Here is a 144179-nt window from a genome sequence, read left to right on the forward strand (position 1 = left end):
CGCACGCTGCCCTCGAAGCGGCTGCGGGGGGGGGGGGGGGGGGGGGGGACGAGACTGTCACACACCTCCTTCTGGAATGTGCCTATGCAGAGGAAGTCTGGAGAGGAATGCAGTGGTGTTTGTCGAGGTTCGTCCTGAGCAGCACTGTGACGCGGGACTCCGTGCTCTACGGCCTGTTCCCCGGGACGCACACCGAGACGAACATCAACTGTGCCTGGAGGATCATCAATTCAGTGAAGGACGCTCTCTAGGCGATCCGAAACCTGTTGATCTTCCAGCTGAAGGAGTTGACCCCGACTGAGTGTTGCAGACTGGCACATTCCAAGGTCCAGGACTACATGTTGAGGGACGCGCTGAAGCTTGGGGCAGCTGCCGCCAAGGCGCGGTGGGGAAAGACCACCGTGTAACATCTGCCTGCCTAAAGAAGAACAGGGGGCCCACGCAATCATTTGGGTTTTGCTGAAGCCTCAGCTAAAAATGTAATCGTACAGACCTGTAAATAGGAATGATTACTCTGTTTTCGGTATGCAAACAAATGGAATGTTTACATATGTATGGCATGTCCAGTTGTACAGATCATCAAAGTATTTTATGAATAAAGTATATTTTTGAAATAAAAAAAAGTTACTTCACTGGGGGTACAATCAAACTGGTCAGCCTCTCCCCTTGGAGAAAGGGAGGACTGCAGATCAGAGTCGGAAAGTGTGGTGCTGGAAAAGCACAGCCAGTCAGACAGTACCTGAGGGACAGCAGAGTCGACATTGAGCATGTGCTCTTCATCAGGAATGAATCAGATTTCCTGAAGAGCTTATGCTCAAAATGTCGACTTTCCTGCTCCTCAGACGCTGCCTGACCGGCTGTGCTTTTCCAGCACCACACTTTTTGACAGCTTTGCCCTTGGTTGTTCACTCAACAGATCTGTACTCTTTGCTCCTTTTCATCATCAGCAGTAGATATACAATGTCTTTGGAGTATTAAGACAGCTTTGAGAGAGACACAGGAATAACTATTCGCATGCTGGAAAGAAAACCTACAGCTTTGCAATTCCCTTTCTGGATGTCCATAGTTTACTGTCATCTGAAAGCCATACACCATGCTATTAAAGGGGTCTTTGTGAGAAGAGGGTCCTTATTAGCCCTAACTTATGTAGCAAAAATTATATTCATTAATGTCAAATATCAGGCAGTTACATTGCTGTAATAAATTTCAAAGGAGAGCTTCAAGGTGAGAAGATGACTTTTATTCCAACTTAGGTGATGCTAGTACTGGTGGAGTGGTGAAAATATTCAGCAATTTGTGGAAAGTCAAAATTCATGGCATACCTTATTCACCACAAATTGCAACAGTTTGTGAATCAGTAATAGTGATGAGTCATGATTTTCCCAACAATTTCTGGCCCAATGCCACAGTCAGTTTATTTCTTACCCCAAGAAAATGTGCCAAGCTGCTTAATCACAAATGTGTGTGAAAGTATGAAATGCAAAGTAAGTTTGCAAATGTAATCTCTGCAATGTAGATTCAACCTTTGTATTGGTGTTACCCAAGTCCTAAACGTGTATATCCTTAATTGATTTTCACAGCTTTAAAGTAGGAGCAATTGATCTACAATAAATCTCAGCTGATGCGTCAGAGGAATGCAATGAAATATTTTCTAAATATTCTGCGCTGAGTCATACTTTACACATCTATTATCCACACACTTCTATCTTAGACACCATGCCTTTTTATTGTTCAGTAATTTTTATTGTGGACTGAAATGAGAAAAAAAAACTGTTCTAAAAACCAAGGATGCCTTGAAGCTGGTCTGTAACCTTTGAAAACAAATAACATGACACTCATGATATGGAGGTGCCGGTGTTGGACTGGGGTGGGCAAAGTCAAAAATTTTTGGTGTTGTGTGATTTTTAACATTCACACATGGTAAGTGCCTACGACAAAACTTGTGTTCAAGCAGTAGGCTACAGACAAGCTAGAACTGAGGGGTGTGTACAAATGGAGAATTACTGAGCAATAAATAGCTGATTGGTGACCAGTTAATGATAGCAAAAGCCCTTTGCCTGCCAACAACTATGAGCTTGGTTCTCAGGCAGCTGAACAGCTTGTGGCTGTGGACAAGGTACAGACAAACCTACAGATCTCCATCAACTCAAGAGATTTCTCTGTATTCTGCAGTAAAAGCTACTTGAAGAAAACCAGTTAGTCTTCCTATAGCAATTGCTGTAAGCTGTGACTTTTAATGAATGAATCAGAGATCTTTACTAGTGTGAACCAGTCACACGGTAAATCCTTAAAAAGCAGAGAAAACGTCTGGGAAAGGAAGACTGAGAAAGTAGTGTTCTGATCAGTCCAAGAATCAGCTGAGCAGACCATGTGAACAGGAACTCCTGAACTGCTTTCCTAGTCTTTCCCTCCCCTCATGACACCCATAATGTTTTCCTCAATATTTTTCTGTAAGAGGGAATTTATAAGGGATTTAAGTTTTAACGAGTAGATTTGTAGGCCGACATTTCATAATTGCTTACCTGTGGTTCATTTTCTTGCAATGAATAGTAATTCTTGTTATGTATAGGAACCTGGTCCACAGCTTTCGTCAACCTCGGTGTGAAAGTCAGGTTAAATGGGAAATTCTGCATACTTTTAAAATTCTTTAATTTTTGTGATGACCCCAAGAATAATTGGCTTTGATTTCCACTGCACTGTCCTAGTGAGACATAAAAAGTATTAAGATGGTCGACAAACATCAACATTCTATCTACCTCCTATCTACCATGGGAATTTATCGCTGCTATACTAACTGCTGTGTACATATCGCCACAAGCAAAGGTTGAGGAAGCTCTGGATGTGCTGTACTCCACCACGAACACCCTGAGGCCCTGTTTATTGTAACTGGCGACTTCAATCAAGCCTGAGGAAGATGTTGCCCAAGTACGACCAGTACATCCCCTGTCCCACTAGGGGCCCGAATATTTTAGACCACTGCTACACCAAAGTTGCCTACCGCTCCATCCCCCACCCTCATTTCGGGAACTCCAACCATAATGCTGTGCTTCTTCTCCCGGCTTACAGGCAAAAGCTCAAGCAGGAGACGCCCTCATAGATACAGGTCCAGTGCTGGTCAGAGAAGGCAGAAGATCAACTCCGGTGCTGTCTGGATTCGGCTGATTTGGGCCATGTTCAAACAGTCCGCAGGTACCTTGAACGAGTACCCCACCGCCGTCACAGACTTTATCAGCAAGTGTGTGGAGGACTGCATACCGAGGAAGTCAATCCAGGTGTTTCCCAACAGGAAGCCTTGGATGAATCAGGATACATAGAACCTGCTAAAAACCAGGCGTGAGGCCTTCAGATCAGGAGACCCACTCAAATATAAAGAATCCAAGTATGACCTTCGCATAGCCATTAAGACAGCCAAGGACCAATACTGATCCAAACCAGAGACCCAGACAGACACCCGGCGAGTATGGCAAGGATTGAATGACATCACCGGTTCGAAAAAGAGATAGTGCAAGATAACAGACCATGACACATCCCTCCTGGGTCGTCTCAACACCTTCTATGCTCACTTTCAGCAGAATTTCGGCGGAGAGGTAACACCTATTCTGACAAGTCCTGACGAACCTATCCCAACAGTCACTGTATCAGAGGCCAGATCAGTTTTCCTTCGTGTGAATCCAAGGAAAGTGATGGGACCAGACGGAGCACCAGGCCCTGCACTCAGACCATGCACAGATCAACTGGCAGAGGTTTTCACAGGCATCTTCAATCTCTCCCTGTAGCGGGCCACTCCCCTGCCTGTTTCAAGAGGGCTAATGTAATCCCTGTGCCTAAGAAGGCTCATGCAGCATGTCTCAATGACTACCGCCCAGTGGCCCTAACTTTGGTGGTCATGAAGTGCTTTGAAAGGCTGGTCATGGCATTAATAAACTCTAGCCTCTCCACTACTCTTGACCCACTCCAATTTGGCTATTGGAGCAACAGATCCATGTCAGATGCCATATCACTTGCCCTTCACTCCTCCCTAGAACATCTTTACACCAAGAATAGCTACATAAGAATCCTACTCATTGACCACACATCATCCTTCAACACTATTATCCCCTCAAGACTGATTACTAAACCTAGCGATCTCGGATTAAGCCCCACTCTCTGCAACTGGATCCTCAGTTTCTTGATGCACAGGCCACAGTCAGTGAAGATTGGGGACAATATTTCATTCTCATGAACACTCAACACTGGAGCACCCCATGGGTGCATACTCAGCCCCCTTCCGTACTCACTGTATCCCCATGACTGTGTCGCCAAATACAGACTAATGCCATTTACAAGTTCGCTGGTGACACCACCATCTTCAGATGGCGACGAAGCAGATGGGAGATGGAAGACCTGGAAAAATGGTGCACTGAGAACAACGTAGCTCTCAATGCCAGCAAAACCAGGGAACTCATTATTGACTTTCGGTGGGATGTTACTCATGCCCCCTACACATTAACAGCACAGAGGTGGAACAAGTGGAGCGTGTCAAGCTCCTGGAAGTGGTCATCCACAATAAGCTTTCTTGGACTCTTCATGTAATGCACTGGTTACAAAGGCCCTTCTTCTTCAGGCAGCTGAGGAAATTTGGCATGATGGCAAATACCCTTGCCAACTTTTATAGGTGAACCATCGAGAGCATTCTGTCTGGATGTAGCACTAGCTGGTATGGCAACTGTACCATTCAAGATTGGAGACTTTTAAAGAGAGTGGTGAACTGGGCCCGGACAATCACAAAGGCCAACCTCCCATTTATAGAATCCATCTACCAGGCCCACTGTCAAGGAAAGACCGCCAGTATTCTCAAAGATCCATCCCAACTGCAATGTTTTTCGACCACTGGGAGAAGGTACAGAAGCCCGAACACACGCACCAGCCGGTTTCAAAACAGTTTCTGCCCTACTGTTGTTTTAATACTGAATGGACTCACAAACTCTTAACATTCTCCCGTACCTGTGTTTTTGTTTTTGCTGCTGTTTATCTATCTGTGCTACTTAACTAAATGATCTGCCTGTATTGCTCACAAGACAAAGGTTTTCAATGTGCCTCAGTACACGTGATAATCAATTGAATTCAACTCAATTCATTTTTTTCAATTCTTTGGCTTGAATTTTATTTTTTAAAAATCAAATATAATTGAACTTTTATACCAATTTCCCAAGATAAGGTTGCTGTAAATATTTTACTTTAAATGCATATGAAATAAATTGTTATCTCCAATGCAAAGGTGACAAGGCTTGGTGGACCTTTTAAGCCATATCAGTATTACAGGTAAAGAGTGCAGTGTACTTTTGTAACTTTAGGGAGGTATGGGTCAATGTCCCTGTACTCAACCAACCTGCCTGATATTGAGAAAGATCTGCTTACCACTTCCCCTCTTAACAATCTCAAAAAGAGTCACTTGTCACTGCACTCATACAATGGCCTTAGCACAAACTATGGCTTTTAGCCCATCATATCCTTGCTGGCATCCTGCAAGATAAATTTAGCTAGCCTTCAGTCTCCCTTTCTCTGCAAATGTTCTTTCTTCCCTTTTGAAAAGCTGAATTGAATCTATGTCCACCACACTTTGCTAGTTGGAATCATACCCAAGTTAAGTTTCCCTCTAAAGGGACTTACCTTGAGAGTCTGCAGTCTCCATTTTCAGCAGGAGTGGGAGCAGTAAGTGCAAGGACCAGGGGCTGCTGGGAAGGTAAATTCATCCTTTAAAAACTTATCTCGTGTATAGATGGAGCACATGCCAACCAGCAGCGGATATGGCCCTGCTGAGTAAATGAGGTAATAAATTTGGGTGTTGCTTTACCCAAAACGCCACTTAGGCATTGTCTCCCACCCATCCTCTTCCTCTAACTAAAGTAAAAGAATCTGTGCGCCAGATTGGTAAGGTTACTAGATTTTTAAAAATCCCAGTAGTCTCTTTGGGAATTCAAAACAGTGTGAATAGATGTTAGGGAAGTTGAATGCTCCTCCTATAGAATGTGGGAGGTAAGGGTTACCTCTAGTGTCCCACTGACTTCATCTGAGGGAAGTGTACCCATCTCCAGCTCCTTGAAAACCGTATTAGGGAGCTGGAGCTGGATGAACTTCGGATCATTTGGGAGGCTGAGAGGGTAATTGAGAGGAGCTACAAGGATGTAGTCACACCTCAGATACAGGGTAAAGGCAGATGGGTTACAGTCAGGGCACGGAAAGGGAACAGCCAGACAGTGCAGGAATCCCCTGTGGTTGTTCCCCTCAATAACAAGTATACCATTTTGGATACTGTTTAGGGCAGGGTGGGGGGGGGAATGACTACCAGAGGTAAGCAATGGGGTAAAAGCCTCTGGCACAGAGTCTGTCCCTGTTGCTCAGAAGGGAAGGGGAGAGAGGAGAAGAGCAGTAGTCATTGGGGACTCCATAATTAGGGGGACAGATAGGAGATTCTGTGGGAACGAGAGACACTCGCAGTTGGTGTGTTGTCTCCCAGGTGTCAGGATCTATGATGTCTCAGATCGTGTTTTCAGGATTCTTAAGGGAGAGGGGGAGCAGCGCAAAGTCGTGGTCCACATAGGCACTAACCACATAGGAAAAGGGATGGGGATGTAAGGCAGAAATTCAAGGGGCTACAGTGGAAGCTTTGAGCAAGAACAAACAGAGTTGTTATCTCTGATTTGTTACCCATGCCACATGCTAGCGAGGTGAGGAATAGGGAGAGAGAGCAGTTGAACATGTGGCTACAGGGATGGTGCAGGAGGGATTCAGATACCTGGATAATTGGGACTCATTCTGGGGTAGGTGGGAACTCTACAAATGAGCCAGAGGGTTCCCAATATCCTGGGCGGAAATTTGCTAATGTGCTTCAGGAGGGTTCAAAACTAATTCAGCGAGGGAATGGGAACCTTGTTATAAAGGTGTAGAAGTATACTGTGCCTTTAAGAAAGTTAATAGCTAGCAGAACTACCTGACAGCACCAAATGTTCTAAACAAGATATAAAGTAACCTTTTGGTCCAGCAGCTAGAGTAGCTGGTTGACTGGAGACAAAAACAATTCGAATTAGGCCAACCCCCAAAAATACCAAATTCCAATCAAGTTTGAATTTAGTATGTTGACAATATTAAAAATCAATGACACAATCCTAAGCTTTGGGGTATAAATCGGGAAAACAAGAACAGTTGAGGAGAACTGCCAAAAGACCAACAGATGTAGGCTGCTAGTAAGAACTCTCCCTATCTGGAGAAGGAGTTTGCGCAGTTAAAAAAGATCAACACCAACCTGGAAAGCAAATCTACAGAGGAAGATAGCAAGAGAAGATTCAACAGCTGGCTGGTTTGAAGTTTGAATTCTTCTGTAAATCTTAATCAGGGGTTTTGTTGGACTTGTATTATATAAGGAAAAGTAAAAGATAGAGTAGAGGAAGGAGTTGTAAATAGTTGTTAGTTCATTATTCTCTGTTTTATTTTAAGAAATAAAGTTGTTAATTTTTGCTATAAATAGTTCTTTGCCTCTCGAATTTTCAGATTACTGCATGGGATAAATCTTTTCTGTGTTGCTGGTTTAAATGAGTTGGGGGGATTTTAAGCTGTATTGTAACAACTTAAATTGTAGCTCCAGTATACAGGAGGTTGAAAGTAATGAGGTCATCAATAAGGTTTCAAGGTCAAAAGAGTGTACTGGCAGGCAGAAAGGTGGTTTGAAGCATGTCTACTTCAAGGCCAGGACCATCCGGAATAAGGTGGGTGAACTTGCAACATGGGTTGATACCTGGGACTTGGATGTTGTGGCCATTTCGGAGACATGGATAGAGCAGATACAGGAATGGTTGTTGCAGGTTCCGGGGTTAAGAACAGGGAAAAAAGGGGGAGGTGTGGCATTGTTAGTCAAGGACAGTATTACAGCGGCAGAAAGGACATTTGATGAGGACTCGTCTACTGAGGTAGTAAGGGCTGAGGTTAGAAACAAGTATTGAGAGATCACACTATTGGGAGTTTGCAGGTTACAGAGGAATATAGATAAGCTGCAGAGCTGGGCTGAGAGGTGACAAATGGAGTTTAATGCAGAAAGTGTGAGGTGATTCACTTTGGAAGGAGTGACTGGAATACAGAGTACTCAGCCAATGGTAAAATTCTTGGTAGTGTGGATGAGCAGAGAGATCACAGTGTCCATGTGCATAGATCCCTGAAAGCTGTCACCCAAATTGATAGAGTTGTTAGAGGAGAAAGTGAGGTCTGCAGATGCTGGAGATCAAAGTTGAAACTTTATTGCTGGAACAGCACAGCAGGTCAGGCAGCATCCAGGGAACAGGAGATTCGACGTTTCGGGCACAGGCCCTTCTTCAGGAATGATAGAGTTGTTAAGAAGGTGTACGGTGTGTTAGCTTTTAAATGGTAAAGGGAGTGAGTTTCGGAGCCATGAGTTCATGTTGCAGCTGTACAAAACTCCAGTGTGGCGGCAATTGGAGTATTGCATATTATTCTGGTCACCGCATTATAGGAAGGATATGGAAGCATTAGAAATGGTGCAGAGGAGATTTACGCGGATGTTGTCGGGTATGCAGGGAAGGTCTTATGAGTAAAGGCTGAGGGACTTGAGACTGTTTTCGTTAGAGAGAAAAAGGTTAAGAGATGACTTAATTGAGACATACAAGATGATCAGAGGATTAGATAGCGTGGATAGTGAGAGCCATTATCCTCAGATGGTGGTGGCTAGCACGAGGGGACATAGCTTTAAAGTGAGGGGCGATAGATATAGGACATATGTCAGAGGTAGGTTGTTTAGTCAGAGAGAAATAAGGGTGCAGAATGCCCTGCCTACAACAGTAGTAGACTCGCCAGCTTTAAGGGCATTTAAATGATCATTGGATAAACATATGGATGAAAATGGAATAGTGTAGGATAGATAGGCTTCAGATTGGTTCCATGGGTCAGTGCAACAGATGGCTGAAGGGCATGTACTGGGCTGTAATGTTGTATGTTCTATACCAAGCACAAAATAAGATGACTATAATTTCTGGATGTCAACAATTGCAGCCCTAGGACATCGCTGCAGGAGTTCCCAAGGGGAGTGTCCTTGGCCCAAACACCTTCAGTTTCTTCAATCACCTTCCCTCTATCACAAAAATCCACCTCTGCCGCATCTGTACCCAGGATGACCAATTCCACCTCAGAAAGTCCCAGATGGCCTCTTTCTTCCATGATCGCAACTTCCCTTCCCATGGTGGTTGATGGTGCCCTCTAGCACATCTCCTCCACTTCACGCACCACCACCCTTGAACCCCACCCCTCCCAATGCAACAGCACATAACCCCCTTGGTCCTCACCTTCCACCCCACCAACCTCCACATATAGCACACCATCCTCCGCCACTTTCGCCACCTCCAAACGGATCTCACCACCAGAAACATATTTCCCTTCTCACCCCTATTAGCGTTCCGAAAATACCATTCCCTCTGCAACTCCCTGGTCAGGTCCACACCCCCCCACCAGCCCACATGCCACTCCTGGCATCTTTTCCTGCCACTGCAGGAAGTGCAAAACCTGTGCCCACACCATTTCCCTCACCTCCGTCCAAGGCCCCAAGGGATCCTTCCACATCCGTCAGAAATTCACCTGTACCTCTACCAATGTCATCTACTGCATCCATTGCACTTGGTGTGGTCACTTCCTGAGTTCATTCCTGAAGAAGGGCTTATGGCCGAAACGTCGATTCTCCTGTTCCCTGGATGCTGCCTGACCTGCTGCGCTTTTCCAGCAACACATTTTCAGCTCACTTCCACATCAGGGAAACAGAATGCCTTCTTGCGAATTGTTTCAGAGAACAACTCTGGAACACCCACATCCACCAACCCCACCGCCCTATGGCTGAACGCTTCAACTGCCCCTCACACTCTGTCAAGGACTTGCAGGTCCTGGGCCTCCTCCACCATCAAATCGTTACTACCTGATGCCTGGAGGAGGAACCCCTCATATTCTGCCTTGAGACCCTGCAACCACAGGGGATGAATGTGGATTTCAACAGCTTCCTCATTTCTCCTCCCACACTGCCCCATTACCCCAGCCTCCAACTCGGCACCACCCTCCGGACCCGACCATCACTCCCCCCTCTGAACCTGCCACCTTCTCCCTCACCTTCATCTACCTATAGCTTTCCCAGCTACCTTCCTCCCAACACCCCCCTCCCCTCCCATTTATCCCTCAACCCAGACCCACAAGCCTCTTTTCTGATGAAGGGCTTATGCCTGAAACGTCGATTCTCCTGCTCCTCGGATGCTGCCTGCCCTGCTGTGCTTTCCCAGCCCTACACTGTGGACTCTGATCTGCAGCCCTCACTTTCTCCCTGTCAGCGATGTGAGTGAGGAAGGAACCGGTGGAAACAGGCACGCACACTGTTTGTTGCGTCTGGTCGCGATACGTGATATTTCGGGCTTCCTCGACTTTGGTTTGCAATTTGAACTTTCTCTTTCACAAGTGTGCGAGCCGGGGCAGGCAGACACAAACAAACAGACAGACAGACAGACAGCTGCTGAACACATCGGCTGCCTCCAGCCCCAATCCACCGGGTGTGCCTCCGAGCTGGGCTTATTTGGAATTAGTGCTTCTCTCTATTCCGTGAGAGAGAGAGAGAGAGAGAGATAGCAACTTTACCTCCGTTGCTGAAGACACTATCCTGAGTCAGACAGCCGCCGAGATCATGATCGCCGGCCTGCGGTCATTGAAATCCCTGGCGTGAAGAGGGTGTAAAACGGGCGGATGAACCCACTTGTGTGCATCTTCGCCTTAACTTTCACCAGGCTGTCGCTTATGCAGTTCGCTCTATTCACACAGGTAACTCGGTGCCTCTTGGCTGGGGGGGGGGGAGGGGGAGTATTTTGTTTTGTTTTCCAGTTAACGCCTTTTTTTGTTCGAAAAGGCACGATATGAAAACAAAATGTCAAGCGCGCGCCTCCCTGATTGAGTTATTGAGCTGATTTTTGTGAGCCTGTACCGTGTGTTATATATACACCTCCCTGGAGCACTCGGCAGCGGCTGATCGCTGTTCTCTGGAGTTGGTGAGGGATAGGGTCAAGTGACAACTGTGGTCACTTGTTATTTTCTGGCGCGCACCTTTACAACGAGTCCCTCTCCCACTGCGACTCCCAGGTCATTTCCTCTGCCCTGAAGCTCTTCAACCATGTCCTGAAACAAACTCGCTACCGCAGCCACGTTTGCTTCCTCAGTGCCTGCCTCCGTAACCAACTCATCCCACAAGGACTCCGGACCACTTTAAACCAGCAGAGTTTGGACCCGAACAGGACAAACAGTACAGACTACAGATTCAAAAACACCAAGCGCTGAAGCCAGTCAACTTTAAACGCTGCACGCTTTCCAAATTCTGAATTAGCTTGTGTTAAGGTTTCAGTTGGTGCAAGAGTTCCCACACTAACATCGTCTGTAGTGGCAGTGTCCCTACCTCTCAGCGAAGAGGCCTGGTTCAAGTTTCATCAGTTCCAGTTATGCCCTCTCTGGAAAAAAAGTTCTTTAGGAAGTATCTAGCCTTTAGCAAGACTTGATGTGAAGCTTAGTCTCTCTCCCCTTCAAACAATTATTTTGTTTTTTAAAATAATGTTTTTAAAATAAATGCATTGCATGTTTCTCCAGTGGTGAGACTGGCTGCCATAGGAACACCATGCTGAGGGTAATTATAATATTAGGGAGCATGCCTCTTCATTTCTCTCCTACACAACAGATATGGGACCACAGTTTTAGGTCATGGAATAAAAGGGCCAGTGACAATGTGGGTTCCATGTGTTAGACTGGTTGGTAAGGTTAGGTCAAATGGGATACAGGGTGAATTAGCCAATTGGATACAAAATTGAAGGTATGATTAAAGGGTGGTGGAAGAGGGATCCTTCTCAGACTGGAGATCTATGTGCCACAAGGATCAGTGCTGGGTCCACTTCTTTTCATTATTTTTATAAGTGATTTAGATGTGAACATAGAAGGCATAGTTAGTATGTTTGCACATGAGGCTGCCTTTTGGAAGGAATCAGAACGCATTGGAGAACGTACAAAAGGGAATTAATAGAATGTTTCCAGGGACGAGGAACTATGACGATGGGTTTAAGAAACTGGGAACAAAAACAGAAACTTCTGTTGTTCCTAATTTCAAACATTCACAATTCTATTGGTTTTTTTGTAGAAACTGGGATTGTTTTCGCTGGAGAAGTGAAGGCTGAAAGGAGATCTGATTGTTTTAAAAAAAGAGATTTAAAATTCTTCAGTATCTGGTCTCTTTCCTATCGGAAAGATGTTGTGAAACGGTTCAGAAAAGATTTACAAGGATGTTGCCAGGGTTGGAGGATTTGTGTTATAGGGAGAGGCTGTACAGGCTGGAGCTGTTTTCCCTGGAGGCTGGGGGGTGACCTTATAGAGGTTTACAAAATTATGAGGGGCATGGATAGGGTTAATAGGCAAAGTTTTTTCCCTGGGGTCGGGGAGTCCAGAATTAGAGGGCATAGGTTTAGGGTGAGAGGGGAAAGATATAAAAGAGACCTAAGGGGCAACTTTTTCACACAGAGGGTGGTACGTGTATGGAATGAGCTGCCAGAGGAAGTGGTGGAGGCTGGTACAATTGCAACATTTAAGAGGCATTTGGATGGGTATATGAATAGGAAGGGTTTGGAGGGATATGGGCCAGGTGTTGGCAGGTGAGACTAGATTGGGTTGGGATATTTGGTCGGCATGGACGGGTTGTACTGAAGGGTCTGTGTCCATGCTGTACATCTCTATGACTCTATGTAGGCATAAAATCTTTCCACTCATGAGAGAACTGAGGACAAGTGGGTACAGATTTTAAGTAATTAAGTGGGGGAAAAAAGTGTGATTAGGGAGGGGAAGAATTCTTCACACAGTGAATGATTACAGTATGGAACATACTGCCTGACTAGTCGAGTCAGATTCGATTGAAGCATTCATAGGAGAATTGGGCTGTGATTTGATAAGAAACAATGAGTAAAGTTATAAGAGAAATGAGGAGTATTTGAGATACTCATTTGGAGAGCTGGTGCAGACAGCATGGGCTATGTTGCCTCTTCCTAAACTGTACCAATTCTATAATTCTTTTTAGTGGCTGTGTCTATGATTGCACATGGAAGAAGCAAATGTAACATTTTAACAATTTTCATAATTCTTCAGGTTTTGGCATGTGAATATTATAGTCTTAAATTACCCCAAGTATGCTGTATAATTGCTTTCAGCAAACATATCAGAATACATATTTTAACCCCTTTCGACGCTTGTCTATCTCTGCTCATTCCTGTTGTTTGAGGGCTGAAGGGGAGGAATTTCATATTGTAATTTTGCTTTTAATTTGGTGGTAGTTCAGGGGCCAATGAAAAACCTATTCAGCAACTTATTCTCTTTGCTTTACTTGAGGGGAGATCCAAAATATAATGTGATATTATTCAGCTAAAGTGCCTTAAAGTATAGAAAAATACCATGTAATATCTAGTTCTGGGTTTTATGGGCTGTTAAATTGAATTCACTCAAAAATCAAACTCTTTGATATTAATACAGGGCAGACATCAACATCTCCATAATCCGCATATTTCCAAACCTTTCTTTACAAGCTTACTTGATGTCTTGTACTGGCATTTTCTGTAACAACACAAGCATGAAATTGCACTGATGTGCTTACCATAACCTGCATCCCGAGTTCATCCACCCTCATAGCAATAGAAGCACTGTAATTCAACACTTCCCACTTGCAGTATTACACTAGCAAGCCCTGTTTGACAGGGCATAAAATCCAGGAGCTAAAAACTGAAGTATTTTTATTAACTTTTTAAAGTGCTTAAGTCGAATGATATCTATTTTAGAATTTACTCTGGGTAATAGAAAGTTGCAGAATAGAATTTCTTGTTGAATGCCTGCCAAATTAAAGACAGGAAAAGTTGCTATGTGGACTTCCCTATTCTCCTGACCCAGCACTGCCAAAACAAAGAACTCATGGAGATGGTGAGTGAAATTAAATGTACTCTGTTTGCAGAAAGTCCCAAAAGCAGCGTGTCTTGAGAAAATTAAAATCCTAACATGCCAAAATCTGAGCTCAATACGTAACAAAAATGATTAAAATTCTCTAGTGAATTCTTCCAAATAAAGAAGGCAACATCTCCTTATCCTGGAATTACCCTTAGTGTCTGCTTCCCACTCAATGGCAGCTAGTTGTATTGCTAAAGAAACACATTCTGCATGTCCTCGTAAATCAAAATGATTGTGTCAAGGGGAACTTAAGTTTCAGTATTCAAGAAGAAACATGGCATTGCTTTTTGGAGTAGGAATTTGACAGCCGACAATAGATAGCTGTGCAAGACGAAGATAGAAAATACAACATGGATTCCATTATCACAAGATAGTGGCTACGTTACTGGACAAATCCAGAAACCCACAGTAGTAATGCAGGATATGACTTAAATGGCAGCTGAGGAAATCAAATTAAATTGAAGAAAATCTGGAATAAAATGCCAGCATCGTAATGCTGACTATGAAACTACTAGATTGTTGTAAAAACTTCTCAGGTTTATAGACCTTCTTCAGCAAAGGAATTTGGCTGTTTATCCTCAGTCTGGCATAGATGTGGCTCAAAACCCACAGCAGTGTGGTTCTTTTTTAACTGCCTTCGAAGTAGCTTAGCAAGCATTTAATTATAGCCAAGTAAGTGACTAATCATCTTCTCAAATGCAATTAGAGATAGGAAGTAAATGCTGGCCTTATTAGTGGATGGGTGGAAGAAAAGTGCTAAAGACTGTAATTTATAAAAATTGCATATCAGTGACAGACAATCTGCTGCATAACAAAACCTTCAAGCTCTCCCTCTAAGTTTACATGACAAGTTTGATGAAGCACATTATTTTGTGGCAGAATAGTTTTTCCAGTTTCTTTTTAAGAAACGTACAGTTGAGCAGAAACATCAGTTTTGAACCTTTTCCTGACTAGAACAGACTTTATTAGAAGCCAACACCCATGGGGAATGGGTTCCCAGCTCTTTTATTTAAACAGCATGTTTGGACATCTTATGACCCATATGTGGCACAAGATGCTTATGAGAACCAAGTGCTTATTTATCTATTTATATTTTTATTTTTCTGTCCAGTGATGCTATTACAGACCTCTAAATGTCTTTTTTGACTACCACCAAATTGCCCTTGTTACAAATTAAGCAAATGATAATCAAACTTTACTCACTAGAGTGAGTATAACCATTTTTTAAAAAAAAGGTAAGGAAAGAGGAGGGAACTAAATTAAGATAGAGTTGGAGGGTGTAATTATGATCTCCAACTTCCACTGTGCCTAACTGTCTCTGAAAGTTTCAAGGGTATTATTGGACACCACTTGCCGCCTCACCAAGGATACTTGATATAAACATGGTTTGGAGATGCCGGTGTTGGACTGGGGTGTACAAAGTTAAAAATCACACAACACCAGGTTATAGTCCAACAGGTTTAATTGGAAGCACTAGCTTTCGGAGCACTGCTCCTTCATCAGGTAATTGTAAGACACAGAATTTCTATAAAGCTAGTGCTTCTAATTAAACCTGTTGGACTATAACCGGGTGTTGTGTGATTTTTAACTTTGATATGAACATAGTTGTGGAAGAATGGAAGGCAGCCGGGGACTATGACCCCCCGTCCATTGCCAGCTGTCTTGACCTGTGGATCGTCACACTGGCCAGGCCCACTAGGAGATTCTTTGACTTGATTGCTCCTCTCTGAACAGGGCCAAAGACCAGGAGTGTGAGGCTGAAGTGCCATCTAAAAACATTTTAAAATAAATAATCAGAGAGGATGTAATCGCTCACAACCAATAAATATATAGTTCACTGACTCCACAGCACTGTAAAATAAATAAATGGGCTGTGAACCACTGCAGTCAGCAATTGCACAGGACTGCTGTATGCAACACTCTCCACCCCAGGTCCCTATTGTAAAGCAGGAGGACTCGCGTGTAGAGAGCCTTCCACTGAGGATCCACACCACGGTGTGTCCAGGCTGTGAATAAAGCAGAAGAAATGAATGGTATACAGCAGCAGCCATATAGGAAACTCCCTCACACCAGACAGAAGGACACAGAGAGCATTACAATGACATGGCTCAGGTTGTGGGCCATGAAATCTGAGGGGCACTTTGGAGCCCCAGGGCTGATGCGAAATTCTGTCTGAGAAGGCATACATGCAGACCAGACCCTACTGCACATTAGAATGGCCTCCCTTCGAGCACTGCTGTTTTTGATCAATAGATAGCATTGGCCATGAGCTGGATGTCCAACACTGCCTTGTTTGTAAATTCCTGCGGCAACATTCAGCCCAGGCCTTTGCCACCCAGCACGACCCTGACTCTGGTAACACCCTCCCTGCCCGCACCAAGGTCCATAGCACTCCCCTGCGCCAACCACAGAACCTTTGATGGTGCAGGTGCAGATTTCTGAGCAGAAGCTGTCTAACAACCGCCACTTCTGATGGTGGGAAGACCTGGCATGAGCCGACCGACCACATTCTAGACGTTAATCAGATCCTGGCAGCGTCTGAGGGAGACCTGAAGATGCTCACAGTCTATGAATAGGAGTTGCATGTCACTGATCCAGTGGCTGAAATGCATTGCCAGGTCACACCTTTGGGAGGAGGCTCGATTGTAAAGGTATTGCTGCTGCAAGGTATGAAGGTGGAAAGTCGCCACCTGGTTACAGAGGCATGCTGGTGGCTCACTGCTCTCAATGGGGGGGGGTATTCTGAACCTCTGTGGTGACACAGTTCATCTTGATCACCATCTTCTGGATTTTACTGACAAAGTCAAGAGGAGGAGTCAAAGGAACCAGCCAGTATCACAGCATTAAGGCCACCAGCCGGTTTATGACTGGTGCTCCAGCTGTGTGAGATAGCAGTTTAAGCAGTCCAGCACAGCACCCTAGGCATGTGGAGACTTATGCATCCAGCTCCTGCCAGTTCATTGGCCAGGATTCCTCAGGCCAGGCTAAATAGCTAACCTATCTAGAAGTTCTTGGGAGATATTTTCTAATCAACCTGTTCAGAAATAGTGTTCTGGAGCAAGTGGGACTTGAACCCGTATCTCCTGGTTCAGAGGGATGGACATGACTGCCATGGCACAAAATCCTCACAAGAATTCAGCTTTTTTTTAGGTATTTCAATCAACCTGCTCAGACATGTTATAAAACACCTCCAGAACCGGTGGGACTTAAATCCAGACATTCTGGCCCACTGGTAGGGACACAACCACTGTGGCACAAGATTGTCATGAGAACACAGCTCCTTTTTTTATTTTAAGACCTACCATCAATTTGCTAATTCACCCAATGTAAAAACCCCAGCTTTTTAAAAAGTTTAAAACAGTGGTAGTACCCCCCATCTCTGGATTACATGGTCTATGTATAAATCTCACTTGCTTCAGAAATGTCATTAATGCACCTGAACAAGTTGGTTTAAAAATATCTAAAATACTTACCACCCATTTAATGAATTAACCAGTTGACATATTATCAAACGTTAACAAGACTTTTTTTTTAGTTTTAAACTCACCACTAAATCATTCATTTTATCACTTAATTAACACATTACAAGCACTGCCCTCAATGCTCTCGATGTCTTTAGAGAGAGAGATGGGCAGTATTGCTTTATTTCCCCCTCCAATTTCATTTTGATTTGGCCCCTTCCCATTCTCCTTGTCCCCTCACCTTTGATTGTTCATATTATCCATTGTGAGCTTTGCTTTAAAATATCTAATTGGCTACACAGGTGTTTTACTCATAGTAGTTAGTGTTTAGAAAGGAAAATGAGAAAAGAGTCATGGTGATTTTGGTGGTGGGAAAGTTGCGGAATTGCGTGTGGTCACGCTTCTGGGTATAGAGAAAGAAAAAAAATACAAGTACTGCCCAAACCCAGTTTTAAAAAAAAATTCATCAACCTGTTCAGATATATTGTGACCGATCTCTGGAGTAGGTGGGACTTGAACACTGGGCCTTCTAGCTCATGGTGGGGCCACAACCACTGTGCTACAAGAGCCCTGAAAACATAGCTCTTTTCTTTGTTTTCTTTTGTATCCAGAAAGACTCTTACACACAACTGAACTTTTTTTGACATATCACCAAATTACTGTTTTTTTTTAATCTATTAACCCTCCCCAGTAAATTGCCCATGTTTCCAATTGAATAATTTACATGCAAAGCACATCAAAGATGAGGGAAAGGGGTCTAAATCAAAATGGAATTGGAATAGGAAATGAAGCACCCTATCCTCTGAATGCCTCCATCTCTAAAGGTATTGAATGTTATATTTTTGATAAACCTGCTATGACACATTTCTGGAATTGAACCCAGACCTCATGGCTCAGAGGAAGGGATACTATCACTGCACCACACACAGCCCATTTTTTTGGAAAACCTACATCCAAATTAACTCATTAAAACAACTGATACGTAACAATTGACAAGCAATATCTGCCAGACATAATATAACAATAGCAGAAACCAAAAAGGTGGCTTAAACAAGACGGACAAAATTCAGAGTGGTGTTGGAGGGGCAGATAACATTCCCCAGTTCCCATGGTGCCCACTGAGAACACAGCTGTTTTTTTGTATACCCACTGCAAATTACGGAGCAATTAACCAGCACTGCCTACCAGGATGGTTGTTTTGACTACTTATGATTACAGTCATTTCTTCTATAACACAATAGTTCTGTTTCTGTGCGAACCTTCGCTATATAAAAATTGCACAAAACAGATACAACTTAGTGTTGGCAATCCAATTGCATTATAGCGAACATACGTTTTACAAGTTTGTGTTTTAGAAACAGCATTCCCAATTCACCAATCGCGTTACAGCCAATTCGTGTTAACAAAAGACTTATTGTAGCAGAGCTGACTGTACTTTGCCTCTGACTCCATAAGGGAGAGGGATAATGCTGAGAATCTAAATAAAGAGGTTGTGGGGGGGGGGGGGTAAGGGCGCAGTGTGATGGCTGTGAAAGAGATGTTATGGCACATCTCTAGGGCAGATGAAACTTGAAGCCAAGTCTTCTGGCTTAGAGATAGGGACACTACCACATGCCACAAAAGGCCCTTACCTGATAATGTCCTAAGCTCAGCCATCTCCAGTTGCTTCATCAATGATCTTCCCTCCATCATAAGGTGAAGAGTAAGAATGTTGTCGATGATTGGAAAATATTTTGTGGCATTTGCAACTGGTGAGATACTGAAGCAGTTGTGTTCAAATGTAGTAACATATTGACAATATCCAGGTTTGACTTGTGAAGTGGCAAGTAATGTTCATGCTACACAACTGCCAGGCAATGACAGAATCTAACAATTACCCCATATCCAATGGCATGATTGTAACTGGGTCCCCCATTGTCAACATCCTAGAATTACCATTGACCAGAAACTGAACTGGACTAGCCAAATAAATACTGTTGGTTCACGAGCATGTCAGAGACTAGTAATCCTGCAGTTTGATGGTTGAAGTAGAAATCCTCAACACATTTGAAAGAAACCTGGATCTGCCCTTGAAGTACTGCAACCTGAACAAGGTGCTGGAAAGTGGGATTAGAGTGGGCAGCAATGGGTATGCAATGCCCTAGTGGTATTATCAATCAACAATTTAGAGACCCAGGTAATGTTCTGGGAACCCAGGTTCAAATCCCACCATTTGAATTACATAAAAATCTTTAATTAAGATTCTAATGATGACCATGAATACATTGTTGATTGTCATAAAAACCAAACTGGTTCACTAATATCTTTTAGGGAAAGGAACTGCTTACCTGGTCTGGCCTACATGTGACTCCAGATGCACAGCAATGTGATAGACTCTTAATTGCCATCTGGGCAATTAGGGATGGCAATAAATGCTGGATTGCCAGCGATGTTTTCATCCTGGAATGAATTTTAAAAAGCTAGTTTATTCTGATGGTGCAGAATCGATGGGCTGAATGGTCTTGTTTTACACCATAACCTTTCTATGGTTTGGATGGGTGACTGAGAACAAAGTGGAGGTTATGGGGTGGGGACATATTCAGAGTGGAAGGCCTGCTTCCATACACTGCACTGTATTGAGATTCTTTGTAAAGAAAGGATAAAATAGAGAACGGTCCAGGCTGAATTTGCAAGGCGATCCCAGCAAAGCACAGACTGAATTTTCCTGACTGCAGAGACTGTCACCAGATTATAACTGCATGACTCCCTGGACTTACAGTGGACCAGCTGCCTGACTGTGTCTACGTCCTGGACTAGGAATGTCCCAGCTCAAGGACTGGCCCCTGACTGACTGGAATCTGCCCTCGCCTTATTGAGCATTCTCTTTCTTTCTCATATCACCATACTCTTCAAGCATGTATGCTGTGTTCACCACATAAACTGTTGGCATATGCATCACATCCGCACCATATCACACTTCAACACATATTCCCCTTTCAGATTAACTCTTCACTATGTTCTACACCAATATTTTCCTGCCTTTCCTTCTGTGCTAAAGTACTACCTGAGAAGTCTTGGCTAATGCATTGTTATTAACCTATTGGGTGCAGTGAGAGTCCAGGGACATGTAGTACATTTGAAGACATGGTGGCATCTAGTGCAGTTGTCATTTTTCTAACAGAAGTAAAGAGAAGAAATATTGCAAAGATATTATTAGAGGAAGTGAAAGCTACATACTCACCTGGCTGATGTTGGAGGACCATATGCTTGGTTTCCGCAGTCGAATTTATATCTCAATTGGGTGGAAGTTATTTGGGAAGGAGAAGTTAATTCAAGTTTTTAGGGTATTAATGAGATGCATATACATGTATATAGACTTTTCACCACCTGATAGTGAGAAAGTCATCATATGAGTGTTTACTTGTGAAAGTTTAACTTGGTGGTGAAAATCTGATTTTTGGATACTTGTCTGATTTAAGTCATCATGCTTAGCATTATTCATCACCTGAGAGACAGGAAATCCTTTTCTGAATCTTTCTGTGACAGAAATAATAAGGCTATGATAGAATCACATTTAAGGACAGTGTTTACTTGCATTAATATGATGTGGAGGTGCCAGTGTTGGCCTGAGGTGGACAAAGTTAAAAATCACACAACACCAGGTTATAGTCCAACAGGTTTATTTGGAAGTACTAGCTTTTAGAGCTGTACAGGTTTGTTCAATATATTGTTTTAATTGCATGACACTGATCTTTTGCTATAAACTCAGTGTCTTATAATCCTGCCCTACGAGTTACCGGATGAAGAGGCAGCGCTCTGAAAGCTAGTACTTCCAAATAAAGCAGTTGGACTATAGCCTGATGTTGTCACTTTTAACTTTGCATTAATATGTAAGAATAGGTTGAGTATTGAAATAACTCCACAGAGACGGGTATCCCCTGTCACCAAGTCACCCTTTATTTACACGTGCATAGTATTTGACATTGGCTTTCTCAGAACCAACTCTCAAAGTGTGCAGAACCTTTGACACTCCTCTTTATTATTTTTCTTTTTCTTTCTTTAGCTGCCTGTGCAGCTGAGCACAGCTTCAAATAAGCAAAAAAGAAAGAAAAGCCATAAAACAAACAATCGCAATAATAAAAAAGAAGAAACAAAAACTTCAAAATAAACCCCTCTTTAGTGGGAAGAGACACCAACAGAATCAGTCTCCTCTCCTCTTTTAACACTCATATTTATATCTGTCAGCCAGGGCTCACTGATTGAACCAGATTAATAGACCTAATCAGGAACTCACATTCTATGATGTCCACTTGGCTGACCTCATTACAATCAAAACAGGTATATGATTTATGGTAAGGAGGATATAGGAACAGTGAAAGCGCATGAGGTTAGAACTACGGCTGACATGAAGGATATATAAAAATGTGTAATGGTTGGGATGTGGCCTGTTTGTATTGAAATTTTGAGTGCTGGCTATCACTGTCTATCACAAAATACTTTGTAGATTATCCTTTTCTTCAAAACAATTTGTTGACTGAAATTGATACTTCTTGAATAATTTGAGTTAGTTGATTTCTAGATGCATAGAAATAAAGATGGCTTATCAAACAGAAAATGCAGTTTCTCTAAATGGTGGTCAGACATTGGTAACTTGTAAATATGATATTTATATCTAGATAATTTTTAATTTCGTTCTAACCAAGAGAAATTTAAAGCTGCAGTAAAATAAATGTATAAATGGACAGCAAAAATCCAAACCAGACCTTGGAAAAAGCATCTTGAACAGTGATCTAAATCAAGATTAGAGTGGTGCTGGATAAGCACAGTAGGTCAGGCAGCATCCGAGGAGCAGGAAAATCGATGTTTCAGGCAAAAGCCCCTTCATCAGGATCTAAATGTGGAAGGTAATGGACCAGGGCTTCCCAAACCCTAAGGGACATGGAAGCCACTCCCGTCCATAGTGATGTGTGATGAGATTTCAGGGTTGTGAACTTAGAGGCAGCAATGGTTCCCATACTGAAGTTCTTGCAAACCATTTAAAATCACGAAGTCAACTAAGCCGAATTAAATCTATGTTAAAGGATGCTAGGCCTTAGCGGGACACTGTAACAGAGTTTAAACGGTCATTTTGGAAATTAAAAATGAAGTTGAGAATTAAATATTAACAATGTGATGCTAATCATCCATGGAAGTGGAGCTCAGACTGAATGTTAACAGCGGCAAGTCTCCTTTAGATCTAATTAACTTAACTAACCAATCTTGAGGTCTGATTCTTGATCAAAAACGCAGTGAAAACCCAGCAGTTTAAACACTTGCAGTCCCAAATCTCTCCTGTTCTTTGCATCTGGAATCCTGGTCCAACCTGCTCTCAAAACTCTTATCACGAACATGTGTTGTGGTATCCTTTTATTGTCTGTGCTATGGGAGCACATTGATGAATAACACTGGAGAGAAAATAAATAATGCAAAAATGGTATCAAAGTATAGCTGTAAGAGGTTTATTGTAACTGCACTTAACTGCAGTCCTTGCAAAGTTTTAATTGTTTAACTATGATTACATTTGAGCCCAAGAGGGAAAGTACAACAATTAACCAAAATCCTTTAGCCCATGGGTAAATAAGGTTAAAAAAAAAGTATAAAATAATGGGTGGATTAGATCAGAAATGACACTCGCCTTTCACTGTGGATGAAGCATGGCACAATATGATGACAAAATACTCACATTCTATTAGTTTGGAAGCAGGTACAGGTATTTCTTTTGGAATGGGGGGTGTGGGGTGCAGAAGAAACATAAGTGATTCTAGTTTATTTTCTTGCAAAATTAGAATCTATGATGGGGCCACAAGATTTACACTTGTACTTAAAGGTGAGCAGTGAGTAATTGAATGATCTTTATCTGTTAATATTCATGAGAATGTTGTGATTCATTCCTAATGTTACTCCTTGATATGAATGTTACTTACATGGTGAATATTGGAAAAAACTGCTGTTGTTTTAAATAGCATTCAAAATCATGCAGATTGCTAATTCTATGTGGTAAATTTTGTTCATCCTACTGTAAGCCATTCATGGAATATTGCATTAGTTATACATCATTACATACTGAATAAATGATGGTTTTTGAAGTTGCAACGTACTTGTTTATGTATAATAAAATGTGGCTAATTTAGAAAGGAGAAAATCCTTTTTGTTTTTGGCGGGGTGAAAGCCACCAATAGTTTCATATATTTCAAAAAACCCAGAGCTTAATATGTTCCAAGATGGCGTGGTTTTATAGACTTATCTCTCCACCTGATTAAATATAATGTTGTTTTTGATATGAATGCATCATATTGTTCATTTACATATCATGAATCACTTTGAAACTCAGTTTTCTGGTGGGCAGTAAACATGGGTTTCGGTCAAAAAAGTCAACCAAAATATAGCTTTTCCAGACTTCTAATGACTTAGATTCAAGTCTTGATAGAAATTAAAGTATGGACATGACAATATTAGATTTATCAAAAGCTTTCGACAAAGTTACTCATCAAAAGCTTATGTCTAAACGTCACTACTATCGAATCAGGGGTCATTATTAAATTGGATCCGCCACTTCCATATCAGCTGCAGACAAAGGGATAGGAGAGAGTGTGATGGGGAAGTTATCCCTCTGAAGATATCTCCTTTGGAAAATCTCAAGGAACCGTGTTTAATTGATAATGTAAATAATTTAAGTTGTCAGTTGGCAACCTTTCACACTTTGATCTCCTTTTGCTAAAGGCAGTCATTGTTGCAACACAGCACCAATCAGTGCAATTAGTCAAAAGATAACTTGCTTTAAATTTGAATTATTCATATGTGAATTGAAATTGTAAATATTGATAGACTGCATCTTTATCTGTAGGTGTCACACTATTGTCACCCATCGAGTTGGTGGACTAAGAATTGCGTTTATGTCTAGGAATTTAATAGATGTAGAATTTGGCTCTTCAGTGACTCAAGCATAAACTCAGTCCATTAAGGTAGCAGCTGCAGCCTGGCTATCAATCAACACTTCATTGCATTTTAAACGTTTGTTAAACTACAGTCTATCAAGACTTGAAAGCATGTGATTCATTGTATTATTACCAGCCAGTTTTTAGTCTGACTCATCAGAATTCATACAGTGCTAGGTACAATAATTGAACCAGATTTTCTAGTGACCAGATATTTGTTTCTGAAGCGTGAAAAGTTTGGAAACTACATGTGTTGACTTTCACCTTGTTTTACAAAACCCACCTGATTTATTACCTACCTCACCCTTTGGTGTCCCTCGATCATGTTCTAATACCACCATACCATGTACCATTTCCAAAACAACTCGCCACTTTCTGGATATCCCAGAATTGATCAACATCCGTGGTGCAGCACCATCTTTGAAAAGGTATTGTGCACTCAGACAAGAGCTTCAGTCCAGAGCTGCTCTGCATAGTTCTTGACATTGGCCTGGACATGGCAGACAATGGAAAATTAGTACTTCTCTTTGTGGGTATGGACATGAAGATGCTGCTGATGGAGATGGGGTGATGCAGAGGCAGGATGTCCTTTTCTCCCAGGCTAACAGAGGATGCCATTCTACTGGGACCATACCAACCTTCCAGGCCAATGCAGTCTCAATCATCTAAAGGAATGCACAGAATATATGAAGATCAATAACCTTCTCCTGTCTGCCAGTGAAGGTGCTACCATCTTCTCATTGATACCTTACACTCATTCTATCTCTGCTCATAGAATACAGAGAGAACTGGCCATTTGGATACAGAACTGGCTCAAAGGTAGAAGACAGAGGGTGGTGGTGGAGGGTTGTTTTTCAGACTGGAGGCCTGTGACCAGTGGAGTGCCACAAGGATCGGTACTGGGCCCTCTACTTTTGTCATTTACATAAATGATTTGGATGTGAGCATAAGAGGTACAGTTAGTAAGTTTACGGATGACACTAAAATTGGAGGTGTCGTCGACAGCGAAGAGGGTTACCTCAGATTACTACAGGATCTGGACCAGATGGGCCAATAGGCTGAGAAGTGGCAGATGGAGTTTAATTCAGATAAATGCGAGGTGCTGCATTTTGGGAAAGCAAATCTTAGCAGGACTTATACACTTAATGATAAGGTCCTAGGGAGTGTTGCTGAACAAAGAGACCTTGGAGAGCAGGTTCATAGCTCCTTGAAAGTGGAGTCGCAGGTAGATAAGATAGTGAAAAAGACCTTTGGTATGCTTTCTTTTATTGGTCAGAGAATTGAGTACAGGAGTTGGGAGATCATTTTGCAGCTGTACAGGACATTGGTTAAGCCACTGTTGGAATATTGCGTGCAATTATGATCTCCTTCCTATCGGAAAGATGTTGTGAAACTTGAAAGGGGTTCAGAAAAGATTTACAAGGATGTTGCCAGGGTTGGAGGATCTGAGCTACAAGGAGAGGCTGAACAGGCTGGGGCTGTTTTCCCTGGAGCATCGGAGGCTGAGGGGTGACCTTACAGAGGTTTACAAAATTATGAGGGGCATGGATAGGGTAAATAGGCAAAGTCTTTTCCCTGGGGTCAGGGAGTCCAGAATCAGAGGGCATAGGTTTAGGGTGAGAGGGGAAAGATATAAAAGATCCCTAAGGGGCAACTTTTTCCACGCAGAGGGTGGTACGCATATGGAATGAGCTGCCAGAGGATGTGGTGGAGGCTGGTACGATTGCAACATTCGAGAGGCATTTGGAAGGGTATATGAATAGGAAGGGTTTGGAGGGATATGGGCCGGGTGCTGGCAGGTGGGACTAGATTGGGTTGGGATATCTGGTCGGTGTGGACGTGTTGGACCGAAGGGTCTGTTTCCATGCTGTACATCTCTATGACTTTATGACCTTCCCCACTCGCTCTCATCCTTGCTGACGTCTGACCCTGACTAACCCTGAATCTCTTCTGCACAGCCTATTCACCTCCTCAGGACATCTGCACACATGCACCAAAAGTAACAATGTGACACCTACTATGTGCAGAGCTTCCTGACTTGGACCACCCTGAGCAGCTGACTGACCGCATCCAAGTGCCTGTGGTGTTTGCTTTTTTGCAGTTGGTTACCATAGTGATTAGTGACTGAAACAGATTCACATGAGTCTACAAATATTCTTCAACTTGTAAACATTTGTCAAAGAAGTAGAGAGAGAGAAAAAAGCTGTTAAGACAAGCAACAAAACCAAGTTTCAAACAGTTTCTCAACATTGTCCTTTTTACTGTTCGTCAATTCCAGTGAAATTCCGCTCTTATTTCAACTCTTTCAGTTTTTAAATTAACAGATTGCTCCCAGTTTCTTGATCTCAGGCTGCAGGGATATTTTCACAATGCTTTTCCAAGTCCACTAGCACAAACATTTACAATGCCTTTCACAAAGCTCTTCACGAGAAAACGCATGAGCTGAGTGACCATGTGATGCCGACGCGGAGTCCAGTCCTCTGCGCACTGTGACACCTAGTGTTGGGGATGAGAATTGCATAACAGTGAACGAGAGTTCACTTTATGAAAAAAAACTAGGAGAAAGTGAGGACTGCAGTTGCTGGAGATCAGAGCTGAAAAACGTGTTGCTGGAAAAGCGCAGCAGGTCAGGCAGCATCTGAGGAACAGGTGAATTGACGTTTCGGGCATAAGCCCTTCATCAGGAATGATGAAGGGCTTATGCCCGAAACGTTGATTCTCCTGTTCCTCGGATGCTGCTTGACCTACTGTGCTTTTCCAGCACCACCTTCTCAACTCTGATTAAATACCTAGCTGGCCTCTCAGCCTAGGTCTAATATCTGAACTACATCTCTACTAGATCATGACCTGTCACCTCAACCCCTCACCTGCACCAGTCGCAAACCCCCTCATTGCTGGAACCCGACTCCTCTGCTGCTGCTGCTGGACTTGAGCCCCATTCCCCAGCTGGTAGACCTGACACCACCCCCATGTGAGCACCCCACCATTCCCCCTTTCTCCACCTCTGGAACACCGTGCTCCCAGTTTTTCATGCCCACACTGAATCCCCCCAACCCTGCTGCCAGATCTGTCAGGCCTCTGACCTGACCGCACCCTCACCACTTCCTCCACCCTGCTCATAGACCCAATCTTTACCTTCCCCCACCACTGGATCCCATCTCAGCTCTGCACTTCCTCGGGACCTGATATCACCAACCTCTTTGTTCCTGCCAGATTTGATATTTCCTTTCCAATCCAACCTACCAAAAAAGGACTCCCATTTACCTGCCCCTATCCCCATCCCCCTCCCCTTAGAACTCTACCCCTACCCATTTGCCCTATACCCTACTTGCCTGGCATCCTAATCTTGCACTTATTTACATATTTACCTTTTGATAGCAACTGGGCCATTAAATTTCACATGATGACAACTGACTACTGTGAAAATAGGATTGTTTTACTTTCCCCCACTCCTCTGACTGCTCTATTCCACAGAAGACCTGTTACTTGGAAGTAGGCCAGTGCAAATCATAATTCAGTCGGTCAGTGAGTGGAAAATTTAAGCCACAAAGCTTTACTTTGCTCAGCACATATACTATATTAAAGTGAACCCAGTTAACATGCACCTGACTAATGCTACAACCTCAGAGTGTCAATCACATGCAGTTTCCCACTTTGTTCCTTCTTTTTTATGAAACAAACAAGCTTTGCATTTCTGACAGAAGATTTTGATATATAACCCAGTGTTGTGATTTTTAAGTAATAAAAATCTGGAATTTAAAAATGTGGACAATCTTTCATGTTAAGATTTTAATGCATGTCCACAGAACATTAGCCTGAGTTTCTGGATTACTAGCACTCTGCCATAGCCCCTTACAAACCATTTAGCCTCTTAACTGCCCTTTTCCAACTTAACCAATGAACTCAAAATTTGTGATTAGTACAGCTCTCTTTTCAGTTCTTATTTCAATGTAGAATATAGCTCAGAAATAGCAGCAACGTAACAATAGATACCATTGATGGCTCGGTGAAATGGGTTTGCCTGTAGTGAATTCTACTGAACCTTAAGATGACAGTGCATATTCAAAAGAAGCAAACACAGAATAGAATATGAAGATTGGTTTTAACAGCCACACAATCAAGCCCAGCAGAATGCAAAAACATTTGTATATACCCTGGCAGAAACGTTATTAATCAGGTTCGACCAAATCCACTGTTGAAACAAGCATGAGCCAATCTCAGTATTATTGAGACTGTCAAAACCCAGACTTGTCCATGGTGCATGAACATTCAAATTTGTGCACAGACATTTTGCCTGCAGATTAAAAAAAATCCAGAATACTAATAGTAAGGCCTGTACATTGCTTTTCATGCTGCAGCTGTACAAAACTCTGGTGTGGCCGCACTTGGAGTATTGCATGCAGGTTTGGTCACCGCATTATACGAAGGATGTGGAAGCTTTGGTAAGGGTTTGATTCACTAGGATGTTGCCTTGTATGCAGAGAAGGCCTTATGAGGACAGGTTGAGGGACTTGAGGCTGTTTTAGTTAGACAGAAGAACGTTAAGAGGTGACTTAATTGAGATGTATGAGATAATCATTGGGTTAGATTGGGTGGACAGTGAGATCCTTTTTTCCTCGGATGGTGATGGCTAACACAAGGGGCCATAGCTTCAAATTGAGGGGTGATAGTTTGGACAGATGTCAGAAGTAGTTTCTTGACTCAGTAGTAGGAGCGTGGAACACACTGCCTGCAACAGTTGTAGACTCGCCAACTTTGCGGGCATTTAAATGGCCATTGGATAGGCATATGGATGAGAATGGAATAGTGAAGGTTAGATAGGCTTCAGATTGGATTCACAGATCCAAAGGGCTGGTACTGTGCTGTTATATTCTACGTACATGCTCGACTGATCAGACAAAATTGGACAAAGCTTGTGAATTTCAAAATAAGCAAGAAATTATTCTGTGATTTTAGCATATCTACTAGCACAAGGGCAACAACAGCATTCTCACAGCTTACAGTAAAAGAGAGAAGACCCCATTCTGGAGCACTTTCAATTCTGCATTGTCAATGCCTGCTTTAGGTTGGACCTTGGACCTTGCCGATATTCAATCACAGAAGGATTCTGCCATAGGATTAGCTGAACCAGCGCGCACCATTATAAATTGTGAAGTATCAGATTTAAGATCAATCAAGAATGCTTCTTATTAGCATGTTCTAATTTGTATCCATATAATTGTTAACATTATCTTGAGCAATCTCTCTGCTCGGGTGAAAAGCATTTCTTCTTTGTAAGTAGTAAATCTTGCATAGATGTGTAAAATACATTCCTTTTGCAAATTTTCCACAGCTACCTTCAAAAGTGAGTTACTTTTAATTCTGAACCATTAAATAACTCCTTCATTTCAGATAATCTGACCATCAATAACAAAAATGTCTGCTTAGTAAGACATTTAACTGATGTAAACCATGCCTTTGAAACTAACATTTTAAAGTAGCAAACCCATTTCATTGAGCCATCAATGGCATCTATAGAGTTATTCTGAGCTATTTGAAGTGTTGCAAAAGATAGTCTACATTGGAAGAAGTAAAAGGCATTCATGATTGCAGCTACATATGCAGGATGAAATAATATTGCTATTAATTCTGTCCTCAGGATTTAAATTAATATTTTTGTCTCTCACAAGATTGTGAATGATGAAATCTTTTATTTTTACCATGAGCTGCTCATTCAATTTACTGATACAATTCTTTGAGAACACGCATTCGGCAAGAGGAAGCACAGAAAAGGAATGGAGAAAGGAATGCAAATAATCCCAAAGTCTAGGACAAAGTCCACCTCCCAGATACAACTACCAAGTGTGTGGTCAGGGTTGTGGCTCAAGGATTGGGACTCATCAGCCAAGCAAGAATTCACGGAACCCATGACCAGTGACATAGGATTTCCCAGATGGACAATGGTACTTGTTTAGCTGCCATCAATGAACATTTCAGTGTGTTTGAATTATGTTGTCAGTACCAGCTAAAAGGATGAATTATTGAATTAATTTCTAATTTATGATTCTAACATACTTCAAATACAGGAATGTTACAGCCCAGTTTGGAGTAAAAAAACTTTTGTTTTAGCTCTTGCTATTGTAAGGGAGCTGAGACTGCTTGCAGCCTTTTCTTTTGTGTAGCCTAGTTGAGACCAACTAACTGAAACAAGAAGAACAGCATTGTTATCTGAATGTTGCAGGTTATATCATATACAATAATGATATGGAAGGAAAAAGGGTGGGTGGTGTTTGATCGAGCTCTACTACTTAGAGACAACATAATGGTAATAGTAAAAAGGGACTTAACTAATAAAAACCAGAACCCATGTGGATTGAAATAGAATACAAAGGATTGATCATTCCTAGATGGTTGTGCAGATGGAGGGAGAAAAATGTGAGCAAATTTGTGAAATGACTCAAGATCATTGAGTAATAATAATGGGAGATTTTAACTACTCTTAAATAATTAGCTGGGGAGAAAGGTAACATTAAGGAAATTGAGTTTTTGCAGTGTGAGCAGGATTTCTTTCTTAACCATTATGTAGAAAGGAATTATATTGGTTCTAGTAATAAATGGAGCACAGCACCTGGGAGAAATCAATGTAAAAGAACTTTTCAAGCAAGAGCAATCACATCACCATAAACCTAGAATAATGATTTACAAAATACATAAGTGAAACAAAGACCAAAATAATGGATTAGGGGAAAGAATTTCATTTTTGAATGAGAATGGAATAATGGAAACTAATTTGGGCCAAGAAGTAAACAGAAAGAAATAGGAAAACATTTTAAATGGTGACCAACAGACTTCATGAAAAAAAATTCTGCTGATGCATTATTGACCAATGTGGATGGGTATAACTGTACAAGGAGAGATAAAACTAATGAAAAAGGCATTTATTAAACACATGAACAATGGGGGGAAAAACATAACTAAAGAATGGAAAGTGATTTAGAAGAGAAATAAAAAAGGATAACCATTTCATTTATTAATTGTGGGAAATGAAGTTAAATAGTAAAGCATTCTACAGACACAGATAAACTGAACATTTGGAACTGGGCCATCAAGGAAAGCACACAATAACTTTCATGGACAATGACAACAAAATGACAATAGTATTAATTTTAATAATTTAATAATATTAATTTTCCTTCAGTTGTTATCAGGGTGACAGGGATGATATGACATTAAAAATGTATTGGCAGGGGAGATATTTGATAAACAAGCTAACCCCCCAAAGATAATAAATCCCCTGAATTATATTTACATAGATTAGAAGATGCAAGGAAAGAGAAAAATGATTATATTTATTCAGCAAAAATTAGCACATGTTATGATTTCAGAGGACTGGATGACAGCTCAAGTTATTTCTATTTTTTTATAAAGTGAGATAGAACAAGTCCAGGAGTAAGAAATAGCTCTTTGTTCAAACATCTATAATAAGGAAAGTAATGGAGTCTTTATTCAAAGATATAATGCAAAAACATGTAGAAATGAAAAATACAATAATAGTTCAATTGTATTACAAAAGAGGATATCATGTTTGACCAACCTTTTAGAATTCTTTAACTCATGTGACTTCTGTAATGTATTCCAAAAAATAGATTTGGAATTTCAGAGGGCCTTTAGGCAGTGAATTTGTGTGCGATTAGAAAATGAGGAAAGAAGGCTGCAGTGGTGCAGTGATAGTCATTACTCCCTCTAAGCTGAACAGCTGTGCATGGAACTGCTCTAAGATACCCACATGGTGATTGGTGTCGGCATACTGATCATGGCGCTGACTTCTGTTTCCTGAAGTTGCTGCTTGTCATGGATCTTGGAGGCCAGTGCGGCTTTAAGAAAATTGAAATGAACCTGGTGGTAGCCAAGAGGCCACCAGCTCCAGTTGTTTAGAAATTATCTAGAGTATAGACAAGTCAGGGACAAATAGCAGCACAGACTAAACAAAAAGGCATATTGAAATCTTAAAATGCCAAATGCTGCAAATATATAGCTGAAATCAATGTAACTTTTTATTCAAGTTCTTTGTGTATTTTGGAGCCATTGGGGAAAGAAAACGTTTATGGGCATATTTAGTCTGTAACATGCACTAGACTCAATTTTCTTTACTATCTGTAGATGTTGCCTTATCTGGTATCATTCACAATAAGTTGATTGTAAGGAGAGAAGTTTAATGCCAATTAAACATAAGATTACCTCCTTAAGTGGAACCCTGCCCTTTAAAATAATAAAAAGTAAAGGCAATCTGCAATTAATTGTTATTTTAGACAGGAATTGACATTCTACTGCAATTTTGACCTTGTAAAATAAAAACTGGGAGATATACACAGTATTCTGAGAAATGTAGTCTAACTTTATTTTTAAGTTTAAAATGCATGTTTATATACTATTTTCATTTCAGGTGGACATTGTCTGAAATTCTTTCTTGTAATTGTGTTGCCTCACAGTTTTCTGATCTGAACTGTACTTCACAATCATCTGCCACTTTGCTAAAATATCTATATCCCTCTTTTGCTTTCCAAACTCCAACCACGTGGGCACCTTCCTCTTAATACCACATGCCATTTCATGTGTAACATCTTATCAAGTGTATCTTAATCTGCATTAATTACAGTGCTTTTCTTTGATTAAATGATAGAACATAATCTAGGAGCAAATTACTGTAGATGCTGGAATCTGTGCTGAAAACAACAAATGCAAAAATAATCTGCATTTAAAAAAAAGACTATTTGACTGGGCTTGGTGGAAGTTCTGTTTCTCCAACTCCTTAGCAATTTTCCTTTTGAAGAAGGCTGCAATTATTCATCTTGTACAATATTTCTTTATGTACAATTTCAGAAAATTATAGTTGGAGTTCCCTCTATTTCTTCTCTAAACTCCTAAGGAATCTTTTATGTTTCCATCATGACCCATTGATCTGTCGACTTGAATTAACTTCTATAGGTTGAATCCTCTTTTGAGTAATAAGTTTCACTAATTGTTTTATACCAATCATTGACCGTGCTATAATCTCAATACAAGAAAGTACAAGCAAGTTGGGAATTCTTAATTTCAAACACACTTGCCTATATTATGTTTTCATACTGTAACCTGCAGCATTTCATAGTATTGTGCATTTCTGAAGAGGAGTCATGCCAGTCTTGAATTATTAACTCTATTTCTCTTTCCACATATTCTGCCAGTTGAGTTTCTCCAGCATTCTGTGTTTTGTTGCATTAATATTGTTTGTGGCAATTTGGAGAATATGCTGAAGCAATTTTGATTTGAAAAAGACATCTGGCAGATGGTGGGCTGAATGATTGCACTGCCTGCTTAATGGCAGTTTGGAGAGGTCTGAGCCATCATCATTGTCAGGGCTTCTTTTAAATTGGAATGGGGAGCTGCCAGCACTTAACAGTGTGGATTGTGCGTTTTGAAAATCTAGTAGCCCCTCTAAAGTAAAACTTTGTGTATGTGTGTGCATGTAAAATAAAGCCTTTTTGGAAAGAGACAGTACTGTAGAAAGAAGGCATTGAATGCCTAGGAGTGGGTGGGAAAATGAGTGCAGCTATGTCTTTTCATGATGTTTTCATAGGAGCCTTTAGTTTTTTTTAAATTTAAGGATTGTTGTTAGGCCTCTACATCAACTAGCAAAGCAGCAGCAAAGAATGTCTACTTTTAAAAAATAATTTTGACATTTTGAAATGTAACTTGTGTTCTTCTGAAGGTATGTCTTTTCTTTTAATTTGTTCATAGGATATGGGCATAGTTGGTTAGGCCAGCATTTAGTTTGCATCCCTAATTGACCTTGAGAAAGTGTTAGTGAGCTGCCTTTTTGAAGTACTACAGTTCCTTGGGTGTAAAGACACCCACAATGCAGTTAGGAAAGGAGTTCCAGGATCTTGACAGTGAAGGAGTGATGACATAGTTCCAAGTCAAGCCTGTAAGTAACACAGAGTTTCAGACAATTTTTGAAGTGTGCTGATCATTATTACCAATGTTCTTTGTTTTTGATGAGACAGCTCCCCTTCATATAAATACCAGTCACTACTAATGAGAGTAATATGTTTAATTTTCAATGGCACTGTGGATTTTGTTCTGGTCAGGAAGGGAACCATGAGTTTTTTTTTAAAACTTTTTTTATTTCTCTTTGCAGAGAAGGCAAGTGAAACGAGTTTGTTTCTACTGTTACCTCCATCTGAGTCTGGACTGCCATATTTTCACATTCATAAACACTGAGACTGGGATTTCTCTGCTCTTATTATGGTAATGTTTTATTTAGAGATAGCTATCATAATTAAGTATGTAATAATATGCTTATAGATGTAGTAAAATGCATTGCTTAACATGTTGCAGTTATTAATTATTTGTTCATCTCTGTTCTGAAAGTTAACTGGTGATATATTGCAATCCTGTTCTATGTGCGAGAATTTCAACTTTACTTATCCCAGGAAACAAACCTCAGTTACAATCAATAATGTGACATGTCTTTGCAGTAGCAAGCACAATCGATAGATCAGGAATAGGTACAGTTTTCCGATATAATATTACATTTTATTTAAGTCCAAGATGGTTACTTTGAGATAGTGTTGCAATCAGAAAGTTTTTGTATGATGTTTTATTTTGGGGGGGACTGTGTCATTAACATATGGTAGAATAAAGGGGAACATGTTCATAACAGTTTGGGTGATTTGATTGTTAGAGATTAAATGAGGTCCAAACTGTTTTGAATGTTAAAAGAATTGAAAAATATCCAAGAAATTTACACGATTAGACAATGGCCCATGTGCTACAAATGGTTACACATAGATTACACATTTCCAAACTCCTAGAAAGATGTAGAGAATATCTGGTTATAAACAGTTGTGCTTTAATATGTCAACTTACTTTGAAAATCAAAGAAAGCTGGAGCCTTAAACTATTCTTTGAGGAGAAAGTGAGGTCTGCAGATGCTGGAGATCAGAGCTGGAAATGTGTTGCTGGAAAAGCGCAGCAGGTCAGGCAGCATCCAGGGAACAGGAGAATCGACGTTTCGGGCATAAGCCTGAAGAAGGGCTTATGCACGTAACGTCGATTCTCCTGTTCCCTGGATGCTGCCTGACCTGCTGCGCTTTTCCAGCAACACATTTCTAGCCCTTAAACTATTCTGCATTGCAGCCTGGATATAAGGCCCATGTGATATATATTGCCATGGTACTGGGCTTTATGATGGGAACAGTATGGAAGAAACTATTGTAATGTTGAGATGCTGGCTTTTCTAAAAATCACTAAACATTACAGAAAATTTAATCTGGCGGGTGATCCAGAAGAAAAAGTGTAACTACTGATTAAAGATAGCGCAGTTCACTATCTCAGTTAACACTGAGATTAGAAAGATCAAATTTGTGAATTGTTAAAATGAGGCTAGAAGATTTGTCTAACTGTAGGAAAATCTGCATTGTGAAAAATATCCCTAGAGATATCCTCTCCTCCTCTAGTAGAGACAGTGGCAAAGTGGTAATATCATTGGATTGGCAATCCAGAAACCCAGGATAAGATTTTGAGGGAATGAGTTCAATTTACCCCATGGTGGATGATGAAATTTGAATTCAGCAAAAAACTAGTCTAATGACAACCATGTAACTTCTGTCAATTGTCATAAAAACCCTTTTGGTTCACTAATTTTCTTTTCGAGAAGGAAATCTGCTGTCCTTGTCTGGTGACTCTAGACTCATGGCAATTAGGGATGGGCTATAAATGGCTGTCCAACCAATGACACTCGCATCCCATGAACAAATATAAAAAGGTTAAATGTTTCCAGACTAGGAAAGGAAAAGAGTGGATTAAACACTTGGGAGCTAATTATGTATTTGGAATGATTCTGGGGGAATTGAATGTCTATTTAAAGGACAATGTAGAGTATACCTGTGAAGTGTACTTTGACAGTTGTGCTGAAATTAAAAGGCAAAAAGTTATGTGTTGTGGTTTAAAGTAATAAATCACCAAAAAAACCTAAAAATATTATTTGAAATTATTATTAGTTTTTGGAGAATGTCACTGCATGCAAGAAATTGGTAATCCCTTCAGAACCAAGTGTTCAGTAAAAGATACTTGCTCTGAAGTTTAGAAGATCTAGTTGTTAAAATTGCTGCTGGACTGTGAAGCAACTATACTGTTTTGCAAACATGCAAAGTTGTGGCGCGCATGTTGGCAGAAGGCAGCAAAACTGGACACTCTTTCAGTGTGGTAACCTGACATTATTCAGTATATTATGGTGAGGAATGTGTTGTCCTGTATTTATATTTTTGTCTGATTTTAGATTTTAAAAAAGGGATGTGAAAGGCTTTCTGAAGAAATGGATGTTCAGTCATTAAATTATGATGAGATCACTGGTACAAGGTTGCATTGTTTGAATGTCCACAATTGTTGCACAATTGCACATCGACAATTAACGATATTGAAAACAGGAATCAGGGCAGGCCATTTCAGTGCTTAATCCAGCTCCACCATTCAGTAACATCAGCTGACCTGTTTGTAACATTGGATGGTTCAAAGCATGCTTGAGTTATGAAGAATCTTTCTCAGTTTATTCTTCTTAACCACCAAACCCTATGCTTGCAATGTTTATCCCACACTGTTACTGTCTTTAAGAATTTCTGTGCGACTGTGTTGTTCTATGTATTGTTTTAGTCTTGTTGATTAAAGCACAAAGACACAAGACTGCACTTCCTTGATTGCACCACCTCCTTAACATGGACTCACTTGTAGTTCAAAAATCTGTCTATCTCAGCCAATGAATCCAACCTGTCCCTGTCACCCCGCAATGAAAATAACATCAGCAGATGCTGCTAGGCAGATGCTGGATTGCAAAATTAGAAAATGGTCTAATTTGTAGTTTCTGTCTCAGTGTTGAAAATTTAGCAGTTTGTGTCCTCTTACAACGTGCTTCCCTACCTATCCTTGTGTCATCAACAACTATCTGAAGACTCAAAACACCAAGTGTTGTTCTTAGAGTCATCCCACTGCAGATAACGCAAGGCAGTTCAGTCCTAACATGTGAAGGGAATCTATTTGTCTGGAAATTTCACATTTTACAGCAATTAGTCTTTGAGTTATAGAGTAAGGAAACAGTCCCTTTGGTCCAATTTTTCTGTGTTGACCATGTACCCCAAACTAAACTAGTCACATTTGCCTGCATTTGGCCCATATCCCTCTAAACCTTTCCTATCCATGTACCTGTCCAAGTGTCTTTTAAATGTTGTAACTGTACCTGCATCTATCACTTCCTCTAGCAATTCATCTACATAAGAACCACCCACTGTATGGAAAAAGTTGTCCATCAGGTCCCTTTTAAATTTTTTTCCTCACCTTAAAATTATGCCCTTTTAGTTTTGAACTCCCCAACTCTAGGGAAAATATCTATGCCATTCACTTTATCCGTGCCCCTCATGGTTTTATAAACCTCTATAAGGTCACCCCTCAACTTCTGACACTTTCAGTGAAAATAGCCCCAGCCTATCCTGCCTCTCCGTACAGCTCAAACCCTCCAATTCAGAAACATCCTTGTAAATATTTTCTGATTCCTTTTAAAGTTTTACATTTTTCCTATTGTAGGGAGACCAAAAGTGGTCTAACCAATGTCATATACATCCACAATTAGACCTCCCAACGCCTCTACTCAATGCACTGACCAATAAAGGCAAGAGTATCAAACAACTTTTTCATTTCCCATTCTACCTGTGACTCCACTTTCAAGGAACTATTAACTTGCTCCCCAAGATCCCTGAGATGGAACCAAGGATTTGGAAAACAAGTGAGTGGCAATTGCTGAGGATTAGCCATAATCTTGTAATCTGCCTCAGGTATTGGTACTGGTGCAAGAAAACTAGGAAGGACTTCAGATACGTAGATCATTGGGGTACCTTCTGGAGAAGGTGGGACCTGTACAGGAAGGACGGGTTGCACTTAAACTGGAGGGGCACCGATGTCCTGGGTGGGAGATTTGCCAGAGCATTTTGGGAGGGTTTAAACTTAGTTTGGCAGTGGGATGAGAACCAGAGCTATAAATTAGAGGAGAGGATAGTTATTCAATGGGCAGAAATAGAATACGAAGAGTCTATTAGAATGGATACACATTGTTAGGGCAAAGGGATGCGTTAAAGTGTGCCTGTTTCAATGCAAAGAGTGTCAGGAATAAGAGTGATGAACTTAGGGCATGGATCAGTGCTTGCAACTATGATATTGTGGCCATAACGGAGACATGGATTTCACAGGGGCAGGAAATGTTGCTTGATGTTCCACGGTTTAGATCTTTTAAAAAGAACAGGGAGGGGTGGGTAAAAGAGGAGTGGGAGTAGCATTGTTAATTCAAGAGAGCATCACAGCTGCAGAACAGGAGATTGTTGAGGAGGGTTTGTCTACTGAGTCAGTATGGGTGGAGGTCAGTAACAGGAAAGGAGCAGTCACTTTATGGGGTACTTTCTATAGACCCCCCAATAGCCGCAGAGAGATTGAAGAACAGGTTGGATAGCAGATCTTGGAAAGGTGCGGATGTAACAAAGTTGTTGTTATGGGTGACTTCAACGTCCCCAATATTGATTGGAAGCTCCTTTAGTGCAGATGGTTTGGATGGAGCTGATTTTGTCAGGTGTGTCCAGGCAGGAGTCCTGACCCAATTTGTAGATAGGCCAACAATGGAGGCGGCCATATTGAATTTGGTGCTAGGCAATGAGCCAGGCCAGGTCATAGAGTCATAGAGATGTACAGCATGGAAACAGACCCTTTGGTCCAACCTGTCCATGCCGACCAGATATCCCAACCCAATCTAGTCCCACCTGCCAGACCCGACCCATATCCCTCCAAACCCTTCCTATTCATACACCCATCCAAATTCCTCTTAAATGTTGCAATTGTACCAGCCTCTACCACATCCTCTGGCAGCTCATTCCATCCACGTACCACCCTCTGCGTGAAAAGGTTGCCCCTTAGGTCTCTTTTATATCTTTCCTCTCTCACCCTAAACCTATGCCCTCTAGTTCTGGACTCCCCGACCCCAGGGAAAAGACTTTGCCTACTTACCCTATCCATGCCCCTCATAATTTTGTAAACCTCTGTAAGGTCACCCCTCAGTCTCCGATGCTCCAGGGAAAACAGCCCCAGCCTGTTCAGCCTCTCCCTGTAGCTCAGATCCTCCAACCCTGGCAACATCCTTGTAAATCTTTTCTGAACCCTTTTGTGTCAGAGCTCTCAATGGGAGAGCATTTTGGTGACAGTGACCACAACTGCCTCACCTTTACCATAACCATGAGAGGGGTAGGAACAGACCGTATGAGAAGGTATTTAATTGGTGGAGGGGAAATTTTATTGCTATTTGATAGGAGCTATGGAATATAAATTGGGAACAATTGTTCTACAGGAAATGCACAAACGTGGATGCTGTTCAAGGAGCAATTGTTGAGAATGTAGCATAACTTTGTCCCACTGAAACAGGCAAGGAATGGTAAGGTAAAGACCCTAGATGAGTTTTTTGCTAGAGTATTCAGGAGATAGAGGGACCTTGGTGATAGTGAGAACACTGTGGACCAGGTTAATAGGCTTGAATAGATTGATATTAAGGAAGTGAATGTGCTGGAAATTCTGTGAAGCATCAAAATCGCTAAGTCCCCAGGGCTTGACCAGATATATCTACGGTTACTACGGGAAGCGAGAAATGAGATTGCTGTGCCTCTAGCAATGATCTTTGCATCCTCACTCTCCATGGGAGTAATATGTGGTGATTGTTTATAGGCGAATGTTGTTTTTCTGTTCAAGAAAGGGAATAGGGAAATCACTGGGAATTACAGACCAGTCAGTCTTATGTCTGTGGTAAGCAAGGTACTCGAAAGGATTCTGAGAGGTAGGATTTATGACTATTTGGAAAAATATATTTTGATTAAAGATAGTCAGCATGGCTTTGTGAGGGACAGGTCATGCCTCAGAAGCCTTATTGAGTTCTTTGAGGATGCGACGAGACAAGTTGACGAATGTCGAGCAGTGGATGTGGTGTATATGGATTTGAGTAAGGCATTTGATAATATCACGGTAGGCTCATTCAGCAAATTAGGAGGTATGGGATACTGGGGTCTTGGATGGAGGTGAGGGGGGAGGTGTGGGTGCAGGTTTCACAATTCCTGAGGTGGCAGAGGAAGGTGCCGGGAGGGGAGGGTGGATTGTTAAGGGGCATGGACCTGACTAGGTAGTCACAGAGGGAATAGTCTTTATGGAAAGCAGATAGGGGTGGGGAGGGAAATATATACCTGGTGGTAGGGTCTGTCTGTAGGTTGCGGAAATGTCGGCCCCAAAGGAGCCTTCCACATCTATCAAAGCTTCACCTGCAATTCTACACGTGTCATTTATTGTATCCATTGCTCCCGATGCAGTCTCCTCTACATTGGAAAGACTGGACGTCTACTCACAGAGCACTTCAGAGAACATCTCCGGGACACCCGCACCAATCAACCCCACCGCACTGTGGCTGAACATTTCAAGTCACTGTCCCACTCTGCGAGGACATGCAGGTCCTGGGCTGCCATCTTTGCTACTCCCTCACCACCTGACGCCTGAGGAAGTGCACCTCATCTTCCACCTCAGAACCCTTCAACCCCTTGGCATCAGTGTGGACTTCACCAGTTTTCTCATTTCCCCTTCCCCCACCTTACCTCAGTTCCAAACTTTCAGGTCAGCACAGTCCCCATGAACTGTCTTACCTGTTAATCTTCCTTCCCACCTATCCACTCCACCCTCATCTCCAACCTATCACCTTTACCCCCACCTCTATTCACCTATTGCACTCTCAGTTACCTTCTCCCCAGCCCCAACCCCTCCCATTTGCCTCTCCACCCCTGTGGCTCCCAGATTCATTCCTGATGAAGGACTTTGGCCCGAAATGTCGATTTTCCTGCTCATCGGATGCTGCCTGGCCTGCTTTGCTTTTTCAGCACTACTCTAATCTACAACAAGACATTGACAGGATGTAGAGCTGGGCTGACAAGTGGCAAATGGACTTCAATCTGGATAAGTGCAAAGTGATTCGTTTTGGAAGGTCAAATTTGAATGCAGAATATTCTTGGCAGTGTGGAGGAACAGTGGGATGTTGGGGTTCACGTACACAGATCCCTGAAAGTTGCCACGCAAATTGGTAGGTTGTTAAGAAGGCGTATGGTGTTTTGGCTTTCATTAACGGGGGGATTGAGTTTAAGAGCTGCAAGCTTTTGCTGCAGCTCTGTAAAACCCTGGTTAGACCACACGTGGGATATTGTGTCCAGTTCTGGTCAACTCATTATAAGAATAATGTAGATGTTTTAGAGAGATTGCAGAGGAGATTTACCAGGTTGCTGCCTGCATTGGAATGCATAAAGGTTGAGTGAGCTCAGGCTTTTCACACTGGAGAGAAGAAGGAAGAGAGGTGACTTGATAGAGGTATACAAAGTAATGAGAGGCATAGATAGAATAGATAGCCAGAGACTTCTTTCCAGGGTGAAAATGGCTGTCACAAGGGATAATAATTGTAAGGTGATTGAAGGAAAGTATGGAGAGATGTTAGAGGTTGGCTCTTTTTGCAGAGAGTGGTGGGTGCGTGGAATGCACTGCCAGCAGTGGTAATAGAGTCAGAGACATTAGGGACATTTAAGCGACTGCTGGATAAGCACATGGATGGCAGTAAATTGAGGGGTGCGTAGGTTAGGTTGATCTTAGATTAAGATAAATGCTCGGCACAACATTGTGGCGGAAGGGCCTGTACTGTACTGTTCTATGTTTTATGTTCTAAAATTAGAGAGTTGCAATTGGCTTTACTGTGTTCAAAACTGGCCTGAAGGCTAAACCCGGACATTAAGACCTTGGTGATGGAGAAGCTTTTGGAAATGAACTGAGATGGAATTTATGAATGGACAAACATGAATTTGTTAAGGAGAGTCAATTTAGATTTGTGGAAGGTGAAGTGTGTTTGACTAATTTTTTTGAACATTTGTTGAGGTCATGGAATGGGCTGCTTAGCGTAGCGTGATTGATATGTACATGGACTTCCAGAAGACACTGACAAAGTGTCACATAATATGCAAACTTGACACCTATGAAGTAAAAGGAACAGTGGCAACATGGATATGAAATAGGTTAATTGACAAGTAGAGAATCGTGATTAACTTTTTTTGGACTGGAGGACGGTATGTTGTGTGGTTTCTCAGAAACACTGCCTTTCTTGATACCTTTAATGGTCTAGATTTGGGTGCAAACATTTCAAAGTTTTCCAGAGGCACAGACTTCCAAATACAGTACATTTTGAGGATAATAATTGAGGATATCCACAGGTTCTTGTAATGGATGGGCACATGATGATGATCTGAGAAATAGCAAAAGATTAGTGATAAATCTTTGGCAGGGAAAATGAGAAGAGATAATTGAACTGAAAGATATAATTCCAAAGGAATGCAGGGCAGATATGTGTGTTTAAGGCAATAGGACAGTGGTTAAAAAGGCATTTGTGTTCCAGGGCTTTATAAATAGATTGCAGAGTACAAGAACAAGGAAGTTCTGATGATGGCCATTGCACGGTAGAAAGAGTGATAGAGGAGGTCTTTGATAGTGCTATGCTCAGTAATAACTGCTCACTGATGTTCAATTGGTGTTCTACGTTAGCTCCTGACCTCGTTAGAGCCTTGGTCCAAGCATAGACAAAACAGGTGAACTGCAGAGGGGAGGCTAAAGCAAATGTCTTGGAACTTAAGGCATTTCTTGAGTAACTGTGGTGTCATTGAGCCCGAGCTAAATTGGAGTCACTAATTGGATCACTGTCTACCCATTGGAGTTTTAATGAGCATGAAGAATAGCGGTTGTGATTATTGACAGCTAATTATCTCTGCATCAATGCAGCAGATTTACAATGGTCCGCACTGCTCGTAGTTCCTTGGAAAAAGAAACAAACCATATCCATGTGCAGAAATGCATGGTCAACATTTGGGTGCTAAATGACAGGTAGCATTTGCATCACACAAGCATCAAGCATTGAGTATTTCCAACAAAAGTGAATCTAACCATCCCCCCTTAACATTTCAATGGACCTACCATAGCTGAATCCCCAACAATCAAAACTCTAGGGGTTGCCATAAACTGAACTGGATCAGACATGTAAGTTCTGTGGCTTCAGGAGCTGGGTCAGAGGCTAGAATTTCTGTGATGAGTAACTTAACTCCTGATTCCCCAAAGCTTGTCCACCATCTACAATGCACAAGTCAATAGTGTAATGGTATATTCTCTACTTGCTTGGATGAGTGCAGATTGAATGATCTCAAAAGCTCAGCACCACTCTGAACAAAGCAGCCCATTTGACTTGAGCCTATCTACTACTTTTAAACATGCTCTCCCTCCACCACCAAAGCACAGTGGCAGTATTGTGCATTATCTACAAACATACTGGAGGAAGTCATCCTTACATCTTTTGACAGTACCTTCCAAATCCACATTCACTACCTTTAAAAAGGATATGGGCAGCAGATTATGGGAACTCTACCACCTGCAAGTTCTGATACACAGTCCTGACTTGAACATATATTGGTTTTCACTGTCTTTTAGTGAAGAATTGTTTCAGACCTAAATGATCAATCATATATCCTGAGACTGTGTCTCCTGTTTCCAGACTCCCCAACCACGATAATATCACTCTGCATCCAGCCCTATTAGAATTTGTAGAATTATACATTTCAATCCGATGCCCTCACCCATCTAAACTGTAGTGAATATAGGTTAGTTGAACTAATCTATCCTTACAGGATTGTCCTGCCATCTCTGATATTAGCTGAGTGAACATCCACTGCATTCCCTCTATAGCAAGTATATTCTTTCATCTGTATTTATACAAGCTTTTATGGCCATGTTTTATGTTTTACTGCAATTTGACTGTTGTACTGTATTTTTTCCCTCCTAGCTTGCTAAATTCTAAATGCTCCCAATCCTTAGGCATGCTGGGTTTTTTTCTCGCAATTTTACATGTCTCCTCTTTGGATCCAGTACTGATCTAATTTATCTTACACTGGATCTAATTTGAACTGAGCTTCTTTTGTAAACCATGGTTGAGCCACCTTTCCTCTTTTATTTTTGTCCTGGAGGTAAATGAATAATTTCTGCACATCAGCTGTAGGCATGAACATTGCTTATCCATCATCAACTCCTTCAGTAAAGTTCCCAAATCCATCCTTTCCAAATTGTGCCTCATAACCTCTTAATTCCCATTTATTTAGATTCAGAACCTTAGTTTTAGATTCTACTACTTCACACTTCACCTTAATGAAGAATTCTATCACACTCTAGAAAGCCCTGCTCCATAATACCTTTTCTAGTTTGGTTTGTCCAATGTGCAAATAAATTAGAGTCACCCATGGTTACACTTGTACCCTTATTGCCTGTATCTTTTGCTTTCTTTTTTAATGCCTTCTCTTACATCCCCACTACTGTTTGGGACTTCTAGATAATCCTCAGCAATGGTGTTTCTTATCGCTGCAATACAGGTTTTACATCATACTTTTATATGCAAAAATATAGATCAGCTTATTTTTAAAAAATTAGAAAGACCTAATCTTGAGGATAACTAAGAATAATGCACAATTTACTAATGTTACTTTACCTTGAAGGATGATTACACCATTGGCATTCAGATCCAGGCCTCTGATAAGAAGCATAAAATCACTGTTCATTCTTTCAAGAAACATGCTTGTCAGAACAAGATCTTATTGTCAGAAAAGGCAAGCCAATAAGTTTCAACAACCATTAGCCTTCACTTTCCAGTAGCACCTAGTCATTGTCAGTTAGCATTGAAGCAAACTAACTGTCTCACTTTCATTTTGAATGCCAATTGTTTTTTAACTGAGAAGACTCGAAGAGTAGTATTCCTGCAGAGGATATTTTCAGCTCATTTCTGTGGAAAACACAATGGACTCATTCTGTTAGTTGCTTCCTGATAGGAATGAGGTTTTCCCTTGTTGTAAATCCTTCAGAAGCTCACTTATTTCTATGATTTGTTTTGCTGAAGTACAAAGTCAACATCTTGGTCAGAAATATGTTTTAGAATTTATCACAAGGGTTTCAGGTGACAGACCATCAATAAAGTCTTGCCACAATTACATAGGTTGTTGGCTAGACCATGTCTGCAGTACTACATGTAGTTAGTTTTCTTATATTAGGAAGGATATACTTGTCTTGGAGCAGGTGTAACAAAAGCTTACAAAATTGGTTCCTGGAAGGATATGGAAGTTCTCTGAAATGGACCCATATTGTTTAGAAGGAGAGATGATCTCATTGAAAGATAATGTGGTAGATGATCAACCATTAACTAATTGCTTGAAAGTGTATGTTCATAGGACAGTATGCCCTTTTCTTACTCCTTTATGTTTTTAGCACCTAATTTTCTCCTGATAATTATTGAGAAGTCTGTTTTAGAACTTGCATGCCTACATTGCAGAATGAGGCTTTAGTTCTGTCGTAACTTATATAATAAATTTACAATATTGACTGTTTGCAAAAAGAGCTGGCTGATGAACAATAATATAGGACTCCATAATCTAGAAAAGTCTAGCTCACCAGCAGCAGACTCGATGGGCTGAATGGCTTACTTTTGCTCCTATGTCTTATGGTCATAGGGTTCAATTCATGCAGCAGAAAATTTGAAGGGAATTTAGTGTAGTCAAGCCAGGCAAGTTTGTTGCCTGCAATGTTTAACAGCAAGTCTTGGGTAAATAGACAAGAGACAATAGGTGCAGGAGTAGGCCATTCTGCCCTTCAAGCCTGCACCACCATTCAATATGATCATGGCTGATCATCCTTAATCAGTATCCTGTTTCTGCCTTATCTCTATGACCCTTGATTCCACTATCCTTGAGAGCGCTATCCAATTCTTTCTTAAATGAATCCAGTGACTGGACCTCCACTGCCCTCTGGGGCAGAGCATTCCACACAGCCACCACTCTCTGGGTGAAGAAGTTTCTCCTCATCTCTGTCCTAAATGGTCTACCCCGTATTTCTAAGCTGTGTCCTCTGGTTCGGCACTCACCCATCAGCGGAAACCTGTTTCCTGCCTCCAGAGTGTCCAATCCTTTAATAATCTTATATGTCTCGATCAGATTCCCTCTCAGTCTTCTAAACTCAAGGGTATACAAGCCCAGTGGCTCCAGTCTTTCAGCGTAAGGTAATCCCACCATTCCAAATTGACCTCGTGAACCTACGCTGCACTCCCTCAATAGCCAGATGTCTTTCCTCAAATTTGGAGACCAGAACTGCACACAGTGCTCCAGGTGTGGTCTCACCAGAGCCCTTTACAGCTGCAGAAGAACCTCTTTGCTTCTATACTCAATCCCTCTTGTTATGAAGGCCAGCATGCTATTAGCCTTCTTCACTACCTGCTGTACCTGCATGCTTACCTTCATTGACTGGTGTACAAGGACACCCAGATCTCTTTGTACTGCTCCTTTACCTAAATTGATTCCATTTAGATAGTAATCTGCCTTCCTGTTCTTGCCACCAAAGTGGATAACCATACATTTATCCACATTAAACTGCATCTGCCATGCATCTGACCACTCACCTAACCCGTCCAGGTCACCCTGTAATCTCCTAACATCCTCCTCACATTTCACCCTGCCACCCAGCTTAGTATCATCAGCAAATTTGCTAATGTTATTACTAATACCATCTTCTATATCATTAACATATATCGTAAATGGTGAATGAGGAAGGACAGTTGGTTTAGGAAGAAGCAGTGATCCAGGTGGAGATGGTAATAGGGATGGCCAAATTTCAAAGGTAATATTTGGAATCCTGTTTGGAACATGGGATGTGTATTTAGTTGCAGATTACGATGGAATTATAAAGTTGCATAGCTGTGTTAGAGAGGTGACTGGTGGTGGTTTAACCTGAGGGTCACTGTGTTCAAGGAAGGGGAGAGGCTGAGAAGGAAAATCCTTCATAATAACCTCATCCAGTGCAAGAATTGAACACATATTTTTGGTATTACCCTGTGTTATAAACCAGCCACCCAGCCCATTGAGCTAAACAATTATCATGGCTGATGCTCCTAACTTTTCTGTTAAACTATTTGTTAATGGCATTCTGGAATACTCCAGTGCCATTGTAACTTAATATTGTTTTTAACAATAATCTAAGACTGCTGCTTCTCTGTTTTGAAAATTTAAATCCAATTAAACCTCTCCTTCTGTGATATCCCATTTCTGACACCACTCCTAGAATTTGGGGTAGGTTAGTGACACCTTCTCTGGTGTTGTGTGCAGGGGAGTGGATTTGCCTTCTTTCCATACTCAGTTATCAACTTCTGTAAATTTTCTGATTTCACCTTGCTCTTTACCTTTCTCAGTTGTTACTACTTACTTGCAATGTTTTCCTAAATTAACACTAACTCATCAAATAGTTGCAAATATAAAATGTGGTGATCATTATCCCCTTTTGTTCTTATACATCATCTGACTCAGCTACTGACAGCTATTCTTCTTCAGCATTCTCTTAATTATTTTTGACTGTTCTTCAGCTAGAAACCTATTTTTGAAACTCCCAGTCTCTCCCACCCATAGCACACATTCTCTCTTTTCTTTACTGGATTTTAAATTTTTTCTTTAGATCAATGCAAATACTTCTAGTATGTTACTTTGAGTTCTACCAATGCTGGTTCAGCTTAGCTCTGCCTTCTATGCAAATTCAACCAACATGGAATTCGACTCAATTACAGTATCTGCACAAATTCTACCAATGCAGTGTTTTTGGTTCAACTATGACTCCTGTATAAACTCTACCAACACAGAGCCCTAATTAGCGACCTCTCCCTCTTAGCATTTCCTATACTTAGTGCTCTTTCAGATTTTTTGATACTCACACTGAATTGTCCTTGGATTGGCTTACTGTCCTAGCTATAGATGGAATATAAAAAATACTGTTTTGTCGTGCCAACCAATGGTTCCTGCTCATAGCTTCAGATGTGCTGGTTATAGATTTTTGATCATTTAATCAAGCATATGCAATAAGAGTGTATTCAAAAGCTAGCTCAAAGAACTGTAACAAATGCAGGAAAAGGCAATATTTTTACTGCGGAAACATTTCATTATCTAAATACCTATCTTGCTTCTTAAAATAATTTGAAAGAGATGTTTATTCTAGGTCATAGGCTAATATCATTGATGTCTACTCCTTAACCCAGTCAAGGTTCATTTAGTCTGGCATTATTTTTGCATCACCATCCTTTTATCTGTCTCTTGTCATCTCCTGGTCTCTCCCGCAAGACCTCTCTAGGATTTGTTTTAGATTAGATTCCCTATAGTGTGGAAACAGGCCATTTGGCCCATCAAGTCCACACCGACCCTCCAAAGAGTAACCCACCCAGACCCATTTCCCTCTGACTAATGCACCTAACACTATCAGCAATTTAGCATGGCCAATTCACCTGACCTGCACATCTTTGGATTGTGGAAGGAAACTGGAGCACCTGAAAGAAACACACGCAGACACTTGGAGAATGTGCAAACTCCACACAGTCACCCAAGGCTGGAATCAAACCTGGGTCTCTGGTGCTGTGAGGCAGCTGTACTAACCACTTAGCCACCGTGCCACCTATTTTGGTACCACTAATTATTGTTAATAGATTCCAGCTAACACTATCCCCTAGGATGCAGAAGGCTAATCTAGTATAAGGTTGTTAATTTAAATCAAGTAGAGACTGCTCTATGTTTTCTCTATTTAACCCTTAGAGCCCAATTCACTCTAATAATGCTGCTTCCTTATACAGCATCGTTAGCATTGTGAACTGAATATCTTGTGGAGCTGCAGTCACCAACTCAAGATCTACCACATTGTGGATGACAAATCCTTCTGTTTGCTGTATCACATCATTACTTGCAATTGGGCTCCCGAAATTAGAAAAAAAAAATTGCTGAAGATGTCATTTCCTCTACTGAAACTGTTAAGGTGTTCCTAAATGTATGAATTTAATTAACCAACAACTACTACCATTTTTTGCAGTCTTCTATTTTCACATATATTTGGAATTCTGCCTGAATTGATCAGAAGCACAATATTTTCATTTGAATTCTGAGTCTTTGTGTGGTAGACGTGAGCTGTATTTTGATTTTGGAATGATTGTCAAGAACGTTGAGTCGTTTGATTGGGCATTTGCTCTCCATCCAAAACATGGTTGGATGTCATTTACAGTGACATCACAGCACCCCCCCCCCCCCCCCCCCCACCACACCCCCACAGTATTAGCTGGGCATTTTGATAAGGTTGGGGGAGGAGGGAAGCTGTAATTATAATCAGCTTGATTCATCAGAATTTCTAATTCAGGCCAGAGGTAAACAATTATATGCAACACGTTTTGTTTCTGGTGCTTCTATGCTGCTAAAGTCCAGCAATTTCACACGTGTTGCACAGAATTGTAACCTATGAGCAATGACCAAGAAAGCAAAGCATGTAGACACATCGGTCAAAAAAAAACTTGATCACTCTACTTTGTGTCCCACCACCTTATCAAAATGCACACAAAAAATATGAATTACCTGGTGCAAAACATGCATTGCAATCACCTTTCAGCTAACATTGTTGTAATAGGTGTTTTCTTAGAGAAGTTTTCATATTTGGGGATGTTATTTTAAATTTAAATCTGAACTATATGCAATTTAGATGTATGGATCTAATCATGAGTAACTGAGCATTTAGTGTGCCCACAATGTGTCAATGTTTGTGATATTGTTCCAAGATGGGAAGCAGGAGTGTGAGGAATAATTGCTCAACTATGCCTGAAAGTGATAAACTCTAATAGTGTGGAATGAAAAATTAAGCTTGAATGTTTATACAAAGACCAATTCTAGATCTTTAATGTTATTCATTACAATGATTCAGCAGGATCATAACTTGGCATTTGAAATGCATAGATCATGCGTGTGGAAAATAGCAAATCTGGAGGTTGGCAGTACATTCTGACTTAAGTTTTTTTTTCCTGCTTTTCCAGCAATTTTGCTGCATGTCTACCAAAAGCAGATGCTGATCACAATTATAATGCAAGCAAACCAAAGAATTCAGCAGTGTTAAGTGAAATGCTCAATATAGTGGGAGCAATACAAGTTAGTATTCGATGAATTTCTAAAATTATTTTGCTTTACATTCTATGAAGAAACATTTTCATTTCACTGAAAATTATTTTTTTAATCTCCTTTAGAAAGAAGTGAAGGAAAGACATAAAGAAGTGAGTATGAGGTTCCTTCCAATTAAAGAAATTACAAAGGGCAAACATTAGTTTAATATCCACTGTTACAACTGCAAAGTATTAGCTGTTAGATTACAGTATTAGCAGCATATTATAAAATTCTTTTATACAAGAGTCAAAGTAACATGGTAAAATTCATCACAGATGAGGGACTTAAAATTGAACTGTAAAGTTGAATCTGTGCCCAATTTGCTGGAGAATGAAGACTAAAGAGAGTATTATATTACCCGAACGTGTTGGGCTCATCTACCATGAGTCAATTTTCTTAATAAGAATTAACTCTGTTTCAACTTTTTCTACTGATTTCCTCCCAAGTTGGTTTTGAAGCACAATTGTGTGATCTTGCAAATATTGTTTTGTCTTTTTGCATTTTTTTTTTAATTGTCTTCAGTTGAGGAATTGAATATAGTCTAGGTTACTAAACATTATTGTTTCAGTGTAAAGATTTGGCCAACATTATTTGCTTGTGTCTTGAAGATTAAACATCCGTTCCTTTTAGCGTTCCCCTCAATATATTTAAATCAAGTAAAAAAAAACTTTTTATCTCTGAGTTAGGAAAATTTCTGTTCCTGACCCAAACCCAGCGCCAAGCAGAAGTGAGACTGAAAATTGAAGGGACACTGGCCATAAATTTTCGGTCTTCCTCAGACTCCTCAGGAGGTGGCAGAGGTCTGAAGGATTACAGACATTATGCGCTTATTCAAATAAGTTGTGAAGATTTTTTAGATTAGATTACCTACAGTATGGAAACAGGCCCTTCGGTCCAACAAGTCCATACCGATCCACCAAAACGTAACCCACCCAGACCCATTCTCCATTTGTACCCTTGACTAGTGCACCTAACACTACGGGCAATTTAGCATGGTCAATTCACCTGACCTGCACATTTTTGAACTGTGGGAGGAAACCAGAGCATACGGAGAAAACCCACGCAGACACAGGGAGAATGTGCAAACTCCACACAGACAGTCGCTCGAGGTTGGAATCAAATCCGGGTCCCTGGCGCTGTGAGGCAGCAGTGTTAACCACTGAACCATAGTGCCGCCCTAAATACAGCGGTTATATATCTAAAAGTTTAACTTCAGTAGGGGTGGGGAGCTTCTAGAAACAATTATTCAGATAAAATTTGTAGTCATATGACAAAATGTACGTTAATTATGAAGAATCAGCATGGATTTCTAAAGGGAAAAATCACATTTGACTATCTCGCTGGAGTTTTTGTTTGAAGAGGTAATGCTATTGATGTGGTATACTTGGACTTCCAAAAGGCATTTGATACAATGCCACACAACAGACTTGTGAGAAAAGTTATAACTCATGGAATAAAATGTGTCAGTAGCAAAAGTTTTGTAAATGATTTGAGAAGCTTTTTCATAAGTGGTCTGGGTCTGGAATATACTGCCGGGAGGTTTGATGGAGGCAGAATCAATTGAACTATTCAAGAGGGCATAAATGATTATCTGAATGGAAACAATGTGCAAGTGTCTAAGGAAAAGGCAAGAGAAGAACACCAAGTTACAATGCTCTTTGAACACCCAGTATCGACAAAAATGGCTAAATGCTCTCCTCCTTCTGTGTCGTAACAATTCTGAGAGATAAGGCTAAAGGTACCCCATTAGCTGGTCAGCAGTTGCTCAGAAGAATTCAAGCAATTCCATTTATTAGACCATTTTCAGATCAGTGGTGCTGGAAGAGCACAGCAGTTCAGGCAGCATCCAACGAGCAGCGAAATCGACGTTTAAGATGTCCTCCAACGCATCTCGTCCACATCCCGCACTTCCGTCCTCAGACCCCACCCCTCCAACCGTAACAAGGACAGAATGCCCCTGGTGCTCACCTTCCACCCTACAAACCTTCGCATAAACCAAATCATCCGCCGACATTTCCGCCACCTCCAAAAAGACCCCACCACCAGGGATATATTTCCCTCCCCACCCCTTCCCGCCTTCCGCAAAGACTGTTCCCTCTGTGACTATCTGGTCAGGTCCACACCCCTCTATGACCCACCCTCCCATCCTGGCACTTTCCCCTGCCACTGCAGGAACTGTAAAACCTGTGCCCACACCTCCTCCCTCACCTCTATCCAAGGCCCTAAAGGAGCCTTCCACATCCATCAAAGTTTTACCTGAACATCCACTAATATCATTTATTGTATCCGTTGCTCCCAATGCAGTCTCCTCTACGTTGGGGAGACTGGGCGCCTCCTACCAGAGCGCTTTAGGGAACATCTCCGAGACACCCACACCAATTAACCACACCCCCCCTTGGCCCAACATTTCAACTCCCCCTCCCCTCTGCCGAGGACATGGAGGTCCTGGGCCTCCTTCACCGCCGCTCCCTCACCACCAGATGCCTGGAGGAAGAACGCCTCATCTTCCGCCTCGGAAGACTTCAACCCCAGGGCATCAATGTGAATTTCAACAGCTTCCTCATTTCCCCTTCCCCCATCTCATCCTAGTTTCAAACTTCCAGCTCAGCACTGTCCCCATGACTTGTCCGGACTTGTCCGACCTGCCTAGCTCCTTTTCCACCTATCCACTCCACCCTCTCCTCCCTGACCTATCACCTTCATCTCCTCCCCCACTCACCCATTGTACTCTATGCTACTCTCTCCCCACCCCCACCCTCCCCTAGCTTATCTCTCCACGCTTCAGGCTCACTGCCTTTATTCCTGATGAAAGGCTTTTGCCCGAAACGTCGATTTCGCTGCTCGTTGGATGCTGCCTGAACTGCTATGCTCTTCCAGCACCACTGATCCAGAATCTGGTTTCCACCACCTGCAGTCATTGTTTTTACCATTTTCAGATCAGTTCCACTCCTTAATTGTTCAAGCTGGTAAGTGTTTTGTTACTGTTAATTTCTAAAATAAGTTTAATTCTTGAAATTTCTAGTTCATTAATTTGTTTGTGAATGTGAATTATTGAAAGAAGCTGTTAATTCACTGATGCACACAAGCAGGAGACTGGAAGAGCACAGCAAGCCAGGCAGCATCAGAAGATGGAGAAGTTCAACATTTCGGGTATAACCCTTCTTCAGGATTGAGGGTAGGGATAGGGGGAGTTGCAGATAAAGCAGGGGCAAGGGTTATAGATTAGATTAGATTAGATTACTTTACAGTGTGGAAACAGGCCCTTGGGCCCAACAAGTCCACACCGACCCGCCGAAGTGCAAACCACCCATACCCCTACATTTGCCCCTTACCTAACACTATGGGCAATTTAACATAGCCAATTCACCTGACCTGCACATCTTTGGACTGTGGGAGGAAACCGGAGCACCCGGAGGAAACCCACGCAGACATGGGGAGATTGTGCAAACTCCACACAGTCAGTCGCCTGAGGCGGGAATTGAACCCGGGTCTCTGGCGCTGTGAGGCAGCAGTGCTAACCACTGTGCCACCGTGCCGGGGTGGGTGGGGATAGGGGCATAGGTGAATATGTGTTGTAGGTACGACTTGGTAGGTCGATAGGAGGAATTAATTCACTGACAGCAACAGACTACAGTATTTTAAAGAAACTCAAGTTCTTTTCTGATCTTGTTGCACCTTACACACTTTGTTCCTCCAACTCTGCTGCCTCCTGAAGTCAGCAACTAAGGTGTAAATCACAAAAGCTTTGTACTTGGAGTCTTTAAAAGACTGTTTAACAGGTTGGCCCCTTTATATGTTAAACATGTAAAGGGACAATGTTCCAAGTGATTGCCTTTTATTTCCATCCCCTGATCTTCATACTTCTCTCCCACCAAATTTGGCGAAGGCTATTTCTACAATGAAACACATTGAAAATTAATAAATGAGTTCAAGCTTTGATGGATTTAAAAAAAAAATCATGAGTCCATTGCCAGATCAGTTTTAGAAGAAACCACATAAAGTACAAAATTGTGCTGAGGTGGTTTAGACCTTTTAGTGACTTCTTTTGGTGTTCACCACTAAAAACATTCTCTCTGGGTGCATCATAATTTAGTATGGCAAGAAACTACAGAGAGCTGTGAACACAGCCCAGTCAATGCAAGCCAACCTTCCATCCATTGACTCCATCTACACTTCTCACTGACTTAGGAAAGCAGCTAACATAGTCAAAAACCCCTCCCACTCCGGTTATAATCTCTTCCAACCTGCTATACTAAGCATTAAGATACAAAAGCTTAAACACATACCAACAGATTGAAGAACAGCTTCTTTCCCCACTGTTATTAGACTTCTGAATGGACCTGTAAAGTTTTAGATTTAAATTTGATCTTGCTCTTGTGCACTTACTCTGAGCCATAACATTGTATTCTTTGCTCTGTTCTATAACTCTAGTGCACTTTGTGTGGTATGATCTGCCTGTATAGCACGCAAAAAAAACTTTTCACAGTAACTAGGTACATGTGACAATAATAAATCAAATCAAAGCAAAAAAACCTATTTATCTGAATTTGACCCATCTTTATTGACCTTCCTTTTGTCTCTCCTCCCCTCCCTCTCTGTTACTTTTGATTTTGTGTGTCTCTTAACTTTTTTGTCCCTCACTGCCCTACTCTCTCCCTCTCTCTCACACACACACACTCTGTATCTTCCCATAACATACTCTGTTGACAGCAAAATCCTGGTTCTATACAAGTAGAAAACAGTTTTGGTCACTGATTTAAGAAAGAACATTGTAGAATTTGATGCTACATCCTTGAACCTGCATATGAAGATAAGTAGCACAACTAAGATTTATTAAAGCCATGTTGGAGAATAATTCTTTTTTTCTCTTTTTAGGGTCTGTTCCCTCCTAAAGATATACCTGTAAGTATTAGACAATGGCAAGCCAACTTTTTCTGAATAGTTAAAAGATGAAACGTTCATCTTTTCACTGTGTAGTTTATTACCCAATGGAACAATAAAACAAACAATACAGCCAAGTAAGCATTTGCCTTTTCTTCAGTGCCTTACTGAGTCATGTGTAACAGTGTAGTTTGTGTGTACATGCATGTAGCACAAATTTCTGTGTTGGCATTTACAATGAAACTGTTAAGATTTACACTGCAACTTCAACCTCTGGGGAAGAGTGGTTAAAATGTGATAAGTAGTTTCCATGATAAATGTGCACATAGAAATTTCCGATGGAGTAAAAATGTTGACAGGAAATGTGAACAGATGTAAGTGATCAATAAAAATAGAGGAGAAAAAATGCCAACTAAAAGTGAAAGAACAGAGTGAAAGAAAGACAGTTGAATATAAAATGGGAAAAGTAAAAAGGAGTGAAGCAATGTTGTATTTACTAGATGGTCAAATGAAGCTCAAGGGCTTATTTTAATGGAGCCCAATCCTGACATAAAATTTGAAGACTAATGGATTAGGTCACTTTGTTGAAGATTGTCAAAGAGTTTGTATAGTACTGGAGGTCTCCAAGGTCCCTGCTGTTATTTGTTGATGCACTCATACTTCACCCATTATTATATTGTATTCCATCCTTCATTCCCCTTGTCCACTTTCTTTCATGCTTCCATTCTAAGCAGCAGTGACACACTGCTCCAAACAGTTTAATTCGTTCAAGAAGTCCAATGCTAAAAAGCTTTTTAAATGGTTTCAGGTTTTTAAATTATCAATTTAGCTTTTATTTTTAGTGACACATCCACCATTCAATGATGCCAGAATTCTTCTCTGGACTTTGCATTACTTAACTTTTATTCAGGACCTCTCAGTATGTTCCAATCTGTAATATCAGAAATTAGTTGGCAGCATCTATGGAGGGAGGAATAGAGTTAATATGTTGGGTCCAGTATGATTCTTCTTCATAGCAGTTCTGAAAAAGTCAAATTGGACTTGAAATATTAATTCAGTTTATTGAAATATTGAAATATTAATTCTGTTTCTGTTTCCCTTTCCACAGATGCTGCCAAACCTGCTTCTCTTGCAGTTTCTATTTTTATTTCAGATTTCCAGTATCAGCAGTATTTCACTCTTATAAGAAATTAACTGCCTTTTTCTTTCACCCACCATTTTCATCTACTGTCATCTCCATACTGATGGCCCTCCACCAAATTTCAAATTTCCTGGCATCACACAATGAATTGATCACTATGACTCTAATTCCTAAATATTCCCTAAAATGTATTCTTGCACCTAATCATAGATTCATGAGCCTTTTTCTCACTCACTAGACTCCGTCAACTACTTATTGTTTTCCAAACTGCTCACTATGATACTGCCTCACCTCATCAATCCAATTAATTATTTCATAGTCTCCCTACAAATTCTTTTAAATGTAATAAACCCTAACCCCAATATTATTACAAGAAGAAATGTGCCAACAGATCGTTTTACTTATCAACAAATTATACAACCATTTTAATAGGAAATCAATGTGTATTTGTGTCTGATAACATTAGCATATTTTATGTGTTACAATGAGAAGCAACATCTCTCATATTATCTCATATATCATTGTTAATTCTGTCTGTCTACCATTCCACAAATGCCCAGCTTTGTTAAACAAAGCCAGTATGCATAATTCTGAACAGGAAAGATACAGGAAGGATTTTTCTCCTAGTTGGGTTATCTAGTACAAGGGGTACTGTCTCAGAAAAGGACGTGGGTCACTTAGAATTGAAATGAAGAGGAATGTCTTTACTCTTGGGATGTTGAACCTTTTTTGAGTCTCTACGTTACTTAGAGGGTAGTGGAGACTCAGCCATTGAGTATATTTGAGACAGAGATCAATAGTTACCACATATTTCAAATATATGGGGATATGGGGAATACTATGGTATAGATGTAGGAGGTTACCGAAGACCTAGTTTACTGATGGAGCAGATTTGATGAGACAGATGGCCTTTCTCTGTTCCTATTCATATATTCTTAAAACCATTGTTTTAAATAAGTGATCGAAATAGCTGCTGATGAAATTCTACGTTTAATTCCATATGGAAATGAAAGGATACTAAACAATTAAGATTGGTTGCACACATTTTAGAATAAATATGTTTTATATTTTCATCAAAACACTTTTATTTTCTTCTAGGAATTACAATTATACACTCCTGAAGATGTACCTGTAAGTATAAGGCACTGGAATGCCGTAACTTACTGCAATAAGATAAGCTGAATGTTGGTACCCTATTATTGAGTAGATGATTGGTTACTGGATTAATAAATAGTGGAATAATCAAACAAATCTTGGAACTCTATGAACTACACAGTTTCAGTTGCAGCATAGGCTAAGGTATTCCAATGAGTTTGAGCTAAGTGGGAAATGGTTTATGGTATATACATATGTCTCTGCACAAGCCCCTGTATCCACATTTGTATGGAGCTAACTATCTCTAAATAGATTTATAACCTTGCAATAACATCTCAGATTCTTTCCCTCTAAACCTCTTGGCTGGTCATTTTACTGAAGTATTTTAATTTTTATGTGCTGGAGCAAAGTCTGCCAATCTGAACAGTAATGAATGACTAGATGCAAGCTGTGCCTAGTTCAAAATCCAGAACTGCAAATGAATGATTTCCAACATATTGCTGCCATATGAAGGAAGTTGACAATTTATGCTGGAGGGTAGACTGACTTATAACCTATGTATGTTACTGTGTGTCCTGTTTTGGTGTTGTCCACAATAGGACTGTGGTATGGCTCTTTATTAGACATCAGTGTCCAAGTGTTTACAAAGTTAGGGGTAGTGTTGATTCCTTGAACCTCTCATATCTTGGTGCAGAGTTGATTATTTAGGGATTTTAATTGCTTCTTTAATGGGAAAATTATTTGGTGATTTCGAGACATGAAAATGATGTGCTTCATAATTCAGTGCCAAGTTTTTAAGAGTAGAAGACTGCAACAACACTGCCATTATTCTAAATGGACAGAAGGCCAGACTATTTACGCATGAAAAATTGAGGGAGGTGCTCGTAGTCTGCCACATGGAACATAGTCCAGAGATTAGTGCCTTTAAGTGGATAAAGAGAAAATTGGAGGGATTGGGGAAAGTATTTTGTTTTTTATTCTTTCTTGAGGCATGGAAATCACTGGCTGAGCCAGCATTCATTTCCCATCCCTAGTTGCCCTTGAGAAGGTGATGGTGAGCTGATTTCTTGAGCTGCTGCAGTCCACATGCTGTGAGTTGACCCACAATGCCCTTAGCGAGGGAATTCCAGGATTTCGCCCAATGGCAGTGAAGGAACCTGTAGTTAGTGGTGTTCCCATGTGGCTGCTACCCATGCCCTTCTAGATGGAAGTGATCGTGGATTTGGAAGGTGCTGTTTAATGATCTTTGGTGAATTTCTGCAGTGCTCCTTCGAGATAGTATGATGCTGTTGTCCATAAGTGGAGGAAGGAATGGATGCTTGTGGATGTGGACAAAGCACGCTGTTGTATCTTAGATGGAATCAAGATTCTTGAGTGTTGTTGAAGCTGCATTCATCCAGTCAAGTGGGAGTATTCTATCACACTCCTGACTTGTGCCTTGGTGTTGGACAGGCTTTGGGGAATCAGGAAGTGAGTTAATTGCTATAGTAATCATAGCCTCTGACGTGCTCTTGTAACCACTGTGTTTAAATGATGAGTTCATTTGAGTTTCTGGTCAGTGGTAAGCCCCCAGGATGTTGATAGTGGGGGATTCAGTGACAGTAACATCATTGAATATCAAGGGCAGTGGTGAGATTGTCTCTTATTGGAGACATTGCCTGGAATTATTGTGGCATCAATGTTACTTGCTACTTGTCAAATACTACAGATCTGGTAGTATTTGAACATGGGCTGCATGGTAACTGAGTGGCTATGAATGGTGCTGAGCAATCATAGGTGAACATCCCTGCTTCTGACGTGATAATGGAGGGAAAGTAATTGATGAAGCAGTTGAAGATGGTTGGTCCTAGGACACTACCTTGAGGTACTCCTGCAGACATGTCCTAAAGCTGAGTTGACTGACTTCCAACAACCACGATCATTTTCCTATGTACCAGGTATGACTGCAACCAGCAGAGAGATTGCCCAATACCCATTGATTCCAGTTTTACTAGGGGTTCTTGATGTCACACTGGTCAAATGTGACCTTGAAGTCAAGAACAATCTCTCTCACCTTACCACTGGAATTCAGCTCTTCTGTTGATGTTTGAACCAATGAGGTCAGGAGCTGAATGGCCCTGGCAGAAACCAGATTGGCTATAACTGAGCAGGTGCTGCTTGATAGCAGGGTTAGTGACATGTTTCATTATTTTGCTAATGATCAATAGTGGACTGATGGGGGAGTTGTTGGTAGGGACCTGTGCTGCTTTTTGTGTACAGAACATCTCTGGGCAACTTTCTGCATTGTTGGGTCAATGCCAGTGTTGTAACTGTACTGGTACAGCTTGGCTAGGGGGTGACAAGTTCTGGAATACAAGTCTTCAGTGCTATTGCCAGAATGTTGTCAGGGCCCACACCTTTGCAGAATCTAGTGCCACCAGTTGTTTCTTGATATCAAGTGGGATGAGTCGAATTGACTGAAGTCTGGCATCTGTGATCCTGGGAACAATGGAAGGAGTCAAGATGGATCATCCACTTGGCACTTCTTACTGAAGAATGCTGCGAATGCTTCAGCCTTATCTTTTGTACTGATGTGCTGTTCTCTTCCGTCATTGAAGATGGGAATAGTTGTGGAGTCCTCCACCTCCAGTGAGTTATTTTAATTCTCCATCGCCATTCATGACTATTTGTTGCAGAATTGCAGAGCTCAGATCTGATCCTATGGTTGTGGGATGGCTTTGCTCTAACTATCATTTGCTTTTATGCTGTTTGGTATGCAAGTAGTCCTGTTTGATAGCTTCATCAAGTTAACACCCCAATCTAAGTCTGCTTGGTGCTGCTTCTGGGATGCCCTCCTGCACTCTCCATTTATCCAGAGTTCATCCCCTAGCTTGATGATAATGGTTGAGTGGGAGATATACTGGGCCATGAGGTTGCAGGTTAGGATGAGGTATAATTCTGCTGCTGTTGATGGCTCACAGTGCCTCATTTATGCCCAATGTGGAATTGCTTAATCTGTTCAAACGTCTATCCCAATTATCATGGTGGAGCGTATTTTCAGTGTGAGGGCTAGATTGCTTCCACAACAACTGTGCAGTGGTCATTCTTATTGATACGATCATAGAGAGATACATCTGCAGCTTGGTAAGGATGAGGTCAAGTATGTTTTACCCACTTCTTCGTCCTCGCTACACCTGCTACAGACCATTCTCTAGAACTGGACTCGAGCACTGTTTTCTCTTCACAGGTGCTGTCAGATATGCTGAATTTCTGTAGTAATTTCTGTTTTTGTTTGTTTCAAATGTCAAACATTTGCAGTTCTTCATTTTATCTCCTTTCCATTATTGTGTTCGCTAGTATTAAGTTTTCTTTCTGTAACGCTGAAAGAAAATTATAAATTGTAGAAGGTGGTAATTAAAAAGCAATACAGCACATAATTTTTATTTATTCACTTGTGGGACATGGGTGTCATTGACTGGACAGCATTTCTTGCCTGTCCCTAGCTGCCCTTGAACTGAGTGGCTTGCACATATACTATCATTCTACCACACCACTAGGGCAGCAATACCAGGGGAATGCTTTCTGCACATGCTCAGGCACTTGCCAATGTCTTGATTTCTCTAACAGCAACATTCTAGGCAGTTAATCTTTAGTTAACTTGGATAGATCTGGGGAGTTTCCCAGAGCAACTCTCTACTGCCTTTAGAATTATTAACTGGTACAACATTTGCAGATTTTTATCAATCGTCTTTCTTTCGGCAACACATCTGCTGAATTCAATTAATTGGTAATACAATGATTGTAACTTTAAATTTGGCAGCATCAGATATGTGGGCAACAGAATTGAATCAGTCAGAAATTAGGGACTAGGCAATCACTCATCTATTCAGAGAGAGATGACAAACACTGGCTTACCATTTGCAATGCCAGAATACACTAATTTTCAGTTAGAAAATGAAAATTGTGCTTTATTTACTGGAACAACTGCACTCTTTGATGCATATCATGCAGAAATATCTGCATTTCTTTGGTTACCCCAAGAGTATCAAAAACTTGACAACTTATCTGACAGCAGCATTTTCTCCTCCCTGCTCCCCTCTCCCTTTCTCCTCACATGCTACTACTCATTCTCTGTGTTTCTCACTGGGTTCTTTGTGATAGGCTCATTTCCAGACTGGATGGCAGGGAGGAAGAAGAGAAGTAAAGGCAACAGAGAAGTACCCTGTGAGCGGGTCGATGCAGGGGGATGTAAGACAAAGTGGCAGGGAGAACAGTGAGCCCATCGGGAATAGGAGGGGAGTGCTGAGTTGAAGTGATGGGATGAAAGAAGTGCTGAGGGGTGTAAGAGAAGTGGAGGGCGTGAGAAGAACATCTGGGAATGGGTTTGGGGGTGGGGTTGAGAGGGAAACAAAACAATGTGATGAGGTGCCAGTGACTGGACTAAGAGCTATTATTTGTGAATTTTGTATTCTCCATTTTGAATTCAAATTGCATCAGTTTAGACCTGTTCAGCCTGAACCATATTCCCATCTATTCTTTCATGTGTTGCCTGTTTTGCAACTGGCAGGAAAGAAGAAAAACTATCTAAGACTTGTTGTTTTACCTTGTCATTACAGCTGATTTAGTGATTGCGTGTTGACTTGACACAAACTAATGTTTTCGTAGTCATAAGGATCTACTAAAATTACTGGTTTTCTTAAATTAGAAATGGAGAATAAATATGCAAGTTCTTTTGAGACACACATATAAGTAATAAAGAAACCATTCTGATGAACCAGTCTGCTTACCTTCCTCCCCCAGAATGACTGTTTCGAAACTGCTTTGATGTGCTTCATCCAAGAGCTGAACGTTTTGCAGTTTGAGTTTGTGCTCAAGTCTTATGAATTAAAAGACAAGAATAAAATGAATAGAAATGCAAAAACATTTTCTAAATTTAATGGGGTAAGTTCCTGAGTAACTGTATCTGTGTATAACCTGTGTAGTAAACTATCTGCAGTGCAGAACTCTGAGTACCAGGGAATTACTTGAAGAAAGGAGTTGTTTAATATCTATCCAATCTCTTACGCTTGTCCAGGTTACATCTGACAGTAGGACTCCTCTTAAGTTCATCAAGAAAAATAAGCAGTGTTATTTTCCTTCCTTAATCCACATGATAGTTTACCCAGAGAGAGTTGTTTGAAACCACATCTAGTTACTTCATTAAAGAACTGAATGCTTTACTGTTTTTGAGATAGTACCATGGAGGAACAAGGAGAATTTTCTGTTTGATAACGATGATGAAATGATTAGATTAGATTAGATTAGATTCCCTACAGTGTGGAACCAGGCCCTTTGGCCCAACACGTCCACACCGACCCTTCGAAGAGTAACCCACCCAGACCCATTTCCCTCTGACTAATGCACCTAACACTATGGGCAATTTAGCTTGGCCAATTCACTGTGGAAGGAAGCCGAAGCACCCAGAGGAAACCCACGCAGACACTGGGAGAACGTGCAAACTCCACACAGTCGCCCGAGGCTGGAATTGAACCCGGGACCCTGGTGCTGTGAGGCAGCAGTGCTAACCACTGAGCCACTGTGTCGCCTACAAATAACAAACTTTTTTAATTCAGAAATTTAGCCAAAGCTAGATTCTAGCTAATCTATGCCTAAACGATAAATAAATAACTTATTTCAAATTCATTTCATTGTCAAAAAATGCATTCAAAGTGATATTCATTAGTATTTTTGTAATTTCTGTAGTAGGAGCTTGGTTAATAAGTGAGACACAGTGAAGGACATTGTACAAGAGGTATTTAAATTGGACCAAAATCAGTTAGTCTTTGTGCTCTAGTGATTTTATTTTAGTTTATTATTATGTATTTTATTTATGAAGTGCACAATGTACCAACTTTTCAGAGACCCTATGTCATTGGTGTCTTGCATTCAATAGGCACTTAATCAGAAGGTTCTGCATATTTCATCCATTTGAAAGCAGTGGACTGAATCTCAAGCAGTGCACCCATGCTTTTCCAATATGTTGGCATTCTTTGACTTGCAAAGAACATTGCAAATCATTGGATGCAATGTGTAAATGATCTACCAAAGAATGTTTGACCCTGTCAATAATATAGAATAGAGAGCTGTCTGTTCTTTCACAGACTAGATTGTGCATTATTATCCATCTGTATCATCTCTCTTCTATCTCTTCTTCCTCCTTTATTTTGTGCTCTTATAATGTCTGAAGTCTTTTGGTGATTGGAAATCAGAGACATTTTTTCTTTTCAATATGCCTGAATGAGTTTCCTGTGAAGTTTTTACTCAGGAATACGCATAATCAGGCTACAAGCTAAATAAATAACTGGAAATTTTCTAAATAAAATTGAGCATAATTGACTTGTGTGTAATTATAATGAGCCCACATCTTAATTTTTTAATGATCCTACACAGCCTAGTAGATTACTGTCAGTTCCACTTGCTCAGAGCATGTTTATATTGATGACCAGGTTTTTGGGCACAGGTACAATTATTGTCACATGAATCGGGGATACACCATCTATTCTAGCACATAGGGTTCAACCTAGCACTAGGTTGTTCTCATCCTTTCAATCCATTAATATTCCAGTACCTGTTTGAATAATTGACCAAACACCAGCTGTGCAGGCAATGCACAACTATCAGATATAGACTTAAATGTGGGTATGAAGATCACAATGACCCTTTATTACAGAGCTTGATCTTTGCAAGAACTGACTAAGGTCTTGTGTAGTCCTCTTGAAATGAATGCTAACATTGCATTTGCCTTCCTAACTGCCAACCGAACCTGCATGCTAACCTTAGGAGAATCCTGTACTATAACTCCTAAGTCCCTTTGTGCTTCAGATTTCTGAAGCCTTTCCATATTTAGAAAATATTCTATGTCCCTATTCTTCCTGGTAAAGTGCATAATCTCTCACTTTCCCATATTGTATTCCATCTACCTGTCCAGATCCTTCTGACGTCTCCTCAATTTTTCAATACTACCAGTTCCTCCTTTGTGTCATCTGCAAACTTAGCAATAATGCTTTCAGTTCCTTCATTCACTTGTTAATGCCTAATGTGAGTAGTTACTCAACACAGATCCCCGTGGAACTCCACCAATCACCAGCTGCCATCTTGAAAAGGCCTCCTTTATTTCCACTCTCTGCCTACTATCAGTGAACCAATCCATGCAAATACCTTGCACTTTACCTTTTCAAGGAATTCTAACAGATTCATCAGACATGACCTCCCTTGATTATGTCATGCAGTCTCAGCCCTACTTTACCAAGCACTTCCAAGTACTCTGCAATCTCATCCTTAATAATGGATTCTGAAATCTTACCATTGATCAAGGTCATGCTCATTGGCCTTTGGTTTCCTATCTTCTGCCTCCCTCCCTCTTAAACAGGGATGTTACAATAACCATTTTACAATCCTCTGCGGCCCTCCTGACTTCAGTGATTCCTGATAAATCACCATCAATGCCTCTACAATCTCCTAAAATATTTCCTTCTGAACTCTAAGGTGTAGTCCGTCTGGTCCAAGTATTTTATCCACTCCAGACCTTTCAGCTTCTCCAGTACCTTCTCTTTCATGATGGCCACTATGCCTACTTCTGCCCACTGACTCTCTTGAAGTTCTAGTGTGCTGCTGGTCCTTTCCACCATGAAAACTCATGCAAAGTACCTATTTGGTACCTCCAGCATTTCATTGATTCCCATTACTCCAATAATACAAAGCAAAGAGTGCAGATTGTGGAGATCTGAAATAAAAACAGAAATTGCTGGAGAAACTCAGCAGATCTGACAGCATCTGTGTGAAATAATCAGAGTTAATGTTTCAAGTTCAGTGACTCTTCATCAAAGCAAGTTCTCCAGCCTCATTTTCCAACAGTCTAATTTTCACTCTTAACACCTCCTTAGCTTTTATATGTCTAAAAAACTCTTGCATTTTTCTAGAAACTAGCTAGCTTATCCTCACATTGCATCATCTTCCCTCTTATTGTCTTTTAAGTTGTCCTCTGTTGGCTTTGAAAGGCTTCCTAATCCTGTGGTTTTCTGCTAATCTCCACCACATCGTATGCTTTTTCTTTTGCTTTTATGCTAGTGCCTGACTTCCTTTGTCAGCTTTGATTACCTTGTTGTATGCCCCTTAGTATATTTCTTCTTGGGATGAATTCTGCTGTGCCTATTTAATTATCAAATTATTCCCAGAAACTCTTGCTCTACCACCTTCCCTACTAGGCTGCTCTTTCAATCGATTCTGCCTGCTCCACTCTCATTTACTCAATTGTAATACTGTTACATCTGATTCTAGCTTCTCCCTATCAAACTATAGGGTGAATTCTATCATTTTATGGTCACTGCCTCCAGTTCCCAAAGTTTCCTAAATTCCCAAATCAAGTTTGCCTCATTACACATTATCAAATCCAGAATTGCCTGCTCCCAGGTAAGCTCTTCCACAAGCTGCTCCAAAACAAGTCTCATAGACATTCCACAAACTCCTTACCTTGGGATCTGCTAGCAAACTGATTTTCCCAAAACAAAAAGAGAAAATGCTGGAAAATCTCAGCAGGTCTGGCAGCATTTGTAAGGAGAGAAAAGAGTTGACGTTTCGAGTCTAACTGACCCTTTGTCCCTCCGGGACAACCTAGTCCACTCCTCCACCTATCGCATTTCCAACGCCCCTCCCCCAAGTCCCTCTTCCCTACCTTTTATCTTAGCCTGCTGGACACACTTTCCTCATTCCTGAAGAAGGGCTTATGCCCGAAACGTCGATTCTGCTGTTCCTTGGATGCTGCCTGACCTGCTGCGCTTTTCCAGCAACACATTTTCAGCACTCCTCCATCACACCTAACACCTCTCCCATCACACACGGCACCTTCCCATGCAATCATAGAAGGTGCAACACCTGCCCCTTTACCTCTTCCATGCTCACCATCCAAGGCCCCAGGCACTCATTTCAAATTGAGCAGCGTTTCACTTGTACCTCTTTCAATTTGGTCTATTGCATTCGTTGCTCCCAATGTGGTCTCCTCTATATCGGAGACACAAAACGCCGTCTGGGTGATCGCTTTGCTGAGCACTTTCGGTCTGTACGCAATCAGGTCCCGGACCTTCCTGTGGCTTGCCACTTAAACACACAATCCTGCTCCCATGCCCACAAGTCTGTCCTTGGCCTGCTGCCATGTTCCAGTGAAGCTCAACGCAAACTGGAGGAACAGGATCTCATCTTCCGACTAGGCACGTTACAGTCTGAGCTTTGACAAAGGGTCAGTTAGACTTGAAATGTCAGCTCTTTTCTCTCCTTACAGATGCTGCCAGACCTGCTGAGTTTTTCCAGCATTTTCACTTTTTGTTTTCAGATTCCAGCATCTGCAGTAATTTGCTTTTATCCCTTTTTTTTGTTTTTAACTGATTTTCCCAGTCTCCCAGCATATTGAAGTCCCACATCATTATTGTAATGGTCTCTTTCTTGCATGCTTTTTCTGTCTCCTGATTTATTTCCTTCCCCACATCCTGACTACTGCTTGTAAATCTGTATAACTCCTATCAGAGTCTTTTTTTTCTTTTGTGGTTCCTAAACTCTATCCTCAGATTCTGTGCTTTCCAATTCTATATCACTTCTTGTTATTGATTTAATTTCAGTTCTGATTAACCCATCTTCTGCCCATCTGTCTGTCCTTTCAATAGGACACATAGCCTTGGTTGTTTAGTTCCCAGCTGTGATCCCCTTGCAGCCTAATCTCTAGGATACCCCCAACACTGTACCCACCAATTTCAATCTGTTCTACAGGCTCATTTACCTTGTTTTGTATCCTTTGTGTATCTAAGTACAACACCCTCAGTGCCACTGACTGACCCCTTTTTCGTAGTTGTCCCCCATATCTGCTGGGAGAAAGTGAGGACTGCAGATGCTGGAGATCAGATTCGAAGAATGTGGTGTTGGAAAAGAACAGCTGGTCAGGCAGCATCCGAGGAGCAGGAGAGTCAATGTTTCGAGCATAAGCTGTCCTTCAGGAATGTGGGGGAGTGGTGTGGGCCCAAGGGGGCTGAGAGATAAAAAGGAGGAGGTGGAGCTGGTAGCTGGGAATGTAGCTGAATGTGGGGGTGAAGATGATAGGTTGAGAGGAGGGTGGAGCAGATAGGTGGGAAGGAAGATGGACAGGTAGGACAGTTCAAGAGGGTGGTGCCGAGTTGGAAGGTTGGATCTGGGATGAGATGGGAGGAGGGGAGATGAGGAAACTGGTGAAATCCATATTGATTCCATGTGGTTGAAGGTCGCAAGATGAGGCATTCTTCTTCCATGCATCAGGTGGCTAGAGTTTGGCAGTAGAGGAGGCCTAGGACTTGCATGTCCTTGGCGGAGTGGGAGCGGGGAGTTAAAGTGTTTGGCCACAGGGCAGTGGGGTTGTTTAGCGTGTGGTTCCAGAGATGTTCTCTGAAACGTTCTGCAAGTTGGCGTCCTGTCTCCCCAGTATGGAGGAGACCACATTGAGAGCAATGGGCACAGTAGATGACGTGTGTGGAAGTACAGATAAATCTCTGTTAGATCCGGAAGGATCATTTGGGGCCTTCGACAGAGGTGACATGGGTGGTATGGGCACAGGATTTGCACTTCTTGCAGTGGCAGGGGAAGGTGCTGATGGAGGGTGGATTGGTGGGGGTCTTGGACCTAACGAGGGAGTCGCAGAGGAAATGTTTTTTTCCGGAATGCAGATAGGGGTGGGAAGGGAAATATATTCCTGGTGGTGGGGTCTGTTTGTAGGTGGCGGAAATGGCAGAGGATGATAAGATGTGGTGGCGGGTGACGACTGGGGGGAGGGGCGGTTCTGTCCTTGTTGCAATTGGAGGGATGGGGTTCAAGAGCAGAGGTATGGGAAGTGGAGGAGATGTGCTGGAGGGAATCGTCAACTATGTGGGAGGGGAAGCTTTAGCGTTTGAGGAAGGAGGCCTTCTGGGATCTTCTATCGTGGAATTGGCCTTCCTGGGAGCAGATGCGGCAGTCGGAAGAATTGGGAATAAAGGATAGCATTTTTACAGGAGGCAGGATGGGAGGGGTGTAGTCCAGGTAGCTGCGAAAGTCTGCGGGTTTGTAGTAGATGTCTATGCTGAGTCGGTCACCGAAAAATGGAGATGGAGAGGACCAAGAAGGGGAGGGAGGTGTCTGAGATGGTCCAGGTGAATTTGAGGTCGGGCTGGAAGGTGTTGGTGATGTTGATGAACTGTTCAACCTCCTCTTGGGAGCATGAAGTGGTGCCTATAAAGTTATCGATGTAGCAGAGGAAAAGGTGGGGAATGGTGCTGGTGTAGCTGCGGAAGATGAATTGTTGTACGTACCCGATGAAGGGGCAGGCATAGCTGGGACCTATGTGTGTTCCAATGCCTACCCCTTTGGTCTGGAGGAAGTGGAAGGATCCACACGGGATCAATGTGGATTTCACCAGCTTCCTCACCAGGCCCCCGGCACAATATTCCTGAACCAACCTTCCAACTCAGCACCACCCTTTTGAACTGTCCTACCTGTCTCTCTTCTTTCCCACCTATCCGTTCCACCATCCTCTCCAAACTGTCACCTTCACCCTTACCTTCATTAACCTATTGCATTCCCAGCTACCTTTCCCAGCCTCACACTCCCCTCCCATTTATCTCTCAGCCCCCTTTGGACCCCATCCACCTACATTCCTGACTTATGCTCGAAATGTTGACTCTCCTGCTCCTTGGATACTGCCTGACCCCTATATCTGCTGTTGCTGAAGTTACATTGCTGAGCCTTTTCATATTCTCTGACCTATTACTTGTTCTAGAAACTTTAATAACCTCTGCTGAGCCCTCCCTCCTTTAATGTTTTCCATAATTTTCTATATGACATGGGCAGTATGGTGGCAAGATGGTTAGCATACTGCCTTACAGTGCCAGGGACCCAGGTTTGATTCCAGTGTCAGGCAACTGTCTCTCTGAGTTTGCATATCCTCCTGTATCTATGTTGGTTTCCTTCAGGTGCTCTGGTTTCCACCCACAGTCCAAAGATGTACAAGTTGGATTGGATTGACCACGTTTTAAAAAAAAAGCCATGTAATGCCCAGGGAGGTGTTCACTCGGTGGATTAGCCACAGTAAATGCATGATTATGGGGATAAGGTGGGATTCTCTTTGGAGGGCCAAGTTGCCTCTATCTGCACTGTAGAGGTTCAATGCAATTTGGATCAACTTGCCCACTATTTAGTTTAAAACCCCATACACAGCACTAGTTAGGCATGAACTCACATGAGCCAGAAATTTGAGCATGATTTGACGTCAGTGAAATTTTATCTCCAATTTGTGCTCCTGCAGGAAATTTAAGACGTAAACCTAGAGGGGCACTTGAATGTTTTGGCACAGTTTAAAGAAGGCTCATAACCGTCTTTCTGTTTAATTCCAGATTGTTCTCCTCAGTTCAATATGACCTGAATAGAATTACCCACACTTAATGTGGGATAATTTCTATTGTTTGTCATTCACATGGAGATTGTGACCACGTGTATTAACACCATATTTATAATATCACTGTAAATAGATCAGGGAAGAAATCAGCAACTTTTTGATTCTTTCTGCTGTTCACTGGACATGAAAATAATTCTTCTCATTGTCTAGGTTGTCTTTCAATGCAAACAGCTAAGTTTCACACATCTAATCCATACCTCAGATCAAAAACATTGCATTATAGTTGAACGTCTCATTTGATTAACTTTTTAGTGTTCTATGCTCTGATTTCTTTTTGATTAACATTTGGAATTTATCTTATTTTTACTCCTTTCATCTCCTTTTCTATTCTGCCTTGTCTGTTTGCATACACACCTGTATCCAACCTCTCTCAGTTTTCATAGCTCTAAATCTGTCCTGCTATTTTAAAAGTAGGATGTGCTTTATTTCAACAATTGATTAGGTTAATCAAGATTTATTACATTAAAATTGCCTTATAAAGTTTTGTTGTAGTTCTAAACTTGTGTTTTTAATACAGCAGAAGAACTGCAAAATCTGTGAAACATTCCAAGAAAAAAATGCAACACATTTTCTAGAGGCTTTTCAAAAACATCTCCAAAAAGGGTATAAACAAAGATAGATCATGTTGTACGGTATGTAAATAGTGAATTGTGAAAAGCTATTTTTATAAATGCTCATTGTATTTAACTTAGCCTTGCTGTATTGTATGTAAATACAGAATTCATGTTTATAGTTTTTATAAAAATGTCTACAATATAATCTTTTATAAATGAAGAATCTATGAATTCCATTATATGGATTTTGTAACGTGTACCATATGTAGTTAGTGTATTAAAGCTGTTAAATTAAAGACTGTATTCTAATCCAGTCATTAAGGATGTGAAGACATATCAGAACCTATTCTAACCATAACAGTCAATGATGTTAAGGAGAATCCAGGCCTGGGGTTATTAATTTCTGTTAGCCCATCTATTTAACAAGCAGATTGAGGTATTACTGGAATGTATTTTTGAAAACAATTAACTTAAAATTGCAAAAGAATTTTCTTCTTTTGAACTAAGAGTAATGCTCTTCACTGTCACTTCCATCCTTTATCTCCTTCACCATCAACTTTGAGTTTGATCCCATGGTGAAGGTTGATGGAATCAGAAGGAGACCATTCAGCATAGTTTGCCTCAGCAGGAATAGGCAGGTTTCCAATACTGTACACTAAGCCATAAAACAATACACTGGATGAGCAACGTGGTGTGGTTCCTGTTTGATAAACCTGCTTCTCCTCTTTCACATTTTCATGTATTTCTGTGTATTTTGAGTTTTTTATATAATGAGCAAGAATTATCAGATGACTGACTTGCCCAACCCACCACCTGATGAGTTCATATGAAGGCGGCCATTTAATGTTCCAAGAAGATGTCAGTCCTCCCACCTCAGAGTGCTGTAAGCCAATGTGATTGGCTAGCAGTACCAATGGTCGCAATGACCACGACTGTGACTACACGCAGCCCTCAATTTCCAAATACTGGGGTTTTGGACCAGGGTAAGTGTAGGCATGGTTCACAGTGACAGGGGAGAGGGTGTAGAGACAGCCTGTCAGGGCTTGGAGGAAGGCTGGTGAATGGGAGGGAGCCCCTTGGCAGACTGTTCATGGTGGGGAGGGCTGGGGCATGTCCGAAGTGAAAGGGTAGCCCTTGAGGCAGATGCCCCACATGGTTTGCTTGTTATACTCCCTACAGGTCAAAACCTCGGCCTGTTGGTGACATAATGTCAATAAGTCAATTAGTTGTCTACGTAAGAGCCTCCGTTAGCAGTGAGGTGGCCTTAAGTGGGATTCCATGACACCCCTGCCATCAAACCCACCAAGGGTGAGAGTATTAAATTTCATACAGTGTCTTTGATTTAAGCTACTTTGCAAAAAACAAATCAACAATTGACTTATGTGACTGGGCTTTCACATCATGATGCTGTTAGTAGATCACAAATTACTTTACAATTAGGAAAACCAGACTCTGTTTTATATTACTACATTATACATGTAAATCATAATTCCCGTAAATTTTTTTCCAGTATTTTTTCATAGCTCCGCCACATCCCATATCATACTGAAATACAGTATTAAACATTGTTGGAAATCACTTTGATTTAAAAGTAATTTTCCCAATGGGCAACACAGAAAGACACAAGCTAGATTCATTGTCTGGCATATTTTTAGCTGAAGAGTGGGCACTCTCATTCCATGAATCTGTGTTCTCACAGGAGATGTCATACATCCTTAGTAGATACATCAAACTAGGCTCATTTTATTGTGGGCGAGAGGAAAGTCAAGAACTGATGTAGTTGTCAAAACTATTTGTCTTGTCATTAATCTATCCACTCCAGGGATGGTCCATACACCACATAACACTAGTCTACCAATCTGAAATTGCCAATTTACATCTCCATGACAGTCTATTAATTTGAATAAAATGGAGTGAGGATGAACGCTGAGTCTGACATATATACATGCTTGTTGTAGACACCTGCACATCTTGGCAGAGTTGTTAATGGGTCCAGGAAAACATTCTGTGCTAAGTAAGTGAAAACAAATGGGTGTGGGGTGGATTCATAAACAAAAGTGTGGAGCCATAAATGTACAGTTTTTAAAATTATATCTTGCACAGTAAAAAAAAAGTTTTAGTCCTAGAAAGAATAGTCGATGTTCAATTTATATGCATTTTATATTTCAAAAGTTCCTGCAGTTTTGTGTTCACTCCTTTTCATCCTTGTTTTCCCTTTTGAGTTTATGCCTGTCACTGTTCAATAGTTTACTGTGCAGACCCCTCCATAGTTTGTGTTCTTTCAAAGTAATATCTTCAGCATACATATAAGTCTTCCATTAAGTTGCAATCCTGAAGAAGTAACCAGACCAATCATAAAACTACATGTTTGTTTATAAGCCAAGGTTAGCTGCATTTTTTTAAAAAGTGTTCATTTCTTCATTATAGTTTTAGTTGGGTTTGGGGACAGCCTTTTGCAGTTGGGCATTTAAATCATCACCTGAATTATTAATTGTTTTAGTATTAATCTATCATAATCATTTCTAATTGACTTTTGCAGGGTCCTTTTAACCAATTAGGAACAGTTCGCTGTGTTGTGCATAGCATTTTCAAAACTCCGACTTGCCTAGAATCATGATTTTAAGTAAAAAGTGTATTTGCAGTGAAGATAAATAATGACCTATTCATATTTATGCAGTAATATTATTGGTCCTGGCACTGAAGATCTTTTTCCACATAAAATGTGATAGTTCTGAATTGGAATGGAGATATGTTATTGATTATTATAAAATTGATAATTTTATGTACACAAGTAAGGAAATGTTGAAGATTTTCCATTAAAATACATAAGATTCCTACTATAACTCAATTAAAAACCTGTTTTTACATGAATGAAATTCAATAATTAGTACTGAATTTCAGCCATTGCTGATTCATGATCTAGAGAAATTATTTCATCAATTGGCAAATAAATTCAATTGATTCCAGTTAGCCAAAGGGAGCAACCAGCTAAGGTTTTGCACACTTGATGCTTCGGAGAACAAAAGCAGCACATTTTCAGTACATTTAAAACAAATCTTGTTCCCAAAGCAAATATTTTTGAGATTTGTTTTCTCTTCAGTTTTCATGATTGTACACAACAATGAGAAAAGTTCAGAAGTAATTTCAAATTCCGAAATATTATTCTTGGATGGCGATCAAGAAGATAATGTCTGTAAGAACAATTGCAATTTAGTTATTTAAGTTTGAAATAACACCAGTTGTTATTTTTGATGGGACACAACCATTATTCTGTTTGTAAAATTGGACTTGAGTTAATTTCATGTCAGTGGTTACATTCAAGAAACTAAAACTTACCCACATGTATGTGATCAGACGAAACTGATAAGCATAGTGCCAGATTATATAATTTCGGATATGCTGCTGGAGCTGTTCCCAGATGTTGACATTTATCTAAGTCATTAGCTCAGCCATATCACCATAGGTAGAACTTCACACGCTATGTCATATACATTTAAATTGAATGTGTTGTGGAAATCAAAATCCAACTTTAATTAGATCATGAAGTTGGGAAGATTGGGAAGATTGGGAAAAAATATCTGGAGGTGATAGCAAGCAAGGGGAGTTGATTTAGAAAATGGCAAGAAGGAACATTTTTATTTATTTATATCTCTCCTTGTATAGGCATTGAGGATGCATAAAATGTGAGGCTTGGAGGAGCACAGAATTGTTGACCTGGAGGAGGTTACAGAAATGGGGAGGAGTAAGACCATGGAAGGAATTGAATATAAGAATGAGAATTTTGAATTTAACATGTTGCCAGATGAAGAGAAGATGTAGACAGGGAAGCATAGCAGCAATGGGTGAATAATACACTGAGTTAAAGTATGGGCCATAGAATGTTTGAGGTCAGAGTTTATATTGAGTTACAGGTAATAAGAGTCATGAATGAGGGTTTTACAGTGGATGGGTTGAGGAAGGATGGAGATGGATGATATTACAAAGGTAAAAGATGTCAGTCTCAGCTATGGGATAGAAATGGTCAGAACGTCATTGAAGTCAAACACAAACCTAAGGTTGCAAACACCCTGGCTCAATATCAAAAAGTTGCCAGAAAGAGAGATGGAATTGGTGGTTACGGAACAGAGCTTGAGTGAGGATGAACACAAATGGCTTTGGCCTTCACAACACTTTTTGTTAAACTGCTTATCAGTTCCTGGATGTTGGACAGTGTAACACACAAGGGACAATAGCAACATAAAAAATGATGAAGTGGAGACAGAGTTGAAAACTTTTGGTGAACACTTGGAATTGAAGTTCGGGCAGGAGATTGCCCAGTGGTTTGGGAGAAATGAGGGATGTCAGTTCATGGATCAAACTTTGCAGTAGCAAAGAAAGTACACAAGATTCTTACACTCGTGGAGGTGGGAGTTGAGTAGAGGAATGGTACAGGATAGCAGATCATACTAGAGAAAAGAACAGGCTTTACTTTGTATTTCAAGGTGATTTTTGATGTTTTAGCAAATGAACTTGGGCAGGGTAGGACTTCATGTGCTGTAGTCAGATCTGGTGGTAAATGGAGCAGTTCTTTGCCATAGACGTTCAATTCTGCACAATTGAAATTGAGGTTGGTTGGAAATAAGGACCATATTGGGGTGGGGAGGGTGGGTGTTGCATGGCACCGACAGGGTGAGGATATATTTTAATGGCTTCAAAGGTGGATTCATGATGTAGTTGAGAAGTTGTAGAAAGTTCAATGAATGAAAGCCAATGCTTAGACAGTTGAAAGTTTGAAAGTTTGAAAGTGTTGTTACAAGTAACTTGAGGGTAAATTTGTTCCAGTATCGGGCACAAGGAAGTAGCTTTAGGAGGGGTAAGGAAGATGTGGTGGAGACTCAAAAAGGTGGGATTAAAGTTGACTTTAATTATGAATGATGAATAGCAAGGAGAGAGGTTGAGGGAGTGACTATGAATATGGCCAGAGTACATTTAATGGAAGCAGAAATTTAAGAGGGGACAAATGACAATAAAGTTTGAGGTAAGAGAGCATAATAAGGTAAGAGGAAGTTTTAAATTACTGAACACAAGCAGTCACACAGCAGAGTTTAAGTGAGGGAAGCATTATAAACAGCTTAATGGAAATCTTGGCATATGACTGATAGGGACCAAGGATTTTAAATGACAGGTGTGAAGAATGGAACAAGACAAGAAGATCAAACATCAAAGAGGAGAAAGGAAATAAATGAACTAGTGCCACTGCGACAGTTGGAGTCAGGCAGTGTATAGCCAGGCAAGGGGCTTTAATAAGAATAAGTCTGGTAAGACCATGATACTGATCACACCATTCATAGTAAGTTCTTAGATTGCAAAATAATTGTTCACAGGGGAATATTTTTTGGAAGAGGTATTGAAAGGTCTTTTGAGAGCTGATCTGTTGCCAGAGACCACAGGGTATTAATAGTGGAACAAGTAGGGTGACAATTTATGCACCAGGAAAAGTGCTGGATCAGAAGCTATGAGAGTCTAGGACAATGCAACTGTTTGAAAGGAGGTACTGAAGCAGTGGACCCTTCTGTGAATACCCAGCCAAGAGATATAGAAGGATGCAACAGAACTGTTCAAGAGGGAGTCAACATTGGAATGATAGAAAAATAAGAAAGACATCTATAAAAGTATAATGTAATCCAAAGTCTACATTGATTTATGAGAAGGAAATCATGTTTGATAAATCTATTAAATTTCTTTGAGGATTTAACAAACAGGGTAGATAAAAGGAAACTTAATAGATTTGGTATATTCAGAATTCCAAACTGCATTCAATAATATGCCATATAAAAAATTACTAAATAAAATATTAGCTCATGATGTTGGGGGCTAGACATTAATATAGTTAGAAGATTGGCTAAGCTAACAGAAAGCAACGTTTGGATATAAATTCAGGTTGGCTAGCTATAATTAGTGGAATGTCACAGGAATCAGAATTTGGGCCTTAACTAATTATGATCTAAACTAATGAGTTGGTGGTAAGTCATTGTAGGCATATATGCTGTCAATGCAAAGATAGAGAGAGAAGTAAGTAGTGAGGAAGACAATGATTCTCAAAATTAATATGATAGATCTATTGAAATATAGGCAAAAATTTGTTAGGTGGAGTATAATATGAAAAATGTAAAGCTGTTCAGTTTGACAAGAACAATAGAAAAGCAAATTATTATTTAAATGGAGAGAGATTGGAATGCTACTGTAAATTGATGTCCTTGTACATGAAAACCAAAAGATTATTATTTAGGTAAAGCACACAGTTGAAAAAGCAAATGGAATATTGGCATTCATTGGAAAGGAAAAGAGATGCAGTGTATAAGTAGAGAAGCCTTATTACAATTATATAGGGTTTTGGTGACACCACACCAAGACTACTAAATACAGTTTTAGTTTCCTCACTTAAGAATATTTAGAGGCAACTCAGAAAAAGTTCACAAGGTTGATTCCTGGAATGAATGACTTGGATTATGAGGAAAGGTTGAGCATGTTTGGACAGTGCTAATTGGATTTTAGAACAATGAGAAGTCATCTTTTTAGCAGGTTTATAGGCAGAGCGATCTGTTCCTGCTTCTATTAAATCATAAGATAAAGGAGTAGATTTAGGCCATTTGGCCTGTCGACTTTGCTCTGCCATTTGATCATTTGATGATGTGTTTCTTAACCCTATTCTCCTCCCTTCTCCCCATAATCCTTAATCCCCTTACCAATCAAAAACATTTGTACCTCTATCTTAAATATATTTAATGACTCGGCCTTCACAACCTTCTGAGGCTATAATTTCCACAGGTTTACCTCCAGCTGAGGAAATTCTACTTCGCCTCAGTTCTAAAGGTCATTACTTCACCGAGGCCTCTCAGTATTTTGTCAGTTCATTCGATGCTCCTCATGCTTCTAAACTCCATTAAGTACAGGCCCAGAGTCCTCAACTGCTCCTCTGGAGCTCCTCCAAGGCCAGCACATCCTTCCTTAGATACAGTACCCAAAACTCACAATATTTCAAGTGTCGTCTGACGAAAACCTTACACAGCCTCAGCTGTTCTATTCTTGCCTTCATGATATGAATGCTGACATTGCATTTTTCTTCCTAATCGCCAACAGACCTGCATGTTTACCTTAAGAGAATCCTGAACTAGACTCTCAAGTCCTTTGTGCTTCAGATTTCTGAAGCCTTTCCGTGTTTAGAAAATAGTCTGTCTCTATTCTTCTGACCAAAGTGTATTAGCTCAAGCTTTCCCACGTTGTATTCTACCTGCCACTTCTTTGCCCACTCACCATGTCCAAGTCCTCTGCAAGGGCTAATGCCCGAAACGTTGATTCTCCTGTTCCCTAGATGCTGCCTGACCTGCTGCGCTTTTCCAGCAACACATTTCCATCTCTGATCTCCAGCATCTGCAGACCTCACTTTCTCCCCAAGTCCTCTGCAGCCTCCTTGCTTCCTCAACACTATCTATCCCTCCTTGCTGTGGTTCTGTTCGCCGAGCTGGACGTTTTTGTTGCAAACGTTTCGTCCCCTGTCTAGGTGACATCCTCAGTGCTTGGGAGCCTCCTGTGAAGCGCTTCTGTGGTGTTTCCTCCGGCATTTATAGTAGCCTGTCCCTGCCGCTTCCGGTTGTCAGTTTCAGCTGTCCGCTGTAGTGGCCGGTATATTGGGTCCAGGTCGATGTGTTTGTTGATGGAGTTTATGGATGAGTGCCATGCTTCTAGGAATTCCCTGGCTGTTCTTTGTTTGGCTTGCCCTATAATGGTAGTGTTGTCCCAGTCAAATTCATGTTGCTTGTCGTCTGTGTGTGTGGCTACTAGGGATAGCTGGTCGTGTCGTTTCGTGGCTAGTTGATGTTCGTGGATGCGGATCGTTAGCTGTCTTCCTGTTTGTCCTAATATAGTGTTTTGTGCAGTCCTTGCATGGGATTTTGTACACTACATTAGTTTTGCTCATGCTGGGTATCGGGCCCTTCGTTCTGGTGAGTTGTTGTCTGAGTGTGGCTGTTGGTTTGTGTGCTGTTATAAGTCCTAGTGGTCGTAGTAGTCTGGCTGTCAGTTCAGAGATGTTCTTGATGTATGGTAGTGTGGCTAGTCCTTTGGGTTGCGGCATGTCCTCGTTCCGTTGTCTTTCCCTTAGGCATCTGTTGATGAAATTGCGAGGATATCCGTTTTTGGCGAATACCTTGTATAGGTGTTCCTCTTCCTCTTTTTGCAGTTCTGGTGTGCTGCAGTGTGTTGTGGCCCTTTTGAATAGTGTCTTGATGCAACTTCGTTTGTGTTGTGCAATATCCTCAGTTCCTTTCTCCTGATAGTTAATGTAACCAGCATTAACTGTATGTAACTGTATAATGTGAATAGTTGTGGTCCCAACTCTGTCTTCTGCCAGTCAGCCACTTCTCTTTGCATGTAAGTGCCTGTCTGTAACACCATGGACTCTTATTTAGCAGTTTCCGGTGCCGCACACCATCAAAGACCTTCTGGAACTGCTTCTAATCATATTGAAACATGTAACTATTCAAAGGAGCTTCATGGGTTAACTATTTCAAGGATTAAGGAGTACAGTTTAAAAATAAGTGATTTCCTAATTAAGACAGAAGAATTTTTGTCAGAGGGTCATTAAACTTTGAAATTTCCTTTCCTAGAGAGCAATGAAGGCGTATCATTGATTATGTTCAATGCTGAGTTAGACAAATGTTAAATCTAAGAAGAAGGCAAGGTGTGCAGGCTGGGAATGATAATGTCATAATCAGATTAGCCATGATTGTATTGATTGGCAGAGCAGGCTTGAGGACCCACATAGAAAGATAGCAATGCAGGAACTGGAGAAGCCATTCAGCCCTTTGAGCCATTCACTATGATCATGTGGTGTAACTCCACTTAGCTGCCTTTGGCTCATATCTCTTAATACCTTTGCTTAACAAAAATTATCTATCTCAAGTTTCAAATTAATCATTGATCTAGCATCCACTGCTGTTTGTGAAAGAGAGTTCCAAACATCTACCATCCATTGTGTATAGAAGTGTTTCCTAACATCTCTCCTGGACTGTCAAGCCTTAATTTTTAGACTATGCCCCCTATTTCTAGAATTCCAAACCAGTGGAAGTAGTTTATTTTTGTTTACCCTCTCCTCCTTGTTATTAACTTAGAGTTATAGTCATACTACGAAAACAGACTTTTCGATTCAAGTCGTCCATGCCGACCAGATGTCCTAACCTAATCTAGTCCCATTTACCAGCACTTGGCCCATATCCCTCTAAACCTTTCCTATTCATATACCCATCCATGTGCCTTTTAAAAGCTGTAACTGTACCAGCCTCCACCAGTTCCTCTGACAGCTCATTCCATACACACACCACTCTGCGTGAAGAAGTTGCCCCTAAAGTCCCTTCTAATTTATCCCTCTCACTCTAAACCTATGCCGTCGAGTTCGAGACTCCGCCACCCCAGGGAAAAGACCTTGTCTGTTTACCCTAATCCCAGCCTATTCAGCCTCTCCCTGTAGCTTAAATCCTCCAACCCTGGCAACATTTTTGTAAATCTTTTCTGAAGCCTTTCAAGTTTCACAACATCCTACTGATAGGAGGGAGATCACAATTGCACACAATATCCAAAAGTGGCCTAATCAATGTCCTGTACAGTCTCAACATGACCTCCCGACTCCTGTACTCAATGCTCTGTTCAATAAAGGAAAGCATTCCAAACGCCTTCTTCACTATCCTATCTACCTGCGACTCCACTTTGAAGGATCTATGAACCTGCGAACTAAGGTCTCTTTGTTCAGCAACACTCTCCAGGACCTTATCATTAAGTGTATAAATCCTGCCCCGATTTGCCTTTCCAAAATGCAGCACCTCTCATTTATCTAAATTAAACTCCATCTGCCACTCCTTAGCCCATTGACCCTTCTGATCAAGAACCTGAAATAACCTCCTGCGCTATCCACTATACCTCCAATTTTGGTGTCAACTGCAAATTTATTAGCCATATGTTCGCATCCAAATCATTCATATAAATTTGAAAACTTTAATCAGATCTTTTCTTAAACTGTTATGTTCTAGGAAAAACAGGCCTAATTTGTCCAACCTCTCCTCATAACATAACCCCTGAAGTCCAGGTATCATTCTTGTCAGCTTACGTTGTATTCCCTCCAAGGCCAGTATATCTTTCAGAAGGTGTGGTGTCCAAATCTGCTTACTATTCCAAGTGAGGTTTAACCAGGTTTTTCTTTATAACTGCAGTATAACTTCTGCATCCTAATACTTCCAATCCTCTTGATATAAAGGCCAGCATTCCATTAGCTTTCTTGATTACTTTCTGCACCTGTTTGTGGCATTTTAATGATCTATACTCCCAAGTCTCGTAGGACATCCACTGTATTTAACTTCATACCATCTAATCTGTTCTTTTTCAGTCCAAAATAGAAAACCTCATACTTGCTGACATTGAATTCCAATTGCCCCAGTTTTTTTCCATTTACCTTGTCTATCAATATCTTTTTGTAATTTTATGCTGTCACCTAAATTGTCTGCAATGCCCCCTAACTTTGTGTCATCAGCAGATTTGAATATCTGAGTTTTGCTGCAATTGTCAAAAGTAATTAATAAATAATGTGAATGACTGAGGCCCTAATACACATACTTTTGGGGCACCCTGGTCACACCCTTCCAATTTGAGTTTCTGCCCATTATTGCCTGTCACTCACATAATTTCTCAGCCATGTCAGTAAGTTGCCCTCAATTCCATGGAAATCTACATTAGTTAACAGTCTCTTAAGTATGGCAATGTCAGTCTAGAAGTCTATATAAACAACATCTGAAGGTATTCCCTGTCCACCACCTTAGTCATCTCTTCAAAAAAAATTCAAATAAGGTATGTCAGGCCTGATGTTCTTGTCATAAATCCATGCTGGTTGTTCCTGATTAACTGAAAATTTGAGGCGTTCAGTCGGTCTATCGTTGATTAATGGCTCCAACAATTTCCCCAACACAAATGTTAGACTTTAATTCCTTGGTTTTCTTCTTTCCTTCTAAAAGGTGGAGTGTCGTGCAAGTTTCCAGTCTAGATGGGTGACTCATGTATCTAGGGATCTCTGAAAGAAAGTTAGAGCATCTACAATGTATGTCCCCTACTTCCTTTTAACACCCTTCAGTGAAAACTGTCGGGTCCTGGGATTTGTCACTCTTTAATTCTATTAATTTTCTAATGACTGTTCTACCCATGTTGATAGTTTTTTTCAGTCCCTGTCCCCCAATCCACTATTAATTTTCTTGGACTTCTGGCAAACTATCCTCCTTTTCTACTGTAATTCCTGAGGAAAAGTAATTATTCAACATGTCTGCCATTTCCGCATAATTATTGACAATATCCCCACTTTCAGTTCTTTAGTGGGCCATTGTTGCTCATGAACACCCACTTTTCCTTTATGTAACAATAAAATTTCTTTTTATAGATGTTGATGTTTCTGGCAAATTTTCTTATGTGATCCCTCTTAGTAGCTCTTATAAATTGCCTTGTGGCCCTTTGCTGCTCTTTGTGTTGATCGCATTCATCAGGATCTGTACTGTTTTTTTGCATCTTTTATAAGCCCTTTCTTTTAGTTTTAAGCTGTCCTTTATCTCTTCAATTGTCCATGGCTGTTCAAGGTCATGATTTTTCTGTGAAGTGGAGCTTTTCTCTCAGAGGCATAATCTGATTTTGTACTGTTAAATATTCCTTTAAACATCCTTGGCTGTTCTTCTGTTGTTTTGCCCATTTGCAGTTTTCTCTGTCTCATCACATTTAAAGTCAACATTCCCTAAATCTAAAACTCTAGTTGCTAATTCATGTTGTTCATTTTCAAATGATACATTGCCCTCATCATTCAAGATCACTACTTGATAAATGTTCATACATAATTAGGTCACTAATTGAACCCAGCTCATTACTAAATCCAATATTGCTTGGCCCCTTGAAGCATTCCAGAACCTAACACTGACACACTCCAGAAATTCACTACCTTTGTTACAGGTGTTTATCTGCCTCTCTCAATCTGTGTTAAAATCCTCCATCAATACCACTGTTTGCTATGCACTAGCCCAAGTCCTTCATTTAAACTATCTAACACATCTGAGGGGCGAACAGAAGGTCTAACACATTGCCTGTTGCAATTTCAGATCCTTCACTGTTCCTCCGTTCCACCCACATGTTCTTCACTGAATGCTTTCCCTCATCATATCCTCCCTCACCACTGAAATACTTTTATTTCTAATCAGTAAGGCCACACCACCTCCTCTGCCATTTCCCCTATCCATCCTGTAAACCTTCTAACCTGGTATATTTAATTTCCAATCCTGACCACCCTGTAGCCAAGTCTCAGTAATGGCTACTATATCATCATTTCCAATTTGAATTTGTAGCTTGCTTAATTTATTCCTTACACTCCATTCAATTTGTATGTGGAACTCTTGTTTGAGCCATACAATCTAATCTGTCCCTGAGCATTGGTGCTTTATGCATCTGTTTATTATTTCTCTCTTCTAGTTTAATCAACATACTTCTTATAAGTTTGCCATTACCTGCTGTACATGAAGTAGGTTTCCTGTCTGTTTTTTAACTCTGCCATTTTCTTTGATTTTGAAACTTCCCTTGAGCCTCCTCCAACCTGTGCCCCATTTACTCTCAGATTTAAAATTAACAATTGATCAAGCAGCTCTGGCCTCTGGTGAGTGACAATTCCCAGCCTCTGGTGACAACTCCTGGCTTGGCTTGGTGGCCTCCCGGCCTGGCATAGTGTCCTCCCGGCCTGGCGCAGAGACTTTCTGCAGTGATCTCCTGCTGTGGCCCCCAGTGACCTCCCAGCCTCCCGCAGCGACTTCCCAACCTCCCATAGTGGCCTCCTGGCATTGGCACAGCAACCTTCAGCGTGGCGTGGTGACCTCCTGGCTTGGCACAGTAGCCTCTTCCAATGGCCTCCCAGCGTGGTGTGACATCGTCCTAGCCTGGCAGAATGGCCTCCTCCTCTAGGTTGCAGGTTGTGTTGGAGTATAATTTTGTTGCTGTTAGTGACTCATAGTGCTTCATGGATGCCCAGTCTCAATATGCTCAATCTGATCCATTGGTTGTGTGATCGCTTAGCTTGGTCTATCACTTTCTGCATATATTGATTGCCACACAAACAGTCCAGTCATATCCGGTCAATCCTGCAATTCCCTACCCAATTCAGAACACCTATTTTATTCTAGTTGTATCGTTAATCCCACATACCAAATGGCCTGTCAGCATCTCATTAAAGGTCAAACCAAATTGACATGCCTCTGCTAGTCATCATAACCTAGTCAAAAATCCTGATTTGGATTCCCCGATCCTCGAATTGTCAAGTAAAACCAATAGCATCTCAGAAGAACAACAACATAATTAATTTCACTTCTTCCTTTTATCCATGTCATGCTTGCTGCCGAGGTCAATAGTGAGTGGTCTATTTTATTTTAACCCTTTTTCCCATTGTTTGATACTGCTATTTGGCTTGCCAAAATATTGAGGAGAAAGTGAGGTCTGCAGATGCTGGAGATCAGAGCTGGAAATGTGTTGCTGGAAAAGCGCAGCAGATCAGGCAGCATCCAGGGAACAGGAGAATCGACATTTCGGGCATAAGCCCTTCTTCAGGAATGAGGCAATGCCTCATTCCTGAAGAAGGGCTTATGCCGAAATGTCGATTCTCCTGTTCCCTGGATGCTGCCTGTCCTGCTGTGCTTTTCCAGCAACACATTTCCAGCTCTTGCCAGGATATTGCCAAGGGGAGTTAAGAGTCTACCACATACCAGTAGTTCTGGAATCAAACTTACTACATAATCTAAGGGCAGCAGATTTTCTTCCCTAAAAGACAGTAGTGAGTTGATGAGGTTTTATAATAAAATGGTAGCTTTTAATTCCACTTTCATCTGCTTAACTGAACATCTCAAATGTGTAAATACATTAGAGCTGTATTTAGTAACAAGGTTTGTTAGAGATTCGTATTGAAGGCTCAACTTTAATGTGCTAATTCCAATTACATGTTACTATTCGAAAGTGTGTCCTCTTGTAAAATGGGCATACTCATACACCCTAAATACTCATAAAGTAATAAGGGAGCAGCAATTTGTTACTTAGCAAGAAGGATATTCAGGTTGCCCATCATAAACCACAGTTAATTGGTTGTAAAAGTGTTTTGGGATGCCCTGAGGCCATGAAAGTCATTATATAAATGTATGTCTTCTTTTACTACTTTACACTGTCTTGGCAAATTTGGTGTCACTGGACCTTGGACGAGATTTTAAATCTAACAAACTTGTTTTCTCATCTGCACACAGATCCTCTGAGTGAGGGACACAATGTTTATGCTCTCTTCCACTTCTTCCCATGGAGTCAATCAGCAGTGTTTTCTGTTGTCGATGGCCTTTCACTGTATCAATACAGGGTCAAAATCAGGAGGCTGGTCAACTGTACTGGATATTGTACTGGACAGCACATCCATTCAATTGCAGAAGACTCATTGTGGGCTAATAAAAAGTAAATTTCAGACAGATTTAGCTGCAGGAGCATGAGGCGGAGGTAGGAACACTAAGTAACATCGACAATGCTCCCATTTAATCTGTACAGATATACAACTTCCTGAAAATTACCATAAACGCCTTCTCCTGTAATAAATAGTGCAAGTGTGTGACCATACACTGAAAAAGATAAAACCTGGTACAAAAACTAAATCCTGAAGAAAATATTGGAAGTGGAGAATTAAGATTAGAATAATACAAATGGAATGTTTCCATAATTTAGGTTGGGACATATAAGAAGCTCCTGCTCATGAGAAGTAATGCTCTGACTCACTGTTTCATGGAAATACTAGTCACTTCCTAGCTATACTGTAGAAAATGTCATACCCTGTCTTTTCTGGGAACCTCTGTTGCTAGATACTTAAAAAAAACATTTCCCTTCTCACAAAACATGCATAGATACAACATGAAGAAGAATGAAAGTATCAGCTACAATCACTGATTGAGTGGAGTGGATTTCTTGTCTTTCTTCCTCATTTGATGTTATTCAGTGGGTTTAAAGCTTGAAAGGGGTCATTTAGCTCATTTGAGTGGATGGCTGTTTTGTGATGCCAACCGCATGGGTTCAATTCCCACAGTGGCTGAGTTACCCATGAAAGATTCTGCTTTTCAACCTTACCCTTCACTTGTAGCATGGTGACCCTCTAGTTGAACCACCACCAGTTGTGTCTCTCTGTAATGTGGGAGCAGCACTGTGCTCTGGTAAAATTATCTTTTAGTGGTTGCTTTAAAAGAATAGACCTGTCAACCCAGTATAAATACTTAACTGTCAATGTGGTAGTTGTAAAGAATTAGCCTGACAGGGTTTCTTGAGTTTTTTCCAAAGTAAGAGGTCAAGTTTATTCATTTAAAACTCACCTTGGGGTAAAACTATTAAACAATGAAGACAATCCCAAAGTGCAACACAAACACTTAAAACCCATGGACACAGTCACAGATTGAAAGCAATAGCAGGTGAAACTAAAGGTATGTAAATCATCCTGTCTCTCAGATGGAACTGCAAGTCACACACAATAACATAGCAAGGCTTCAACTCTATCTTCAATGCCAAGTCAATTGCACAATAACATTACAAAATGGTTGCCACTGCATGCCGAATGGGCAGAATAAATTACTATATCTCTTTGGGGTGGAGTAAAATTGTTTGTATCTGAGGCCATGTATTTGGTACTGCCAGCCACCTGGTATCAAATTATGCTTCTTGGCAGGTCATTGTCCAAGAATGTACATTGCAAATGATGGTCTCAAGCAATCATGATCATTACAGTGTTAGACTGGGGTGGATGAGTCAGATATCACATGACACCAGGTTCTAGTACAGCAGGTTAATTTGAAACCACAAGCTTTCACAGCACTGCTCCTTCATCAGGTAAAGTGGAGAAAAGCACACAAGCGCAGAATTTACAGGCAGAGAGATCAAAAAATCATACAAATGGTGTGAGTGGAGTATTGACACGCTGTAATAAGTTTCTGCAAGTGAACAAAAGTGTCAGATGTTGAGAGTAAAGTGTCACTAACTGAATAGCAAATGAAGGGATGACCTATAATCCAATTAATTGAGGCAGGAAGATAATTACAAAATTAAAGTGGTGTTGGAGACAAACCAAATGGCTGGAATTACAGAAGTATGAGAGTCGCATGCCAAGTATCTAACCAAATAAACAAGTAATCCAAAACTGTACAAACTAATGTAAATGTAGGGGAATGGGTCTGGGTGGGTTGCGCTTCGACAGGTCGGTGTGGACTTGTTGGGCCGAAGGGCCTGTTTCCATGCTGTAAGTAATCTAATCTAATGAAGGTAGAGAGATCATAAGAACAGGATATGATGCTCAACTCATCAATCACCAGTTCTGATGTGCCACAGCGAAAAGCTGCAACACCATCCTCAGAAGACAGACACAGGACACGACTGAAAACATACCCTTCATCATCCAGTAGATCCCCTACACCAGAGAAACTACACCATATTCTTCACAGCCCTCAACATGTCATTGATAACAATGAACATCTCTCCAAGATGATCCCTACACTTCCACTTATCTCTTTAAAACAACCGTCAACCCTTAAACAAACCATCATTCGCAGCAAACTGCCCAGCCTTCAGGACAACATGGACTACAATACCACACAACCCTGCCAAGGCAACCTCTGCAAGACATGCCAGATCATCAATATGGACAGTGCCATCACATATGGGAATACTACTCACACATACATAGCTGATATTCATGTGACTCGGTAAATGTTATCTACCTCATACACTGCAGATTGTAGGAATTCTGGTTTGCGATCAGTAATTTTCTCATGTTTAGGTGGTTCGAATCACCCCCGATCCTTGGTTCTAGACACTGGAATTATTTTGAAATGTGAAATGAAGAAAACAGCAGACAGGTGTTTCAGGGCAAAAGAATCTTTGCATTTATTCACAATACAAAAGGTATGTTAGCGAGTTTTGAGAAGATTTGTAGCACAGATTCAAGTTTTGGATGTATGCTTGCTCACTGAGCTGGAAGGTTCATTTTCAGACATTTTGTCACCTTCCCAGGTAACATCATCAGTGAGTCTCCAGTGAAGCACTGGTGGTATGGCCCACTTTTTATTTATATGTTTAAGTTTCCTGTGATGATGCCATTTCCTGTTCTTTTTCTCGGGTTGTGGTAAATGGGATATAGGTCAATGTGTTTATTGATAGAGTTCTAGTTGGAATGCCATGCTTATAGGAATTCTTGTATGTGTCTCTGTTTGGCTTATCCTAGGATGGATGTGTTGTCCCAGTCGAAGTGGTGTCCTTCCTCATCTGTACGTAAGGATACTAGTGAGAGAGGGTCATGTCGTTTTGTGGCTAGTTGATGTTCATTTCTCCTAGTGGCTTCTGGAGTTTCTAGTATTGAGACTGGCTCAAATGTAACGAGGGGTACGTCGGCTTTCAAGAGATCAATTGTGTTAGGGGATTCTGTAGTCAGAGGTACAGACAGACGTTTCTGTGGCCAGCAGAGAAAAAGCAGAATGGTGTGTTGTTTCCCTGGTGACAGGATCAAGGATGTTTCAGAGAGGGTGCAGAATGTTCTCATGGGGGAGAGGGGCCAGCAGGAGGTCATTGTCCACATTGGAACCAACGGCATAGGAAGGGAAAAGGTTGAGAATCTGAAGGGAGAATACAGAGAGTTAGGCAGAAATTTTAAAAAGGAGGTCCTCAAGAGTAGTAATATCTGGATTACTCCCAGTGCTACGAGCTAGTGAGGGCAGGAATAAGAGGATTGAGCAGATTAATGCATGGCTGAGGAGCTTGTGTATGGGAGAAGGATTCACATTGGAATCTCTTTTGGGTTAGAAGTGACTGTACAAGAAGGACGGATTGCACCTAAATTGGAAGGGGACTAATATACTGGCAGGGAAATTTGCTAGAACTGCTTGGGAGGATTTAAACTAGTAAGATGGGGGGGTGGGACCCAGGGAGAAAGTGAGGAAAGAGATCAATCTGAGACGGGTACAGCTGAGAACAGAAGTGAGTCAAACAGGCAGGTACAAGGTAGGACTAATAAATTAAACTGCATTTATTTCAATGCAAGGGACCTAACAGGGAAGGCAGATGAACTCAGGGCATGGTTAGGAACATGGGACTGGGATATCATAGCAATGACGGAAACATGGCTCAGAGATGTGCAGGACTGGAAGCTTAATGTTCCAGGATACAAATGCTACAGGAAGAATAGAAAGGGAGGCAAGAGAGGAGGGGGAGTGGCATTTTTGATAAGGCATAGCATTACAGCTGTGCTGAGGAAGGATATTCCTGGAAATACATCCAGGGAAGTTATTTGGGTGGAACTGAGAAATACGAAAGGGATCACCTTATTGGGATTGTATTATTGACCGGAAAGGAGAAAGTGAGGTCTGCAGATGCTGGAGATCAGAGCTGGAAATGTGTTGCTGGAAAAGCGCAGCAGGTCAGGCAGCATCTAGGGAACAGGAGAATCGACGTTTCGGGCATTAGCCCTTCTTCAGGAAGGGCTAATGCCCGAAACGTCGATTCTCCTGTTCCCTAGATGCTGCCTGACCTGCTGCGCTTTTCCAGCAACACATTTCCAGCTTGTATTATTGACCCCCCAATAGTCAGAGGGAAATTGAGAAACAAACTTGTAAGGAGATCTCAGCTATCTGTAAGAATAATAGGGTGGTTATGGTAGGGGATTTTACCTTTCCAAACATCGACTAGGACTGCCATAGTGTTAAAGGTTTAAATGGAGAGGAATTTCTTAAGTGTGTACAAGACAATTTTCTGATTCAGTATGTGGATGTACCTACAAGAGAAGGTGCAAAACCTGACCTACTCTTGGGAAATAAGGCAGGGCAGGTGACTGAGGTGTCAGTGGGGGAGCACTTTGTGGCCAGTGACCATAATTCTATTCGTTTTAAAATAGCGATGGAAAAGGACAGACCAGATCTAAAAGTTGAAGTCCTAAATTGGAGAAAGGTCAATTTTGACGATATTAGGCAAGAACTTTCAAAAGCTGATGGAGACAGATGTTCGCAGGTAAAGGGACGGCTGGAAAATGGTAAGCCTTCAGAAATGAGATAACAAGAATCCAGAGAAAGTATATTCCTGTCAGGGTGAAAGGGAAGGCTGGTAGGTATAGGGAATGCTGGATGACTAAAGAAATTGAGGGTTTGGTTAAGAAAAAGAAGGAAGCATGTGTCAGGATAGATCGAGTGAATCCTTGGAAGAGTACAAAGAAAGTAGGAGTATACTTAAGATGGAAATCAGGACGGCAAAACGGGGACATGAGATAGCTTTGGCAAATAGAATTAAGGAGAATCCAAAGGGTTTTTACAAAAATATTAAGGACAAAAGGGTAACTAGGGAGAGAATAGGGCCCCTCAAAGATCAGCAAGGCGGCCTTTGTGTGGAGCCACAGAAAATGGGGGAGATACTAAATGAATATTTTGCATCAGTATTTACTGTGGAAAAGGATATGGAAGATATAGACTATAGGGAAATAGATGGTGACATCTTGTAAAATGTCCAGATTACAGAGGAGGAAGTGCAGGATGTCTTGAAACGGTTAAAAGTGGATAAATCCCCAGGACCTGATCAGTTGTACCCGAGAATTCTGTGAAAAGCTTGAGAAGTGATTGCTGGGTCCCTTGGTGAGATATTTGTATCATTGATAGTCACAGGTGAAGTGCCGGAAGACTGGAGGTTGGCAAACGTGGTGCCACTGTTTAAGAAGGGCAGTAAAGACAAGCCAGGGAACTATAGACTGGTGAGCCTGACCTCGGTGGTGGGCAAGTTGTTGGAGGGAATCCTGAGGGACAGCATGTACATGTATTTGGAAAGGCAAGGACTGATTAGAGATAGTCAACATGGCTTTGTGCGTGGAAAATCATGTCTCACAAACTTGATTGAGTTTTTTGAAGAAGTAACAAAGACGATTGATGAGGGCAGAGCAGTAGATGTGATCTATATGGACTTCAGTAAGGTGTTCAATAGGTTCCCCATGGGAAACTGATTTGCAAGGTTAGATCTCATGGAATACAGGGAGAACTAGCCATTTGGATACAGAACTGGCTCAAAGGTAGAAGACAGAGGGTGGTGGTGGAGGGTTTGTTTTTCAGACTGGAGGCCTGTGACCAGTGGAGTGCCACAAGGATCGGTGCTGGGCCCTCTACTTTTTGTCATTACATAAATAATTTGGATATGAGCATAAGAGGTACAGTTAGTAAGTTTGCAGATGACACCAAAATTGGAGGTATAGTGGACAGCGAAGAGGGTTACCTCAGATTTGGACCAGATGGGCCAATGGGCTGAGAAGTGGCAGATCGAGTTTAATTCAGATAAATGTGAGGTGCTGCATTTTGGGAAAGCAAATCTTAGCAGGATTATACACTTAATGGTAAGGTCCAAGGGAGTGTTGCTGAACAAAGAGACCTTGGAGTGCAGGTTCATAGCTCCTTGAAATTGGAGTCGCAGGTGGATAGGATAGTGAAGAAGGTGTTTGGTATGCTTTCCTTTATTGGTCAGAGTATTGAGTACAAGGGTTGGGAGGTCATGTTGCAGCTGTTCAGGACATTGGTTAGGCCACTGTTGGAATATTGCATGCAATGCTGGTCTCCTTCCTATCGGAAAGATGTTGTGAAACTTGAAAGGGTTCAGAAAAGATTTACGAGGATGTTGCCAAGGTTGGAGGATCTGAGCTACAGGGAGAGGCTGAACAGACTGGGGCTGTTTTCCCTGGAGCTTCGGAGACTGAGGGGTGACCTTATAGAGGTTTACAAAATGGATAGGATAAATAGACAAAGTCTTTTCCCTGGTGCCAGGGAGACCAGAACTAGAGGACATAGGTTTAGGGTGAGAGGGGAAAGATATAAAAGAGACCTAAGGGGTAACATTTTCACACAGAGGGTTCTACGTGTATGGAATGAGCTGCCAGAGGATGTGGTGGAGGCTGGTACAGTTGCAACATTTAAGAGGCATTTGGATGGGTATATGAATAGGAAGGGTTTGGAGGGATATGGGGTGGGTGCTGGCAGGTTTGACTAGATTGGGTTGAGATGTCTGGTCGGCATGGACGGGTTGGACTGAAGGATCTGTTTCCATGCTGTACATCTCTATGACTCTATGGCTAGTTTTCTGCTTATTTGTCCAGTGTAATGTTTGTTAAGGTTCTTGCAAGGTATTTTGTAAATGACATTAATTTTGCTTGTTGTCTGTGTAGGATCTTTCAAGTTCATTAGCTGATGTTTTAGTATGTTGGTGGGTTTATGGGCTACCATGATACCAAAAGGTATGAGAAGTATGGCTGTCATTTCTGAGATGTCTTTGATGTAGGGGAGAGTGGCTAGGGTTTCTGGACACATTTTGTCTGCTTGTTTGGGCTTGTTTTACAAAACATCACAAAAGACATGACCCACTCTCACTAGTATCCTTACATACAGATGACAAAGGACATCACTTTGTCTGTGACAACACATTCATCCTCGGACAAGCCAAACAGAGGCGCGCGTGAGAATTCCTAGAAGCATGACATTCCAGCAGGAACTCTATCAACAAACACATTGACTTGTATCCCATTTACCACCCCCTGAGGAAAAAGGACAGGAAATGACATCACCGACCCAAGGAAACCTAAATACATAAATAAAAAGCGGGCTATACAACGATTGCTTCACCGGAGGCTCACTGATGATGATATCTAGTATGGTGATGAAACGTCTGAAAATGAACCTTCCAGCTCAGCGAGCCAACTTACATCCACAAAAGTGAAGTATAATACAAGATATAAAAGCAAATGTAATAAACTGTGAAATTGACACAAACTATACCGAGGACACTAACTAAATGCATGATTAAAACTAAACAAAGGTTAAACATTATAAGAAGCTTGTGTAGATTTAATCACAGAAACTTTAATCAGGCTTTTTACCCTTGGAATTCCCTGCACTGTCACCACTTGCCTTTCCCCTCCCTGCTGTCTAGGTTGGAAACTTTGGGGTCTCAGGAATTCCAGCTCACCACTGAGAAAATACAGGTTTAAAATGCCTGAGATTCTTGCTGTCGTTTCTAATGTTTCAGAATAGGCCTGTGTCTAAAAACTCTTGTTCGGACAGCGCTTGGTTGGCATACCCCCCACTCGGGTGTCCATTGTTGTGATGATGCTGTTGGTGTGTTTTCCTGATTCATCTTCTCTGTTTGGTCTTTGTGGTTCTTGGTTCCCAGTTGCTTGTTGGGGCTGGAGCCTGTGGGGAAACTGTTTCTGCAGAAGCTTGTTATTGAAAAGGCTCTCTCCCTCCAGTCACACCAGGGCTGGCAGTACACAGTCTGTGTGTCCCATTATCTCCTCTCAAATTTATGTTGTCCGTTGTTAAGAGTATTAGTGAAAGCATTTTGATTGAAGTTGAGTGTCTGGTATCTGTATAGATTCCATAAATGTCTGCTGCTGGGTAGCCTGAAATGTAAAAGTTAGTTTTCGTTGAGAGTGTTAGGTTTGGTTGATCGTTCTTTTAGAGTTGAGGTGTGAATCAGAATTCAAGCATGAACAATAGTCCCACACCGAAGTCATTCTTGCTATGTGTGTGTTTGTTGCAGCCTGAGCTGCACTTTAGATATTAGGAAAGCCCAAGGTCTTGTCCAGTATTTTAGATGATAGCGATTGTTGTTCAATCCTTCAAGGCAAGGATGCCCAGATGCTATGACAACAGATGAATGGACACCGCGCAACAATCACCAGACAGAAACATTCCCTTCAGTCAAGGAACACTTCAGTGGTCAAGGGCATTCATCCTCCAAACTTCTAAGGTGGCTTTCGAGATACACAACAACATAGAATTGCTGAGCAGAAACTGCTAGCCAAGTTCTGCACCGATGTAGATGGCCTCAACCGTGATCTTGGGTTCATGTCGCGCTACATGTAACCCCACCATACTGTTCTGTATTGTAAAATCTTCCTTACTGTCTTGTATTGACACTATCAAATTGGTAACTTGTTATGATCTCTCTACCTTAATTAGTTTGTACAGTTTTAGATTACTTGTTACTTTGGATAGACTTATTTCTGCCATTTAGTTTGGTTGCAGCACCATTTTATTTTTATTTTTTGTAATTATCTGTCTGCCTCAATTAACTGGATAATAGGCCATCCCTTCACTTGCTATTCAGCTGGTGACATTTTATCACACTGTCTGACACTTTTGATCACCTGCAGAGACTTGTTATTCAGCCTGTTGACAAACCACTCACCATTTCTATGATCTTTTGATCTCGTTTCCAGCATCTGCAGTCATTGTTTTTACCTCTATATATTCTGTGCCTGTGTTTTTCTTCACTTCATCTGCTGAAGGAGCAGTGCTTCAAAATCTTGTGAATTCAAATAAACCTGTTGGAGTATAAACTGGTGTTGTGTGACTTCTGATAGTGTTTGCACTAGTTGCCTCCTTATAATGTTACTCTGTAAATGTAATTATTAACTTAGATTTGTCACCTGGGCTTAGCATATCTGAAACAGTGTTTAGCTGTCAATGGAAGATAAAGTTTTTAAGAGTTGCCACATTGAAACACGAAGTAAGTATGCAAGGATGTGTTTTTGTTGGGTGGGATGCCTTTCACAGGTTCTTACCCCTTACTACTAGGCCATCTTTAGACTGTTAATCTAGAGAGCTAGTAAATGTCTGGGGGTTTGTGTTCAAATCCCTCCATGGCAGATGGTGGAAATGAATTCAATAAAAATATGGAATTGGGTGCGTAATGGTAACTATAACATCATTGTCAAGTGTTGGGAAAAACTCATCTGGTTGTCTAGTGTCCTTTTGGGATGGGAAACCTCTGTCCTTACCTAATCTGACATACATGTGACTCCAGATCCACAACAATGTGACTCTTCACTGTCCTCTGGATAGTTAGGGATAGGTAACAAATACTGGCTTTGCCTGTGATGTCCACATCCTATGAATGAATAAAGGGAAAGAAAATCTGACTCTGGCTGCAGTTATTGATGCACTGCTTCAAATATGAAGACTTGTTGAAGAGCAGGTCAGTTACAATGTCATCATCAAGCTCAGCAAGAACAATGATGTCCAGCATGTGCCACATGGACTCCAGAGTGAGAAGCTCCTCCAAGGAAGCAGAGTAAAATATTGCAATTGCTATATCTACACTTCTCACTGTAATTTTCTGCAATTCTCAGAAAAATATGGCTCTATGGATTAAGACATTATTAGTAAAATGCATTACCTGTTGGACTATGTTCTTAAGTAATAGCTAATCCTAGTCTGGTGGTTATTAAGATTACCACTGTCTTGAGATTTTATTCTGAGAGCTGCCACAATTCTTATGTGCTGCCTCCTTCCAAGGTCTGCTCAGAGATCAGGACTTCCCCTTCCAAATATGGCTGCTGACACCTTTATGAAACCTTCAGAATCACATAAAATGTAAATAAAATGCTGCCCACTCCAGACCATAAGCTTCCTTAAGATAAGGTTTAATTTCCTGGATTAGGACCTTGCTTTTCAGCCCAGAAAGGCTGTGCTGCATTATTGTGGCACCCTGTGCTCCACAACTGCAGTTGACATCCTTGTTGAGGAAGAAATGGGGGATCAATGTCAATCTCCTGATGATGAAGATGAAGATCAGGACATTGACCGGAGGAACACCCAAGACAGCATTATGGAGCAATGAGTATGAGAAGCCAGGAAGAACCTTATTGAAACCCAAATCCACACTGAATAAGCCGGGTTGGGACTTGCTTTAATAGAGTCATAGAGATATATAGCACGGAAACAGACCCTTTGGCTCAACTTGTCCATACTGACCAGATATCCTAGCATAATCTAGTTCCATTTGCCAGCACTTGGCCTATATCCCTCTAAATCCTTCCTGTTCATATATCCATCGAGATGCCTTTTAAATGCTGTAATTGTACCAGCCTCCATCACTTCCTCTGGCAGCTCATTTCATACACGCACCACCCTCTGCAACTGGATCCTCAGTGTCCTGACACACAGGCCACAATCAATGAAGATTGGGGACAATATTTCATTCTCACTAACACTCAACAGTGGAGCCCCCTACTGTACTCACTGTATAACCATGACTGCGTCACCAAATACCAGACTAATGCCATTTATAAGTCTACTGATAACACCACCATAGTCGGTTAAATCTCAGATGGCGACGAAACAGACTACAGACGGAAGGTGGAAGACCTGGAAAAATGATGCACTGAGAACAACCTAGCTCTCAATGCTGGCAAAACCAAGGTATTCATTATTGACTTTTGGCGGGTTGTTACTCCTGCCCCTCTACATATTGACAGCACAGCGGTGGAATAAGTGGAGAGCGTCAAGCTCCTGGGAGTAGTCATTCACAATAAGCTTTCTTGGACTCTTCATGTGGATGCACTGGCTACAAAGGCCCAACAATGTCTCTTCTTCCTCAGGTAGCTGAGGAAATTTGGCATGACGGTGAATACCTTTGCCAACTTTTATAGGTGCGCCATCGAGAGCATTCTGTCTGGATATATCACTACCTGGTATGGCAACTGTACCATTTAAGATTTGAGATGGTTACAGAGATTGTGATTGTCCAGGCCAAGTTCACCAAAGGCCAATCTCCCATCTATAGAATCCCTGTCTACCAAGTCCGCTGTCAAGGAAAGGCAGCCAGCATTCTCAATGATCCATCCCATCCTGGCAATATTTTTCTACCATCTGGGAGCAGATACAGAAGCCTGAACACACACACACCAGCCTGTTTTGAAACAGTTTCTACCCTACTGTTGTTAGAATACTGAATAGACTCACAAACTCTTAACATTCATCTGTACTTGTGTTTTTGTTTTTGCTACTGTTTATCTATTATTTACTTACTTATTTATGCTACTTTACTGTGATCTGCCTGTGTTGCTGGCAGGAAAAAGCATTTCACTGTGCCTTGGTACACGTGACAATAAATTCAATTCAATTATCTGCATGAAAAGGCTGCCCCTTAGGTCCCTTTTATATCTTTCCCCTCTCACCCTGAACCTATGCTCTCTAGTTCTGGACTACCCCACCCCAGGGGAATAAAAACTTTGTCTATTTACTCTATCCGTGCCCCTCATGATTTTATAAACTTCTATAAGCTCACCCCTCAGCCTCCGATGCTCCAGGGAAAATAGCCCCAGCCTGTTCAGCCTCTACCTATAGCTCAAATCCTCCAACCTTGGAAACATCCTGGTAAATCATTTCTGAACCCTTTCAAATTTCACAACATTCTTCTGAATATTCTTCTGAATCTTTCACAATATTCCAAAAACAGCCTAACCGATGTCCTGTACAGCCGCAACATGACCTCCCAACTCATATACTCAATGCTTTGACCAATAAAGGAAAGCATACCAAATACCTTCTTCACTATCCTATCTACCTGCGATTCTACTTTCAAGGAACTATGAACCTGCACTCCAAGGTCTCTTTGTTCAGCAACACTCCATAGGACCTTACCACAAAGTGTATAATTCCTACTGTGATTTGCTTTCCCAAAATGCAGAACCTGACATTTATCTTAATTAAACTGCATCTGCCACTCCTCAACCCATTGGCCCATCTGATCAAGAGCCTATTGTAATCTGAGGTAACATTCTTCACTGTCCACTACATCTCCAATTTTGGTGTCATCTGCAAACTTACTAATCATACCCCCCCACATTCACATCCAAATAATTTGCATAAATGAGGAAAAGCAGTGGGCCCAGCATCGATCCTTGTAGTAAACCGCTGGTCACAGGCCTCCAGTCTGAAAAGCAACCCTCTACCACAACCTACCTTTGAGCCAGTTCTGTATCCAAATGGTCAATTCTCCCTGTATTCCATGAGATGTAACCTTGCTAACCAGTCTCACATGAATGCCTTAGTGAAGTCTATATAGATCATGTCTACTGCTCTGCCCACATCAATCCTCTTTGTTACGTCTTCAAAAAACTCAATCACATTCATGAGACATGACCTTCCATGCACAAAGTCATTCTGACTATCCCTTATCAGTCTGTGCCTTTCCAAATATGTGTAAATTCTGTCCCTCAGGATTTTCTCCAACAACCTGCCTACCACCGATGTCAGGCTCACCGGTCTGTAGTTCCCTGGCTTTTCTTTACCACTTTTCTTAAATAGTGGCATCACGTTAGCCAACCTCTAGTCTTCCGACACCTCAACTATAACTATCGATGACACAAATATCTCAGCAAGAGGTCCAGCAATCACTTCCCTAGCTTCCCACAGAATTCTAGGCTACACCTGATCAGGCCCTGGGGATTTATCCACTTTTATGCATTTCAAGACATCCAGCACCACTGCCTCTGTAATATGGACAATTTTCAAGATATCGCCATCTATTTCCCCACATTGTATACATCCCATGTCCTTCTCCACTCTTTTGGTTATATGGCATGTAGCCCTTGCTTAGTGAAAAGAATGTGTGGATCGTTATTTTTGCAGTTTTTGACTTTTTCTATTGTTGAATAAATATTTCATTATTATTCTGATTGTACACTTGATATCTTCAGGCAAAGCCACTTTCAAGCATCTAACTATTAGAATGTGAACCCTTATTGACAGCTGGAGGAAAACAAAACAAAAGTCTATGAGGAAGTCCATTAATATTACAAGTAAGGTTAAGCAGCTATGAAGCTTCAGTCAGCATAAGATATCTGAGTTTTGCACGTTGAAGTCTCTCATGATAGACAGCATGTTGAGCAATCCTGATCCAGCTACTTCCAAAATCAGATTGCCCACAAGGTTTCAGAGTGCATGTAGACCGCTAAGTTGCCCTGAAGTGCTCAAACATCTTACAATTTGTGTTAAACTTGAAAGAGGCTGCATTTTACACAGCAAACTATTATGCTATGAGGGAGAATGGCCATATGAACTCCACATTGTACATCTCCCAGCCTTGAAAGACAGTAAGCCCCTTTGAAAATCTGTTGTACAAAAGAACCTTTCCCTCCAAAGATGTGTGGAATCATCATTGATTCCATACTCACACTCACCCTACTTGTATGTAGAAGGACATGTGCAGACCAGGCCCTAGCATAATCTAACTAAGATCTTTTGGCCTTTTGTCTACTTTAAAGTTCAATGCTTTGGCTGCTGTAATCATTGTCTGCAGTGAAGGAGTCAGTTGCTTGTCACACACAACACTGTATCTGAGCTCCTTGTGAAGCAGAAACATCAAGATTGTTCAAAAATAATTGAGTTATAGCCAAGCTGCTCGATGATGTACACAATGCACACTGGTTTTACATATCTAAGAAAAGATTGCCAGCAAGTAAAGCTAGAAACCATCTACCAAAGCACATGATGCAGGCCAAACTCAGAGAAATAAACAGCTGAGCATGTGATAAGACAGCAGAATCTCAGGAAGTTGTTGAAAATGTATGACCTAAATGGTGTCCATGAAGCTGTCCAACTTGATTATGCTCCCCAAAACCAACTAGATAATACATGTTCTCTGGGCAGATGGCAATCAGCTGTGAAAAAACAGGCATGAGATTTCTCTCTCATTTGCTGGAGCACTTTAACAATCCCTGGTACAAGAGATCACAGTATGGCAATGAAGCTTTTGAGTCACTTCCATAGCATCACATTCTGAATGAGGCCCTCGATCAGTCTCAAGTTGAAGTCAACACATTCCTTTAAGTAAATTGCTGAGGTATGTCTCCTGGATCTGCTGGCATACCACTAAAATTATTCAAAACAGTGGAACTCTCATTCTCAGAATCATACCTAACAATATCCCAGACATCACCATCACCATCCTTGGATATGTCCTGCCCTACCGGCAGGATAGACCCAGCATAGGTGGTGCCACAGTGGTATACTGTTGGGGGGAGTTGCTCTGGGAGTCCTCAACATTGACTCCGGACCCCCAAGAAGTCTTGTGACTTCAGGTTAAACAAGAACCAAGAAACCTCTTGCTGATTACCACATACCGCCATTCCTCAGCTGATGAATCAGTACTCCTTCATGTTGAACAACACTTAGAGGAAGCACTGAGGATGGCAAGGGCAGAAAATGTACTCTGGGTGGGGGACTTCAATGTCCTTCATCAAGACTGACTTGGCAGCAGTACTACAGATCGAGTTGATTGGATCCTAAAGGACATAGCTGCTGGAGTGGGTCTGCGGCAGTTGATAATGGAACCAACAAGCAGGAAACATCTATGGTCTGTATGCTCCAATCAACCCAACCTTCTTGTTGCCAGCCATTTCAATGCCCACTCCCACTCCCCCAATGATATGTCATCCTGGGCCTCCTCCATGGTCAAAATAAGGCCACATAAGGCCTCCCCTTCCACCTCGTGAGCTTACAACCATACGGCCTTAACATAGAATTCACCAGCTTCCAAATCTCCCCACCCCCTACCTCATCCCAGGTCCAGCCATCCCCTCTTTGCCCAGCCCCCTTGACCTGACCTAATCTGTCCATCTTCCTTCTCACCTATCCACTCCAACCTTCCCACTGACCATTCATAGTCCCCTCTTACCTGCATCCACCTATCGTCATCTCACCTACCTCTCCTCCAGCCCCAGACCCCTCCCTCTACTTATTTCTCAGCCTCTTTCCCCCTCCCCAATGCTGATGAAAGGTTCTAACCTGAAATATTGACTCCCCTGCTCCTCTGATGCTGCTTGACCTACTGTGTTTTATCCAACACCACATTTTATTGATTCTGACTTTCCAGCAACTGCAGTCCACACTACCTCCAAGTTGTGGAGGTGCCAATGTTGGACTGGGGTGGACAAAGTTAAAAAATCACACAACACTAGGTTCTCGCCCAATAGGTTTATTTGGAAGTACTAGCTTTCAGAGCACTGCTCCTTCAGGTTACTTTCAAATAAGCCTGTTGGATGATAACCTGGTGTTGTGTGAGTTTTAACTATCTCCAGGCTGACCTCATCTTTAGCAATCTGCCAGCTGCAGATGCATCTGTCCATGACAGTATCAAAAAGAATGACCACCACACAGTCCTTGTCAAAATGAAATCCCGCCTTCACATTGAGAATAATGTCCATCGTGCTGTGTGGTACTATCCCCATGCTAAATGGGACTGACTTTGATCAGATCTAACAACTCAAGTCTGGCCATCCATGAGGTGCTGTGGGCCATTAATAGTAGCAGAATTATACTCCAGCACAATTTATAACCTCTTAGCCTGGCACATTTCCCACTCAACCATTACCATCAAGCCAAGGAATCAACCCTGGTTTAATAGACAGTGTAGGAGGGCAACCTTCTTCAGGACTTCTCCACCTCCTGATGCTGCCTGGTCTACGATGTTCTTCCAGCTTCCTGCCTGTCTCCTTTGGATTCCAGCATCTGCAGTTTTTTTGTCTCTAAACAGCACATGCAACAAGTGGTAGAGCTAAGCGATTCAACAGCCAGTGGATCAGATCTAAGTTCTGCAGTCCTGCGACAAATGGTGGTGGATGATTAAACTACTCAGAGGCAGATTCTCCACAAATATCTTTCACAGCAATCTTCAGCCAGAAGTGCAGAGTGGATGATCCATCTCAGCCTCCTCCAATGGTCGCCAGCATTACAGATACCAGTCTTCAGTCAATTCGATTCACTCCATTGATATCAAGGAATGGTTGGAGACACTGGATACGCAAAGGCTACAGGCCCTGACAACATTCCAGCAATAATTCTCTACCAGAAAATGCTGCTCCTGTAGCTAAGCTATTCTAGGACAGTTACAATACTGGTATTTACCCGACAATGTAGAAAATTTCCCAGGTATATCCAGTACATAAAAAAGCTGGACAAATCCAACCCGGCCAATTACCAGCCCATCAGTCTACTCTCAATCATTAGTAAAGTGATAGAAGGTATCATCAACATTGCTGTCAAGCAGAACCTGCTCAGTGACACCCAGTTTGGGTTCCTCCAGAGCCACTCACCTCCGGACCTCATTACAGCTTTGGTCTAAACATGGATAAAGAAGCTGATGTCCAGAGGTAAGGTGAGAATGACAGCTCTTGACATCAAGGCTGCATTCGAACAAGTGTGGCACCAAGGAGACCAAGCAAAATTGGAATCGATGGGTATTGGTAGCAAACTCTCTGGTTGTTGGAGTCATACCTGACACAAAGGACAATGGTCGTTGGAGGTCAGTCATCTCAGCTCTAAATCATCTCTGCAGGTGTTATTCAGGATAGTGTCCTCGGCCCAACCATCTTGAGCTGCTTTATCAATGAACGGAGTCCCTCCATCATAAGGTCAGAAGTGGGGATGTTTGCCCATGATTGCACAATGTTCAGCACCATTCGCAACTCCTCAGATCCTGAAGCAGTCCATATTCCAAATGCAACAAGATCTGGACAATATTCAGGCTTGGGCTGACAAGTGGCAAGTTATATCCATGCCATATAAATGCCAGGTTATGACCATCATGAATAAGAGACAATCTAACCACTGCCCCTTGGCATTCAATGGTATTACCATCACTGAATCTCCCACTGTCAACATCCTAAAGGTTATCATTGACCAGAAACTCACCTGGCCTCACTACATAAATGCAGTGGTTGCAAGAACAGGTCAGAGGCTAGGAATACTGCGATGAGTAACTCACTTCCTGATTCCTCAAAGCCTGTCTACCATCTACAAGGCACAAGTCAGGAGTGTGTTGCTTGCAGCCCCAATAACACTCAAGAAGCTTGACACCATCCAGGACAAAGCAGCCCGCTCAATTAGCACTACATCCACAAGCATCCACTCCCTCCAACACCAACGCTCAGTAGCAGCAGTGTGTACTATCTATAAGAAGCACTGCTTAAATTTGCCAAGGATCCTTGGACAGCACCTTCTAAAGCCACGGGCACTTCCATCTAGAAGGACAAGTGCGGCTTGAAGTTCCCCTTGAAAGCACTCACCATCCTGACTTGGAAATATATTGCCATTCCTTCACTGTTACTGGGTCAAAATCCTGGATTTCCCTCTCTAATGGCATTGTGGATCAACCCACAGCAGATGGACTACAGCGGTTCAAGGCAGCAACTCACTACCACCTTCTCAAGGGCAACTAGGAACAGTCAATAAACGCTGGTCAACCAGCAACTTGCACATCACACAAGATGAATACATATTTTAAAAGTTCATATGGTTTTAAAAAACTCACCAGCCTTCTCTGCTTAACCTTGAACCTTTGATTTTGACCCAAGGTTATGAGGTTGCTTCTATAACTCATCGATACATTGGAAGGGAGGTAAGTTCATCTGTGACAATCACAAAGTTGTATTACCCCTGTCTACAATAGGAAAAAAACTTGGAAGAATTATTATTAACAGGATTGCACATATTTTACAGACTCAGTGTACCCAAATTTGACATGACGTTTCTGCTGGACAAAGATCCTGATGATATGAAGACAGATGATGGTTTGGACAGATTGTTAACTTTAACGGACAAAATTTATCAAAAATACGATTTATCAACTGTTCTGAGGCATGGTCAGATTTTAACATATTTAGAAAGGCTGATGAAATTTCATTTGGAAATTCCCTAATCTGTGCTGGCATTTAAACTATCAGACTACCAAAGTATCAAATATGGAGAGAGTTTAGTTTTGACAGGAGTTAAATTTGCAGATAAACATACAGCACTGGAACAAATGTCAGAAACTCTAAAAAAAATCCTTAGGATAACATTCCTTTCCAGCAGAATGAGGAGCACAAAGGAAATGATTGCTGATATGGTTATGGGCCAGGCCAGACCCCCTCAAAACAGTTCAAGAAGGTAGCCCAGACCTAACTTTTCTAGTTGTTTTAAGCAGGCAAAGTGTATGAACCAAAAGTGATGCAGCTGGCCTAACCACTTGCTTTTAAACAAAACAATTTATTTATACACGAACAAAAGAGAACAGAATATAGAATAACCTCGGTAATTGAAAACCTCGGTAAACACTACCGCAACTTAATGACGCTGTTCCAAATACTTGGAAACATCTCCACAAACAACCCCTTGGCAAAAAACGTAAAATCAAACACAGTTTCTTACAGGAGAGATGTCAGAGAGAGAAAGGATCAGCTTAGAGCTGTCTCTTTGGGTCCAACAGCTTCTCTGTGTTTCCGGTTAAACATGACAAGCAGCTACAAACAAAACAGCTTGCTAAAAAGAAAAACAAACCAGAGAAAAGCTGAGCTGGAAAAACTAGCCACTCTCTGTTTCATGGTACAAGTTTTTTTTTCAAAAAGTGGAAGCCTTTTACCTGAGGCAATATCTATTAGCTATAATCAAATTGGCCCTAAAGCCCATACAAACCAGACATATCGGAACCTCTGCATTTACTACCCCTCTTGAAAAAAACACAAGGACAGAATAACCCTGTCAAAAGAGCAGCATCATTACAATATGACTCAATGGAGGGCACAATGTTAAATTGGTGAAACCGTCTAGATATGGATCACAGGGGGCAGTATAAAAAGAGAAATATGACTGAGATAAATGAGGGCAGAATTGCTATTGATAATTTGAAGAAGCAAAGAGAATTTAGGATTTAGAGTAAGAGAAACATCAATTCCTTGTCTATAAGAATTACTAAAAATGTTCTCTTAAATCTACTTTCAAGTTTAAAGATTCTACCACTGATGAGGCTCGACTACTGATGCTGGAACTGCAAGCTCAGGCATACTAAGGGCCTTCTGGCTTCCCACAAACCCGGCCTTCTTGTGGAAACCCAGAACTGGGACCCAACCAGCGTGGGGAGACGACCCAACAACACGGTGACCTGACATTGGAGGCCCTACCAGACTGACTGCAAAACGCCCTGGAGTGCTCATGAATGAGACGAGTGCCCAGGACCCCATTGGACATCTACTTATCTTGGAACTCTCAAGACCGTGATTTGTGCACAGGACCCCATTGGGAACACACACTTACCTCTCAGAGCAGCAGATTTCCTTCATAGACACCCAGGATTGACTAAGAGCAGCCACCAACCAGGAAATGTGGCTGGACTTCAGGTGAGACTAGAACTTCGGGATTTCGAGTCCCCACAGTATAGTCCTGGTAAGCATCCAAGCCATTGAGAACAAAATGGATGAACTTAAAGCTGGACTCAAAAGGAATTGAGAGAATGCTCTGTGCTTTGTCCTACAGAGACATGGCTCACTCCTGCTACACCTGACTGTGCCTTACAACCTTAGGGCTTCTCAGTTCACTGAAAGGACCCCTCAGCGTCCTTGGGCAATGTAAGGGGCAGTGGGGTCTGCCTCCTGATCAACACCCTGGTGCTCAGATATGGTGATCCTAGCGAGTTACTGCTCCCTGGACCTAGGATACCTTACAGTAAAGTGCCATCCCTACTACCTGCTGAATAAGTTTACCTCTATCCACCCTGATAATAGTTTACATCCCATTCCATGCAGAAGTGAAAAGTACACCTGACGAAGTGTACAACACTGCAAACAGTCTTGAGACAGAACGCCCCAAGGCCTAGTCCATCGTAGCCGGTGACTTCAACCAGACCAACTTCAAGAACTTACTGCCAAAATACCACCAACACATTTCCTGTCCAACCAGAGGCCCAAATGTCCTTCACCATTGCAATACAACCATCAAAGATACTTACTGCTCCAGCCCCCATCCGCATTTTGTAAAATCACAATGTTGTGCTCCTCCTCCCAGAAATTGAAACATGAGAACCCAGTATAGAAAGTAATGCAATGTTGCAATGAGCCAACAAAAAAGCTTCAATTGGACTGCTTACAGTCAGTGGACTGGTCCATATTCAAGAACTCAGCAACCAACTTATACAACTGTTAGAGACTTCATTAGTAAGTGCGTAGAAGACTGCATGCCATCTGAATACTCCCCAACCAGAAAGCATGGATGAACCAGGAGATCCACTTACTACTGAAGTCCAGGTCTGCTCTGTACACGTGGGGCAAACCTACCTTATACAGGAAATCCATGTACGAACTTTATAAGGCCATCAAAGACACCAAGCGGCAATACCAAACTAAGCTTCAGACCCAGACCAATGACATGGACATTGGTTGTTTGTGACAAAGCTTACACGACTAATGGGCTACAAAGAGAAGTTGAGTAGAAATCATGGGCAACAGTACATCCCAATCCGACAAGCTCAATTCATTCTATGCTTTCTTTGAACAGAATCTCACTGAAACAATGTCACCTACCCTCAGATACACTTGCACCTATGGTCACTGCTGTAGACATTGGATCGGTCTTCATGTGATGAACCCATGGAAAGTGATTGGCCCGGATGGAGTCCCCAGCCAAGCACTCAGATCCTGTGTAGACCAATTGGTGGGAGTAATCGCAGATATCTTTAACCTCTCCTTACTATGATCTGAACACCCTACCTGCTTCAAGAAGACCACCATTATCCTAGTGCCAAAGAAAAATCATGCAGTGTGCCTCAATGACTAATGCCCAGTGCACCTGACCTCCATGACTGTGAAGTGCTTTGAGAGGTTAGTCATGGCTCATGTCAAGTCCAGCCCACCGAATTGCCTGATATTTTGCAATTAACCTCCCAACACAACAGGTCCACAGCAGACACCATCCCCCTGGCCCTACAACATCCCTGAAATAGCTGAATAACAAAGATACCTAAGTCAGCCTTCTACTTATTGACTACAGCTCTGCCTACAACACCATAATTCCAAAAAAAACTCATCTCTAAATTCTAAGACATAGGTCTTGGCTCCCCGCTCTGTAACTGGATCCTTGCCTTCCTGACCCATAGACCACAACAGCAATGACGGGGGATAACACATACCCCACCATAATCCTCAATACCGTTGCCTACAAGGCTGCTTAGTCTGCCCCCTACTGTAGGCTTTGTAAACTCACAACTGTGTAGCCAAATTTTGACCCAACTCCATTTACAAGTTTGCTGACAACTCCACTGTTGTTGGTCGGATCTGAAACAATGATGAGACAGAATACCCGGAAAAGATTGAGTTCTTTGCAGCATGGTATAACGATAACAAGCTCTCCATCAACAACAGAAAAACAAAGGATCTGTCATTGACTTCAGGAAGTGTAGTGGAGGGCATGGACCTGTCTCCATCAATGATACTGAAGTGGAGATGGTTGAGCGTGTCAATTTCCAGGAGTGATGATCACCAACAATCTCTCCTGGTCTTTTCACATCAACGCAATGGTTAAGAAAGCACAACAGCATCTCTACTTCCTCCAGAGGCTAAAGAAATTTGGCATGTCCAAAAGTATTCTTACCAAATTTTAATGATGCATAATCGAAAGCACCCTATGTGGATGCATCACAGTGTGGTATGGCATTTGTTCTTCCCAAGACTGTAAGAAACTACAGAGTCATGAGCACGCCCAATCCATCACGCAAACCATATACTTCCAGCTGCATTGGAAAAGCAATGAACAAAATCAAAGACCCCTCCAACCCTGGTTATACTCTCTTTCACCATTCTCCAACAGGCAGAAGATATAAAAGTTGGAATACATGTATGAATAGATTCAAGAACAAGCTTCTTCCTCACTGTTATCAGACTTTTGAACAGACCTCTCACATATTAATTCTGATCTCTCTCTCTCTGCACCTTATCTGCAGCTGTAACACTGTATTGGCATGCAAAACAAAACTTCTCACTGCATGTTGGTAGATGTGACATCTATAAATCAATAAAGTATTATTATCCCATGAATTATCCCAAACAGCAGAGCATTTTAATTATGCAGTATTAGACAGTGGATGTATGTCTACAGTATGTGGAATAGACTAGCTAAACTGCAATCTAGACTCTCTGAGTAATAAGGATTTGGACAAAATTAAGGAATTTAAGAGTTCCACAAGTTTTAAAATTGAGATAACAAACTAAAATCTTTCAGAAGAGAGGTAATCTTTGTAAAATATCTGAAATTAATTATTTTATTAGCATGGATGTAGTTTCCAGTGAAATATTGTTGTGATTAAGTAGGCAGTTAATGGAGAAAACACAGATGAAACTGATTATAGAAAACAATGAAGCCAGTGAATCTGAAGTCAGTGGTGGGGAAGCTACTGGAGAAGATAATGAAAGACAGGATTTATTCACATTTGGAAGCAAATGGACTTGTTAGAGATAGGCAGTATGGGTTTGTGCAGGGAAGATCATATCTCACCAAGTTGATTGAGCTTTTTGAGAAAGTGACAAGAATGATTGATGAGGGAAGGGTAGTAGATATCATCTACATGGACTTTAGTAAGGCATTTGATTAGATACCTCATGACAGGCTGGTACAGAAGGATCTGGGTGACCTAACAAGATGGATAAAAATCCTGGCTTGGTCAGAGAAGATTGAGAGTAGCAGTGGAAGAGTGTTTTACAGAACGGAGATCAGTAACTAGTAGTGTTCCATAGGAATCAGTGCTGGGACCTTTGTTGTTTGTAATATATATAGATATAAACGATCAGGAGGAAAATGTAGGTGATCTAATTAGTAAGTTTGTGGTTAACACCAAATTTGGCAGTGTTGTAGATAGTGAGGAGGATTGTCAAAGGATATAGTGGGATACAGATAAATTGCAGATTTAGGCAGAGAAATGACAAATGGGGTTTGATCCGGACAAATGGGTGACTTCAACTTTCCCAATATTGACTGAACCTCCTTAGTGCAGATGATTTGGATGGAACCGTTTTTGTCAGGTGTGTTCAGCAGGGTTTCCTTACTCAGTATGTAGACAGACTGACGAGGGAAGAGGCCATTTTGGATTTGATGCTCAGCAATGAGTCAGGACAGGTGTCAGATCGCACGGTGAGAGAACACATTGGTGACAGTGACCACAATTACCTCACATTTACCATAGCCATGGAGAGGGAAAGGAGCAGTTACCATGGAAAAATATTTAATTGGGTAAAAGGAAATTATGATGCAATCAGACAGGAGTTGGGAAACACCGATTGGGAGCAATTGTTCCACAGGAAGGATACAACAGACATGTGGAGACAATTTAAGGAGCAGTTGTTGTGAGTGATGCTTAAATTTGTTCTTCTGAGATTGGCAAAAAGGGGTAACATTAAATAGTGTTGGATGACAAGAACAGAGGAGCTTCTCATCAAAAGGAAGAAAGCAGCTTACGTAAGGTGGAGGAAGCAAGGATCTAGCACGGCTCTAGAGGATTACAGGCTTGCTAGGAAGGACCTCAAAAATGGACTGAGGAGAGCCAGGAGGGGCACAAAAAAGGCTTGGCAAGAAGGATTAGGGAGAACTCAAAGGCATTTTACCCATATGTGAGGAATAAGAGAATGATCAGAGAGAAGACAGGGCCAATCAGGGATAGCATAGGGAACTTGTGCGTGGAGTCTGAGCAGACAGGGAAGCCCGAAATGAGTTTTTTGCTTCAGTTTTCACTAAGAAAAGGGACCTTGTTGTGAATGAGAACTTCGAGGAGTGGGAAAACAGGCTTGAACAAATCGAGATTGAGGAAATTGATGTGCAGGAAAGTTTGGCAAACATTAAGATTGATAAGTCCCCAGGGCCAGATTTATCTTGGGTTGCTCCAGGAAGCAAGAAAGGAGGTTGCTAAGCCGCTGGTGAAAATCTTTGCTTCCTCATTCTCCACAGAAGTCGTATCAGAGGATTGGAGGGAAGCGAATGTTGATCCTCTTTTTAAGAAGGGGAATGGGGAAATCTCTGGCAATCACAGACCAGTCAGTCTTATATCTGTGGTCAGCAAGGTTTTACCAAGAATTCTGAGGGATATGATTTATGACTATTTGGAAAAGCATAGCATGATTAAAGGCAGTCAACATGGTTTTGTGAGGTACAGATCATGTCTCACAAATCTTACTGAGTTCTTTGAGGTGTCGAGACAGGTTGACAAAGGTCAAGCAGTGGATATGGTGTACATGGATTTCAGCAAGGCATTTGATAAAGTTCCACATGGTAGGCTGATTCATAAAGTCAGGAGATACGGAATCTTTACAGGGAGATTTGGCTGTCTAGATTCAGAATTGGTTGGTTGACAGAAGGCAGAGAGTGGTTGTAGATGGAAAGTATTCTGCCTGGAGATCAATGGTGAGTGGCATTCTGCAGGGTTCTGTTGTTGGGCATCTGCTCTTTGTAGTTTTTATAAATGACTTGGATGAGGAGGTTGAGGGGTGGGTTAGTAAATTTGCAGATGACACAGAGGTTGGAGGTACCGTTGATAGTATCGGGATGCTTTGAAGAGGGTGCAGAGAAGGTTTATCGTGATATTGCCTGATCTGAATGGTTTTAAATATGAGATCTTGAATAAACTTGGATTGTTTTCACTGGAAAGACAGGCCGAGAGACGACTGGATAGAGGTCTAAAAAATTATGAGAGCTATTGATAGGAAGTGACACAAGTTCAAGGTGAGGTGGCAAGGTTTAGGGGAGAGGGTCATGGGTTAGGGGAGAGGGTTAACAACACAGAGGGTCATGGGTGGCTGGGAGACACTGCCAGTGGAGGTGCTGGAACCACGCATGTTAGTAATGTTTAAGACATATCTTGATTGACACATAAATGTGAGGCAAATAGAGAGATAGTTACTGTGCATGGGCAATAAGTGGTGGGTCTAAATAAGCATTAGTAATCAGCGCAGGCTTGGTAGGATTAAGAGCCTGCTCCTGTGCTGTATTGTATTATATTAGGAAAATCTGTGAATTTGTAACTCACACAATTGGGACACTGCTGTATCCTTTTAGTGGAACATAACCTCTCCACTAAAAAATTAAAGATGTACTATTTCCTGTTGGGGGGGGGATAGAAATTTAGATGACAAAGAGTCAACCGTGTTAAAATTACATAGGAAATTTGTCTAGCTATCCTTAAAGGTTAAAAGAAAACAAGGGGTGGAGTGTATGATAAATCCATATGTGATAATGTGAGATTTTGCAAGAAGTATCCAAAGACATCATCATAGTTTATAGGAAGTCTGTCCTTAGCAAGAGATTTCAATAGGATACTGATTATGGCTGTAAACCTTTTCTGTGGTTTGCCATCTTGCTGTGGTGGAGAGGCTTGAGTGTTCATTGATCCTAACAGTGATTTCATTAGGAGTTCTCAACTCCTAGCAGAGCCACACATGACAGTAAGGTCGAAGGGAGGAAGCATAGTCCAAAACAAGTCCTCAATGGTAATGCAGGTGGAAGATATTTGTATATCATGTGATAATCATGAGATGTTGGGTGCAACAGTGAATGAAGGCTGCAACAATAGGGAGGTCCCAGTCTTTGAAGTTTCCTTGCCACCGGAACTGGATCCACCTCTGACAAGGACCATGAGTCTGCTGATGTGCAACAGCATTCCAATGTTAAAAGATTCCCTGCACAAGATATCTACCTAGAGGAATTCAACCTGCCTACACAGACTACACAAGCCCTGCAGTGATCAGCAAGAGGCAATAGGGACAACATTGTGAGATCTGGAAGTCTCTAGGTCCAGACTGGCATGTAGGTGATGAAGTTTGACTCAGTTATAGAGTCATAGAGATGTACAGCATGGAAACAGATCCTTCGGTCCAACCTGCCCATGCCGACCAGATATCCCAACCCAATCTAGTCCCACCTTCCAGCACCTGGCCCATATCCCTCCAAATCCTTCCTATTCATGTACCCATCCAAATGCCTCTTAAATGTTGCAATTGTACCAGCCTCCACCACATTCTCTGGCAGCTCATTCCATACATGTACCACCCTCTGTATGAAAAGGTTGCCCCTTAGATCTCTTTTATATCTTTCCCCTCTCACCCTAAACCTATGCCCTCTAGTTCTGGACTCCCCGACCCCAGGGAAAAGACTTTGTCTATTTATCCTATCCATGCCCCTCATAATTTTGTAAACCTCTATAAGGTCACCCCTCAGCCTCCGAAGCTCCAGGGAAAACAGCCCCAGCATGTTCAGCTTCTCTCTGTAGCTCAATTCCTCCAACCCTGGCAACATCCTTATAAATCCTTTCTGTACCCTTTCAAGTTTCACAACATCTTTCCGATAGGAAGGAGACCAGAATTGCACGCAATATTCCAACAGTGGCCTAAGCAACATGACCTCCCAACTCCTGCACTCAATACTCTGACCAATAAAGGAAAGCATACCAAATGACTTCTTCACTATCCTATCTACCTGCGACTCCAACTTCAAGGAGCTATGAACCTGCACTCCAAGGTCTCTTTGTTCAGCAACACTCCATAGGACCTTACCATTAAGTGTATAAGTCCTGCTAAGATTTGCTTTCACAAAATGCAGCACCTCGCATTTATCTGAATTAAACTCCATCTGCCACTTCTCATTGGCCCATCTGGTCTAGATCCTGTTGTAATCTGAGGTAACCCTCTTCGCTGGAAGAAAGTGAGGACTGCAGATGCTGGAGATCAGAGCCGAAAATGTGTTGCTGGAAAAGCGCAGCAGGTCAGGCAGCATCCAAGGAGCAGGAGAATTGATGTTTCGGGCATGAGCCCTTCTTCAGGCTCATGCTCCTGTGCTTTTCCAGCAACACATTTTCAGCTCTAACCCTCTTCGCTGTCCACTACACCTCCAATTTTGGTATCATCTGCAAACTTACTAACTGTACCTCTTATGCTCGCATCCAAATCATTTATGTAAATGACAAAATGTAGAGGACCCAGCACCTATCCTTGTGGCACTCCACTGGTCACAGGCCTCCAGTCTGAAAAACAAACCCTCCACCACAACCCTCTGTCTTCTACCTTTGAGCCAGTTCTGTATCCAAATGGCTAGTTCTCCCTGTATTCCTTGAGATCTAACCTTGCAAATCAGTTTCCCATGGGGAACCTTGTCAAACGCCTTACTGAAGTCCATATAGATCACATTTGTTTTGTTCTTGGAAAAGGAAGAGGACAGCATCTTGGCAGCTTTCTTGATGACTAAGCAGGCTTCTTCAGGCATCTTAATACTGATACTGCTGCACAATAGAAGACTTGAAAAATAGGCAAATGGCAGTTGAGGGAAGAAAGTGGTGATTACACCTTCTGAAGAGGAAAATCTGACGATCAACCTAGGACACATGGAATTGGATTTACTATCAAAAGCTCATCAACTGACACTCAGAGCTCCCTGTTGACATCAACGGTTGCTTTGTGATTCTCCATCTTTAACTCGCCACAAACCAAAAGGCAATAGTTGTGAGTGCCTAAACCCCAACTCTTGATGCCACAGATGAATCTAAAGAAAGCTTCTATTCCAGCCTGGACACTAGACTCACCAATATTCCGAAGGAAGATAATATTATTCTCCTTGAATACTTCAACAGCAGTGTTGGAAAGGTGCCCAACTCTAGAAAGGAACTATCAGAAAGGAAAGACTTGCAAATTGCAAGGGATTCTCCTACTTATCAAATATGCAGAACAACAACTGGTCATCAACAACATACAGTTCCACCAAAAAGACAAGTTCAAGGCTTCGATGAGACATCCATAATCAAAGCACTGGCACATGATCAATTACATATTGTTCGATCCTGAGACCAATAGGACACCCTCATTATCAGGGCAGATGACTGCTGGATAAACGATTGGATCATCTGCTCCTCAAGGTCCATCAAATGCCACCAGAACAACTGAACATGAAGCTACAGTTTAGACAAAAGCTCAATGTTAAGCAGTTTCAAGGACCAAACAAACTAGCAATCTTCCAACAGTGTCTCCACCAAAATCACCAAAGAATTAATTTTAATGAGTTGGAAAGAGCTGAAGACAGCCATCATGTCATGTTGTGAATAAATCATCAAGACCAGAAAACACTAAGATTGTGTCAACGAGAATGACTATCCAAGATATCATTAACTAGAAGAGAAAAATTATGTGCTTGGCAAAACAATATCCTCAGGGAGGCAAAGAAGAGATCTCATAAAACAACAAAGATGGAGTTACCAAAGAAGAACTAATGGTGGATTGAGAAATCTAAGAAGCTGCAACTCCTTGCTGACAAGCACAACCCCCAAGGTTTCTTCAGTGCCACCAACACCCTGGCCTCAAAGTGGTGTTGAGTAAGGATGGCATTCTTTTGAGAGAGAAAGAAACATTAGTCTCGGATGGAGAGAACACACCTCAAAGAACTCCTAAACCACAATACAATCGTCGATGAGGACATATTTGAGGAAATCCCCCAACTCTCCATCAAAGATGATCATGGATTCTTACCTAATGTCACAGAAGTTGAAGCCTCCATTTGACAGAAAGACCGGAGACACTGCAAGAGTACACGGGATTCCAGAGGAAACTTTCAAACTTGGAGGAGCAGAGCTTACCTATCATCACTGATCCTGGAAATCTGGAACAAAGAAGAAATCTCTACCAATCCCCAGGACACTGCTATTGCCACCATCTTCAAGAAAAAAGACAAAGTGCACTATGGGAATTGGTGAGGAATCTACTCACTATGACTATAAACTAATCTGCCTCTCCCAGTTATTGACCCCTCTACTAATGGGAAAAGTCTCCCAGTATTTACAATTTCTATGACCCTCAGAACTTTGTACACCTCAATTGGTTTCCCCCTCAGCCTTCTGTCCTCAAAGGAAAACAGCACTAGCTACCTTGACACTCTCCTAGCTGAATCACTCCAGTCCAGTCCAGGTGTTTGAGTGCAAACTATTGGTGGTCAAATTCTGCTTTAATTAATTTCTCTGCTTTGTGGAACTCTGAGGTCCATGGGCAACAGTAGCTTCTGGAAGCTGAATTCAAAGTGTCAGCACCCTCATTGTTGAATGTGGAATCTCTGAGTGGTTTTCAGACAAAATGCTGGCATCAATCTTCCTTCTTATGCTACTATAAGGACTTTACATTAGTCTATGGTGGAGGATGGAGTATGAATATGTCTCTATGACTTTCTTTCACAAGATGCAGTTTATTATGCAACATAATTATATATAGGTGGTCAAACAGCTTAGTTTTAAAACATTTCATTTGTCTCCATCTGTAATCCAAACTCACATGCTTGTTTCAAATTTCTTTAATCTTAAATCTTGCTTTATCTTGAGTAATATTGACTTCTAGTTCTGTAACCAAAGTGCAAGTTACATCTTATGCAATATCTTTGGACTTTTAGGACCAATGCCCAAAATTCATTCTTGTTAACAAGCTCTTGATGCTTTGTAAACTGGAGGGAGCCCTTTACTTGGAAAGTATCACAATAATCATTATAAGCGATGGATGAGTAGAAATTTAGCTAATCAAATATTTAACACCATAAGACCATTAGACAAAGGAGCAGAAATTAGGCCATTCGGCCCATCGAGTCTGCTCCACCATTCAATCATGGCTGATAAGTTCATCAGTCCCGCCTTGTCCCCATGACATTTGATCCCCTTAACAGTCCAGGAACATATCCATCTCTGTCTTAAGAATACTCAATGTCCTGGCCTCCACAGGCTGCCGTGGCAATGAATTCTATACAATTCTCTCCTCATCTCCCTCAAAAAGTCTTCCCTTTATTCTAAGGCTATGCCTTTGGTACCTGGTTCCTCCAGCTAATGGAAACATCTTCCAACATTCATTCTATTTAGGCCTTTCAGTATTCTATAAGTTTCAGTTAGATCCTCCCTCATTTTTTAAGCTCAGTCTTCAAATTTAGAGTACAGAGAACAACAAACAATTGTGTATCTTTCTCAAAACTTAATGGAAAATTATACTCACCTAACTGAATTCCCACTCCCCTGAATAATGTGGGCAATGGTGAGAAAGTTGGGAAAATACAGTTAAAAATGATAAAACAAAATTTGACATTGTGAAAAGAAATTCAGATTTTCCCATTAAAGGTTAAACATCAAGTTCAGAATCTCACTAATGAGAAACATATATTCATTTTCCCATGTATTTACATCTCGTGAATAGCCCAATTCACCCCTATTCTCCTTTGCTGAGAAACTAGATGGTGCCAATTCCTGACATGAAAGTCAAAGCCATAAGCTGGCAGCTGCTTCTCAGGCCTTCATCCAACTTTGTCCTCATGACAATGTCCCTGCATGCTCCATGAACACTGACTTCCTCCATCTTTCATCCACACAGATCAGTACAACCACACCTTCAGCCTCCGACAGCTCTTGGACCAACTCACATTCCACTTCAGCCCTTCAAGACAACCATTTTGGAGCTCAGGAACATTTACGAATTGCATGCTTCTGCCAAGTTGCCTTGCTCACAGGTACACACATGTATCTCATGCATTAACATATGATTGTTAACTTATTTTATTGACATTCACTCACTTTGCATCTACTTGAAACCAGCTTCTTTGGCTTGTAATGTTTTTCAGCCCATTGATTCTTCAGTGCTGAGTTACAGGCTACCAACCTTTCTGGTTTGCATTGTTTTACAGTACAGGCTGAGGAGACAGGTCATAGTTTAGAGCACTGAACAGCCAAGAGTGTGGTCCTGTTGCCGGATGGCACCATGCCACGTCAGTGTCACACCTTCAGCATATGTCAGCAACTTACATGGCAAATGCATTGCATGTGCTTCAATCAAATGACCATGTGTGAAAGTCCTTTATGCAAAAGGAACATTCTTGTGATCGAATTGGAACTTGCTTTTGTTTGTGTGCTTTGCTTTGCTTCACATGTTGGGCAGTCACTCATAGAATCAAAAGATTTGAACTCTCTTTGTTTTGATTTGTTATGTAATTTGAATTAAAGTTAGAATTAGTTTTATTTTCAAATAAGTACAGTGAAAATTGTACAAGTCACTACTTACATTTTCATCTTATGTACAAAGATCCCTAGGTACAGCTTCTTCATGTAGCCCTGAGGCAATGTTGTATCTCATACGATGTGTCTTCCATTCTGAAGGTGGTGGATAGCGTGCTAATCAAGCATGCTGCTTTGTCCTGGATGGTGTTAAGCTGCTTGAGTGTTGTTGGAGCTGTGTTCATCCAGGCAACTGGACAGTATTCCATCACTATCCTGACTTGTACCTGTAGATCTTGGGCATGTGCTGTGGAGAGAGAAGGTGAGTTACTTGCCACAGAGTTCCCAGCCTTTGACCTGCCCTTGGACCCACAGCGTCTACGTAGCTAGTCTATTTCAGTGTCTGGTCCATCCTGTCCCATAGCATGGGACAATGGGCATCATGCGAATGCCATTAAATATCACATATAGATGGTTAGATTTTTTTTATCAAAGTGGTCTTTACCTGGCACTTCTGAGGAACAAATGGTACATGTTACTTATCAGTTCAAGCTTGGATATATGCTGCAGTTACAACTTAATTGGGGAAGCTTGTCAATCACAAAATATTTAAAATCCCAATTAGACTATAAAGACTACTAATTTGTCCAACTGACTGCTTTCAGGACAAAAGCAATTCATACCAAATTTAGTCAGTCGCAGAAAAATAGCACGATGTATTGTAACACAACTTTAACAAAAATAAAAGTATTTCTAATCTATGACTGTTGTTTAACTGCACCTCTGCAAAAATCAAAACTTAGATATACTCATTCACGATTAAAACAGAGAACAGGCTAACAATTTAATGCAGATAATTTGAGTGGAGAAGAAATATAGAGTTACATGCTATAATAGTGATGATATCATGAGCATGTGTCTTAAATGTTTACTGCTCACTAGCTATGAGGCACGATACAATACCCCTTTTTACCAAAGAAAAAACATTGTACTAAACAGGCAAACATGACTCTACATGGATAAATGTTGTCAATTCAATAATTATATAATCTGATAAAATGAGTTTACAAAGTTAATAATTTAAATTTCAGTATAACATTTGTATGTTGACATCTCTGGTCATTGTACACCCTTTTGGCGATGTATATGTTCTGTTTGTATGTTCTTGTTGTCACCATAGTTTTCTTGCTACTTGATGCTATCACGCATCATTGACAAAGTTTTCTCCCTCTTTCTCTCTGTATTTGATTGGCATGTTGTAAATTGGTCTGAGTTGGCTTCTGTTCCTTTTACAAGGTAGCACCATCAATAATGATTTTGTACAATCTGGGCTGGTTGCATAATCTGGAAGACATTTCTAGAATTCAAGTATTCTTGTTTGGACTTAGGACCTACACTTTCTGCCTAGTGCACAGTTGTGGTTGTTCTCAAACAGCTTGCTGGCCATGTATTTCTTTCATTCTTCAATATCTTTTGGGGAGGCAATGGCCTGTTGGTATTATTGTTGGATTGTTAATCCAGACTCCCAGGTAATGTCCTGGGGGCCAGGGTTTGAATCCCACCAAGGCAGATGGTGGAATTTGAATTCAATAAAATAAATTCAGGAACTAAGGGTCTAATGATGACCACAAAACCATTGTCAATTGTTGGAAAACCCCATCTAGTTCACGAATGGCCTTTAGGGAGGAAAACTGCCATCTTTACCTGGTCTGGCCTACATGTGACTTCAGACCCACAGCAATGTGGTTAAATCTTAACTACCCTCTGGGCAATTAGAGATGGGTAATAAATGCTGGCCTAACCAGAGATACCCACATCCCATGAATGAATAAAGAAAAAAGAAAAATGTTCTGTTCCTCAGGATGTTTAAACAGTTGGCTATCGCACTTGCTTTCTGTGTATAATTTGTGCTGGAATACCTATACATTTCCATTCATGATGCATGAAACTGCAGCAATACAATGTGGGAAATTTGCATTGTTGCTTAACATTTGGTGGTCATTGATTTGGTACGAAATCCCATATATTCTGCTGGACTGTTTGAGCAATGATAATGAGGTGACAATGTCTTATGGGCTGCTCCCCACGTCCACACATTTTGAACTGCTTTGCCAGTGAACTGCAGTACATTGTCAGACTCTATTCATTTTAGTAAGCTTAATAAAGTTGAAATTGTGGTCAGCTTGTGTTAGCAATGGTTGTATTAATTGTGTTACTAACTTATTGAACAATGGGAAATTTGGGGAAATAATCTGACATAGTGATGCAATCTTTCCTGTGCACTTTGAATAAGTATGTTGCTATTTTTTCCCAAAGAGAGGATTGAATATTGTATAGATGTAAAGGCTCCCTCCACTTCTGGTGTTGATACATTGAAATGTATCACATGCATTCATGAGTGCACAGATTCACGTTAACCTTTTTGTGCATTCAATACACATACATCCCTGGTGTGATGTTGCCCTCATATTCTGGCACAATATTTTCTCTGTTAGGAACAACTTGTCATGATATACAGTATAAAGTTAATTTCTGTATTGCCAAAAAAATTAATAAACCCTCTCAGGTACTTCTTAAATCTTTCAAGTTATCCTGGGGCTTTGCAACATTTGTTGCTGTTCATCATGCAAATGTTCTAATTATAACTTTTCAGACTGGCTCTGGCCAAACTGTTACAGATCTACTTCAAGAATGTCTTCAACTTTAGCTGGTTTGATTAAGTGATGTATGACTGTACTACAATGGGTGTGGTTAGAATCTTATCAATTGTGACTATACTGAAACTGGTGCATACTAAAAGTCCTACCACAGCTGGACCATTGGGCTGCAAGGAAGACATTGGCTTCGGAAGTTGCCATGGGATTCCTCAATATTGACTCCAGACACCATAAAGTCAAATGATGCCAAGGCAAACATGGGCAAGGAAACCTCCTGCTGATTTTTTTTATTCATTCATGGGATGTGGATGTCACTAGCCAGGCCAGTATTTATTGCCAATCCCTAATTGCCCAGAGGTCAGTTGATTACCAAATACTGTCCCCCCTCAGCATGTGAATCAATTCACCTCTATGTTGAGGAGGAAACTGGGGCAAGAGCACAAAATGTACGCTGGGTGAGGGATTTCAATGATCATCACTAAGAGTGGCTCGACAGCAGCACTTCTAATCAAGCTGGTTGAGCCTTAAAGGACATAGCTGCTAGACTGGGTCAGTGGTGGATGGTGAGGGAATCAACAAGAAGTAAAAGCATACTTGACCTTGTCATCACTAATCTTCCTGCCAGAAATGCATATGTTCAAGACAGTATTGGTAAGAATGACCACTGTACAGGCCTTGTGGAGACAAAGTCCTGCATTCATGTTGAAAATACCTTATATCATGTCCGGTGGCACTATCAATGTGTTAAATGGAACAGACGTTAAACAGATCTGACACCTCAAGGTAGGGCATCCATGAGGTATCGTGGGTCATCAGCATTAGAATCATATTTGAACACAAGAGCAACCTCATGACCTGACACTTTCCCCACTCAAGTTGATCTCTTGTTGATCTCTTTAAGAAAATAAAATGATTCACAAAGATCTCTATTATTCCAACTCACAGCATTTTATTTCCTTACAAAAAGAATCCGCTCAATCCGCTCAGTCCGCCTTAGTGATAGTTATGGAGTCTTAATTCTGATATCATAAACTGTGAATTCTTGTAATTCTTTGTACTGTTTCTGATGCTGTAAATCATTTTACTATAGCAAGAGCAAAGTCATGCAAAATATACCAAATACTGTCTGAACAAGGTTTTCGACCAGTCACATGCTTTTCAAATTAATTCCTCCAGAAATGCATCTCAGTGTTTCTTTTGTTTTTTATGGTATTGCTGAGGTACTTCTACTTTTATTAATTTTTTTGTGTATTTGAACTTCCAGATCCCGTTGTTCTCGATCCCATTTAGAACTTGTAATCCAAGCAGCAGATGGCCTCCTTATTTCTCCTATTCAATTGTATCACTTCATACTTTATTGAAATTCATTTTTATCCAGTCTACAAGTTATTTTGATGTCTTCCTATTTTATTTTTGTCTTTCTGGTAATTACAACGTCTTAGTTTTTGATATTTTCCACATCCTTTTTATTAAGAATCTGATATGTATCTGATAATATATTTGGAAGAGAGTTAAGGTGAGAGTTATTAGCTTGGGCCAGCGTCTTTTAAATGAAACAAAAACAGGGACTTTCTTCTCTCATTACACTCACTTTTCTTAAAAGAAGCTGTAAACTAGTGCCTATGATACTTGTAAAAAAAGTTCAATTTTCTTAAGGTTTAATCTACTGGCGAAGGAGATTCGGAGCGGGTACAAAATGGTTTTTGAAGTGGCTAAGGTGGGGAATGTTATTATAGGAATAATGTGATACATTCATGGTTCTAATCTGCTCACATCTGTGCAAGCATTGAATAGAAAATAGATATAAATTACATTTGCGACTTTGTCAAAAACAAGTTTCTTCTGACAGGCTAAAATCTTTGCAATACAAAGATGTAATGCACCATTTTTCACATCTGGGTTGAGAACATTTGAAGGCTGCTAATATTACAGCTATGTGGTTTATTTAGAAACAAACACAGCAAAGAACTCAGTGTATGGTGGTAAAGACAAAAACTGTTGGGGGAAATATAATGAACATTAGGACCATGGTGTGCATGTGCATATAGATTTGAAGAATTTATGCTGGCCTTGCTGTTTTGGAACTCAATCTTTCTGCTAATGCCTCCTTTAATCACGCATGGTTAACAGGCATTCAGCAGATGGAAGGAATCATCAATAGAGTCTTGTGTCAGTTAGTAGCTTGCTTCTGAGTGACAAGTTTCTGGGTTCAAGTCCCACTTGAGGTCTCAGCACAAAAATCTAAGTTGACATCCCAGTGGAATACTTCATTGTCAGAGGTGCTGTTTTTGGATAAGATGTTAAACCAAGTCTCCACCTGCCTGTTTGGATGTAAAAGATCCGGGTGTATAGTTTTGAAGATGGTCTGGAGAGTTATGGTTTTCTGGCCAATATTTGTGGACATTGGGCCACTGGAAAATGACACTGGAGAAGTAGTAGTGGGGAACAAGGAAATGGCTGAGGAACTGAATAATTACTTTGCATTAGTTTTCATGATGGAAGACACGAGCAATATTCCAAAAATTCAAGGGAGTGAGGGGGCAGAGCTGAGTATGGTGGCCATCATCAAGGAGAAGGTGCTAGAAAAACAGAATGGCCTGAAGGTGGATAAATCACCTGGACCAGATGGGCTACAGTCCAAAGTTCTAAGGGAGATAGCTGAAGTGATCTTTCAGGAATCGCTAGAATCAGGGAAGGTCCCAGATGGCTGGAATATCGCTAACAAGACACTCCTGTTTAAAAATGGAGTAAGGTAAAAGACAGAACATTACAAACCGATTAGCCTAACCTCAGTCGTGGGTAAGATCCTGGAATCCATTATGAATATGAAATTTCTGAATACTTGGAAGTGTATGGTAAAACAGGGCAAAGTCAGACTATGTTTCATCAAGGGGAGGTCACACCAGACAAATCTGCTTGAATTCTTTGAGGAAGTAATGAGCAGGTTAACCAAGGAAAGCCAATGGATGTTATCTACCTGGTCTTCAAGAAGGTCTTTGACATGGTAGTGCACAGGAGGTTACTGAGTAAGATAAGGGGACATGCTGTCACAGGCAAGATGCTAACATGGATAGAAGCTTGGCTGTCTGGCAGAAAACAGAGAGTGGGAATAAAAGGGTCCTTCTCAGGATGGCAGCCAGTGACAAGTGGTGTTCCGCAAGGCTCAGTGTTGGGACTACACATTTGCACTTTATACACTAACAATCTAGATGAAGTAACTGAGAGCATTCTGCTAAGTTTGGAAATGATACAAAGACAGGTAGAGGGATAGGTAGCATTGAGGAGGTGGGGAGGCTGCAGAAGGATTTGGACAGGTTAGAAAAGTGGGCAAAGAGTTGGCAGATGGAGTACAATGTGAGAAAGTGTGAGGTCATGCACTATGGTCGGAAAAATAGAAGTGTGGACTATTTTCTAAATGGGGAGAAAATTCAGAAGTCTGAAGTGAAAGAGACTTGGGAGTTCCAGTCCAGGATTCTCTCAAGGTAAACTTGAAGGTTAAGTCAGTAGTTAGGAAGGCAAATGCAATGATGGTATTTATTTTGATAGGACTTGAATATAAAAACAGGGATGTACTTCTGAGGCTCTATAAGGGTCTAGTCAGACCATATTTAGAGTATTGTGGGCAGTTTTGGGCCCCAAATCTCAGGAAGGATGTACTGGCCCTGGAGTGTGTTCAGAGGAGGTTCATGAGAATGGTCCTAGGAATGAAAAGCTTAACACATGAAAAACGTTCAAAGACTCTGGGACTCAATGGACTTTAGAAGGATGAGGGGGATCTAATTAAAACATACAGAATACTAAATGACTTGGACAGAATAGATGTTGTGAAGATATTTGCATTGGAGAGACTAGGACCCGAAGACATAGCTTTAGAGTAAAGGGAGCACCTTTTAGAATGGAGATAAGGAGAAAGTTCTTCAGCTAGTGTGTGGTAAATCTATGGAACTCATTGCCACAGAAGGCTGTGGAGGCCAGGTCATCGAGTATATTTAAGACTAAGATAGATAGGTTCTTGAGTACCAAGGGGATCAAGCAGAAGAATGGGGCTGAGAAATGTATCAGCCATAATTGAATGGCAGAACAGACTGGGCTAATTGGCATAATTTCTGCTCCTATGTCTTATGGAGTTATTTATTCCTCATTGAATTAAAAGAAGACCATCTGCTTATTTCTTTTTGTGTGAGTTTGCTGAAGTGACAGTGGCTGTTGCACTTTTTTTTACATTACAACACTTTGTAAAGTATTTTATTGGCTAATGCACTTTGGTGATTGAAAAAGCACTATATGAAATTATGATTTGGAGATGCCGGTGTTGGACTGCGGTGTACAAAGTTAAAAATCACACAACACCAGGTTATAGTCCAACAGGTTTAATTGGAAGCACACTAGCTTTCAGAGCGTCGCTCCTTCATCAGGTGGTAGTGACTACCACCTGATGAAGGAGCGACGCTCCAAAAGCTAGTGTGCTTCTAATTAAACCTGTTGGACTATAACCTGGTGTTGTGCGATTTTTAACTATATGAAATTAAGTCATTCAAGTTAGCGACTGATTAATTTCTGTGGCTATTGGTGTGAAATGGTTTCTAGAATTCTTTGTCATTGTTTAGTTCTACAGAGAGCAATATGGTGCATGTCTAAGGTCTTGGTCCTCAAGGATTCTGTGTAAATCAGTTGTTCCCAGACATGGCCAGAAGTTTTGCCTGAAGTATCAAAAGTAACCCATCCCTGCCAATTCCAGCTGCGTTAGAGCCCATTTGGTCAGGCATTAATTGGGCAAGGGCAAGACATTCAGCCACATCTGGGAAGATCTCTAGGTAATCCAAGATGGAGGATGGGAAAAATTTCTGGCTGGAAGAGCTGCTCCTTTTTTTGAGGTGCTGGAGGTGATTTCCTCGAATTCCAGGAGCAGCAATTATTGTTTTATATGCTGTTGCATTGTTTTGGAACTTTGAAAAAAAAAGTTAAACAACAGCAGTTTTAAAAGGGAGAAGAACAGACAAAGGAAGCATATGGTGAGGACAGTACAGGAGAGAGAGAGAGAACCTGCATAGTTACTGCCTTTGCGGTTTTTGAATTCATGTGTCGGTGGACATCGGAGTACATCTGGGAAAATTAACAAACAGTGAATTTCACACCTAATCTTGGAGGAACTGGTTTGGGTGAAGTTCACAACACAGAATCAGATAAGTTAATTGTTGTTTTAAGTCTATCCAAGAGAAAGGCTGCATTAATGAGTACGTGGGTTCTTTCTTGATTATGTGTTTTTGGAGATAAGTCTCTTGATTTTGAGATAGCTTTGGCAAATAGAATTAAGGAGAATCCAAAGGGTTTTTACAAATATATTAAGGACAAAAGGGTAACTAGCGAGAGAATAGGATCCCTCAAAGATCAGCAAGGTGGTCTTTGTGTGGAACCACAGAAAATGGGGGAGATACTCAATGAATATTTTGCATCAGTATTTACTGTGGAAAAGGATAGGGAAGAGATAGACTGTAGGGAAATTGATGGTGACATCTTGCAAAATGTCCATATTACAGAGGAGGAAGTGCTGGATGTCTTGAAACGGTTAAAGGTGGATAAATCCCCAGGACCTGATCAGGTGTACCTGAGAACTCTGTGGAAAGCTAGAGAAGTGATTGCTGGTCCTCTTGCTGAGATATTTGTATCATCGATAGTCACAGGTGAGGTGCCGGAAGACTGGAGGTTGGCAAACGTGGTGCCACTGTTTAAGAAGGGCAGTAAAGACAAGCCTGGGAAGAATGGACCAGTGAGTCTGACCTCAGTGGTGGACAAGTTGTTGGAGGGAATCCTGAGGGACAGCATGTACATGTATTTGGAAAGGCAAGGACTGATTAGAGATAGTCAACATGGCTTTGTTTGTGGGAAATCATGTCTCACAAACTTGAGTTTTTTGAAGAAGTAACAAAGAAGATTGATGAGGGCAGAGCAGTAGATGTGATCTATATGGACTTCAGTAAGGCTTTCGACAAGGTTCCCCATGGGAGACTGATTAGCAAGGTTAGATCTCATGGAATACAGGGAGAACTAGCCATTTGGATACAGAAGTAGCTCAAAGGTAGAAGACAGAGGGTTGTGGTGGAGGGTTTGTTTTTCAGACTGGAGGCCTGTGACCAGTGGAGTGCCACAAGGATAGGTGCTGGGTCCTCTACATTTTGTCATTTACATAAATGATTTGGATGCGAGCATAAGAGGTACAGTTAGTAAGTTTGCAGATGACACCAAAATTGGAGGTGCAGTTGACAGCGAAGAGGGTTCCCTCAGATTTGAACAGTATCTGGACCAGATAGGCCAATGGGCTGAGAAGTGGCAGGTGGAGTTTAATTCAGATAAATGCGAGGTGCTGCATTTTGTGAAAGCAAATCTTAGCAGGACTTATACACTTAATGATAAGGTCCTAGGGAGTGTTGCTGAACAAAGAGGCTATGGAGTACAGGTTCATAGCTCCTTGAAAGTGGAGTCGCAGGTAGATAGGATAGTGAAGAAGGCATTTGGTATGCTTTCCTTTATTGGTCAGAGTATTGAGTACAGGAGTTGGGAGTTCATGTTGCGGCTGTACAGGACATTGGTTAGGCTACTGTTGGAATATTGCGTGCAATTCTGGTCTCTTTCCTATCGGAAAGATGTTGTGAAACTTGAAAGGGTTCAGAAAGGATTTACAAGGATGTTGCCAGGGTTGGAGGATTTGAGCTAAAGGGAGAGCCTGAACAGTCTGGGACTGTTTTTCCTAGTCAGTTGGAGGCTGAGGGGTGATCTTATAGAGGTTTACAAAATTATGAGGGGCATGGATAGGATAAATAGACAAAGTCTTTTCTCTGGGGTCGGGGAGTCCAGAACTAGAGGGCATAGGTTTAAGGTGAGAGGGGAAAGATATAAAAGAGACCTAAGGGGCAACTTTTCCACGCAGAGGGTGGTACATGTATGGAATGAGCTGCCAGAGAATGTGGTGGAGGCTGGTACAATTGCAACATTTAAGAGGCATTTGGATGGGCATATGAGTAGGAAGGATTTGGAGGAATATGGGCTGGGTGCTGGCAGGTGGGACTGGATTGAGTTGGGATATCTGGTTGGCATGGACAGGTTGGACCGAAGGGTCTGTTTCCATGCTGTACATCTCTATGACTCTTTGTCATATTTTGAGAGCTGCCTGCTAACTGGATAGTTGGCAGGTCTGTGATTGTAGGAGCACCAAGTTTGAGCAGTAACCACTCCTTAGAGTTCAGCCAGTCTCTGAAGAAGAGCATCCAATCGAGTCCAGAGTAGAGGTCAATGGCAGGGCTCGGTTTATGAGATTGGAAGTTGGATGAAATAACAGAGTTATGACTTGGAGGTGGTGGAAACAGAATTGGGGGTTGGAGCTGGAGGGAATTGCCTTTTATGGGAACAAGGAACCTCTGAAGGAAGTACTCCCACTTTGTCCAATATCAGGTACATTGCTGGTATCTACTTATCACAGACTTCCGCCATGCACAAACCAACCTGGCCAGCTGGAGATTCTTGGATATGTGAAATGAAAATGTGCACTGGTCAATATAATTAAATTACATCCCTCTGTCTTTTGCTAGACATCAGCTTGCCTAAGGGAAATGGGAATATGTCAGCGATCATGATGCAATATGTTTGGTTGATATGGCTGCTTTTGGTTCAATAGCTGACAATGCTTGCAAGCTGTGAAATGTGTGTGAGGCATTCAGTCATTTCAAGTGTATCAGGGTAAGTTGAGGCTATGAATGCTAAATGTGTATCCTTATTTATCAACAACAAAAACAGAAATTGCTGGAGAAACTCAGCGGGTCTGGCAATATCTGTGGAGAGAGATCAGAATCCCATTTCAAGACCAGGAACTCTACATTTATAGAGATTGTTGGTAGCTGTGTGATTGCAGTATGGTGCATTAAACAAATGTTGTGTTGTTTAACATGTGACACTGGCAACTGCTAATATGTCAGTTGGTGGGATGTGGCATTTGAAAATGCATCTGCTAACCTTAATCACATGTGATGTGATTGAATCTTTTGGTAAGCCTACATTCAGTCTTTTGCATTGACTGACATAATGATCTGATCTTATTACTTGTTTCATAGAATCATAGAATCTCTACAGTGTAGAAGCAGGCCATTTGGCCCATCGACTCCACAACAACCCTCTGAAGAGTATCCCAACCAGACCTCTACCTATCCCTGTGCTCTGCATTTCCCATGGCTAATCCACCTAGCCTACACATCTCTGGACATTATGGGGCAATGTAGTATGGCCAATCTATGTAACCTGCACATCTTTGGAGCATGGGAAGAAACCAGAGGACCTGGAAGAAACCCATGCAGACATGGGGAGACTGTACAAAGTCCACACAGGCACCCAAGGCTTGAATCAAACCTGGGTCCCTGGTGCTGTGAGGCAGCAGTGTTACCACTGAGCCATCATGCTGCCCTCTGGAGCTCATCAGCCAGGCAGTTTTACCTGGTAAAGCAAATATTCAGATCTCCTGGGGCTGAAGCTTTCTGAGAGTTTGTCTTGAAAGCTCCTTTTGGACAAAGCACATCTCTCCTCCATTGCGCGTCCTTTTTTTTTGCATGTGAAATTGAGTTCCTCAATGACTTCTACTGTCTACTTTAAATAGAATACATTTTCTTTAAAAGGTATAGGCTGGCTTTATGCAATAGTAGGTAACTGTAAGTGGTAACTCTAACTCTAGTCTAATTTTGGCACTCCTGCTAAAGTGCATAGCAAACAATAGTACATTTTGAATTGGCATCACATTTCACATTTGTTGAAGCATGCGCCTGTCAATAACTAAACAGAAATCCTGCATTGCAATCGCCATACTATTTTTGGCCTGTCAAATTTAATCCCTTCAAATGTTTTCCCTACAGTACTTTGGATTATTTGCGCATGGAAAACAATTTCAAAAGTTGTAACCAGGTTTGAATTGTATAAAAAATATGTAGCTCTGCTTTATGAAGTTGAATTTTCTTTTCACCTTACTGGTAGAGTAATTTGCTAAAAATAAGTTTCTTATGTAAAATTCCTCTGCAAGAATGTAATGTTTTGGTGTTTTGCTTCCATTTTCACAACTGGTCTTAGACAATTCGAGTAAATTAAGGCAGAGTCAGATACAAAAGAAAGAGTAGTACATTAAGAATGTGATTTTCACAGGGGTAGAACTATGTGCAGAGTACTCAAGATCAGTATAAGGACTTGATTATTTGTTTTGGAAATACTTAGTATTGGATGTTTTGATGACAAATGCAAACAGACAAGCCCGTTAGGAACAGTGTCTAATGCATACTAAACTCTTGATAAGGGATCAAACTTTAAATAGTGGATCAATACCAGCTTAGAATCATAAATGTTTATGTTACAAAAGGACACCATTTGACTCCATGCATTTGTGCCAACCAAAAAGAAAGCTATCCAGCATATAGATACTCGAGTAAAAGTTGATCTCATATAAAAGTCAATCCCCAATTTTGATTAAAAAATCTGGAATTTTCCATATATCTTGTGTAAAAGTCAACCCTAGTTCCTCACAGATAACGTACCACCATTTGTGAGTCAAGGTATTTTTCTGTACATAAACGTTAATGAGGGAATGATTTTTTTTGTGCTATTATGCGATTTGATGTACAATTCACACCAATTCAGCAGGAAAATGTCAGGTGACAACCAACCTCGTGAAATACAATCCTATACCTCGTTGAGGTTTTGAAATTTCTTCATCATTTTGGTAAAAATTCCCTCCAGAAAAACTAAAAATATATAGCAATGTTTAAACTGAAAGTTATTGAAGTTGCAGAGAAGACAAATAACGATGTGGCAGCAAGAGAATTTTGTGTTCTGGAGAAACTTTTTAGAGACTGGAGAAAGGTATCAAAGCAATTTCAGATAATGCTAAAACGAAGGTGTGCCAACAGAGGTCACTGAGCAATTGGGAGAAATAGTTGCTGAGTGTGTACTTGAAAATTGTCAAAATGGAAAATGTGTTAGTCGTGAAGCCATCTGAATCCATGCATGAAATGAATCAAAGGATGGAATTTTGGATTTTAAGGCAAGTACTGGATGGTGCACAAGGTTCATGAAAAGGCATGACTTAGTACTTCGGCAGAGAACCAAGATTGCACAAAAGTTGCCTGCTGAACTAGGAGATAAGATATTACTGCTTGTACCAGTTTGTAATCAGAAATCAGCAGAAGGAAGGGTACGAGTTATCAAGCATTGGAAACATGGACAAAACATCTACTATTCTTGACATATGGTTTATTTATCTGCTATACTTTGCAAAGTACAATTGCATTCTTTACCTGCTGGCGGAGTAAAATTAACTCGCCCTTGCAGAAAAGAATACACATACAATGATCCTATATTAGATTACCTAGTAACACATATTCAAGAAATTAGAAACACTTTCACTTTCTGGCATAGATGTCTGTCACCAAAATTGTTCCATTGGAAGAAAACATTTTCATAAAAAAAATTATTCTTAAAATTGTGTAAGTATGTAAACATTTCACATAACCTTTGTGCTGGGAAATGATAGGCACACTGCAATGTTTTGTCTGTCCCTGCTGGGTATGCTTAAGAGGCTGAATACCAGTTCAATGCAAGTGTCTGGCAGAACAAGAAGAACCACATTCAGCTGTCACATCTGTAAAGAATAAATTGCTGTGTCCTGTGATTTACTGGAAGTCATTTGATCATTTCCCACCATGCATGTCATAGTTAATCAACACAAATATAATTTCATTTATTCATGTTTTGGTTCTTTGCCATATCAACTCTCAATTCTATAGTTATTAGCATTCAATGCACTCACTGGCATGCCTTTTTATATCTCATACCTACCATCTTGTGACCATAAGTGAAGTACACAGTCCAGTGCCAAAGATAGGCAGCCCTTACAACGGGAGCATGTGCCAAAAGACTTAACAATGACAATATATTCACATATCTTAAAACACAAACAGCCTGTGCCTTTAAAAGATTTGGTGTGTCTTAAAGGGAGATTGTATATCAGCAATGATGCCTAAAACAAGATGTTTTCATATTTGGAAGAATGTCTCAGCAGCCAAGGGAAAGAGTTTTCCACTCTAGCTACACTTTAAAGATACTATGGTATCCAAGATACATTGCAAGTGGGAGGCTATGGGTAGGATCTTACCAGCCCTGAGAAGTGCCTTTGATGTTAGCGGTGTGGGGAAAATTAGAGGGTTGTTCAGGTTGGCTCCTTGATACTCTTCCTGATTCTGGGCAATTTTCCCAAGAAGGGATTGTTATAGGAATTGGCGCCTTGCTCCTCAGAGGTGGACATGTAACTAAGGCCACACTTATGTGCCATTTTAAAAAAGTTATTGGTATTATAGTGACATTGATCAGGCTTCATGTTTGAGGTCAAAGTCTAGCAGCTGCAGCCATGCGCCTTCCCAGTGCAGGTGTGGAGTGGGGGTGGGGTCAGTGGAACCTGCCCTCAAACCCCCAAAAATGGAACTGTTTGGATGAAATAGCCTATAACAGTCTCACAATCAATCTCATTGAGGGAGGGTTCCCTTCAAAACAAGAACATGCTTATGGAACTTTTTAACAAAGATTAACAGTTTCAACAGTTTTCTAACTGCACCAGCATTTTGAGATACCCTAATGGTCCCTATCAGTTTAGCAACAGCCACTTTTTCCAATTGGGCTGTCAGGTATCCATTACTCCCAGTTGTCCAGAGCCATCTGCCATCCAGTGCTGGCTATTTGGTCAAGCAGAGTTGCTGGATATCCAGTGCTTCTGGCCTTCCCTAGGAACCTGTGGGCTGTCCTTAACTGGACATTAATCATAGCGGTGGTGCCTTAATTAAGCATGTCCTGTAAGATGGTGAAGGAAAGTGTGCTGGAGAAGTGAGTGGCATTGGGATCTCTAATTGGTCCTGATTTTTGGGAACTTTGAAAGCCGAAAAGATTTCACCTAATGCTTCATTGGATGGGAAAGCAGTTCTCCAAACTCATCCTTTAGAATAAGTAGATGTTTATCATCCAGGAGATGAAAGACCATAGTCTGGCACCACCGTAGGCAGAAATACAATGATTCATGTGGTTTATTACTCACAGTGAATCCTTTGCCAACCTCATCCATTTCTCACTCTACTCAATGCACCAAACACCTGTCACGTTCGCAGCACCATTCTCTGGTACTTGGGACTCACCAGGACATCCACATTATCCACCTCATCCACAGACACCTACTAATACTGCCAGCCTCACAGCCCACCCCCACCTGCCTCCACACTCCTCCAATTAGTAACCTATAATAAGCATATGACTTCAGCACAACATACCTAAAATCATGGTCATTATTCCCCTTCCCTTGCAAGAGTAGATTGCCTATAATGAAAGGTTAAAAATGTGGACACCACAAGTCCATCACCTCAGCATCCTGGAAGAGATGATGCAACACATAGTGGGTCTGGAAGCAATGCAGCCTGTGGTACCTAGAGCTATAGATGCTGGTTAGATATGCTCCTTTTCACCTCCCTCCATACCTTCATCCTGGGATGCAGCATTAATTGAAACCTAAAGTGTGACCATGCATCTCCTGCTTTCCTTCCCATCACTGTTCTCTCAATCAAAACCTCTCCCTCTACTTGTATCATTTCAGTTACAGAAGAGTTGCTGCTTACATGGACACAGGAGGAAGGTAAAGAGGTACCCTATGAAAATGATGAAGGTGTACTGTCTCTTGATCTTACAATTGTAGCACCAGCTCAGGTACTGCACTGCCACTGCCCTTCAAGGGTATATCAAGTCACAGTCTCACTCAGCATAAGTGAAAAGAACAGAAAAAGAATAGAAATTTGTTGTCACATGTACTTTTACAAGAAAAATACAATGAAAAGTTTTTAAAGTCACCTCACCACAGCACTTAGAGTCATAGAGATGTAAAGCATGGAAACAGATTCTTCGGTCCAACTCGTCCATGCAGACCAGATAACCCAACCCAATCTAGTCCCACCTGCCAGCACCTGGCCCACATCCCTCCAAACCCTTCCTATACATATACCCATACCAGCCTCCACCACTTCCCAGCTCATTCCATACACATACCACCCTCTGCGTGAAAAAGTTGCCCTTTAGGTCTCTTTTATATTATTCCCCTCTCACCCTAAACCTATGCTGTCTAGTTCTGGACTCCCCCACCCCAGGGAAAAGACTTTGTCTATTTATCCTATCCATACCCCTCATGATTTTATAAACCTCTATAAGGTCACCCCTCAGCCTCCAACACTCCAGGGAAAACAGCCTTAGACTATTCAACCTCTCCTAATACCTCAAATCCTCCAACCCTGGCAACATCTTTGTAAATCTTTTCTGAACCGTTTCAAGTTTCACAACATCTTAATGATAGAAGTCATGCCTAATAATACAAAAACAGGTTAAATTAAGACAGGGTTCATCACAGTTCAGGGCAACAGCTCCTGGGCTCTGGGAAAGCCCTGAAGATGCATTCAGGGTGAGACTGCCATTCCAGAATGAGAATGCCATGCATGGTGGCTCCGTGATTAGTGCTGGTGCCCCACAGTGTCAGGGACCTGGAGTTGACTCCAGCCTTGGGTAACTGTCTGTGTGGCATTTGCACGTTCTGCCTTTGTCTGTGTGGGTTTCTACGGGTGCTCCGGTTTCCTCCCACAATCCAAAGATGTGCAAATTAGATGGACTGACCATGTGAAATTGTCCATAATTTCCAGGGATGTGCAGGCTATGTGGATTAGTGATGGTAAATGCAGGTTTACAGGGATAGGCAAATGAGATTAATTTCATTTGAGAAATCTGGTTGGCATGGACAAGTTGGACTGAAAGTTCTGTTTGTGTGCTACATGACTCTATGACTGGGTTTGGGTGGGATGCTCCTCAAGAGGTCAATACAGACTCTAGGGCCGAAATGAACTGTAGGGATTCTATGAAGTCAATCACTATTTTGACTTGGAAATATACTGCAATTCCTTCAGTGTTGCTGGGTCAAAATCATGTAATTTTTCTCCCTAACAGCATTGTGGGTCTTCGTACAATGCATAGACTACAACAGTTCAAGAATTCAGCTCACCACCACCTTCTCAAAGGCAACTACTGATGAATAACAGCTGGTTTAGGTAGTGATACCCATATTCTAGGAGTGAATAAATAAACAACAATCTATGCCTTTTCCTTCTGTTTTTATGTTCAATGGCAGCCAACACAAGGAGTAATCAGGAATTTCCTTTATTCGAGCTTCTGCTTGTCAGTTTCTTTATTTGCTCCCTAAAGTCTGCCTGTAACTCATCATTTAAAAAAAAAATCTATATCATTACTAGAGCAGTAAATCCCTGTTGAATGTTTGCCCTTTTTTTGTTTCAATGTCATTCCATCAAAGGTACTTTTAGTTAAAGTTGTAGAATTTGGTTTTAAGTTGTTCAGCAGTATGTCATTAGGTAATGCAGTCTGATAGGCAGAGTTTTGGAGCAGCCTGTGCTGTGCTCTAACCCATACTGATGCTACTGGCATTTTAACTTCTTGAGACCTACTAACTCATCAACCCTTCATCTGTTGTTCCTGCTTTCCTTGGCCCATTGAGTTTACTCTAGATATCAATAATCCAAGGCAATTCTAACAATGGAATATATCCAACGTTCTTTATTAAAGCACAGTATGAAACAAAAAAAATACCATAAATGCCTTACCCATACAATGCTTACAATCACAAGTGAACCCCTTTAATATGGACTTGTCCAAACATCAGACCAGAAAAGGTGATCAGCACTTTCTAACTCAACTTCTCATTGTTCATCAGTTGATCTTCTTCAAACTAACAAAACTTTACAGAGAGCCAAACTACTATTTAAGATTTCCATACAAAGAAGCTACACATTTTAAACTTGACATAAACCAGTCTTTAGAAAGTGATTAGTTTGCCAACTGGCAAACATCACAAACCCATCATGTTTTCCATGAACTTTGACACAAACTCTGATTGTGCTTATTAAGATGCCAACTCTCTTTATTTCTGTAACTGATTCCCTGATCAAAACTGTTGTAGTTTTTGCCCTCACTTCACCTGTCTTGTTTGCCAGATTCCTTGTCTTAAATAACAACCTTGTCAAACTCCCTTGTGCCTTAACTGACCTATGCTTTCCTGACTCACTGGCTGTCTCTTCTAATTTTGGTTGTTCCTCTTCCCCTGCTGAACGGTCTTTCTGGATCTCACCCCTCTATCCACAACTCTGAGTAGGGAAGCTGGGGTTCAAGTCCTAGCAGTCCCAGATATATTTGAACAGATTGATATAAAAGGCAGGATTCAAACATAGAGAAACTCAGCAGGTCTGGCAACATTTGTGGAAAGAAAGCAGAGTTAACATTTTGAGTCCACTATCACTCTTCCTCAGAAATGAAAGGTTTTGCATTAGTTGTACACTTTTGATAGAGGTAGAGAAACTGCAATGAGGCAGATGGTGTAGAGACCCAGTGAAAAAGGCAAAAAGGGGTTGTTAATGGTGGTGAAAGAGAAAAAGAGAGATGAAATGGGTGTGAATTATGGTGTGAAAGGGAGAGAATGGGTCCTCTGTACTAAGAGCAAAGTGAAAAATTCATTCAGAGCCTACTCCTATGGAGATCCCACAGGGACCCCTTGTACAACTCTCATCAACACTAGAATAACAACTGCTGGACTTTGGAAAATCCAGGACCAATAAGACTCATATTGGAAATATCTTTAACACTTAAAGACATGACAAGTTAAGAGTTTGGGCATGAAGTCTATTTTGATATTATTGGTAAAGCCAAGTGAAAAGTCAGCATACATCATAGTTGAAAAGAACCTGAAAAATGAGGTAAATCCAAGAGAAGTGGGTAGGACTTATTGTAGAAAGACTGGGAGCTAAAATGTTTCAGTGGCATGGCATTTTTTTTACTATATGTAATTACTATAATTCAAGTGAGTAATATGACAAATATCAGGAATACATAGATACTAATTTCATTGCGTTAGTAAAATCTTGGCAGAGAAGTATAGGAAATAATGATACAATAACTCTAACACCTCTAAATTGTGTTAAATCAAGAGGAATCTTAAGATTGTTGAAATTGCACAGAGTGCAGTTAAGTGCACGTTTTAAATTAGAATCAGATGTGCCTTGTCTATGATTTCCTGATCACTGTATTTTAAATCACATTTTGAATATGCACTGTACTGTAGCAAAGACATACAATGTAAGCAAATGAAGCATTGCCCAATTTGTATAAGTGCTTCTTGGAACAGTTGTAAAATTTGCCATTTGTTTGCACATTTATTTGGGATGTGGATATGCTGTTAATTTTGGTTGTCACCTCCCAGATATTCTGGACACTGTGCTTTGTGGAGGATCAATGTTGATTAGTGCACACCTTTGTTTTTGTTTTGCGTTCGCTTCCATTTAGGTCTTGCAAAACTAATTGTATTCATTTTTGTATGCCCGCTTGAGCCCTTTAAGAAGCTCCAGCAACATTTGCAAATTTTGATTCCTTGTGAATTTGCATTAAGTTTCATTCTGCTGCAACAAAGAGAGCTCATTTAAATAAGATAATATCTGAAATTGAACCATCATGTAAGTAGCTGAGTTAGCACAAAAATTCTACTGATTCAATACTAGCCAACACTAAATGTGCCAATGTTTTGGAGAAATAAATACTTGTATGTATATTATATAGCACCTTTTATGACCATTAGATTGCTCAAAGCATTCTCCTGGAGTGTAGTCACTATTGTAATGAAGAAAATTGCAACAAAGAGTGAACTATACTTTTACGCTAAGGATAGCTATTGAATGTGTGAAAGCAACTATGTTATAGTCACATCAGAAAACATGGGACTGGAGACTGAGTCTGTAGGATTCCAAAATGTCATAAAGTTTACCATCACTGAAATCCCCCTATTATAGACTTCTGGGAGATACCACTGAATAGAAACTGAACTGTACCAACCATATAAATACTATGGCCACAAGAGCAGGTTACAGGCTAGGAATTCTGCAGTGAGTAACTCATCTGTTATCTCCTCAGTGTCTACTCATCATCTCAAGACATAAGTTGGGAGTGTGATGGAATAATCAATACTTGCCAGGATGGATGCAGTTTCGAAAACAATCAAGGAGATTGACACCATTCGGGACAAAGCAGCTCACTTAATTGACAGCCCTCCAACACCTTCAACATTCACTCACTTCACCACTGCCTCACAGTGTAGCATTGTTTACCATCCACCACCTCACCATGGCTCCTATGAGAGCATCTTCCAAACCCATGATCTCTGCCATCCAGAAGGATAAGAATAGCAGATGCTTAGGAATATCTCAACCTGCTGAGCTTCTCTCCAAATCATACATCATCCCAACTTGGAAATATATCACCTTTTCTTCACTGCGTTGGGTCAAAACATGGAACTCTATTCCTGACAGCACTGCAGGTCTTCCAATGACTGCAGTGGTTCAAGAGGCAGCTCACCACCACCATTCACAGGATAATTATAAATTGGCAATAAATGCTTGCATAGCCAACAATACACATATTTCATGAATGAATAATAGGGAAAGTCTGTCAGTGTTCACCCATTCGAGTAGACTTATTGCATGGTAGCACTGGTGCTGAGAATCACAGAACCAAAAGTAAATAACAAAGAACACCTGAAGCGCACCTGAGAACATACAAATTACAGCTAAATGTCAAATCTACTGCAGAGAACCAACCCGAGAGTGGTGGAAAAAACTTGAAGAGATGCCCAGCAGTGACACAAACAGTATACGATGGATTTCAAGTCCTTACGCAGGCACATATCCTTGGAGACAGAAAGTTCACGAAAAGCTGAAAAAGTTTAGCAAGCTTTTAATCTGCATCTATGGTTTGAATGGTGTCTCATCAATAAGCCATGGAAACACTGGAGGGATTTTTCAGTCAACAACTAGATAACCAAACCATAAAGTGCTCACTCATGAGGAATGCCCTGGAGAACGTTGATGTCTAGCATCTAAAGAAACTCAAATAAAACAAATTTAAACAGATTTTGAGCAGTTGAAGCAGTTCAAAGAGGGTCAAAATGCAAAAAGCTGAAAAATGTGTTGCTGAAAAAGCGCAGCAGGTCAGGCAGCATCCAAGGAGCAGGAGAATCAACGTTTCGGGCATAAACCCTTCTTCAGGACTTATGCCCGAAACATTGATTCTCCTGCTCCTTGGATGCTGCCTGACCTGCTGCGGTTTTCCAACAACACATTTTCCAGCTCTGATCTCCAGCATTTGCAGTCCTCACTTTCTCAAAATGCAAAAAGTCAAGGTAAGAATGAGTGAGCATTAAGAGACCAAATGAACAGCCCAGAGATACAGCCTGGTCCAGTCTATGAACTGGGTGTATGACCCTGAGTGCTAAGTGTCCTTGCTGCATCATTATATTGATAGTTGCCTTTAAGCCCTGAGGCACAGAGTGAAAGTGCGGAAATGTACTGTAAGTGGATTGAATATACGTCATGAAGGTTCTTCAAGACTGGTACATGTCAGATGCCAATGCCCCTGGATGTAAGGTGTACATGTCCAGTGCCTATGGGTGTCTTCCTCTGAGATATTGTTGCCTGGTGGCCAAAATAGAGGTCCTTTGGAGCAAGCCATGAGCTAAAGTCACCAGGTACCTGCATTGACTTCTATGTTGAGAATGCTCAGTTTCTCGTTTGCTCTCGGTGAGTGGCAATTAATGAAGCAAGATGCATAGTTAACAAGCAATAATCTCCAGTAATAGGCAAAACACCCTGCACAGCGAGAATCCTGCCTCAACATGCAGAACCTAGTTAAAGTTGCAGCAAGTTGTTCCCAATATCGAGATTGACCTCACTGGACTCACAGAGAGTAGTTCAGGCTGTCTATGTGGATTAGTTCGAAAGGACTTCCAAAGAAGAGTTATTCAGGATTCAAAATGTGAATTCTGTTGAACGAATGTGATTCTGCCTGACTGACTGAGTCTCGCCAGCACTTTCTATTTTTCCTTCAGTTTTCCAGCATTAGCATTTTGCTTTTACTTGGTTAAAATGTTCTCTTTTGTCACTTTTCAAATTGAAGGAAAACAATGATGTTTTTATTCAGTGCTGGGAAATGCAACCGAGAATTAGCAATGCTGGAATTCTCAGCTGCAGCTGTGTCACTTCATAATAAGTTAACATTAAGATCAGAGTGACATTATATTTGCAGAGCAGGAAAAATGAATAGCATAAACTGAACAATTTTGAATTACAAAACTCAAGGCTCATTATTTAATTAGTCTCTGCAAAATTAGACTTCTCAGGCAGAATTTTCGAGGCCTTCAACAAAGTTGGCAAAGGCAAGTGAAATAACTTCACAGAGGCTGGTATCCAGTCACCGAGTCATCCTTTATTTACACTGCACAGTGTAGGATTCTGACCAGCTATCTCAGAGTCAGTGCCTAAAGTGAGGAGATACCTTGAGTCTCCTGTTCATATATTTTTCAAATTTCCTGGTTATATATTTTGTTTCCCAGTAGAGACTCCTGTTTATATCTATCAGCCAGGACTCCCTGATTGACCCAGGTTAACAGCCCCAATCAGGGAACTCATACTCAATAGGATCTACTTGGCCAATCTTGTTCCAATCACTGCAGCAAGAAAATTAGGAAATTAGAGTGAGAATGAAAAAAATCAGATCCCTGACATAGAAAAACGTTTTTCCATTTAATCTTTGAACAGCAATCTGAATCTTGCTAATGAGCAGCAATTACCTTATTTCCACATTTTATTAGCAACTACTCTTGCCTCATTTCTCTTCAGATCCCAATTTCCTACTTCCCTGGGAAACTAGATGGAGTCAATTCTCAGCATGGTTACCTTGTGACACAGCTGTTGCTTTTCTGTGTTTTCATCCAGCTCCACCAGTATCGCCATTGAGTGCTTCCACTGGTTCCCTGCATCTTCCATAGACACTATGTTCCCCCGCCCTTCCAGCATGCAACTGGGCAATCACAGGCCTCTCAGCATCATCACAGCAGCACTCAGATCTACTCACACATCACTCTGCCCTTTAGGACCTTACTTTGGAGCTCATGGACATTTACACGTTGCGTGCTTCTGCCAGGTCACCTAATGAGCAGGACACACATCCATCTTCATAGAATCCATCTTATGCCTCTTGGCTTGATTTCTTGGCACTCACTCATGTCATGCTGACTTTGAGACTACCTGTCTCTTTGGCTTTTCAGCATGGAGACTCTTCAACCATAATGTACAGCTCCTGTGGCTTATATTGCTGCTAATCAAGAGGGAGAAGAAGGCACCTTATCACTGTACAGAGAGTGAAATTGGGAATTGGACCACAGTCAGAATTGCAGTTCAAGTGCAGCCAATCCAAAGATCACAAATACATCAGTCGGGGTGCTATGGAGACATCTAACTGAAGTCTGGGTTGTGCTCAGTCACAGAGTCACAGTCATAGAGTTTTATAGCATGGAAACAGACTCTTTGTTCAAACGTGTCTGAACCAACTGGACATCTCAATCTGACCTCGTCCATTTGCCAGAATTTGGCCCACATCCCTCTAAACCCTTCCTTTTCATATACCCATCCAGATACCTTTTAAACGTTGTAATTGTACCTGTATCCACCATGTCCTCTGGCAGCTCATTCCGTACATGCATCACACTCTCTGGGAAAAAGTTACCCCTCAGGTCCCTTTTAAATCCTGAATAAGAAATTAGCTAGCTGAAAGAAGATAGAGGGTGATGGTTGATGGGAAATGTTCATCCTGGAGTTGAGTTACTAGTGGTGCACTGCAAGGATCTGTTTTGAGTCCACTCCTGTTTGCTATTTTTATAAATGACCTGGATGAGGGTGTAGAAGGATGGGTTAGTACGTTTGCAGATGATACTAAGGTTGGTAGAGATGTGGATAGTGTGAAAGGATGTTGTAGGTTACAGAGGGACATAGACAAGCTGCAGAATTGGGCTGGAAGGTGCCAAATGGAGTTTAATGCAGAGGTGATTCACTTTGGAAGGAGCAACAGGAATGCAGAGTGCTAGGCTAATGGTAAGATTCTTGGTAGTGTAGACGAACAGGGAGACCTCAGTGTCCATGTACATAGATCCCTCAAAGTTGCCACCCAGGTTGATAGGGTTGTTAAGAAGGCATACGGTGTGTTAGCTTTTATTAGTAGAGGGATTGAGTTTTGGAACCATGAGGAAATGCTATAGCTGTACAAAACTCTGGTGCGGTTGCACTTAGAGTATTACATACAGTTCTGGTCACCGCATGATAGGAAGGATGTGGCAGCTTTGGAAAGGGTTCAGAGGAAATTTACAAGGTTGCCTGGTATGGAGGGAAAGTATTATGAGGAAAGGCTGAGGGACTAGAGAGAAGAAGGTTAAGAGGTGACTTAATAGAGGCATACAAGATAATCAGAGGGTTAGATAGGGTGGACAGTAAGAGCCTTTTCCTTCGGCTGGTGGTGGCTAGCATGAGGGGGCATAGTTTTAAATTGAGGGGTGATAGATATAGCATAGATGTCAGAGGTAGTTTCTTTACTCAGGGAGTAGTAGGGGTGTGGAACACACTGACTGCAACAGTAGTGGACTCGCCAATTTTAAGGGCATTTAAATGGTCATTGGATAGACATATGGATGAGAATGGAATAGTGTAAGTTAGATGTGCGTCAGATTGTTTTCACAGATTGGCACAACATTGAGGGCCGAAGGGCCTGTACTGCGCTGTAATGTTCTTTGTTCTATGTTTTAAGTCTTTCCCCTTGCATCTTATGCCCTCTCATTTCGGACTTCCCCATCCTAGGAAAAAGACCTTGGCTACTCACCCTATCCATGACCCTCATGATTCTATAAATCTCCATAAACTACTACCTCGGCCTCTGACACTCCAGAGAAAAAAGCCCTAGCCTATTCAACCTCTTCCTATAGCTCAAACCCTCTAATCCTGTCAACATCCTTGTAAACCTTTTCTGCACCATCTCAAGTTTAACAATACCCTTCCTATCGAAGATCGACCAGAACTGGACATAGTATTCTAAAACTGACCTGACCAATGTCCTGTTTGACCACAACATGATGTCTCAGGACAGTCCTCTCAATCCAGGGTCACCATGAGAGTTTGGATATTAACAATCAGGAGCTCATCGAGGCAACCTGTGCAATCCTGGGGCAAGTAGGAAACTCACATCTGAAGTGGGGATCCATGAGACTGAGTCACTGAGGAAATCATTGTGGTGAAAAGGGGCCAATTCCAGATACAAGGAGAGGAAAGAAAACTATGGGAGGATAGTTCACACAGTTTACAATCCTCAATTCTGAGGAGAGTGTCTGGCCAACAAGGACAAAGTAATTTGACTCATGTTCAGAGAATAAATGGGGAACATTAGCAGTATTTTTTCTAATCAACCTGTTCAGGGATGTTATAATACAACTCTTATAGCACTTGAACCCAGGTTCAGGGATAAGGAGACTACCACTGCACTACAACAGAACCCGAACATAAGTAGTAATATAAAAGAGCTGATTAGAAACAGGAGGAGGCTGAATGTAATCTAGGACATAGGGACAGTAACACAGTAGGGAACATGACGGATGTGGAAATCATCTTTATTCTCTTGCAAGTCAGTAATGAGGATATGAAGCTGAAATCTTGCCACCTTTGAACAAAGCTAATGTGTGTAATAATGAGACACAATGCAGGCACCACATGCAGAGTGGATGAAGTATGTTGCTATTTTTCTCTTCAAGTGTAGGGTATTATTTACATATGAGGTGCTGCTGGGGCAACTGTATTAATCATGCATCCACTGATTAAGTAATGCCACTCCTTGGTCATCACATTGGATTCTATTGAAACATAATTTGTTCAGCAATCATTAACATTATAAATTATTGCCTCAAGTAATCATGATCTTTCCATCACCTGCACACACAAAAAAAATGAGCTTTCCATCATAGAACATAGAAAATTACAGTGCAGTAAAGGCCCTTCGGCCTTTGATATTGCGCCAACCTGTGGAACCAATCTGAAGCCCATCTAATCTATACTATTCCATTTTCATCCATACGTTTATCCAAATGATCCTTTGTCCTGCCATATTTCACACTGAACTAAAAGCATGTGATGAAAAAATCCATGATATAAAATGGGGGCTATTTTTGAGAAGGGGTGCTATCAAAGTGAAGAAGTAGCTGTACTAACTCCCCTAATGTTGCACTTGCATCTTGGCTCTGCAACATGTATCTGCATAAGATTATATAGCTCAGAGCTTCTTAGTTTGGCAATGACATTGGCCTCCTCACAAAGACAGCCTCTATACTATAATGTGTGAGGCATGTCCTTTTGTTCTCATTCATATAAGTGAGTAGGACTACATTACTGACGCAAATACAGAAAGTGCTGGAGAAATATGGTATGTCTGCCAGCAATTATAGAGTGAAAAACAAAGTTAATATGATGAAACCAGTGACCCTTCATCAGGACTGAAAGCAGCTGCGAAAGAATGATATTTACGCTGATACTGGGAGCAACCAACACAGAACAGGACCTAGGGTGTGCAGGCAGGTAATGGAGGAGGGTGTTCATATTCTGAGGTTGTTAAACTCATGGTTGAATCTTGAGGCCTGTAAGGTGCTCAGTCAGAAGCTGAGGTATTGTTCCTTCAGTTTGCATTGGACTTTGCTGGAGCATTGTAGCAAGCCTGAGAGTGATATTGTCTAGGGAACACGGTAATATACTGAAGTGGCAGGCAACTGGAAACTCAGGGTCATTTTTACAGACAGAATGCAGGTGTTCCATAAAGCAGTCACTCAATCTGCACTTTGTCTCCACAATGTAGAGGAGACCACATTGTCAGCAGCAACTACAGTAGACTAGATTGAATGAAGTGCAGGTAAATTTCTGCTGCACCTGGAAAGTGTGTTTGGAACACTGGATAATGAGGAGGGAAGAGGTAAATGGACAAGTGTTGCATCTTCTGCGATTGCAAGAAAGGTGCCCTGGGAGAGTGGGGAAATGTTGGGAGTGGAAGAAAAAGTGGACCAGGATGCCCCAAAGCGAACAGTTCTTGCAGAATGCTAACAAAAGAAGGGAATATATTTCTGGTGTTGGCATCCCACTGAATGGGACAGAAATACCAGCTAATGACCCTTTGGATGTGAAGACTGGTGGGGTGGAAATTGAGAACTGGAGACCTTGAAGGGAAGGGAGAGGGTGAAGACAGAAGTGTGAAAAACACCTTGAACATGGCTGAAGGCCCTGTCAGCAACAGTAATGGGAAATCCTCAGTTGAGGAAAAAGTGGAAATTTCTGATGTTCTGCTTATGAAACTGGGACCATGAGAATACATGTGATGGAGATGAAGAAACTGAGAGATTGGAATGGAGTCCTTGCAGAAAGCAGTATCTGAGTTTACAAGAGCAGCTCAGAGGATAGGTGTACATAGGAAGTAACACACCTCCTGACTCTCTTAAGCCTGTCCACTTACAAGACACAAGTCAGGACAGTAAAGGAATACTCCCCATTTACCCTGATGGTTGTAGCTTCAAACAACACTCATCATAAATGGGAACTCCACCACCTGGAAGTTCCCATCCAAGCCAATCATCATCCTGAATTGGAAGTTCTTTTTCTGATGATGGGTCAAAATCCTAGAACTTTCCCTTCCTAAGGGTATTCTGAGTCTAATTACAGCATATGGACTGCAATGGTTCAAGAAGGCAGCTCACCACCATCCTAAGGACAACTAGGGACAGACAATAAATGCTGGTTGGCCAATGATGCCCACATCCCACAAGTGAATACAAAAAAAGGGATGCACAGTCAAGGTGACTGTGGGAGTCAGTGGCTTTCACCTCAGAGGTAGAGATTGAGCTCAACACAGGAGGCACTGGCCTCCTTCCTGTTACAACTTGCTGCTTTGTACTGGTAGCTGCATATATGAAGAAATGGAAATAGTTATGATAAACGGGTAAAAGTTCATTCAGGACAAGAATGAGTTACCACTGTGTTAATGGGAGAGCAGTGCACCACAGCATGACAAAACAGTTCTTGGCGACCTCGCGAGTGGTTCCCCTGTTTTTGGGCTAACTGCAGCATTCACTCTCACACAGG

At 41.3% G+C, this 144179-nt stretch overlaps 1 protein-coding gene across 6 annotated transcripts; it reads left to right on the top strand.

The window, feature by feature from the left end:
• The first annotated feature begins 10388 nt into the window (after positions 1-10388).
• Positions 10389-107438, top strand: LOC122539382 (interleukin-15-like). 6 transcript variants are annotated; one of them, XR_006309060.2, is made up of 10 exons: positions 10396-10830; positions 34596-34705; positions 50448-50559; positions 50655-50681; positions 55447-55473; positions 57692-57724; positions 62468-62608; positions 70666-70780; positions 85030-85270; positions 104363-107438. XR_006309060.2 is itself a non-coding variant. In XM_087980069.1 (9 exons), the coding sequence occupies exons 1-8, from the start codon at positions 10756-10758 to the stop codon at positions 70765-70767; spliced, it is 624 nt and encodes a 207-aa protein (XP_087836195.1). In that variant the 5' UTR covers positions 10389-10755; the 3' UTR covers positions 70768-70780; positions 81739-82114. The 6 variants fall into 6 exon arrangements, 5 of the variants coding, with proteins under 5 accessions (XP_087836195.1, XP_043530098.1, XP_043530100.1 ...); XM_087980069.1 differs by lacking the exons at positions 85030-85270; positions 104363-107438 and adding an exon at positions 81739-82114 and having other exon boundaries at positions 10389-10830; positions 70669-70780; XM_043674163.2 differs by lacking the exon at positions 85030-85270.
• The last annotated feature ends 36741 nt before the right edge of the window (positions 107439-144179 follow it).

This window comes from Chiloscyllium plagiosum, unplaced genomic scaffold, assembly GCF_037043375.1.
Source record: "Chiloscyllium plagiosum isolate Xiang-an unplaced genomic scaffold, Cpla_swu_hap1 HiC_scaffold_36, whole genome shotgun sequence".
Classification (NCBI taxonomy): domain Eukaryota; kingdom Metazoa; phylum Chordata; class Chondrichthyes; order Orectolobiformes; family Hemiscylliidae; genus Chiloscyllium; species Chiloscyllium plagiosum.

Excerpts from the sequence above, each read along its gene's own strand:
- LOC122539382 (XM_043674163.2), top strand. The coding sequence starts at position 10,756 with ATGAACCCACTTGTGTGCATCTTCGCCTTAACTTTCACCAGGCTGTCG. Across the intron at positions 50,682-55,446 it reads TGAAGGAAAGACATAAAGAA|GGTCTGTTCCCTCCTAAAGA; the intron begins GTGAGTATGAGG and ends TTCTCTTTTTAG. Across the intron at positions 57,725-62,467 it reads ACACTCCTGAAGATGTACCT|AATGACTGTTTCGAAACTGC; the intron begins GTAAGTATAAGG and ends TTCCTCCCCCAG.